This window comes from Psittacula echo, assembly GCF_963264785.1.
Source record: "Psittacula echo genome assembly, chromosome: 26".
Lineage (NCBI taxonomy): Eukaryota > Metazoa > Chordata > Aves > Psittaciformes > Psittacidae > Psittacula > Psittacula echo.
In genome coordinates this window covers 4,193,961-4,329,559 of record NC_137761.1, presented here as the reverse complement: position 1 = coordinate 4,329,559, position 135,599 = coordinate 4,193,961, and the positions used below count along the sequence as shown (strand labels likewise).

At 58.3% G+C, this 135,599-nt stretch overlaps 9 protein-coding genes across 14 annotated transcripts; 5 read left to right on the top strand and 4 right to left on the bottom strand.

Moving 5' to 3' along the window:
• Positions 1-46,060: 46,060 nt before the first annotated feature.
• Positions 46,061-47,466, top strand: LOC308230357 (lysM and putative peptidoglycan-binding domain-containing protein 1-like). Its single transcript, XM_080635015.1, has 4 exons — positions 46,061-46,327; positions 46,536-46,807; positions 46,933-47,162; positions 47,242-47,466. Exons 1-3 carry the CDS (start codon positions 46,229-46,231, stop codon positions 47,075-47,077), a joined length of 516 nt encoding a protein of 171 aa, XP_080491141.1. The 5' UTR covers positions 46,061-46,228; the 3' UTR covers positions 47,078-47,162; positions 47,242-47,466.
• A 4,795-nt stretch (positions 47,467-52,261) lies between these two features.
• On the bottom strand, positions 52,262-52,531 carry MLLT11 (MLLT11 transcription factor 7 cofactor; the record flags this gene model as incomplete). Its single annotated transcript, XM_080634919.1, has 1 exon — positions 52,262-52,531. The coding sequence occupies one exon, from the start codon at positions 52,529-52,531 to the stop codon at positions 52,262-52,264; it is 270 nt and encodes an 89-aa protein (XP_080491045.1).
• Positions 52,532-55,787: 3,256 nt separating this feature from the next.
• On the top strand, positions 55,788-59,231 carry CDC42SE1 (CDC42 small effector 1). 2 transcript variants are annotated; one of them, XM_080634823.1, is made up of 5 exons: positions 55,788-55,895; positions 57,651-57,792; positions 57,878-57,988; positions 58,640-58,714; positions 58,837-59,231. In XM_080634823.1, the coding sequence occupies exons 2-4, from the start codon at positions 57,739-57,741 to the stop codon at positions 58,709-58,711; spliced, it is 237 nt and encodes a 78-aa protein (XP_080490949.1). In that variant the 5' UTR covers positions 55,788-55,895; positions 57,651-57,738; the 3' UTR covers positions 58,712-58,714; positions 58,837-59,231. The 2 variants fall into 2 exon arrangements, with proteins under 2 accessions (XP_080490949.1, XP_080490948.1); XM_080634822.1 differs by having other exon boundaries at positions 55,801-55,895; positions 57,502-57,792.
• A 998-nt stretch (positions 59,232-60,229) lies between these two features.
• LOC308230429 (myosin-6) lies at positions 60,230-75,138 on the bottom strand (the record flags this gene model as incomplete). Its single annotated transcript, XM_080635128.1, has 40 exons — positions 60,230-60,315; positions 61,440-61,797; positions 62,495-62,629; positions 62,902-62,997; positions 63,170-63,445; positions 63,514-63,639; positions 63,796-63,999; positions 64,220-64,528; positions 64,605-64,729; positions 64,812-64,977; positions 65,570-65,753; positions 66,260-66,456; positions 67,373-67,491; positions 67,595-67,721; positions 67,801-68,190; positions 68,499-68,589; positions 68,678-68,823; positions 68,922-69,098; positions 69,254-69,496; positions 69,584-69,712; positions 69,789-69,915; positions 69,990-70,126; positions 70,302-70,425; positions 70,510-70,627; positions 70,712-70,799; positions 70,874-70,947; positions 71,024-71,333; positions 71,419-71,589; positions 71,841-71,990; positions 72,059-72,177; positions 72,255-72,393; positions 72,715-72,818; positions 72,911-73,009; positions 73,500-73,563; positions 73,631-73,723; positions 73,796-73,904; positions 73,979-74,006; positions 74,160-74,316; positions 74,407-74,550; positions 74,938-75,138. The coding sequence occupies 40 exons, from the start codon at positions 75,136-75,138 to the stop codon at positions 60,230-60,232; spliced, it is 6,240 nt and encodes a 2,079-aa protein (XP_080491254.1).
• Positions 75,139-77,333: 2,195 nt separating this feature from the next.
• On the top strand, positions 77,334-85,909 carry LOC308230428 (signaling lymphocytic activation molecule-like; the record flags this gene model as incomplete). Its single annotated transcript, XM_080635127.1, has 9 exons — positions 77,334-77,370; positions 77,985-78,103; positions 81,902-82,097; positions 82,656-82,982; positions 83,256-83,537; positions 84,398-84,505; positions 84,993-85,066; positions 85,535-85,696; positions 85,779-85,909. The coding sequence occupies 9 exons, from the start codon at positions 77,334-77,336 to the stop codon at positions 85,833-85,835; spliced, it is 1,362 nt and encodes a 453-aa protein (XP_080491253.1). The 3' UTR covers positions 85,836-85,909.
• A 3,894-nt stretch (positions 85,910-89,803) lies between these two features.
• Positions 89,804-97,551, top strand: LOC308230402 (SLAM family member 5-like). Of its 4 annotated transcripts, XM_080635100.1 has the most exons (10): positions 89,804-89,914; positions 92,392-92,685; positions 92,765-93,025; positions 93,180-93,206; positions 93,726-93,827; positions 93,991-94,035; positions 95,064-95,116; positions 95,412-95,513; positions 95,753-95,856; positions 96,783-97,551. In XM_080635100.1, exons 1-9 carry the CDS (start codon positions 89,851-89,853, stop codon positions 95,831-95,833), a joined length of 1,029 nt encoding a protein of 342 aa, XP_080491226.1. In that variant the 5' UTR covers positions 89,804-89,850; the 3' UTR covers positions 95,834-95,856; positions 96,783-97,551. The 4 variants fall into 4 exon arrangements, with proteins under 4 accessions (XP_080491226.1, XP_080491227.1, XP_080491225.1 ...); XM_080635101.1 differs by having other exon boundaries at positions 95,424-95,513; positions 95,753-97,551; XM_080635099.1 differs by having other exon boundaries at positions 95,753-97,551.
• Positions 97,552-97,924: 373 nt separating this feature from the next.
• LOC308230334 (uncharacterized protein) lies at positions 97,925-100,309 on the top strand. Of its 2 annotated transcripts, XM_080634978.1 has the most exons (7): positions 97,925-98,021; positions 98,789-98,977; positions 99,103-99,204; positions 99,606-99,644; positions 99,729-99,778; positions 99,909-99,983; positions 100,069-100,223. In XM_080634978.1, the coding sequence occupies exons 1-7, from the start codon at positions 97,961-97,963 to the stop codon at positions 100,126-100,128; spliced, it is 576 nt and encodes a 191-aa protein (XP_080491104.1). In that variant the 5' UTR covers positions 97,925-97,960; the 3' UTR covers positions 100,129-100,223. The 2 variants fall into 2 exon arrangements, with proteins under 2 accessions (XP_080491104.1, XP_080491103.1); XM_080634977.1 differs by having other exon boundaries at positions 99,909-100,309.
• Positions 100,310-103,065: 2,756 nt separating this feature from the next.
• Positions 103,066-107,568, bottom strand: VANGL2 (VANGL planar cell polarity protein 2; the record flags this gene model as incomplete). The annotated part of the gene is made up of 7 exons (XM_080634932.1): positions 103,066-103,326; positions 104,090-104,321; positions 104,631-104,766; positions 105,115-105,251; positions 105,451-106,058; positions 107,294-107,414; positions 107,498-107,568. 7 exons carry the CDS (start codon positions 107,566-107,568, stop codon positions 103,066-103,068), a joined length of 1,566 nt encoding a protein of 521 aa, XP_080491058.1.
• A 13,939-nt stretch (positions 107,569-121,507) lies between these two features.
• On the bottom strand, positions 121,508-121,909 carry NHLH1 (nescient helix-loop-helix 1; the record flags this gene model as incomplete). Its single annotated transcript, XM_080634918.1, has 1 exon — positions 121,508-121,909. The coding sequence occupies one exon, from the start codon at positions 121,907-121,909 to the stop codon at positions 121,508-121,510; it is 402 nt and encodes a 133-aa protein (XP_080491044.1).
• Between the last annotated feature and the right edge of the window lie 13,690 nt (positions 121,910-135,599).

Below are 135,599 nucleotides of genomic sequence, written 5' to 3'. Positions count from 1 at the left end.
TGGGCAGCCGAGCACGGGTGCCAAAGAGGTTCCATTGTAATGGACTTTGAGTTGGGAAATGGAGGAGCGACAGCAATGCGGATGGCACCGTTGCAAAGCTGACTTTCTGCAGAAGAGGCACAGCTCAAGTTTTTTGCCCTGGCTCTTCGGCTGTGGGAGCAGAGGCCAACCGTTCGTGCTCTACTCCCTGGGATGCTGGGCAGCCCAGCACGGGTGCCAAAGAGGTTCCATTGTAATGGACTTTGAGTTGGGAAATCGAAGAGCGACAGCAATGCGGATGGCGGCGTTGCAAAGCTGACTTTCTGCAGAAGAGGCACAGCTCAAGTTTTTTGCCCTGGCTCTTCAGCTGTGGGAGCAGAGGCCAACCGTTCGTGCTCTACTCCCTGGGATGCTGGGCAGCCTAGCACGGGTGCCAAAGAGGTTCCATTGTAATGGACTTTGAGTTGGGAAATCGAGGAGCGACAGTCATGCGGATGGCACCGTTGCAAAGCTGACTTTCTGCAGAAGAGGCACAGCTCAAGTTTTTTGCCCTGGCTCTTCGGCTGTGGGAGCAGAGGCCAACCGTTCGTGCTCTACTCCCTGGGATGCTGGGCAGCCAAGCACGGGTGCCAAAGAGCTTCCATTGTAATGGACTTTGAGTTGGGAAATCGAGGAGCGACAGTCATGCGGATGGCACCGTTGCAAAGCTGACTTTCTGCAGAAGAGGCACAGCTCAAGTTTTTTGCCCTGGCTCTTCGGCTGTGGGAGCAGAGGCCAACCGTTCGTGCTCTACTCCCTGGGATGCTGGGCAGCCCAGCACGGGTGCCAAAGAGGTTCCATTGTAATGGACTTTGAGTTGGGAAATCGAGGAGCGACAGCCATGCGGATGGCACCGTTGCAAAGCTGACTTTCTGCAGAAGAGGCACAGCACAAATTTTTTGCCCTGGCTCTTCGGCTGTGGGAGCAGAGGCCAACCGTTCGTGCTCTACTCCCTGGGATGCTGGGCAGCCCAGCACGGGTGCCAAAGAGGTTCCATTGTAATGGACTTTGAGTTGGGAAATCGAGGAGCGACAGTCATGCGGATGGCACCGTTGCAAAGCTGACTTTCTGCAGAAGAGGCACAGCTCAAGTTTTTTGCCCTGGCTCTTCGGCTGTGGGAGCAGAGGCCAACCGTTCGTGCTCTACTCCCTGGGATGCTGGGCAGCCCAGCACGGGTGCCAAAGAGGTTCCATTGTAATGGACTTTGAGTTGGGAAATCGAGGAGCGACAGCCATGCGGATGGCAGCGTTGCAAAGCTGACTTTCTGCAGAAGAGGCACAGCTCCAGTTTTTTGCCCTGGCTCTTCGGCTGTGGGAGCAGAGGCCAACCGTTCGTGCTCTACTCCCTGGGATGCTGGGCAGCCGAGCACGGGTGCCAAAGAGGTTCCATTGTAATGGACTTTGAGTTGGGAAATGGAGGAGCGACAGCAATGCGGATGGCACCGTTGCAAAGCTGACTTTCTGCAGAAGAGGCACAGCTCCAGTTTTTTGCCCTGGCTCTTCGGCTGTGGGAGCAGAGGCCAACCGTTCGTGCTCTACTCCCTGGGATGCTGGGCAGCCCAGCACGGGTGCCAAAGAGGTTCCATTGTAATGGACTTTGAGTTGGGAAATGGAGGAGCGACAGCAATGCGGATGGCACCGTTGCAAAGCTGACTTTCTGCAGAAGAGGCACAGCTCAAGTTTTTTGCCCTGGCTCTTCGGCTGTGGGAGCAGAGGCCAACCGTTCGTGCTCTACTCCCTGGGATGCTGGGCAGCCCAGCACGGGTGCCAAAGAGGTTCCATTGTAATGGACTTTGAGTTGGGAAATGGAGGAGCGACAGCCATGCGGATGGCACCGTTGCAAAGCTGACTTTCTGCAGAAGAGGCACAGCTCCAGATTTTTGTCCTGGCTCTTCGGCTGTGGGAGCAGAGGCCAACCGTTCGTGCTCTACTCCCTGGGATGCTGGGCAGCCCAGCACGGGTGCCAAAGAGGTTCCATTGTAATGGACTTTGAGTTGGGAAATCGAGGAGCGACAGCCATGCGGATGGCACCGTTGCAAAGCTGACTTTCTGCAGAAGAGGCACAGCTCAAGTTTTTTGCCCTGGCTCTTCGGCTGTGGGAGCAGAGGCCAACCGTTCGTGCTCTACTCCCTGGGATGCTGGGCAGCCGAGCACGGGTGCCAAAGAGGTTCCATTGTAATGGACTTTGAGTTGGGAAATCGAGGAGCGACAGCCATGCGGATGGCACCGTTGCAAAGCTGACTTTCTGCAAAAGAGGCACAGCTCAAGTTTTTTGCCCTGGCTCTTCGGCTGTGGGAGCAGAGGCCAACCGTTCGTGCTCTACTCCCTGGGATGCTGGGCAGCCCAGCACGGGTGCCAAAGAGGTTCCATTGTAATGGACTTTAAGTTGGGAAATCGAGGAGCGACAGTCATGCGGATGGCACCGTTGCAAAGCTGACTTTCTGCAGAAGAGGCACAGCTCCAGTTTTTTGCCCTGGCTCTTCGGCTGTGGGAGCAGAGGCCAACCGTTCGTGCTCTACTCCCTGGGATGCTGGGCAGCCGAGCACGGGTGCCAAAGAGGTTCCATTGTAATGGACTTTGAGTTGGGAAATCGAGGAGCGACAGTCATGCGGATGGCACCGTTGCAAAGCTGACTTTCTGCAGAAGAGGCACAGCTCAAGTTTTTTGCCCTGGCTCTTCGGCTGTGGGAGCAGAGGCCAACCGTTCGTGCTCTACTCCCTGGGATGCTGGGCAGCCGAGCACGGGTGCCAAAGAGCTTCCATTGTAATGGACTTTGAGTTGGGAAATCGAGGAGCGACAGCCATGCGGATGGCACCGTTGCAAAGCTGACTTTCTGCAGAAGAGGCACAGCTCAAGTTTTTTGCCCTGGCTCTTCGGCTGTGGGAGCAGAGGCCAACCGTTCGTGCTCTACTCCCTGGGATGCTGGGCAGCCCAGCACGGGTGCCAAAGAGGTTCCATTGTAATGGACTTTGAGTTGGGAAATGGAGGAGCGACAGCCATGCGGATGGCACCGTTGCAAAGCTGACTTTCTGCAGAAGAGGCACAGCTCAAGTTTTTTGCCCTGGCTCTTCGGCTGTGGGAGCAGAGGCCAACCGTTGGTGCTCTACTCCCTGGGATGCTGGGCAGCCGAGCACGGGTGCCAAAGAGGTTCCATTGTAATGGACTTTAAGTTGGGAAATCGAGGAGCGACAGTCATGCGGATGGCACCGTTGCAAAGCTGACTTTCTGCAGAAGAGGCACAGCTCAAATTTTTTGCCCTGGCTCTTCGGCTGTGGGAGCAGAGGCCAACCGTTCGTGCTCTACTCCCTGGGATGCTGGGCAGCCGAGCACGGGTGCCAAAGAGGTTCCATTGTAATGGACTTTGAGTTGGGAAATGGAGGAGCGACAGCCATGCGGATGGCACCGTTGCAAAGCTGACTTTCTGCAGAAGAGGCACAGCTCAAGTTTTTTGCCCTGGCTCTTCGGCTGTGGGAGCAGAGGCCAACCGTTCGTGCTCTACTCCCTGGGATGCTGGGCAGCCCAGCACGGGTGCCAAAGAGGTTCCATTGTAATGGACTTTAAGTTGGGAAATCGAGGAGCGACAGCAATGCGGATGGCAGCGTTGCAAAGCTGACTTTCTGCAGAAGAGGCACAGCTCAAGTTTTTTGCCCTGGCTCTTCGGCTGTGGGAGCAGAGGCCAACCGTTCGTGCTCTACTCCCTGGGATGCTGGGCAGCCGAGCACGGGTGCCAAAGAGGTTCCAGTGTAATGGACTTTGAGTTGGGAAATCGAGGAGCGACAGCCATGCGGATGGCACCGTTGCAAAGCTGACTTTCTGCAGAAGAGGCACAGCTCAAGTTTTTTGCCCTGGCTCTTCGGCTGTGGGAGCAGAGGCCAACCGTTGGTGCTCTACTCCCTGGGATGCTGGGCAGCCGAGCACGGGTGCCAAAGAGGTTCCATTGTAATGGACTTTAAGTTGGGAAATCGAGGAGCGACAGTCATGCGGATGGCATCGTTGCAAAGCTGACTTTCTGCAGAAGAGGCACAGCTCCAGTTTTTTGCCCTGGCTCTTTGACTGTGGGAGCAGAGGCCAACCGTTCGTGCTCTACTCCCTGGGATGCTGGGCAGCCGAGCACGGGTGCCAAAGAGGTTCCATTGTAATGGACTTTGAGTTGGGAAATCGAGGAGCGACAGTCATGCGGATGGCACCGTTGCAAAGATGACTTTCTGCAGAAGAGGCACAGCTCAAGTTTTTTGCCCTGGCTCTTCGGCTGTGGGAGCAGAGGCCAACCGTTCGTGCTCTACTCCCTGGGATGCTGGGCAGCCCAGCACGGGTGCCAAAGAGGTTCCATTGTAATGGACTTTGAGTTGGGAAATCGAGGAGCGACAGCCATGCGGATGGCACCGTTGCAAAGCTGACTTTCTGCAGAAGAGGCACAGCTCAAGTTTTTTGCCCTGGCTCTTCGGCTGTGGGAGCAGAGGCCAACCGTTCGTGCTCTACTCCCTGGGATGCTGGGCAGCCCAGCACGGGTGCCAAAGAGGTTCCATTGTAATGGACTTTGAGTTGGGAAATCGAGGAGCGACAGTCATGCGGATGGCACCGTTGCAAAGTTGACTTTCTGCAGAAGAGGCACAGCTCAAGTTTTTTGCCCTGGCTCTTCGGCTGTGGGAGCAGAGGCCAACCGTTCGTGCTCTACTCCCTGGGATGCTGGGCAGCCGAGCACGGGTGCCAAAGAGGTTCCATTGTAATGGACTTTGAGTTGGGAAATCGAGGAGCGACAGCAATGCGGATGGCAGCGTTGCAAAGCTGACTTTCTTCAGAAGAGGCACAGCTCAAGTTTTTTGCCCTGGCTCTTCGGCTGTGGGAGCAGAGGCCAACCGTTCGTGCTCTACTCCCTGGGATGCTGGGTAGCCGAGCACGGGTGCCAAAGAGGTTCCATTGTAATGGACTTTAAGTTGGGAAATCGAGGAGCGACAGTCATGCGGATGGCACCGTTGCAAAGATGACTTTATGCAGAAGAGGCACAGCTCAAGTTTTTTCCCCTGGCTCTTCGGCTGTGGGAGCAGAGGCCAACCGTTCGTGCTCTACTCCCTGGGATGCTGAGCAGCCGAGCACGGGTGCCAAAGAGGTTCCATTGTAATGGACTTTGAGTTGGGAAATCGAGGAGCGACAGTCATGCGGATGGCACCGTTGCAAAGCTGACTTTCTGCAAAAGAGGCACAGCTCAAGTTTTTTGCCCTGGCTCTTCGGCTGTGGGAGCAGAGGCCAACCGTTCGTGCTCTACTCCCTGGGATGCTGGGCAGCCGAGCACGGGTGCCAAAGAGGTTCCATTGTAATGGACTTTAAGTTGGGAAATCGAGGAGCGACAGCAATGCGGATGGCACCGTTGCAAAGATGACTTTCTGCAGAAGAGGCACAGCTCAAGTTTTTTGCCCTGGCTCTTCAGCTGTGGGAGCAGAGGCCAACCGTTCGTGCTCTACTCCCTGGGATGCTGGGCAGCCCAGCACGGGTGCCAAAGAGGTTCCATTGTAATGGACTTTAAGTTGGGAAATCGAGGAGCGACAGTCATGCGGATGGCACCGTTGCAAAGATGACTTTATGCAGAAGAGGCACAGCTCAAGTTTTTTCCCCTGGCTCTTCGGCTGTGGGAGCAGAGGCCAACCGTTCGTGCTCTACTCCCTGGGATGCTGAGCAGCCGAGCACGGGTGCCAAAGAGGTTCCATTGTAATGGACTTTGAGTTGGGAAATCGAGGAGCGACAGTCATGCGGATGGCACCGTTGCAAAGCTGACTTTCTGCAGAAGAGGCACAGCTCAAGTTTTTTGCCCTGGCTCTTCGGCTGTTGGAGCAGAGGCCAACCGTTCGTGCTCTACTCCCTGGGATGCTGGGCAGCCCAGCACGGGTGCCAAAGAGGTTCCATTGTAATGGACTTTGAGTTGGGAAATCGAGGAGCGACAGCCATGCGGATGGCACCGTTGCAAAGCTGACTTTCTGCAGAAGAGGCACAGCTCAAATTTTTTGCCCTGGCTCTTCGGCTGTGGGAGCAGAGGCCAACCGTTCGTGCTCTACTCCCTGGGATGCTGGGCAGCCCAGCACGGGTGCCAAAGAGGTTCCATTGTAATGGACTTTGAGTTGGGAAATCGAGGAGCGACAGTCATGCGGATGGCACCGTTGCAAAGCTGACTTTCTGCAAAAGAGGCACAGCTCAAGTTTTTTGCCCTGGCTCTTCGGCTGTGGGAGCAGAGGCCAACCGTTCGTGCTCTACTCCCTGGGATGCTGGGCAGCCCAGCACGGGTGCCAAAGAGGTTCCATTGTAATGGACTTTAAGTTGGGAAATCGAGGAGCGACAGCAATGCGGATGGCACCGTTGCAAAGATGACTTTCTGCAGAAGAGGCACAGCTCAAGTTTTTTGCCCTGGCTCTTCAGCTGTGGGAGCAGAGGCCAACCGTTCGTGCTCTACTCCCTGGGATGCTGGGTAGCCGAGCACGGGTGCCAAAGAGGTTCCATTGTAATGGACTTTAAGTTGGGAAATCGAGGAGCGACAGTCATGCGGATGGCACCGTTGCAAAGATGACTTTATGCAGAAGAGGCACAGCTCAAGTTTTTTGCCCTGGCTCTTCGGCTGTGGGAGCAGAGGCCAACCGTTCGTGCTCTACTCCCTGGGATGCTGAGCAGCCGAGCACGGGTGCCAAAGAGGTTCCATTGTAATGGACTTTGAGTTGGGAAATCGAGGAGCGACAGTCATGCGGATGGCACCGTTGCAAAGCTGACTTTCTGCAGAAGAGGCACAGCTCAAGTTTTTTGCCCTGGCTCTTCGGCTGTTGGAGCAGAGGCCAACCGTTCGTGCTCTACTCCCTGGGATGCTGGGCAGCCGAGCACGGGTGCCAAAGAGGTTCCATTGTAATGGACTTTGAGTTGGGAAATCGAGGAGCGACAGCCATGCGGATGGCACCGTTGCAAAGCTGACTTTCTGCAGAAGAGGCACAGCTCAAATTTTTTGCCCTGGCTCTTCGGCTGTGGGAGCAGAGGCCAACCGTTCGTGCTCTACTCCCTGGGATGCTGGGCAGCCGAGCACGGGTGCCAAAGAGGTTCCATTGTAATGGACTTTGAGTTGGGAAATCGAGGAGCGACAGCCATGCGGATGGCACCGTTGCAAAGCTGACTTTCTGCAAAAGAGGCACAGCTCAAGTTTTTTGCCCTGGCTCTTCGGCTGTGGGAGCAGAGGCCAACCGTTCGTGCTCTACTCCCTGGGATGCTGGGCAGCCGAGTACGGGTGCCAAAGAGGTTCCATTGTAATGGACTTTAAGTTGGGAAATCGAGGAGCGACAGCAATGCGGATGGCACCGTTGCAAAGCTGACTTTCTGCAGAAGAGGCACAGCTCAAGTTTTTTGCCCTGGCTCTTCGGCTGTGGGAGCAGAGGCCAACCGTTCGTGCTCTACTCCCTGGGATGCTGGGCAGCCCAGCACGGGTGCCAAAGAGGTTCCATTGTAATGGACTTTGAGTTGGGAAATCGAGGAGCGACAGCCATGCGGATGGCACCGTTGCAAAGCTGACTTTCTGCAGAAGAGGCACAGCTCCAGTTTTTTCCCCTGGCTCTTCGGCTGTGGGAGCAGAGGCCAACCGTTCGTGCTCTACTCCCTGGGATGCTGGGCAGCCTAGCACGGGTGCCAAAGAGTTTCCATTGTAATGGACTTTGAGTTGGGAAATCGAGGAGCGACAGCAATGCGGATGGCACCGTTGCAAAGCTGACTTTCTGCAGAAGAGGCACAGCTCAAGTTTTTTGCCCTGGCTCTTCGGCTGTGGGAGCAGAGGCCAACCGTTCGTGCTCTACTCCCTGGGATGCTGGGCAGCCCAGCACGGGTGCCAAAGAGGTTCCATTGTAATGGACTTTGAGTTGGGAAATGGAGGAGCGACAGCAATGCGGATGGCACCGTTGCAAAGCTGACTTTCTGCAGAAGAGGCACAGCTCAAGTTTTTTGCCCTGGCTCTTCGGCTGTGGGAGCAGAGGCCAACCGTTCGTGCTCTACTCCCTGGGATGCTGGGCAGCCGAGCACGGGTGCCAAAGAGGTTCCATTGTAATGGACTTTGAGTTGGGAAATCGAGGAGCGACAGCAATGCGGATGGCACCGTTGCAAAGCTGACTTTCTGCAGAAGAGGCACAGCTCCAGATTTTTGCCCTGGCTCTTCGGCTGTGGGAGCAGAGGCCAACCGTTCGTGCTCTACTCCCTCGGATGCTGGGCAGCCCAGCACGGGTGCCAAAGAGGTTCCATTGTAATGGACTTTGAGTTGGGAAATGGAGGAGCGACAGCCATGCGGATGGCACCGTTGCAAAGCTGACTTTCTGCAGAAGAGGCACAGCTCAAATTTTTTGCCCTGGCTCTTCGGCTGTGGGAGCAGAGGCCAACCGTTCGTGCTCTACTCCCTGGGATGCTGGGCAGCCCAGCACGGGTGCCAAAGAGGTTCCATTGTAATGGACTTTGAGTTGGGAAATCGAGGAGCGACAGTCATGCGGATGGCACCGTTGCAAAGCTGACTTTCTGCAGAAGAGGCACAGCTCAAGTTTTTTGCCCTGGCTCTTCGGCTGTGGGAGCAGAGGCCAACCGTTTGTGCTCTACTCCCTGGGATGCTGAGCAGCCCAGCACGGGTGCCAAAGAGGTTCCATTGTAATGGACTTTAAGTTGGGAAATCGAGGAGCGACAGCAATGCGGATGGCACCGTTGCAAAGATGACTTTATGCAGAAGAGGCACAGCTCAAGTTTTTTGCCCTGGCTCTTCGGCTGTGGGAGCAGAGGCCAACCGTTCGTGCTCTACTCCCTGGGATGCTGGGCAGCCTAGCACGGGTGCCAAAGAGTTTCCGTTGTAATGGACTTTGAGTTGGGAAATGGAGGAGCGACAGTCATGCGGATGGCACCGTTGCAAAGCTGACTTTCTGCAGAAGAGGCACAGCTCAAGTTTTTTGCCCTGGCTCTTCGGCTGTGGGAGCAGAGGCCAACCGTTCGTGCTCTACTCCCTGGGATGCTGGGCAGCCCAGCACGGGTGCCAAAGAGGTTCCATTGTAATGGACTTTGAGTTGGGAAATGGAGGAGCGACAGCAATGCGGATGGCACCGTTGCAAAGCTGACTTTCTGCAGAAGAGGCACAGCTCAAGTTTTTTGCCCTGGCTCTTCGGCTGTGGGAGCAGAGGCCAACCGTTCGTGCTCTACTCCCTGGGATGCTGGGCAGCCCAGCACGGGTGCCAAAGAGGTTCCATTGTAATGGACTTTGAGTTGGGAAATCAAGGAGCGACAGCAATGCGGATGGCACCGTTGCAAAGCTGACTTTCTGCAGAAGAGGCACAGCTCCAGATTTTTGCCCTGGCTCTTCGGCTGTGGGAGCAGAGGCCAACCGTTCGTGCTTTACTCCCTGGGATGCTGGGCAGCCCAGCACGGGTGCCAAAGAGGTTCCATTGTAATGGACTTTGAGTTGGGAAATCGAGGAGCGACAGCAATGCAGATGGCACCGTTGCAAAGCTGACTTTCTGCAGAAGAGGCACAGCTCAAGTTTTTTGCCCTGGCTCTTCGGCTGTGGGAGCAGAGGCCAACCGTTCGTGCTCTACTCCCTGGGATGCTGGGTAGCCGAGCACGGGTGCCAAAGAGGTTCCATTGTAATGGACTTTAAGTTGGGAAATCGAGGAGCGACAGCCATGCGGATTGCACCGTTGCAAAGATGACTTTATGCAGAAGAGGCACAGCTCAAGTTTTTTGCCCTGGCTCTTCGGCTGTGGGAGCAGAGGCCAACCGTTCGTGCTCTACTCCCTGGGATGCTGAGCAGCCGAGCACGGGTGCCAAAGAGGTTCCATTGTAATGGACTTTGAGTTGGGAAATCGAGGAGCGACAGTCATGCGGATGGCACCGTTGCAAAGCTGACTTTCTGCAGAAGAGGCACAGCTCAAGTTTTTTGCCCTGGCTCTTCGGCTGTGGGAGCAGAGGCCAACCGTTCGTGCTCTACTCCCTGGGATGCTGGGCAGCCCAGCACGGGTGCCAAAGAGGTTCCATTGTAATGGACTTTGAGTTGGGAAATCGAGGAGCGACAGCCATGCGGATGGCACCGTTGCAAAGCTGACTTTCTGCAGAAGAGGCACAGCTCAAGTTTTTTGCCCTGGCTCTTCGGCTGTGGGAGCAGAGGCCAACCGTTCGTGCTCTACTCCCTGGGATGCTGGGCAGCCGAGCACGGGTGCCAAAGAGGTTCCATTGTAATGGACTTTAAGTTGGGAAATCGAGGAGTGACAGCAATGCGGATGGCACCGTTGCAAAGATGACTTTCTGCAGAAGAGGCACAGCTCAAGTTTTTTGCCCTGGCTCTTCGGCTGTGGGAGCAGAGGCCAACCGTTCGTGCTCTACTCCCTGGGATGCTGGGCAGCCGAGCACGGGTGCCAAAGAGGTTCCATTGTAATGGACTTTGAGTTGGGAAATCGAGGAGCGACAGCCATGCGGATGGCACCGTTGCAAAGCTGACTTTCTGCAGAAGAGGCACAGCTCAAATTTTTTGCCCTGGCTCTTCGGCTGTGGGAGCAGAGGCCAACCGTTCGTGCTCTACTCCCTGGGATGCTGGGCAGCCCAGCACGGGTGCCAAAGAGGTTCCATTGTAATGGACTTTGAGTTGGGAAATCCAGGAGCGACAGTCATGCGGATGGCACCGTTGCAAAGCTGACTTTCTGCAGAAGAGGCACAGCTTCAGTTTTTTGCCCTGGCTCTTCGGCTGTGGGAGCAGAGGCCAACCGTTCGTGCTCTACTCCCTGGGATGCTGGGCAGCCCAGCACGGGTGCCAAAGAGGTTCCATTGTAATGGACTTTGAGTTGGGAAATCGAGGAGCGACAGCAATGCGGATGGCACCGTTGCAAAGCTGACTTTCTGCAGAAGAGGCACAGCTCAAGTTTTTTGCCCTGGCTCTTCGGCTGTGGGAGCAGAGGCCAACCGTTCGTGCTCTACTCCCTGGGATGCTGGGCAGCCCAGCACGGGTGCCAAAGAGGTTCCATTGTAATGGACTTTGAGTTGGGAAATCGAGGAGCGACAGCCATGCGGATGGCACCGTTGCAAAGCTGACTTTCTGCAGAAGAGGCACAGCTCCAGATTTTTGCCCTGGCTCTTCGGCTGTGGGAGCAGAGGCCAACCGTTCGTGCTCTACTCCCTGGGATGCTGGGCAGCCCAGCACGGGTGCCAAAGAGGTTCCATTGTAATGGACTTTGAGTTGGGAAATCGAGGAGCGACAGCCATGCAGATGGCACCGTTGCAAAGCTGACTTTCTGCAGAAGAGGCACAGCTCCAGTTTTTTGCCCTGGCTCTTCGGCTGTGGGAGCAGAGGCCAACCGTTGGTGCTCTACTCCCTGGGATGCTGGGCAGCCGAGCACGGGTGCCAAAGAGGTTCCATTGTAATGGACTTTAAGTTGGGAAATTCAGGAGCGACAGTCATGCGGATGGCACCGTTGCAAAGCTGACTTTCTGCAGAAGAGGCACATCTCAAGTTTCTTCCCCTGGCTCTTCGGCTGTGGGAGCAGAGGCCAACCGTTCGTGCTCTACTCCCTGGGATGCTGGGCAGCCCAGCACGGGTGCCAAAGAGGTTCCATTGTAATGGACTTTGAGTTGGGAAATCGAGGAGCGACAGCCATGCGGATGGCACCGTTGCAAAGCTGACTTTCTGCAGAAGAGGCACAGCTCAAGTTTTTTGCCCTGGCTCTTCGGCTGTGGGAGCAGAGGCCAACCGTTCGTGCTCTACTCCCTGGGATGCTGGGCAGCCCAGCACGGGTGCCAAAGAGGTTCCATTGTAATGGACTTTGAGTTGGGAAATGGAGGAGCGACAGCAATGCGGATGGCACCGTTGCAAAGCTGACTTTCTGCAGAAGAGGCACAGCTCAAGTTTTTTGCCCTGGCTCTTCGGCTGTGGGAGCAGAGGCCAACCGTTCGTGCTCTACTCCCTGGGATGCTGGGCAGCCGAGCACGGGTGCCAAAGAGGTTCCATTGTAATGGACTTTGAGTTGGGAAATGGAGGAGCGACAGCCATGCGGATGGCACCGTTGCAAAGCTGACTTTCTGCAGAAGAGGCACAGCTCCAGATTTTTGCCCTGGCTCTTCGGCTGTGGGAGCAGAGGCCAACCGTTCGTGCTCTACTCCCTGGGATGCTGGGCAGCCCAGCACGGGTGCCAAAGAGGTTCCATTGTAATGGACTTTGAGTTGGGAAATCGAGGAGCGACAGCCATGCGGATGGCACCGTTGCAAAGCTGACTTTCTGCAGAAGAGGCACAGCTCAAGTTTTTTGCCCTGGCTCTTCGGCTGTGGGAGCAGAGGCCAACCGTTCGTGCTCTACTCCCTGGGATGCTGGGCAGCCCAGCACGGGTGCCAAAGAGGTTCCATTGTAATGGACTTTAAGTTGGGAAATTTAGGAGCGACAGTCATGCGGATGGCACCGTTGCAAAGCTGACTTTCTGCAGAAGAGGCACAGCTCAAGTTTTTTCCCCTGGCTCTTCGGCTGTGGGAGCAGAGGCCAACCGTTCGTGCTCTACTCCCTGGGATGCTGGGCAGCCCAGCACGGGTGCCAAAGAGGTTCCATTGTAATGGACTTTGAGTTGGGAAATCGAGGAGCGACAGTCATGCGGATGGCAGCGTTGCAAAGCTGACTTTCTGCAGAAGAGGCACAGCTCAAGTTTTTTGCCCTGGCTCTTCGGCTGTGGGAGCAGAGGCCAACCGTTCGTGCTCTACTCCCTGGGATGCTGGGCAGCCCAGCACGGGTGCCAAAGAGGTTCCATTGTAATGGACTTTGAGTTGGGAAATCGAGGAGCGACAGCCATGCGGATGGCACCGTTGCAAAGCTGACTTTCTGCAGAAGAGGCACAGCTCAAGTTTTTTGCCCTGGCTCTTCGGCTGTGGGAGCAGAGGCCAACCGTTCGTGCTCTACTCCCTGGGATGCTGGGCAGCCGAGCACGGGTGCCAAAGAGGTTCCATTGTAATGGACTTTGAGTTGGGAAATCGAGGAGCGACAGCCATGCAGATGGCACCGTTGCAAAGCTGACTTTCTGCAGAAGAGGCACAGCTCCAGGTTTTTGCCGTGGCTCTTCGGCTGTGGGAGCAGAGGCCAACCGTTCGTGCTCTACTCCCTGGGATGCTGGGCAGCCCAGCACGGGTGCCAAAGAGGTTCCATTGTAATGGACTTTAAGTTGGGAAATTTAGGAGCGACAGTCATGCAGATGGCACCGTTGCAAAGCTGACTTTCTGCAGAAGAGGCACAGCTCAAGTTTCTTCCCCTGGCTCTTCGGCTGTGGGAGCAGAGGCCAACCGTTCGTGCTCTACTCCCTGGGATGCTGGGCAGCCCAGCACGGGTGCCAAAGAGGTTCCATTGTAATGGACTTTGAGTTGGGAAATCAAGGAGCGACAGCCATGCGGATGGCACCGTTGCAAAGCTGACTTTCTGCAGAAGAGGCACAGCTCAAGTTTTTTGCCCTGGCTCTTCGGCTGTGGGAGCAGAGGCCAACCGTTCGTGCTCTACTCCCTGGGATGCTGGGCAGCCCAGCACGGGTGCCAAAGAGGTTCCATTGTAATGGACTTTGAGTTGGGAAATCGAGGAGCGACAGCCATGCGGATGGCACCGTTGCAAAGCTGACTTTCTGCAGAAGAGGCACAGCTCAAGTTTTTTGCCCTGGCTCTTCGGCTGTGGGAGCAGAGGCCAACCGTTCGTGCTCTACTCCCTGGGATGCTGGGCAGCCGAGCACGGGTGCCAAAGAGGTTCCATTGTAATGGACTTTGAGTTGGTAAATCGAGGAGCGACAGCCATGCAGATGGCACCGTTGCAAAGCTGACTTTCTGCAGAAGAGGCACAGCTCAAGTTTTTTCCCCTGGCTCTTCGGCTGTGGGAGCAGAGGCCAACCGTTCGTGCTCTACTCCCTGGGATGCTGGGCAGCCGAGCACGGGTGCCAAAGAGGTTCCATTGTAATGGACTTTAAGTTGGGAAATTTAGGAGCAACAGTCATGCGGATGGCACCGTTGCAAAGCTGACTTTCTGCAGAAGAGGCACATCTCAAGTTTCTTCCCCTGGCTCTTCGGCTGTGGGAGCAGAGACCAACCGTTCGTGCTCTACTCCCTGGGATGCTGGGCAGCCCAGCACGGGTGCCAAAGAGGTTCCATTGTAATGGACTTTGAGTTGGGAAATGGAGGAGCGACAGCCATGCGGATGGCACCGTTGCAAAGCTGACTTTCTGCAGAAGAGGCACAGCTCAAGTTTTTTGCCCTGGCTCTTCGGCTGTGGGAGCAGAGGCCAACCGTTCGTGCTCTACTCCCTGGGATGCTGGGCAGCCGAGCACGGGTGCCAAAGAGGTTCCATTGTAATGGACTTTGAGTTGGGAAATCGAGGAGCGACAGCCATGCAGATGGCACCGTTGCAAAGCTGACTTTCTGCAGAAGAGGCACAGCTCCAGTTTTTTGCCCTGGCTCTTCGGCTGTGGGAGCAGAGGCCAACCGTTCGTGCTCTACTCCCTGGGATGCTGGGCAGCCCAGCACGGGTGCCAAAGAGGTTCCATTGTAATGGACTTTAAGTTGGGAAATTTAGGAGCGACAGTCATGCGGATGGCACCGTTGCAAAGCTGACTTTCTGCAGAAGAGGCACAGCTCAAGTTTCTTCCCCTGGCTCTTCGGCTGTGGGAGCAGAGGCCAACCGTTCGTGCTCTACTCCCTGGGATGCTGGGCAGCCCAGCACGGGTGCCAAAGAGGTTCCATTGTAATGGACTTTGAGTTGGGAAATCGAGGAGCGACAGCAATGCGGATGGCACCGTTGCAAAGCTGACTTTCTGCAGAAGAGGCACAGCTCAAGTTTTTTGCCCTGGCTCTTCGGCTGTGGGAGCAGAGGCCAACCGTTCGTGCTCTACTCCCTGGGATGCTGGGCAGCCCAGCACGGGTGCCAAAGAGGTTCCATTGTAATGGACTTTGAGTTGGGAAATCAAGGAGCGACAGCAATGCGGATGGCACCGTTGCAAAGCTGACTTTCTGCAGAAGAGGCACAGCTCAAGTTTTTTGCCCTGGCTCTTCGGCTGTGGGAGCAGAGGCCAACCGTTCGTGCTCTACTCCCTGGGATGCTGGGCAGCCCAGCACGGGTGCCAAAGAGGTTCCATTGTAATGGACTTTAAGTTGGGAAATTTAGGAGCGACAGTCATGCAGATGGCACCGTTGCAAAGCTGACTTTCTGCAGAAGAGGCACATCTCAAGTTTTTTGCCCTGGCTCTTCGGCTGTGGGAGCAGAGGCCAACCGTTCGTGCTCTACTCCCTGGGATGCTGGGCAGCCGAGCATGGGTGCCAAAGAGGTTCCATTGTAATGGACTTTGAGTTGGGAAATCGAGGAGCGACAGTCATGCGGATGGCACCGTTGCAAAGCTGACTTTCTGCAGAAGAGGCACAGCTCAAGTTTTTTGCCCTGGCTCTTCGGCTGTGGGAGCAGAGGCCAACCGTTCGTGCTCTACTCCCTGGGATGCTGGGCAGCCCAGCACGGGTGCCAAAGAGGTTCCATTGTAATGGACTTTGAGTTGGGAAATGGAGGAGCGACAGCAATGCGGATGGCACCGTTGCAAAGCTGACTTTCTGCAGAAGAGGCACAGCTCAAGTTTTTTGCCCTGGCTCTTCGGCTGTGGGAGCAGAGGCCAACCGTTCGTGCTCTACTCCCTGGGATGCTGGGCAGCCCAGCACGGGTGCCAAAGAGGTTCCATTGTAATGGACTTTAAGTTGGGAAATTTAGGAGCGACAGTCATGCGGATGGCACCGTTGCAAAGCTGACTTTCTGCAGAAGAGGCACAGCTCAAGTTTTTTGCCCTGGCTCTTCGGCTGTGGGAGCAGAGGCCAACCGTTCGTGCTCTACTCCCTGGGATGCTGGGCAGCCCAGCACGGGTGCCAAAGAGGTTCCATTGTAATGGACTTTAAGTTGGGAAATCGAGGAGCAACAGTCATGCGGATGGCACCGTTGCAAAGCTGACTTTCTGCAGAAGAGGCACAGCTCAAGTTTTTTGCCCTGGCTCTTCGGCTGTGGGAGCAGAGGCCAACCGTTCGTGCTCTACTCCCTGGAATGCTGGGCAGCCCAGCACGGGTGCCAAAGAGGTTCCATTGTAATGGACTTTGAGTTGGGAAATCGAGGAGCGACAGCCATGTGGATGGCACCGTTGCAAAGCTGACTTTCTGCAGAAGAGGCACAGCTCAAGTTTTTTGCCCTGGCTCTTCGGCTGTGGGAGCAGAGGCCAACCGTTCGTGCTCTACTCCCTGGGATGCTGGCCAGCCCAGCACGGGTGCCAAAGAGGTTCCATTGTAATGGACTTTGAGTTGGGAAATCGAGGAGCGACAGCCATGCAGATGGCACCGTTGCAAAGCTGACTTTCTGCAGAAGAGGCACAGCTCCAGGTTTTTGCCCTGGCTCTTCGGCTGTGGGAGCAGAGGCCAACCGTTCGTGCTCTACTCCCTGGGATGCTGGGCAGCCCAGCACGGGTGCCAAAGAGGTTCCATTGTAATGGACTTTAAGTTCGGAAATTTAGGAGCAACAGTCATGCGGATGGCACCGTTGCAAAGCTGACTTTCTGCAGAAGAGGCACAGCTCAAGTTTCTTCCCCTGGCTCTTCGGCTGTGGGAGCAGAGGCCAACCGTTCGTGCTCTACTCCCTGGGATGCTGGGCAGCCGAGCACGGGTGCCAAAGAGGTTCCATTGTAATGGACTTTGAGTTGGGAAATCGAGGAGCGACAGCCATGCGGATGGCACCGTTGCAAAGCTGACTTTCTGCAGAAGAGGCACAGCTCAAGTTTTTTGCCCTGGCTCTTCGGCTGTGGGAGCAGAGGCCAACCATTCGTGCTCTACTCCCTGGGATGCTGGGCAGCCCAGCACGGGTGCCAAAGAGGTTCCATTGTAATGGACTTTGAGTTGGGAAATCGAGGAGCGACAGCCATGCGGATGGCACCGTTGCAAAGCTGACTTTCTGCAGAAGAGGCACAGCTCAAGTTTTTTGCCCTGGCTCTTCGGCTGTGGGAGCAGAGGCCAACCGTTCGTGCTCTACTCCCTGGGATGCTGGGCAGCCCAGCACGGGTGCCAAAGAGGTTCCATTGTAATGGACTTTGAGTTGGGAAATGGAGGAGTGACAGCAATGCGGATGGCACCGTTGCAAAGCTGACTTTCTGCAGAAGAGGCACAGCTCAAGTTTTTTGCCCTGGCTCTTCGGCTGTGGGAGCAGAGGCCAACCGTTCGTGCTCTACTCCCTGGGATGCTGGGCAGCCCAGCACGGGTGCCAAAGAGGTTCCATTGTAATGGACTTTGAGTTGGGAAATTTAGGAGCGACAGCAATGCGGATGGCACCGTTGCAAAGCTGACTTTCTGCAGAAGAGGCACAGCTCCAGATTTTTGCCCTGGCTCTTCGGCTGTGGGAGCAGAGGCCAACCGTTCGTGCTCTAATCCCTGGGATGCTGGTCAGCCGAGCATGGGTGCCAAAGAGGTTCCATTGTAATGGACTTTGAGTTGGGAAATGGAGGAGCGACAGTCATGCGGATGGCAGCGTTGCAAAGCTGACTTTCTGCAGAAGAGGCACAGCTCAAGTTTTTTGCCCTGGCTCTTCGGCTGTGGGAGCAGAGGCCGAATGTTCGTGCTCTACTCCCTGGGATGCTGGGCAGCCCAGCACGGGTGCCAAAGAGGTTCCATTGTAATGGACTTTGAGTTGGGAAATGGAGGAGCGACAGCAATGCGGATGGCACCGTTGCAAAGCTGACTTTCTGCAGAAGAGGCACAGCTCAAGTTTTTTGCCCTGGCTCTTCGGCTGTGGGAGCAGAGGCCAACCGTTCGTGCTCTACTCCCTGGGATGCTGGGCAGCCCAGCACGGGTGCCAAAGAGGTTCCATTGTAATGGACTTTGAGTTGGGAAATCAAGGAGCGACAGCAATGCGGATGGCACCGTTGCAAAGCTGACTTTCTGCAGAAGAGGCACAGCTCAAGTTTTTTGCCCTGGCTCTTCGGCTGTGGGAGCAGAGGCCAACCGTTCGTGCTCTACTCCCTGGGATGCTGGGCAGCCCAGCACGGGTGCCAAAGAGGTTCCATTGTAATGGACTTTAAGTTGGGAAATTTAGGAGCGACAGTCATGCAGATGGCACCGTTGCAAAGCTGACTTTCTGCAGAAGAGGCACATCTCAAGTTTTTTCCCCTGGCTCTTCGGCTGTGGGAGCAGAGGCCAACCGTTCGTGCTCTACTCCCTGGGATGCTGGGCAGCCGAGCACGGGTGCCAAAGAGGTTCCATTGTAATGGACTTTGAGTTGGGAAATCGAGGAGCGACAGCCATGCGGATGGCAGCGTTGCAAAGCTGACTTTCTGCAGAAGAGGCACAGCTCAAGTTTTTTGCCCTGGCTCTTCGGCTGTGGGAGCAGAGGCCGAATGTTCGTGCTCTACTCCCTGGGATGCTGGGCAGCCCAGCACGGGTGCCAAAGAGGTTCCATTGTAATGGACTTTGAGTTGGGAAATCGAGGAGCGACAGTCATGCGGATGGAACCGTTGCAAAGCTGACTTTCTGCAGAAGAGGCACAGCTCAAGTTTTTTGCCCTGGCTCTTCGGCTGTGGGAGCAGAGGCCAACCGTTCGTGCTCTACTCCCTGGGATGCTGGGCAGCCGAGCACGGGTGCCAAAGAGGTTCCATTGTAATGGACTTTGAGTTGGGAAATCGAGGAGCGACAGCCATGCGGATGGCACCGTTGCAAAGCTGACTTTCTGCAGAAGAGGCACAGCTCAAGTTTTTTGCCCTGGCTCTTCGGCTGTGGGAGCAGAGGCCAACCGTTCGTGCTCTACTCCCTGGGATGCTGGGCAGCCGAGCACGGGTGCCAAAGAGGTTCCATTGTAATGGACTTTGAGTTGGGAAATCGAGGAGCGACAGCAATGCGGATGGCAGCGCTGCAAAGCTGACTTTCTGCAGAAGAGGCACAGCTCAAGTTTTTTGCCCTGGCTCTTCGGCTGTGGGAGCAGAGGCCAACCGTTGGTGCTCTACTCCCTGGGATGCTGGGCAGCCGAGCACGGGTGCCAAAGAGGTTCCATTGTAATGGATTTGAGTTGGGAAATTTAGGAGCGACAGCAATGCGGATGGCACCGTTGCAAAGCTGACTTTCTGCAGAAGAGGCACAGCTCAAGTTTTTTGCCCTGGCTCTTCGGCTGTGGGAGCAGAGGCCAACCGTTCGTGCTCTACTCCCTGGGATGCTGGGCAGCCCAGCACGGGTGCCAAAGAGGTTCCATTGTAATGGACTTTGAGTTGGGAAATCGAGGAGCGACAGCCATGCGGATGGCACCGTTGCAAATCTGACTTTCTGCAGAAGAGGCACAGCTCAAGTTTTTTGCCCTGGCTCTTCGGCTGTGGGAGCAGAGGCCGAATGTTCGTGCTCTACTCCCTGGGATGCTGGGCAGCCCAGCACGGGTGCCAAAGAGGTTCCATTGTAATGGACTTTGAGTTGGGAAATCGAGGAGCGACAGCAATGCGGATGGAACCGTTGCAAAGCTGACTTTCTGCAGAAGAGGCACAGCTCAAGGTTTTTGCCCTGGCTCTTCGGCTGTGGGAGCAGAGGCCAACCGTTCGTGCTCTACTCCCTGGGATGCTGGGCAGCCCAGCACGGGTGCCAAAGAGGTTCCATTGTAATGGACTTTGAGTTGGGAAATCGAGGAGCGACAGCAATGCGGATGGCACCGTTGCAAAGCTGACTTTCTGCAGAAGAGGCACAGCTCAAGTTTTTTGCCCTGGCTCTTCGGCTGTGGGAGCAGAGGCCAACCGTTCGTGCTCTACTCCCTGGGATGCTGGGCAGCCGAGCACGGGTGCCAAAGAGGTTCCATTGTAATGGACTTTGAGTTGGGAAATCGAGGAGCGACAGTCATGCGGATGGCACCGTTGCAAAGCTGACTTTCTGCAGAAGAGGCACAGCTCAAGTTTTTTGCCCTGGCTCTTCGGCTGTGGGAGCAGAGGCCAACCGTTCGTGCTCTACTCCCTGGGATGCTGGGCAGCCCAGCACGGGTGCCAAAGAGGTTCCATTGTAATGGACTTTAAGTTGGGAAATCGAGGAGCGACAGCAATGCGGATGGAACCGTTGCAAAGCTGACTTTCTGCAGAAGAGGCACAGCTCAAGTTTTTTGCCCTGGCTCTTCGGCTGTGGGAGCAGAGGCCAACCGTTCGTGCTCTACTCCCTGGGATGCTGGGCAGCCGAGCACGGGTGCCAAAGAGGTTCCAGTGTAATGGACTTTGAGTTGGGAAATCGAGGAGCGACAGCCATGCGGATGGCACCGTTGCAAAGCTGACTTTCTGCAGAAGAGGCACAGCTCAAGTTTTTTGCCCTGGCTCTTCGGCTGTGGGAGCAGAGGCCAACCGTTGGTGCTCTACTCCCTGGGATGCTGGGCAGCCCAGCACGGGTGCCAAAGAGGTTCCATTGTAATGGACTTTAAGTTGGGAAATCGAGGAGCGACAGTCATGCGGATGGCATCGTTGCAAAGCTGACTTTCTGCAGAAGAGGCACAGCTCCAGTTTTTTGCCCTGGCTCTTTGACTGTGGGAGCAGAGGCCAACCGTTCGTGCTCTACTCCCTGGGATGCTGGGCAGCCGAGCACGGGTGCCAAAGAGGTTCCATTGTAATGGACTTTGAGTTGGGAAATCGAGGAGCGACAGTCATGCGGATGGCACCGTTGCAAAGATGACTTTCTGCAGAAGAGGCACAGCTCAAGTTTTTTGCCCTGGCTCTTCGGCTGTGGGAGCAGAGGCCAACCGTTCGTGCTCTACTCCCTGGGATGCTGGGCAGCCCAGCACGGGTGCCAAAGAGGTTCCATTGTAATGGACTTTGAGTTGGGAAATCGAGGAGCGACAGCCATGCGGATGGCACCGTTGCAAAGCTGACTTTCTGCAGAAGAGGCACAGCTCAAGTTTTTTGCCCTGGCTCTTCGGCTGTGGGAGCAGAGGCCAACCGTTCGTGCTCTACTCCCTGGGATGCTGGGCAGCCCAGCACGGGTGCCAAAGAGGTTCCATTGTAATGGACTTTGAGTTGGGAAATCGAGGAGCGACAGTCATGCGGATGGCACCGTTGCAAAGTTGACTTTCTGCAGAAGAGGCACAGCTCAAGTTTTTTGCCCTGGCTCTTCGGCTGTGGGAGCAGAGGCCAACCGTTCGTGCTCTACTCCCTGGGATGCTGGGCAGCCGAGCACGGGTGCCAAAGAGGTTCCATTGTAATGGACTTTGAGTTGGGAAATCGAGGAGCGACAGCCATGCGGATGGCAGCGTTGCAAAGCTGACTTTCTGCAGAAGAGGCACAGCTCAAGTTTTTTGCCCTGGCTCTTCGGCTGTGGGAGCAGAGGCCAACCGTTCGTGCTCTACTCCCTGGGATGCTGGGCAGCCGAGCACGGGTGCCAAAGAGGTTCCATTGTAATGGACTTTGAGTTGGGAAATTTAGGAGCGACAGCAATGCGGATGGCACCGTTGCAAAGCTGACTTTCTGCAGAAGAGGCACAGCTCAAGTTTTTTGCCCTGGCTCTTCGGCTGTGGGAGCAGAGGCCAACCGTTCGTGCTCTACTCCCTGGGATGCTGGGCAGCCGAGCACGGGTGCCAAAGAGGTTCCATTGTAATGGACTTTGAGTTGGGAAATCGAGGAGCGACAGCCATGCGGATGGCACCGTTGCAAATCTGACTTTATGCAGAAGAGGCACAGCTCAAGTTTTTTGCCCTGGCTCTTCGGCTGTGGGAGCAGAGGCCGAATGTTCGTGCTCTACTCCCTGGGATGCTGGGCAGCCCAGCACGGGTGCCAAAGAGGTTCCATTGTAATGGACTTTGAGTTGGGAAATCGAGGAGCGACAGTCATGCGGATGGAACCGTTGCAAAGCTGACTTTCTGCAGAAGAGGCACAGCTCAAGTTTTTTGCCCTGGCTCTTCGGCTGTGGGAGCAGAGGCCAACTGTTCTTGCTCTACTCCCTGGGATGCTGGGCAGCCCAGCACGGGTGCCAAAGAGGTTCCATTGTAATGGACTTTGAGTTGGGAAATCGAGGAGCGACAGCAATGCGGATGGCACCGTTGCAAAGCTGACTTTCTGCAGAAGAGGCACAGCTCAAGTTTTTTGCCCTGGCTCTTCGGCTGTGGGAGCAGAGGCCAACCGTTCGTGCTCTACTCCCTGGGATGCTGGGCAGCCCAGCACGGGTGCCAAAGAGGTTCCATTGTAATGGACTTTGAGTTGGGAAATCGAGGAGCGACAGCCATGCGGATGGCACCGTTGCAAAGCTGACTTTCTGCAGAAGAGGCACAGCTCAAGTTTTTTGCCCTGGCTCTTCGGCTGTGGGAGCAGAGGCCAACCGTTCGTGCTCTACTCCCTGGGATGCTGGGCAGCCCAGCACGGGTGCCAAAGAGGTTCCATTGTAATGGACTTTGAGTTGGGAAATCGAGGAGCGACAGCCATGCGGATGGCACCGTTGCAAAGTTGACTTTCTGCAGAAGAGGCACAGCTCAAGTTTTTTGCCCTGGCTCTTCGGCTGTGGGAGCAGAGGCCAACCGTTCGTGCTCTACTCCCTGGGATGCTGGGCAGCCGAGCACGGGTGCCAAAGAGGTTCCATTGTAATGGACTTTGAGTTGGGAAATCGAGGAGCGACAGTCATGCGGATGGCACCGTTGCAAAGCTGACTTTCTGCAGAAGAGGCACAGCTCAAGTTTTTTGCCCTGGCTCTTCGGCTGTGGGAGCAGAGGCCAACCGTTCGTGCTCTACTCCCTGGGATGCTGGGCAGCCCAGCACGGGTGCCAAAGAGGTTCCATTGTAATGGACTTTGAGTTGGGAAATCGAGGAGCGACAGCCATGCGGATGGCACCGTTGCAAAGCTGACTTTCTGCAGAAGAGGCACAGCTCAAGTTTTTTGCCCTGGCTCTTCGGCTGTGGGAGCAGAGGCCAACCGTTCGTGCTCTACTCCCTGGGATGCTGGGCAGCCCAGCACGGGTGCCAAAGAGGTTCCATTGTAATGGACTTTGAGTTGGGAAATCGAGGAGCGACAGCCATGCAGATGGCACCGTTGCAAAGCTGACTTTCTGCAGAAGAGGCACAGCTCAAGTTTTTTGCCCTGGCTCTTCGGCTGTGGGAGCAGAGGCCAACCGTTCGTGCTCTACTCCCTGGGATGCTGGGCAGCCCAGCACGGGTGCCAAAGAGGTTCCATTGTAATGGACTTTAAGTTGGGAAATTTAGGAGCAACAGTCATGCGGATGGCACCGTTGCAAAGCTGACTTTCTGCAGAAGAGGCACAGCTCAAGTTTCTTCCCCTGGCTCTTCGGCTGTGGGAGCAGAGGCCAACCGTTCGTGCTCTACTCCCTGGGATGCTGGGCAGCCGAGCACGGGTGCCAAAGAGGTTCCATTGTAATGGACTTTGAGTTGGGAAATCGAGGAGCGACAGCCATGCGGATGGCACCGTTGCAAAGCTGACTTTCTGCAGAAGAGGCACAGCTCAAGTTTTTTGCCCTGGCTCTTCGGCTGTGGGAGCAGAGGCCAACCGTTCGTGCTCTACTCCCTGGGATGCTGGGCAGCCCAGCACGGGTGCCAAAGAGGTTCCATTGTAATGGACTTTGAGTTGGGAAATCGAGGAGCGACAGCCATGCGGATGGCACCGTTGCAAAGCTGACTTTCTGCAGAAGAGGTACAGCTCAAGTTTTTTGCCCTGGCTCTTCGGCTGTGGGAGCAGAGGCCAACCGTTCGTGCTCTACTCCCTGGGATGCTGGGCAGCCCAGCACGGGTGCCAAAGAGGTTCCATTGTAATGGACTTTGAGTTGGGAAATGGAGGAGCGACAGCAATGCGGATGGCAGCGTTGCAAAGCTGACTTTCTGCAGAAGAGGCACAGCTCAAGTTTTTTGCCCTGGCTCTTCGGCTGTGGGAGCAGAGGCCAACCGTTCGTGCTCTACTCCCTGGGATGCTGGGCAGCCCAGCACGGGTGCCAAAGAGGTTCCATTGTAATGGACTTTGAGTTGGGAAATTTAGGAGCGACAGCAATGCGGATGGCACCATTGCAAAGCTGACTTTCTGCAGAAGAGGCACAGCTCAAGTTTTTTGCCCTAGCTCTTCGGCTGTGGGAGCAGAGGCCAACCGTTCGTGCTCTAATCCCTGGGATGCTGGTCAGCCGAGCATGGGTGCCAAAGAGGTTCCATTGTAATGGACTTTGAGTTGGGAAATGGAGGAGCGACAGTCATGCGGATGGCAGCGTTGCAAAGCTGACTTTCTGCAGAAGAGGCACAGCTCAAGTTTTTTGCCCTGGCTCTTCGGCTGTGGGAGCAGAGGCCAACCGTTCGTGCTCTACTCCCTGGGATGCTGGGCAGCCCAGCACGGGTGCCAAAGAGGTTCCACTGTAATGGACTTTGAGTTGGGAAATGGAGGAGCGACAGCAATGCAGATGGCACCGTTGCAAAGCTGACTTTCTGCAGAAGAGGCACAGTTCCAGATTTTTGCCCTGGCTCTTCGGCTGTGGGAGCAGAGGCCAACCGTTCGTGCTCTACTCCCTGGGATGCTGGTCAGCCGAGCATGGGTGCCAAAGAGGTTCCATTGTAATGGACTTTGAGTTGGGAAATGGAGGAGCGACAGTCATGCGGATGGCAGCGTTGCAAAGCTGACTTTCTGCAGAAGAGGCACAGCTCAAGTTTTTTGCCCTGGCTCTTCGGCTGTGGGAGCAGAGGCCAACCGTTCGTGCTCTACTCCCTGGGATGCTGGGCAGCCCAGCACGGGTGCCAAAGAGGTTCCATTGTAATGGACTTTGAGTTGGGAAATCGAGGAGCGACAGCCATGCGGATGGCACCGTTGCAAAGCTGACTTTCTGCAGAAGAGGCACAGCTCAAGTTTTTTGCCCTGGCTCTTCGGCTGTGGGAGCAGAGGCCAACCGTTCGTGCTCTACTCCCTGGGATGCTGGGCAGCCCAGCACGGGTGCCAAAGAGGTTCCATTGTAATGGACTTTGGGTTGGGAAATGGAGGAGCGACAGCAATGCGGATGGCAGCGTTGCAAAGCTGACTTTCTGCAGAAGAGGCACAGCTCAAGTTTTTTGCCCTGGCTCTTCGGCTGTGGGAGCAGAGGCCAACCGTTCGTGCTCTACTCCCTGGGATGCTGGGCAGCCCAGCACGGGTGCCAAAGAGGTTCCATTGTAATGGACTTTGAGTTGGGAAATTTAGGAGCGACAGCAATGCGGATGGCACCGTTGCAAAGCTGACTTTCTGCAGAAGAGGCACAGCTCCAGATTTTTGCCCTGGCTCTTCGGCTGTGGGAGCAGAGGCCAACCGTTCGTGCTCTAATCCCTGGGATGCTGGTCAGCCGAGCATGGGTGCCAAAGAGGTTCCATTGTAATGGACTTTGAGTTGGGAAATGGAGGAGCGACAGTCATGCGGATGGCAGCGTTGCAAAGCTGACTTTCTGCAGAAGAGGCACAGCTCAAGTTTTTTGCCCTGGCTCTTCGGCTGTGGGAGCAGAGGCCAACCGTTCGTGCTCTACTCCCTGGGATGCTGGGCAGCCCAGCACGGGTGCCAAAGAGGTTCCATTGTAATGGACTTTGAGTTGGGAAATGGAGGAGCGACAGCAATGCGGATGGCACCGTTGCAAAGCTGACTTTCTGCAGAAGAGGCACAGCTCAAGTTTTTTGCCCTGGCTCTTCGGCTGTGGGAGCAGAGGCCAACCGTTCGTGCTCTACTCCCTGGGATGCTGGGCAGCCCAGCACGGGTGCCAAAGAGGTTCCATTGTAATGGACTTTGAGTTGGGAAATCGAGGAGCGACAGCAATGCGGATGGCACCGTTGCAAAGCTGACTTTCTGCAGAAGAGGCACAGCTCAAGTTTTTTGCCCTGGCTCTTCGGCTGTGGGAGCAGAGGCCAACCGTTCGTGCTCTACTCCCTGGGATGCTGGGCAGCCCAGCACGGGTGCCAAAGAGGTTCCATTGTAATGGACTTTAAGTTGGGAAATTTAGGAGCGACAGTCATGCGGATGGCACCGTTGCAAAGCTGACTTTCTGCAGAAGAGGCACAGCTCAAGTTTTTTCCCCTGGCTCTTCGGCTGTGGGAGCAGAGGCCAACCGTTCGTGCTCTACTCCCTGGGATGCTGGGCAGCCGAGCACGGGTGGCAAAGAGGTTCCATTGTAATGGACTTTGAGTTGGGAAATGGAGGAGCGACAGTCATGCGGATGGCACCGTTGCAAAGCTGACTTTCTGCAGAAGAGGCACAGCTCAAGTTTTTTGCCCTGGCTCTTCGGCTGTGGGAGCAGAGGCCAACCGTTCGTGCTCTACTCCCTGGGATGCTGGGCAGCCGAGCACGGGTGCCAAAGAGGTTCCATTGTAATGGACTTTGAGTTGGGAAATGGAGGAGCGACAGCAATGCGGATGGCACCGTTGCAAAGCTGACTTTCTGCAGAAGAGGCACAGCTCAAGTTTTTTGCCCTGGCTCTTCGGCTGTGGGAGCAGAGGCCAACCGTTCGTGCTCTACTCCCTGGGATGCTGGGCAGCCCAGCACGGGTGCCAAAGAGGTTCCATTGTAATGGACTTTGAGTTGGGAAATTTAGGAGCGACAGCAATGCGGATGGCACCGTTGCAAAGCTGACTTTCTGCAGAAGAGGCACAGCTCCAGATTTTTGCCCTGGCTCTTCGGCTGTGGGAGCAGAGGCCAACCGTTCGTGCTCTAATCCCTGGGATGCTGGGCAGCCCAGCACGGGTGTCAAAGAGGTTCCATTGTAATGGACTTTGAGTTGGGAAATCGAGGAGCGACAGTCATGCGGATGGCAGCGTTGCAAAGCTGACTTTCTGCAGAAGAGGCACAGCTCAAGTTTTTTGCCCTGGCTCTTCGGCTGTGGGAGCAGAGGCCAACCGTTCGTGCTCTACTCCCTGGGATGCTGGGCAGCCCAGCACGGGTGCCAAAGAGGTTCCATTGTAATGGACTTTGAGTTGGGAAATCGAGGAGCGACAGCCATGCGGATGGCAGCGTTGCAAAGCTGACTTTCTGCAGAAGAGGCACAGCTCAAGTTTTTTGCCCTGGCTCTTCGGCTGTGGGAGCAGAGGCCAACCGTTCGTGCTCTACTCCCTGGGATGCTGGGCAGCCGAGCACGGGTGCCAAAGAGGTTCCATTGTAATGGACTTTGAGTTGGGAAATTTAGGAGCGACAGCAATGCGGATGGCACCGTTGCAAAGCTGACTTTCTGCAGAAGAGGCACAGCTCAAGTTTTTTGCCCTGGCTCTTCGGCTGTGGGAGCAGAGGCCAACCGTTCGTGCTCTACTCCCTGGGATGCTGGGCAGCCCAGCACGGGTGCCAAAGAGGTTCCATTGTAATGGACTTTGAGTTGGGAAATCGAGGAGCGACAGCCATGCGGATGGCACCGTTGCAAATCTGACTTTCTGCAGAAGAGGCACAGCTCAAGTTTTTTGCCCTGGCTCTTCGGCTGTGGGAGCAGAGGCCGAATGTTCGTGCTCTACTCCCTGGGATGCTGGGCAGCCCAGCACGGGTGCCAAAGAGGTTCCATTGTAATGGACTTTGAGTTGGGAAATCGAGGAGCGACAGTCATGCGGATGGAACCGTTGCAAAGCTGACTTTCTGCAGAAGAGGCACAGCTCAAGTTTTTTGCCCTGGCTCTTCGGCTGTGGGAGCAGAGGCCAACCGTTCGTGCTCTACTCCCTGGGATGCTGGGCAGCCCAGCACGGGTGCCAAACAGGTTCCATTGTAATGGACTTTGAGTTGGGAAATCGAGGAGCGACAGCAATGCGGATGGCACCGTTGCAAAGCTGACTTTCTGCAGAAGAGGCACAGCTCAAGTTTTTTCCCCTGGCTCTTCGGCTGTGGGAGCAGAGGCCAACTGTTCGTGCTCTACTCCCTGGGATGCTGGGCAGCCCAGCACGGGTGCCAAAGAGGTTCCATTGTAAGGGACTTTGAGTTGGGAAATCGAGGAGCGACAGCCATGCGGATGGCACCGTTGCAAAGCTGACTTTCTGCAGAAGAGGCACAGCTCAAGGTTTTTGCCCTGGCTCTTCGGCTGTGGGAGCAGAGGCCAACCGTTCGTGCTCTACTCCCTGGGATGCTGGGCAGCCCAGCACGGGTGCCAAAGAGGTTCCATTGTAATGGACTTTGAGTTGGGAAATCGAGGAGCGACAGCAATGCGGATGGCACCGTTGCAAAGCTGACTTTATGCAGAAGAGGCACAGCTCAAGTTTTTTGCCCTGGCTCTTCGGCTGTGGGAGCAGAGGCCAACTGTTCGTGCTCTACTCCCTGGGATGCTGGGCAGCCCAGCACGGGTGCCAAAGAGGTTCCATTGTAATGGACTTTGAGTTGGGAAATCGAGGAGCGACAGCAATGCGGATGGCACCGTTGCAAAGCTGACTTTCTGCAGAAGAGGCACAGCTCAAGTTTTTTGCCCTGGCTCTTCGGCTGTGGGAGCAGAGGCCAACCGTTCGTGCTCTACTCCCTGGGATGCTGAGCAGCCCAGCACGGGTGCCAAAGAGGTTCCATTGTAATGGACTTTGAGTTGGGAAATCGAGGAGCGACAGCCATGCGGATGGCACCGTTGCAAAGCTGACTTTCTGCAGAAGAGGCACAGCTCAAGTTTTTTGCCCTGGCTCTTCGGCTGTGGGAGCAGAGGCCAACCGTTCGTGCTCTACTCCCTGGGATGCTGGGCAGCCGAGCACGGGTGCCAAAGAGGTTCCATTGTAATGGACTTTGAGTTGGGAAATGGAGGAGCGACAGCCATGCGGATGGCACCGTTGCAAAGCTGACTTTCTGCAGAAGAGGCATAGCTCAAGTTTTTTGCCCTGGCTCTTCGGCTGTGGGAGCAGAGGCCAACCGTTCGTGCTCTACTCCCTGGGATGCTGGGCAGCCCAGCACGGGTGCCAAAGAGGTTCCATTGTAATGGACTTTGAGTTGGGAAATCGAGGAGCCACAGCAATGCGGATGGCACCGTTGCAAAGCTGACTTTCTGCAGAAGAGGCACAGCTCAAGTTTTTTGCCCTGGCTCTTCGGCTGTGGGAGCAGAGGCCAACCGTTCGTGCTCTACTCCCTGGGATGCTGGGCAGCCCAGCACGGGTGCCAAAGAGGTTCCATTGTAATGGACTTTGAGTTGGGAAATGGAGGAGCGACAGCAATGCGGATGGCACCGTTGCAAAGCTGACTTTCTGCAGAAGAGGCACAGCTCAAGGTTTTTGCCCTGGCTCTTCGGCTGTGGGAGCAGAGGCCAACCGTTCGTGCTCTACTCCCTGGGATGCTGGGCAGCCCAGCACGGGTGCCAAAGAGGTTCCATTGTAATGGACTTTGAGTTGGGAAATCGAGGAGCGACAGCAATGCGGATGGCACCGTTGCAAAGCCGACTTTCTGCAGAAGAGGCACAGCTCCAGTTTTTTGCCCTGTCTCTTTGGCTGTGGGAGCAGAGGCCAACCGTTCGTGCTCTACTGCCTGGGATGCTGGGCAGCCCAGCACGGGTGCCAAAGAGGTTCCATTGTAATGGACTTTGAGTTGGGAAATCGAGGAGCGACAGCCATGCGGATGGCACCGTTGCAAAGCTGACTTTCTGCAGAAGAGGCACAGCTCAAGTTTTTTGCCCTGGCTCTTCGGCTGTGGGAGCAGAGGCCAACCGTTCGTGCTCTACTCCCTGGGATGCTGGGCAGCCCAGCACGGGTGCCAAAGAGGTTCCATTGTAATGGACTTTGAGTTGGGAAATCGAGGAGCCACAGCAATGCGGATGGCACCGTTGCAAAGCTGACTTTCTGCAGAAGAGGCACAGCTCAAGTTTTTTGCCCTGGCTCTTCGGCTGTGGGAGCAGAGGCCAACCGTTCGTGCTCTACTCCCTGGGATGCTGGGCAGCCCAGCACGGGTGCCAAAGAGGTTCCATTGTAATGGACTTTGAGTTGGGAAATCGAGGAGCGACAGCCATGCGGATGGCACCGTTGCAAAGCTGACTTTCTGCAGAAGAGGCACAGCTCAAGTTTTTTGCCCTGGCTCTTCGGCTGTGGGAGCAGAGGCCAACCGTTCGTGCTCTACTCCCTGGGATGCTGGGCAGCCCAGCACGGATGCCAAAGAGGTTCCATTGTAATGGACTTTGAGTTGGGAAATCGAGGAGCGACAGCAATGCGGATGGCACCGTTGCAAAGCTGACTTTATGCAGAAGAGGCACAGCTCAAGTTTTTTGCCCTGGCTCTTCGGCTGTGGGAGCAGAGGCCAACTGTTCGTGCTCTACTCCCTGGGATGCTGGGCAGCCCAGCACGGGTGCCAAAGAGGTTCCATTGTAATGGACTTTGAGTTGGGAAATCGAGGAGCGACAGCAATGCGGATGGCACCGTTGCAAAGCTGACTTTCTGCAGAAGAGGCACAGCTCAAGTTTTTTGCCCTGGCTCTTCGGCTGTGGGAGCAGAGGCCAACCGTTCGTGCTCTACTCCCTGGGATGCTGGGCAGCCCAGCACGGGTGCCAAAGAGGTTCCATTGTAATGGACTTTGAGTTGGGAAATCGAGGAGCGACAGCCATGCGGATGGCACCGTTGCAAAGCTGACTTTCTGCAGAAGAGGCACAGCTCAAGTTTTTTGCCCTGGCTCTTCGGCTGTGGGAGCAGAGGCCAACCGTTCGTGCTCTACTCCCTGGGATGCTGGGCAGCCGAGCACGGGTGCCAAAGAGGTTCCATTGTAATGGACTTTGAGTTGGGAAATGGAGGAGCGACAGCCATGCGGATGGCACCGTTGCAAAGCTGACTTTCTGCAGAAGAGGCATAGCTCAAGTTTTTTGCCCTGGCTCTTCGGCTGTGGGAGCAGAGGCCAACCGTTCGTGCTCTACTCCCTGGGATGCGGGGCAGCCCAGCACGGGTGCCAAAGAGGTTCCATTGTAATGGACTTTGAGTTGGGAAATCGAGGAGCCACAGCAATGCGGATGGCACCGTTGCAAAGCTGACTTTCTGCAGAAGAGGCACAGCTCAAGTTTTTTGCCCTGGCTCTTCGGCTGTGGGAGCAGAGGCCAACCGTTCGTGCTCTACTCCCTGGGATGCTGGGCAGCCCAGCACGGGTGCCAAAGAGGTTCCATTGTAATGGACTTTGAGTTGGGAAATCGAGGAGCGACAGCAATGCGGATGGCACCGTTGCAAAGCTGACTTTCTGCAGAAGAGGCACAGCTCAAGGTTTTTGCCCTGGCTCTTCGGCTGTGGGAGCAGAGGCCAACCGTTCGTGCTCTACTCCCTGGGATGCTGGGCAGCCCAGCACGGGTGCCAAAGAGGTTCCATTGTAATGGACTTTGAGTTGGGAAATCGAGGAGCGACAGCCATGCGGATGGCACCGTTGCAAAGCTGACTTTCTGCAGAAGAGGCACAGCTCAAGTTTTTTGCCCTGGCTCTTCGGCTGTGGGAGCAGAGGCCAACCGTTCATGCTCTACTCCCTGGGATGCTGGGCAGCCCAGCACGGGTGCCAAAGAGGTTCCATTGTAATGGACTTTGAGTTGGGAAATCGAGGAGCGACAGCAATGCGGATGGCACCGTTGCAAAGCTGACTTTCTGCAGAAGAGGCACAGCTCAAGTTTTTTGCCCTGGCTCTTCGGCTGTGGGAGCAGAGGCTGAATGTTCGTGCTCTACTCCCTGGGATGCTGGGCAGCCCAGCACGGGTGCCAAAGAGGTTCCATTGTAATGGACTTTGAGTTGGGAAATGGAGGAGCGACAGCAATGCGGATGGCACCGTTGCAAAGCTGACTTTCTGCAGAAGAGGCACAGCTCAAGTTTTTTGCCCTGGCTCTTCGGCTGTGGGAGCAGAGGCCAACCGTTCGTGCTCTACTCCCTGGGATGCTGGGCAGCCGAGCACGGGTGCCAAAGAGGTTCCATTGTAATGGACTTTGAGTTGGGAAATCGAGGAGCGACAGCCATGCGGATGGCACCGTTGCAAAGCTGACTTTCTGCAGAAGAGGCACAGCTCAAGGTTTTTGCCCTGGCTCTTCGGCTGTGGGAGCAGAGGCCAACCGTTCGTGCTCTACTCCCTGGGATGCTGGGCAGCCCAGCACGGGTGCCAAAGAGGTTCCATTGTAATGGACTTTGAGTTGGGAAATCGAGGAGCGACAGCAATGCGGATGGCAGCGTTGCAAAGCTGACTTTCTGCAGAAGAGGCACAGCTCAAGTTTTTTGCCCTGGCTCTTCGGCTGTGGGAGCAGAGGCTGAATGTTCGTGCTCTACTCCCTGGGATGCTGGGCAGCCCAGCACGGGTGCCAAAGAGGTTCCATTGTAATGGACTTTGAGTTGGGAAATGGAGGAGCGACAGCAATGCGGATGGCACCGTTGCAAAGCTGACTTTCTGCAGAAGAGGCACAGCTCAAGGTTTTTGCCCTGGCTCTTCGGCTGTGGGAGCAGAGGCCAACCGTTCGTGCTCTACTCCCTGGGATGCTGGGCAGCCGAGCACGGGTGCCAAAGAGGTTCCATTGTAATGGACTTTGAGTTGGGAAATCGAGGAGCGACAGCCATGCGGATGGCACCGTTGCAAAGCTGACTTTCTGCAGAAGAGGCACAGCTCAAGTTTTTTGCCCTGGCTCTTCGGCTGTGGGAGCAGAGGCCGAATGTTCGTGCTCTACTCCCTGGGATGCTGGGCAGCCCAGCACGGGTGCCAAAGAGGTTCCATTGTAATGGACTTTGAGTTGGGAAATGGAGGAGCGACAGCAATGCGGATGGCAGCGTTGCAAAGCTGACTTTCTGCAGAAGAGGCACAGCTCAAGTTTTTTGCCCTGGCTCTTCGGCTGTGGGAGCAGAGGCCAACCGTTCGTGCTCTACTCCCTGGGATGCTGGGCAGCCGAGCACGGGTGCCAAAGAGGTTCCATTGTAATGGACTTTGAGTTGGGAAATGGAGGAGCGACAGCAATGCGGATGGCACCGTTGCAAAGCTGACTTTCTGCAGAAGAGGCCCAGCTCAAGTTTTTTGCCCTGGCTCTTCGGCTGTGGGAGCAGAGGCCAACCGTTCGTGCTCTACTCCCTGGGATGCTGGGCAGCCGAGCACGGGTGCCAAAGAGGTTCCATTGTAATGGACTTTGAGTTGGGAAATCGAGGAGCGACAGCCATGCGGATGGCACCGTTGCAAAGCTGACTTTCTGCAGAAGAGGCACAGCTCAAGTTTTTTGCCCTGGCTCTTCGGCTGTGGGAGCAGAGTCCGAATGTTCGTGCTCTACTCCCTGGGATGCTCGGCAGCCGAGCACGGGTGCCAAAGAGGTTCCATTGTAATGGACTTTGAGTTGGGAAATGGAGGAGCGACAGCAATGCGGATGGCAGCGTTGCAAAGCTGACTTTCTGCAGAAGAGGCACAGCTCAAGTTTTTTGCCCTGGCTCTTCGGCTGTGGGAGCAGAGGCCAACCGTTCGTGCTCTACTCCCTGGGATGCTGGGCAGCCCAGCACGGGTGCCAAAGAGGTTCCATTGTAATGGACTTTGAGTTGAGTAATCGAGGAGCGACAGCCATGCGGATGGCACCGTTGCAAAGCTGACTTTCTGCAGAAGAGGCACAGCTCAAGTTTTTTGCCCTGGCTCTTCGGCTGTGGGAGCAGAGGCCAACCGTTCGTGCTCTACTCCCTGGGATGCTGGGCAGCCGAGCACGGGTGCCAAAGAGGTTCCATTGTAATGGACTTTGAGTTGGGAAATGGAGGAGCGACAGCCATGCGGATGGCACCGTTGCAAAGCTGACTTTCTGCAGAAGAGGCACAGCTCAAGTTTTTTGCCCTGGCTCTTCGGCTGTGGGAGCAGAGGCCAACCGTTCGTGCTCTACTCCCTGGGATGCGGGGCAGCCCAGCACGGGTGCCAAAGAGGTTCCATTGTAATGGACTTTGAGTTGGGAAATCGAGGAGCCACAGCAATGCGGATGGCACCGTTGCAAAGCTGACTTTCTGCAGAAGAGGCACAGCTCAAGTTTTTTGCCCTGGCTCTTCGGCTGTGGGAGCAGAGGCCAACCGTTCGTGCTCTACTCCCTGGGATGCTGGGCAGCCCAGCACGGGTGCCAAAGAGGTTCCATTGTAATGGACTTTGAGTTGGGAAATGGAGGAGCGACAGCAATGCGGATGGCACCGTTGCAAAGCTGACTTTCTGCAGAAGAGGCACAGCTCAAGGTTTTTGCCCTGGCTCTTCGGCTGTGGCAGCAGAGGCCAACCGTTCGTGCTCTACTCCCTGGGATGCTGGGCAGCCCAGCACGGGTGCCAAAGAGGTTCCATTGTAATGGACTTTGAGTTGGGAAATCGAGGAGCGACAGCCATGCGGATGGCACCGTTGCAAAGCTGACTTTCTGCAGAAGAGGCACAGCTCAAGTTTTTTGCCCTGGCTCTTCGGCTGTGGGAGCAGATGCCGAATGTTCGTGCTCTAATCCCTGGGATGCTGGGCAGCCCAGCACGGGTGCCAAAGAGGTTCCATTGTAATGGACTTTGAGTTGGGAAATCGAGGAGCGACAGCAATGCGGATGGCACCGTTGCAAAGCTGACTTTCTGCAGAAGAGGCACAGCTCAAGTTTTTTGCCCTGGCTCTTCGGCTGTGGGAGCAGAGGCTGAATGTTCGTGCTCTACTCCCTGGGATGCTGGGCAGCCCAGCACGGGTGCCAAAGAGGTTCCATTGTAATGGACTTTGAGTTGGGAAATGGAGGAGCGACAGCAATGCGGATGGCACCGTTGCAAAGCTGACTTTCTGCAGAAGAGGCACAGCTCAAGTTTTTTGCCCTGGCTCTTCGGCTGTGGGAGCAGAGGCCAACCGTTCGTGCTCTACTCCCTGGGATGCTGGGCAGCCGAGCACGGGTGCCAAAGAGGTTCCATTGTAATGGACTTTGAGTTGGGAAATCGAGGAGCGACAGCAATGCGGATGGCACCGTTGCAAAGCTGACTTTCTGCAGAAGAGGCACAGCTCAAGGTTTTTGCCCTGGCTCTTCGGCTGTGGGAGCAGAGGCCAACCGTTCGTGCTCTACTCCCTGGGATGCTGGGCAGCCGAGCACGGGTGCCAAAGAGGTTCCATTGTAATGGACTTTGAGTTGGGAAATCGAGGAGCGACAGCCATGCGGATGGCACCGTTGCAAAGCTGACTTTCTGCAGAAGAGGCACAGCTCAAGTTTTTTGCCCTGGCTCTTCGGCTGTGGGAGCAGAGGCCGAATGTTCGTGCTCTACTCCCTGGGATGCTGGGCAGCCCAGCACGGGTGCCAAAGAGGTTCCATTGTAATGGACTTTGAGTTGGGAAATCGAGGAGCGACAGCAATGCGGATGGCAGCGTTGCAAAGCTGACTTTCTGCAGAAGAGGCACAGCTCAAGTTTTTTGCCCTGGCTCTTCGGCTGTGGGAGCAGAGGCTGAATGTTCGTGCTCTACTCCCTGGGATGCTGGGCAGCCCAGCACGGGTGCCAAAGAGGTTCCATTGTAATGGACTTTGAGTTGGGAAATCGAGGAGCGACAGCAATGCGGATGGCACCGTTGCAAAGCTGACTTTCTGCAGAAGAGGCACAGCTCAAGGTTTTTGCCCTGGCTCTTCGGCTGTGGGAGCAGAGGCCAACCGTTCGTGCTCTACTCCCTGGGATGCTGGGCAGCCGAGCACGGGTGCCAAAGAGGTTCCATTGTAATGGACTTTGAGTTGGGAAATCGAGGAGCGACAGCCATGCGGATGGCACCGTTGCAAAGCTGACTTTCTGCAGAAGAGGCACAGCTCAAGTTTTTTGCCCTGGCTCTTCGGCTGTGGGAGCAGAGGCCGAATGTTCGTGCTCTACTCCCTGGGATGCTGGGCAGCCGAGCACGGGTGCCAAAGAGGTTCCATTGTAATGGACTTTGAGTTGGGAAATGGAGGAGCGACAGCAATGCGGATGGCACCGTTGCAAAGCTGACTTTCTGCAGAAGAGGCACAGCTCAAGTTTTTTGCCCTGGCTCTTCGGCTGTGGGAGCAGAGGCCAACCGTTCGTGCTCTACTCCCTGGGATGCTGGGCAGCCGAGCATGGGTGCCAAAGAGGTTCCATTGTAATGGACTTTGAGTTGGGAAATGGAGGAGCGACAGCCATGCGGATGGCACCGTTGCAAAGCTGACTTTCTGCAGAAGAGGCCCAGCTCAAGTTTTTTGCCCTGGCTCTTCGGCTGTGGGAGCAGAGGCCAACCGTTCGTGCTCTACTCCCTGGGATGCTGGGCAGCCGAGCATGGATGCCAAAGAGGTTCCATTGTAATGGACTTTGAGTTGGGAAATCGAGGAGCGACAGCCATGCGGATGGCACCGTTGCAAAGCTGACTTTCTGCAGAAGAGGCACAGCTCAAGTTTTTTGCCCTGGCTCTTCGGCTGTGGGAGCAGAGTCCGAATGTTCGTGCTCTACTCCCTGGGATGCTCGGCAGCCGAGCACGGGTGCCAAAGAGGTTCCATTGTAATGGACTTTGAGTTGGGAAATGGAGGAGCGACAGCAATGCGGATGGCACCGTTGCAAAGCTGACTTTCTGCAGAAGAGGCACAGCTCAAGTTTTTTGCCCTGGCTCTTCGGCTGTGGGAGCAGAGGCCAACCGTTGGTGCTCTACTCCCTGGGATGCTGGGCAGCCGAGCACGGGTGCCAAAGAGGTTCCATTGTAATGGACTTTGAGTTGAGTAATCGAGGAGCGACAGCCATGCGGATGGCACCGTTGCAAAGCTGACTTTCTGCAGAAGAGGCACAGCTCAAGTTTTTTGCCCTGGCTCTTCGGCTGTGGCAGCAGAGGCCAACCGTTCGTGCTCTACTCCCTGGGATGCTGGGCAGCCCAGCACGGGTGCCAAAGAGGTTCCATTGTAATGGACTTTGAGTTGGGAAATCGAGGAGCGACAGCAATGCGGATGGCACCGTTGCAAAGCTGACTTTCTGCAGAAGAGGCACAGCTCAAGTTTTTTGCCCTGGCTCTTCGGCTGTGGGAGCAGAGGCCAACCGTTCGTGCTCTACTCCCTGGGATGCTGGGCAGCCCAGCACGGGTGCCAAAGAGGTTCCATTGTAATGGACTTTGAGTTGGGAAATCGAGGAGCGACAGCAATGCGGATGGCACCGTTGCAAAGCTGACTTTCTGCAGAAGAGGCACAGCTCAAGTTTTTTGCCCTGGCTCTTCGGCTGTGGGAGCAGAGGCCAACCGTTCGTGCTCTACTCCCTGGGATGTTGGGCAGCCGAGCACGGGTGCCAAAGAGGTTCCATTGTAATGGACTTTGAGTTGGGAAATCGAGGAGCGACAGCAATGCGGATGGCACCGTTGTAAAGCTGACTTTCTGCAGAAGAGGCACAGCTCAAGTTTTTTGCCCTGGCTCTTCGGCTGTGGGAGCAGATGCCGAATGTTCGTGCTCTACTCCCTGGGATGCTGGGCAGCCCAGCACGGGTGCCAAAGAGGTTCCATTGGAATGGACTTTGAGTTGGGAAATCGAGGAGCGACAGTCATGCGGATGGCACCGTTGCAAAGCTGACTTTCTGCAGAAGAGGCACAGCTCAAGTTTTTTGCCCTGGCTCTTCGGCTGTGGGAGCAGAGGCCAACCGTTCGTGCTCTACTCCCTGGGATGCTGGGCAGCCCAGCACGGGTGCCAAAGAGGTTCCATTGTAATGGACTTTGAGTTGGGAAATCGAGGAGCGACAGCAATGCGGATGGCACCGTTGCAAAGCTGACTTTCTGCAGAAGAGGCACAGCTCAAGTTTTTTGCCCTGGCTCTTCGGCTGTGGGAGCAGAGGCCAACCGTTCGTGCTCTACTCCCTGGGATGCTGGGCAGCCCAGCACGGGTGCCAAAGAGGTTCCATTGTAATGGACTTTGAGTTGGGAAATCGAGGAGCGACAGCAATGCGGATGGCACCGTTGCAAAGCAGACTTTCTGCAGAAGAGGCACACCTCCAGTTTTTTGCCCTGGCTCTTCGGCTGTGGGAGCAGAGGCCAACCGTTCGTGCTCTACTCCCTGGGATGCTGGGCAGCCCAGCACGGGTGCCAAAGAGGTTCCATTGTAATGGACTTTGAGTTGGGAAATCGAGGAGCGACAGCAATGCGGATGGCACCGTTGCAAAGCTGACTTTCTGCAGAAGAGGCACAGCTCAAGTTTTTTGCCCTGGCTCTTCGGCTGTGGGAGCAGAGGCCAACCGTTCGTGCTCTACTCCCTGGGATGTTGGGCAGCCGAGCACGGGTGCCAAAGAGGTTCCATTGTAATGGACTTTGAGTTGGGAAATCGAGGAGCGACAGCAATGCGGATGGCACCGTTGTAAAGCTGACTTTCTGCAGAAGAGGCACAGCTCAAGTTTTTTGCCCTGGCTCTTCGGCTGTGGGAGCAGATGCCGAATGTTCGTGCTCTACTCCCTGGGATGCTGGGCAGCCGGGCACGGGTGCCAAAGAGGTTCCATTGGAATGGACTTTGAGTTGGGAAATCGAGGAGCGACAGTCATGCGGATGGCACCGTTGCAAAGCTGACTTTCTGCAGAAGAGGCACAGCTCAAGTTTTTTGCCCTGGCTCTTCGGCTGTGGGAGCAGAGGCCAACCGTTCGTGCTCTACTCCCTGGGATGCTGGGCAGCCCAGCACGGGTGCCAAAGAGGTTCCATTGTAATGGACTTTGAGTTGGGAAATCGAGGAGCGACAGCAATGCGGATGGCACCGTTGCAAAGCTGACTTTCTGCAGAAGAGGCACAGCTCAAGTTTTTTGCCCTGGCTCTTCGGCTGTGGGAGCAGAGGCCAACCGTTCGTGCTCTACTCCCTGGGATGCTGGGCAGCCCAGCACGGGTGCCAAAGAGGTTCCATTGTAATGGACTTTGAGTTGGGAAATCGAGGAGCGACAGCCATGCGGATGGCACCGTTGCAAAGCTGACTTTCTGCAGAAGAGGCACAGCTCAAGTTTTTTGCCCTGGCTCTTCGGCTGTGGGAGCAGAGGCCAACCGTTCGTGCTCTACTCCCTGGGATGCTGGGCAGCCCAGCACGGGTGCCAAAGAGGTTCCATTGTAATGGACTTTGAGTTGGGAAATCGAGGAGCGACAGTCATGCGGATGGCGTTGCAAAGCTGACTTTCTGCAGAAGAGGCACAGCTCAAGTTTTTTGCCCTGGCTCTTCGGCTGTGGGAGCAGAGGCCGAATGTTCGTGCTCTACTCCCTGGGATGCTGGGCAGCCGAGCACGGGTGCCAAAGAGGTTCCATTGTAATGGACTTTGAGTTGGGAAATCGAGGAGCGACAGCAATGCGGATGGCACCGTTGCAAAGCTGACTTTTTGCAGAAGAGGCACAGCTCCAGTTTTTTGCCCTGGCTCTTCGGCTGTGGGAGCAGAGGCCAACCGTTCGTGCACTACTCCCTGGGATGCTGGGCAGCCCAGCACGGGTGCCAAAGAGGTTCCATTGTAATGGACTTTGAGTTGGGAAATGGAGGAGCGACAGCAATGCGGATGGCACCGTTGCAAAGCTGACTTTCTGCAGAAGAGGCACAGCTCAAGGTTTTTGCCCTGGCTCTTCGGCTGTGGGAGCAGAGGCCAACCGTTCGTGCTCTACTCCCTGGGATGCTGGGCAGCCCAGCACGGGTGCCAAAGAGGTTCCATTGTAATGGACTTTGAGTTGGGAAATCGAGGAGCGACAGCCATGCGGATGGCACCGTTGCAAAGCTGACTTTCTGCAGAAGAGGCACAGCTCAAGGTTTTTGCCCTGGCTCTTCGGCTGTGGGAGCAGAGGCCAACCGTTCGTGCTCTACTCCCTGGGATGCTGGGCAGCCGAGCACGGGTGCCAAAGAGGTTCCATTGTAATGGACTTTGAGTTGGGAAATCGAGGAGCGACAGCAATGCGGATGGCACCGTTGCAAAGCCGACTTTCTGCAGAAGAGGCACAGCTCAAGTTTTTTGCCCTGGCTCTTCGGCTGTGGGAGCAGAGGCCAACCGTTCGTGCTCTACTCCCTGGGATGCTGGGCAGCCCAGCACGGGTGCCAAAGAGGTTCCATTGTAATGGACTTTGAGTTGGGAAATCGAGGAGCGACAGCAATGCGGATGGCAGCGTTGCAAAGTTGACTTTCTGCAGAAGAGGCACAGCTCAAGTTTTTTGCCCTGGCTCTTCGGCTGTGGGAGCAGAGGCCAACCGTTCGTGCTCTACTCCCTGGGATGCTGGGCAGCCCAGCACGGGTGCCAAAGAGGTTCCATTGTAATGGACTTTGAGTTGGGAAATCGAGGAGCGACAGTCATGCGGATGGCACCGTTGCAAAGCTGACTTTCTGCAGAAGAGGCACAGCTCAAGTTTTTTGCCCTGGCTCTTCGGCTGTGGGAGCAGAGGCCGAATGTTCGTGCTCTACTCCCTGGGATGCTGGGCAGCCGAGCACGGGTGCCAAAGAGGTTCCATTGTAATGGACTTTGAGTTGGGAAATCGAGGAGCGACAGCAATGCGGATGGCAGCGTTGCAAAGCTGACTTTCTGCAGAAGAGGCACAGCTCAAGGTTTTTGCCCTGGCTCTTCGGCTGTGGGAGCAGAGGCCAACCGTTCGTGCACTACTCCCTGGGATGCTGGGCAGCCAAGCACGGGTGCCAAAGAGGTTCCATTGTAATGGACTTTGAGTTGGGAAATTGAGGAGCGACAGCAATGCGGATGGCACCGTTGCAAAGCTGACTTTCTGCAGAAGAGGCACAGCTCAAGGTTTTTGCCCTGGCTCTTCGGCTGTGGGAGCAGAGGCCAACCGTTCGTGCTCTACTCCCTGGGATGCTGGGCAGCCCAGCACGGGTGCCAAAGAGGTTCCATTGTAATGGACTTTGAGTTGGGAAATCGAGGAGCGACAGCAATGCGGATGGCACCGTTGCAAAGCTGACTTTCTGCAGAAGAGGCACAGCTCAAGTTTTTTGCCCTGGCTCTTCGGCTGTGGGAGCAGAGGCCAACCGTTCGTGCTCTACTCCCTGGGATGTTGGGCAGCCGAGCACGGGTGCCAAAGAGGTTCCATTGTAATGGACTTTGAGTTGGGAAATCGAGGAGCGACAGCAATGCGGATGGCACCGTTGTAAAGCTGACTTTCTGCAGAAGAGGCACAGCTCAAGTTTTTTGCCCTGGCTCTTCGGCTGTGGGAGCAGATGCCGAATGTTCGTGCTCTACTCCCTGGGATGCTGGGCAGCCGGGCACGGGTGCCAAAGAGGTTCCATTGGAATGGACTTTGAGTTGGGAAATCGAGGAGCGACAGTCATGCGGATGGCACCGTTGCAAAGCTGACTTTCTGCAGAAGAGGCACAGCTCAAGTTTTTTGCCCTGGCTCTTCGGCTGTGGGAGCAGAGGCCAACCGTTCGTGCTCTACTCCCTGGGATGCTGGGCAGCCCAGCACGGGTGCCAAAGAGGTTCCATTGTAATGGACTTTGAGTTGGGAAATCGAGGAGCGACAGCAATGCGGATGGCACCGTTGCAAAGCTGACTTTCTGCAGAAGAGGCACAGCTCAAGTTTTTTGCCCTGGCTCTTCGGCTGTGGGAGCAGAGGCCAACCGTTCGTGCTCTACTCCCTGGGATGCTGGGCAGCCCAGCACGGGTGCCAAAGAGGTTCCATTGTAATGGACTTTGAGTTGGGAAATCGAGGAGCGACAGCAATGCGGATGGCACCGTTGCAAAGCAGACTTTCTGCAGAAGAGGCACACCTCCAGTTTTTTGCCCTGGCTCTTCGGCTGTGGGAGCAGAGGCCAACCGTTCGTGCTCTACTCCCTGGGATGCTGGGCAGCCCAGCACGGGTGCCAAAGAGGTTCCATTGTAATGGACTTTGAGTTGGGAAATCGAGGAGCGACAGCAATGCGGATGGCACCGTTGCAAAGCTGACTTTCTGCAGAAGAGGCACAGCTCAAGTTTTTTGCCCTGGCTCTTCGGCTGTGGGAGCAGAGGCCAACCGTTCGTGCTCTACTCCCTGGGATGTTGGGCAGCCGAGCACGGGTGCCAAAGAGGTTCCATTGTAATGGACTTTGAGTTGGGAAATCGAGGAGCGACAGCAATGCGGATGGCACCGTTGTAAAGCTGACTTTCTGCAGAAGAGGCACAGCTCAAGTTTTTTGCCCTGGCTCTTCGGCTGTGGGAGCAGATGCCGAATGTTCGTGCTCTACTCCCTGGGATGCTGGGCAGCCCAGCACGGGTGCCAAAGAGGTTCCATTGGAATGGACTTTGAGTTGGGAAATCGAGGAGCGACAGTCATGCGGATGGCACCGTTGCAAAGCTGACTTTCTGCAGAAGAGGCACAGCTCAAGTTTTTTGCCCTGGCTCTTCGGCTGTGGGAGCAGAGGCCAACCGTTCGTGCTCTACTCCCTGGGATGCTGGGCAGCCCAGCACGGGTGCCAAAGAGGTTCCATTGTAATGGACTTTGAGTTGGGAAATCGAGGAGCGACAGCAATGCGGATGGCACCGTTGCAAAGCTGACTTTCTGCAGAAGAGGCACAGCTCAAGTTTTTTGCCCTGGCTCTTCGGCTCTGGGAGCAGAGGCCAACCGTTCGTGCTCTACTCCCTGGGATGCTGGGCAGCCCAGCACGGCTGCCAAAGAGGTTCCATTGTAATGGACTTTGAGTTGGGAAATCGAGGAGCGACAGCCATGCGGATGGCACCGTTGCAAAGCTGACTTTCTGCAGAAGAGGCACAGCTCAAGTTTTTTGCCCTGGCTCTTCGGCTGTGGGAGCAGAGGCCAACCGTTCGTGCTCTACTCCCTGGGATGCTGGGCAGCCCAGCACGGGTGCCAAAGAGGTTCCATTGTAATGGACTTTGAGTTGGGAAATCGAGGAGCGACAGTCATGCGGATGGCGTTGCAAAGCTGACTTTCTGCAGAAGAGGCACAGCTCAAGTTTTTTGCCCTGGCTCTTCGGCTGTGGGAGCAGAGGCCGAATGTTCGTGCTCTACTCCCTGGGATGCTGGGCAGCCGAGCACGGGTGCCAAAGAGGTTCCATTGTAATGGACTTTGAGTTGGGAAATCGAGGAGCGACAGCAATGCGGATGGCACCGTTGCAAAGCTGACTTTTTGCAGAAGAGGCACAGCTCCAGTTTTTTGCCCTGGCTCTTCGGCTGTGGGAGCAGAGGCCAACCGTTCGTGCACTACTCCCTGGGATGCTGGGCAGCCCAGCACGGGTGCCAAAGAGGTTCCATTGTAATGGACTTTGAGTTGGGAAATGGAGGAGCGACAGCAATGCGGATGGCACCGTTGCAAAGCTGACTTTCTGCAGAAGAGGCACAGCTCAAGGTTTTTGCCCTGGCTCTTCGGCTGTGGGAGCAGAGGCCAACCGTTCGTGCTCTACTCCCTGGGATGCTGGGCAGCCCAGCACGGGTGCCAAAGAGGTTCCATTGTAATGGACTTTGAGTTGGGAAATCGAGGAGCGACAGCCATGCGGATGGCACCGTTGCAAAGCTGACTTTCTGCAGAAGAGGCACAGCTCAAGGTTTTTGCCCTGGCTCTTCGGCTGTGGGAGCAGAGGCCAACCGTTCGTGCTCTACTCCCTGGGATGCTGGGCAGCCGAGCACGGGTGCCAAAGAGGTTCCATTGTAATGGACTTTGAGTTGGGAAATCGAGGAGCGACAGCAATGCGGATGGCACCGTTGCAAAGCCGACTTTCTGCAGAAGAGGCACAGCTCAAGTTTTTTGCCCTGGCTCTTCGGCTGTGGGAGCAGAGGCCAACCGTTCGTGCTCTACTCCCTGGGATGCTGGGCAGCCCAGCACGGGTGCCAAAGAGGTTCCATTGTAATGGACTTTGAGTTGGGAAATCGAGGAGCGACAGCCATGCGGATGGCAGCGTTGCAAAGTTGACTTTCTGCAGAAGAGGCACAGCTCAAGTTTTTTGCCCTGGCTCTTCGGCTGTGGGAGCAGAGGCCAACCGTTCGTGCTCTACTCCCTGGGATGCTGGGCAGCCCAGCACGGGTGCCAAAGAGGTTCCATTGTAATGGACTTTGAGTTGGGAAATCGAGGAGCGACAGTCATGCGGATGGCACCGTTGCAAAGCTGACTTTCTGCAGAAGAGGCACAGCTCAAGTTTTTTGCCCTGGCTCTTCGGCTGTGGGAGCAGAGGCCGAATGTTCGTGCTCTACTCCCTGGGATGCTGGGCAGCCGAGCACGGGTGCCAAAGAGGTTCCATTGTAATGGACTTTGAGTTGGGAAATCGAGGAGCGACAGCAATGCGGATGGCAGCGTTGCAAAGCTGACTTTCTGCAGAAGAGGCACAGCTCAAGGTTTTTGCCCTGGCTCTTCGGCTGTGGGAGCAGAGGCCAACCGTTCGTGCACTACTCCCTGGGATGCTGGGCAGCCAAGCACGGGTGCCAAAGAGGTTCCATTGTAATGGACTTTGAGTTGGGAAATTGAGGAGCGACAGCAATGCGGATGGCACCGTTGCAAAGCTGACTTTCTGCAGAAGAGGCACAGCTCAAGGTTTTTGCCCTGGCTCTTCGGCTGTGGGAGCAGAGGCCAACCGTTCGTGCTCTACTCCCTGGGATGCTGGGCAGCCGGGCACGGGTGCCAAAGAGGTTCCATTGTAATGGACTTTGAGTTGGGAAATCGAGGAGCGACAGCCATGCGGATGGCACCGTTGCAAAGCTGACTTTCTGCAGAAGAGGCACAGCTCAAGTTTTTTGCCCTGGCTCTTCGGCTGTGGGAGCAGAGGCCGAATGTTCGTGCTCTACTCCCTGGGATGCTGGGCAGCCCAGCACGGGTGCCAAAGAGGTTCCATTGTAATGGACTTTGAGTTGGGAAATGGAGGAGCGACAGCAATGCGGATGGCACCGTTGCAAAGCTGACTTTCTGCAGAAGAGGCACAGCTCCAGTTTTTTGCCCTGGCTCTTCGGCTGTGGGAGCAGAGGCCAACCGTTCGTGCTCTACTCCCTGGGATGCTGGGCAGCCCAGCACGGGTGCCAAAGAGGTTCCATTGTAATGGACTTTGAGTTGGGAAATGGAGGAGCGACAGCAATGCGGATGGCAGCGTTGCAAAGCCGACTTTCTGCAGAAGAGGCACAGCTCAAGTTTTTTGCCCTGTCTCTTTGGCTGTGGGAGCAGAGGCCAACCATTCGTGCTCTACTGCCTGGGATGCTGGGCAGCCCAGCACGGGTGCCAAAGAGGTTCCATTGTAATGGACTTTGAGTTGGGAAATCGAGGAGCGACAGCAAAGCGGATGGCACCGTTGCAAAGCTGACTTTCTGCAGAAGAGGCACAGCTCCAGTTTTTTCCCCTGGCTCTTCAGTCAGCTTTGCAACGGTGCCATCCGCATTGCTGTCGCTCCTCCATTTCCCAACTCAAAGTCCATTACAATGGAACCTCTTTGGCACCCGTGCTGGGCTGCCCAGCATCCCAGGGAGTAGAGCACGAACAGTTGGCCTCTGCTCCCACAGCCGAAGAGCCAGGGCAAAAAACTTGAGCTGTGCCTCTTCTGCAGAAAGTCAGCTTTGCAACGGTGCCATCCGCATTGCTGTCGCTCCTCCATTTCCCAACTCAAAGTCCATTACAATGGAACCTCTTTGGCACCCGTGCTCGGCTGCCCAGCATCCCAGGGAGTAGAGCACGAACATTTGGCCTCTGCTCCCACAGCCGAAGAGCCAGGGCACGGGGGGGGAGGAAGGGGGAGAATTGGGGGGTCGGGACCGCGGAGGGGGTGGTTTGGGGACAGGGGAAGAGGCAACGTCGGGGGGCAGCCTGGGCCTGGGAGGGGGTTTTGGGGCCCTGGGGGGGGAGCCCTGAGAGAGGGCAAGGCCAGGCCGGGGGTGAGGGAGCAGTGGGGAGGCAGAGGAAGGGCCTGGGAAGCGGGGGGTGCATGCAGGGAGGCTGCGGAAGGGGTTGAGGGGGTCCGGGCCTCACCTGCAGCTCCCCGAGCTGCGCGGGGTCGTCGCCTTCCCGCTTGAAGGACATGGCGGCCGCCGCGCCGGCACGCGGTTGCTATGGGAACCGCGCTCCCCTCGCCCCGCTTCCGGGGGTCTCCTCCCGGAGGGCTCCGCGCGGGAGCGACCGCCAATGAGAGCGCGGGAGGGGCGGCCGCGGCCCCGAGGCATTATGGGAGTTGTGGTTCCTCGGCGCCTCCCCCGCGAGGGTCTGGGGTTAGAGCCGCCCCCCCTGGGGCCAGGAACCGGGGAGGTTCAGGACCGCGGGTGCGGGGAGGACCCCGGGGTGGGAGTGAGGGCAGCGGGGCCCCTGCCCGAGGGGCTGCGGAGTCCCCCGCTTCTTCCAGAACTACAACTCCCAGAGGCCTCCGCGAACGTGGTCGGGCCGGGCCATGGCGCCTCTGCTTTCACCGGGGCCGGGGGGACGACCGGTGGCAGCGGTGGGACCGGGCCTGGCCCCGTGAGCGGCGGCCGCAGCGCCGGGCCCTGGGCACGACCCCGCCCGGGCCGGGGCTGTTCCATGAGCCCCAAGCGCCGGCGGGAGCGGGGGCTGAGCGGGGCCGTCCGGCCATGGCGGCGGGGAGCGGGGCCCCGGGAGCCTCCGCCCGGGAGCATCGCCTGGAGCCCGGGGACACGCTGCCGGGGCTGGCGCTGCGCTACGGGGTGACGGTGAGCGCCGTGGGGGTGCCCTGGGGCCGCCGGGGGGCGAGGGGGGCAGAGGGGTCCTTGCCCCACGAGGCCATCCCTGCCTCCCCCCCGTCCTGTTCACTGTCCTTGTCCCCATCCCGTCCTTACCCCTGTTCTCATCCCATCCTCGTCCCTGCTCCCGTCCCCACCCTTATCCTGTCCCCGTTCCCGTCTCATCCCGCCCCGGCAGATGGAGCAGATCAAGCGCGCCAACCGCCTCTACACCTCGGACCCCATCTTCCTCAAGCCCACCCTGCTCATCCCCGTGCCTGGGCAGCCGAGGGGACCCTGCCCCGAGGACACGGACGCGCCCGCCCCTTCGGGGGATGCCCCGGCTGCCGCCGCCGTGTCCCGCCACGACCTCTCGGCCACCGATTTCCTGCAGCAGCTCGATGCCGAGATCGGGCGCTCCAAGGCGGCGGCGGCGGTGGCAGCGCAGCGGCTCCGCACCGGCAGCACCGGGTGAGCCCCTCCGCCCCGACCCCGCTTAGGAGGAACCCGGGGTCTTGTGGGAGGGGGTTTTTGTCCGCAGGGGGTGGGCAGGGGGCAAGGCCACCCCCTCAGTGCCACCCCCTGCACCCCTGCAGCGCAGCGGAGGCTGAAGGCGCTCGGAGCCCGGATACCAGGGGCGCAACCGCTCCTCGGGGACCCCGCCTCGGCCCCCGGCCCCTCACCAGGACCCCGCGGGCGGCTGCGCTCCGCGATGCAGAGGATGAGATCTTCACGTTGTGATGCTGGGGACCCCGAGGCTGCGATGCCGTGATGATGGCGACGGGATCCCGGACCCCCCGGCACCCAGCGCCTGCTGCAGCTAGGGGTGGGGACACAGGGATGTGGGGAGGGGTGGGACGTGGTGTCCTTTCCTTCTCTCTTTCAAGGGACCTTTCCTGCTGCAGGGACACCCAACGCTGATGGCAGAGCCAGCCTCCTTGCGGGAGTACTGGGGATGGTACTGGGAGCTACTGGACAAGATTCACCAGCGGACGTTTTCCTTCTGGTTGTATTTATTTGTACGTCTTTGCTCTCCGGGGTGGGACCCCAGTGCCAGTGCCCGGACTCGCATGGAGAAGGGGACAGGCACCTCCCGACCCAGAGCCTGTAAATAAACTGGAGCACTGTTACCTGACTCTGCCTGTTTGTCACCCCCGGGGACTCCATCACAACCCCCTCGGGACGTGATTGCCCACCCTGCCAGGGTCCCGCGCGGTGCCAGCCGGGTGCTGGGGCTGGAGCTGCACCCGCCGGGCCAGGAGCTCTTTGTGGCCTTCGCGGGGTGCTTGGTGCGCCTGCCCCTGGGCCGCTGCGCCCAGCACGGGGCCTGCCGCAGGTGAGCCGGGGCCCGCGGGGGGGACACGGGGCAGGCGCGGGCGGCTCCAGCAGCCCCTGCCCGGGTCCCCCCGCGCAGGAGCTGCTTGGCCGCGCGGGACCCCTACTGCGTGTGGCTGCCTCCCGACGGCTGCGTCCCCGTCTCCGAGCACCTCCCGTGAGTGCCTTGCCCGGGGGGGGCCCTGCCCTGCGGGACGCGGGGCCGGCGGTGACGCTCCCCTGTCCCCGTCTGACTCAGGAGCGGCTTCGAGCAGGGCCCGGACGGAGCCCACGGAGCGGCCGGGAGCTGCCGAGGTGAAGCCGCGGGGCCGCGAAGGGGGCACCAGGGCGGCACCGGGGGGGGGGGGGGGGGGGGGGAGCCGCGGCTGTCCTGGGGTGACCCCGCTCTGCTCCCACAGAGCCAGCGCCTGCGGGGGACGGCGCCGGGGACAGGGCCCACGGTCAGTGCCAGCCCCGCGCCCCCCCGGCACGGAATGGGAGGGACCCGAGCGGCGGGAGAGGGTTTGGGGGCACCGGAGCGACCCCAAGGAGCAGGGGAGGAGCCCGGGTGGGAGGGACCAAAGGGACGGGGGGGGGACCCCTGGAGGTGGGGGAAGCCCCCAAGGAACCAGGAGCGGCCCCAGGGGTGGGCGAGGGCCCCAGGGCTGAGGGGGGGGCCGGGGGCGGCCGGGCCCGGTGCGCGCCGCGCGCACTGACGCTGCTCCCGCAGGGCTGCATCGGCCCGGGCCGGGGCCCGCAGCAGCGGTGCCGGTGCCGGTGCTGGTTGGCTCCGTGCTGGGCGCCTTCGCGCTGGGCGCCCTGGCCGCGGGGCTGCTCTCGGCCTCCTGCCACCGCCCCGCTGCGCCCAAGGCACCTCCGGCGCCCGCAGTGTAACAGCGATCCCAGCAGCACCGAGGCCTTCGACTCATTTCTTTCTCCTTCAATTCCTGTTCTCTGAACCAGCTCCATTTCTTCTCTATTTCTTCCAACAAAACCATCCCACCCCATCCTCGGTGCTCAAGAGAAGCGGGTACCAACAGCACAAGCCCTTTGCAGTAAAGCCAACGAGCAAACCTCACCGCTGAGCCCCATCAGGAGGCACTGCCCGTACCAACACCTCCCTCCACAACCACCTCACTTCCTCATTCGGGCTTCTTGCCTTTCCAAGCGTGCAGCGATCACACACAACACCCAAGGCTTGCAAGCCAGGAGCCCGGAGCAGTTTACCCTGCAGTCACCTCTGATGCACGCTTATGCACTTGTGGGGCTGGAGTTCACCAGCCCGGGTGTGTTTGGGGCAGAAAGGCGCGGGGCCATGAACAGAAACCCGGGCTCGCTCCTCCTGTTTAAGTGACCCTTTGCCGGTTATGGCTCGCGGGCCCCGCATTCCTGCGCTCCGGATGCTTCCAGGGAGCATTTAAGGCCTGGTTTAAGTTATTTGCAGCGTTCCGGACTCACCGACACCCTCCTGCATCCTCCCTCGCTGCCCTTCACCTCAGAGCCCCCAGGCCCCTGTGCGCGCTGTGGGGCTGGCGCTGCCAACCCGGCCCAAGCCCCCCACCAGCTCCCGATCCCTCCTCCCCACAGGAGCCCCTTCCCCGTCCCCCGGCTCCCCGCTATGGGCCCGGGACCCCCCCTTCCCGTACCAGGACCCCTCGGCTCCCCCCGCCGCTCCCACACGGGACCCCAAAACACCCTCCCCGCGGTGTGCGTGGGGCACAGCCCGTTCCCATCGCCTCCAGACCGGCTCGGGCGCTGCTCCCTCACAGGGCCCCCCCTCCTTTGCCCCCCAGGACCGACCCTCACAGCGGGTCCCCCCCAAACCCCTTCCCATGGGGGGGTCTCCCTTCACCCCCCCCGGTCCCACTCACTCAGCGGCTCGGGCCCCCCCAGGTACGCGGCTGTTCGCGCCGCGCCGCACCGCCCCCTTCGCTTCCCCCCCTTCCCCTGTTCGGCTGTTCCCGCCCCTCCCGCCGCGGCCACACAAAATGGCCGATGCGGAAGCAAAGTGGGAGCGGAAGGATACTTTACCGGTGCCAAAAGAGTCCTCCGCCGTCAGCGGGAATGGGGGCGGATTGCACCTTCCCTCCCTGTCCCAGAGGGCACGGGCCGGGATTAGGGAATTTCTCCTTTTTTCCAGCGCCCTCCCAGACCGGGAGGAGTGCGGCGAGCAACGGCGGAGCCCTAAAAGGGGAGTATTTTCTATAGCGGAGGGAGCGCAGGAAGAGCTCAGTTCTGCGGCACTGCAGTTAGTTCCGGCAGAGGCGTTTAGGCGCCAAGTACAAAAGGGCGGCGGAGCCGCGGTGTGGGGTCGTTGTTTTGTGCTTCGTTAAACTTTTAGGTATGTTTGTGTTTATATACATATATATATATGTACACACACATATATATAAAAAGTCGTTTGTGCGTCTCCGTCTCCTGGGAGTGCTCTCCTGCCCAGGATCGGGCTCCATTCAGGTTGCGGAGCCCTCACTCCCTGTGGTAGGTTCTCCCCTGACACTCGCAGTGCCTGTTTTGAGCCAAGTGGAAGCTCTCGGGGCTCTTCCTTTGTAGGGATCATCTGGGACTTTTAACGGGGTTTGGAAAAGGTGAAGTTTAAGTAATGCCCTTAATGCTCTTAAAGTAATGTTCAGGGTAGAAGGCTCCTTAAGGGGAGAGCTCAGAGCAGCTCCAGTGCCTAAAGGGGCTGCAGGAAACCTGGAGAGGGGCCTTGGACAAGGGATGCAGGGACAGGCCAAGGGGAATGGCTTTAACCTGCCCCAGGGGGGATGCAGGTGGGATCTGAGGCAGGAGCTCTTCCCTGGGAGGGTGCTGAGGAACTGGGAGGGGTTGAATGGAGGTTTGGATGCCCCATCCCTGGCAGTGCTCAAGGCCAGGTTGGAGCATCCCACTCTAATGGGAGGCATCCCTGCCCGTGGCTTTAGATGAGCTTTAAGGTCCCTTCAACCCAAACCATTCTATGGAAATAATCACTTAGGTTCTTTCCCCATTTAGATCCTTCACAGCATTTGTGAAGACATGGGTGCATCAGTTCTCAGCTCACCCTAAAAAGATTTAAAACAATTTAATAGCAAATTACGGAAATAACTGAATTCCAGCCTGCATGGGTTCTTTTTAAAGGATCCACAGGACCGTGTACAGTTTTAAGTATTTTAATTCAAGTTCCATAATAAATACTGTGGGGTTTCCCAGCTGGGAACACAGAAATCACAGCTCTGCATAGGAGGGTTTACATTTGTCACCTCTGGTTTCACAGGGTTCGCAGTCAGGCTGCCGGCTCCCTTCTGGAGGGTACAGGAGGCCTCATGGCAAAGGGCAGGTTTTTCCAAAGTACTCCTCCTTTTTGGGGCACCTTTTGGGTGCTGCCTCAGCTTCCCCCCCCTACAACCCTTAGGACAGCTTGAAATGGTCCACATCACCCCATTAACCCCCCCCTCCCAAAAGGAAACCACCATGAGGAAGACAAATCAGTTGTGTTCACTCTCCCATTTGGGGGGGATAAAGCCCACAACTGTTTCAAAGCAAAACGTGACCCAGGGATGGGGATTTTGCTCCTGGTTTTGGCATGATGCTCGGGAAGAAGCTTCATCCGGAAACCTCTCCAAGGAGAGCGCAGCATTTTTGTTGTTGTAGTTTTTAAAGGGCTGGGATAATTGGCTGGGGAACCAGAGACGTTTTCATTCTGGGGTAAGAGCAAACTGAATTCTCCTTCTTATCTTTCAGCTCAGCCCTTGCTTCCCGCCCGGCTCCCAGGAGGTACCCAGAGCACTTGGGATAAAGCATAGGTGGGAGGAAAAAGGGAGAAAAAGGCAAATTTTGGGCAGCGAACCCGCAGCCCTCACCCCCCCAGCCAGGTTGGAGCATTTCCATGTGTATTTATCCTCCTGGGTGTCATTTCTCCTGCTTGGGCTCAAGCCACAGGCTCAGAGAGATGATTTCTTTCAAGGCAGAGGTTTGTGCGCATGTCCTGGACACATCCCTGCCTCTTCCACCTCGCATTCCCGAGGGTTAGGTTAAGCAGGGAAGTGGCTTTTGGAGAAACTGGGCTAGGGGAGCACAGAGGGAGAGGAGCAGGAGCAATGCTTCCTGCAAAATGAGGCCTGTTCCCACCCGTTCTGTGCTATTCCCTTGGCACAAATGAGTTTCTTATAAAAGCACACCAGAAATCAGCTCAACCGCTTGTCCCCGAGCATGGGGACGCCCATGGTGACACAGCCACAGGGTGCAGGGGGCTGGCAGAACCCCGCCAGCACCTCCCACACCCGCTGGCCTGTGGACGTGGGGCAAGGGGGTGGCTGTTTCTGTCCCCTCCCCTTGTATTTGCCCCGTGTCCCGTTACCCCCTGTTCGCACCATTGTGGTGTTGCCAGCAGTAGTGCAAGGAGGGAAGACAAGAGGGAGAAGGTGGAGAAGGGTTGAAGCTTTGTGGGGAGCTCATTTCTGTCAGGGCCAGGGTGAGCCATTTCATTAATGTTAATTAACGATGTCAAACACTGCCTGGCAACAACACAAAAACCCCAACCTCCAACCCGACACCGAAACCGAATCCTGACATAGCCTAGCAGAGAGGGAGAGGGTGGGGGGGGGGTGAGGAGGGGCAGAAAGGAGGGCTTCAAATTAGGTCGAAATCTAAAGAGCTAATGCTGGCGATAGGAGCTCTCCAGAAGTTAAAGCTGTTGAACTGCAGCAGACCATCCTCTTCTTGGGAGATGTCCTGGCGGGCCTCATCCTGCTTACCAACGAGCTTGCCCAGCCCTCCTTTGGGTTTGTAGAGGGCCATGTCACTGAGCCCCAGACCCTCCAGCTCCGCCACGTCCAGCTGTGGGATCGGCATCCTCCAGTAGATGAAGGAATCGTACTGGCTGCTGATGGTGTCCAGCATCTTCAGGCTGTGAAGGGGGCAAGCGGAGAGGAGGAGAAAAGCTCTACCAAAGCAGCCAAAACTCTCACGTGTTGCCCGTAGTGATCAAATCCCACAGGATACACCCACAGAAAAACCAGTGGGGCAGGAGAGCGTGGTGGTGTGGAAGTTTGACCCTAGGTTGGGTCTGAATGCAGAGCTGAGCTCTGCCGCTGGTCTTATCCATGGCCTTTCTCTAAGCTGCAATTTGGAGAGGCGTGCAGTGGGACCTGTGCCTCCATGCCTTGGTTTCCCCATCCGCACAAAGGGGAGTGTGGGAAGGAAGGCCAGGATGGACTAGCCCCTTCCCAACCACATCTCCTGACACCCATCCCAGGCACCTTGATTCCTGTGTGGTGGCGTTAGCAGGGAGCAGAGCCGGGCTGTCCCCTACACCCTTCTCTGCCGCAGATGACAAAACCCAGGACCCAGAGGAGCCCTTTTCCCACCAAACAGTGCAGAAGGGTCTTGCACCCTGTGGGTCAAGCAGCAAGCGGGGTCCCTGTGCATCCCCACAGAGCCTATGCCCCACCCTTCCCTGTGTGGCATCGCATTGCCCCGAGGGACCACGGCCGAACCCTCTAGAAGGGGCTGGAAGAAGCATCTCGGTGTTGCCATTGCACCCACCCACCCCATGGTGCTGTGCCGCAGAGCCCCTTCTGCATCCCCACCCCAACCCACCGGGAGCAGCAGGGGATGTGGTTCCACTTCTCCCCCAGCATGGCTGGAGCTGAGTCACTGCTGCACTGCCTCGCTTTTCCCTGGCGGTGCTGTCATTCACCTCTTGGCAGCGATCAACCGGTTGAACCAAAATACCCCTCTTTTCCCACTGATTCCCCTGTTTTGAACCCTGGGGATTGGAATGCTCCAGGATGATTCAGACAGACCTTGAATCACGCCCTCCCTCGCTCCCTGCCCTTGCGATGCCCAGCTGCTAAATGTAAGATTACCGATGTAATTCAGAGGCTGGGAAAGGCTTCTCCATCTCCCCCCCCCCCCCCCCGGGGAAACTGAGCCATAGAACTTTGAAGCAGCCTCCTCCCCAGGGATACATCCCTGGGTACCTTTCTGCATAACAGCAGCGCATTATTTAGTGGGGAGGGATGTTGTGGACAATGGATTTGAAAGCTTCAAAGAGGGGGAAAAGGGAGTTTAGCAACAAGAAATAGCCAGAAAAGGCAATGGGGAGGGGGGGACGGACCAAAACCCTCCTGTCTTGTGTGTCATCCCCAGCGAAGAGCATTTCCCCTGCGATCACTGTGGTCCGTTCCTCCTGTGGGGGCAAAATCACCTTTATCCACTTAATCCCTGTGTTTATTCCTTATGCCCCCCCCCCCCAAAAAATAGATAAATAAAATCCTGGGGTGCCAATGTCCTCTCTATACAAACCTTTTCCCCAAAAAAGCATCCTCTTGCTTTTCATCCCCCTTCCGGCTGCATCCCACCTTACCTGCCGAGGACGGATGGAAGGATGGGCTGGCGGCTGGACCAGCTCTTTGTGCCGGGGAGCTGCAGGCGTCACCGCCTCCCTTTTGTCTGCTGCGTGTCTGGGTCTGCAATGCAGCCCCTCGAAGCCGCTCGATGAATTCCCCTCCGTCGGAGGAGGGGGGAAGATGGTGGGAAGATGAGTCAGCGGCTCCCCCCCCGCGCCAGGGAGGGGCCCTGGATGCGCAGGAAGGGATCCCGTGTGCTGGACCCCTCGAGGTGGGGATGCATTAAACCTGCAGCAGATGGGAGATGTCCTGCAGCGTTCCGAGTCACTGAGCTTCGGATCGGGGGGGGAATGGACTCATTTCAGCCTCCAAGGAGCTGGCAAATGTTTCTTTTGGCCTTCAATGTGAAGAAATGGGGTGCTGCAGCACCCCCAAACCTTGGGCTGCGCGAGGACACTTTGTGGGTCAAGTGCAAGGAGGTTTGGTGTAAAAAAACCACAGATAAGGGGGGGACGGGGGCTTTTTGTCAGCATTGCTCAGCCTGGAGGTGTTTGGTTCTGATGCTGAGCGTCAAAAATAGCTTGGCTTTGTGTCAGGAGCGAGAAACAGCAGGGAGACACCCAAAGCTGGAATCGCTTCCAGGGCTGGGATTAGGGCTGCTTTGAACCAAGGGGTGCAGGCCTGCTCCTCCCCTGCTACCATGCGCTTGGCTTTCAGTTGGGCTATTTCTGCCTCCTCCTCCTCCTCCTCCTCTCCCCACCACTGCTGTGGCCAAGAGGATCTCATGTCCTCTGCTCCTGAATAGCTCCGGTCTTAGCTTGGCGCGGCCGGCACGGGGAAAATGCTGACCGGGGTCTGATGGAGGATGCTGGCGATCCCTGCCAGGGGCTGAGCTCTGTTTCCATGGGGTGCAGCTTGGCTGGGCAGCTCCATAGGGAGCTGGATGTGACCCATCTGCTTGCCCAAGTCCTTGCCTTTGGGGTGTCACCTCCTGAAGGGGGTAGCTCAGGTGTGACAACCCAAACCTGTGACATCCCTCCCCAGGAAGGGACCTTGTGCCAAACCCCATGGGGGAAGATGCGGGACATGGTGATGTGGGGTCCCTCTGCTCTACCGGGGCTGAAATCATTTTGCTGCGGTGGCTTCGGCACTGGGCTGCCCAGGCCCAGCACACACATTGCTGGGGGGGTTGTAGGGGGCACAATGCCCTCTGGCAGCACAACCCAAAAGGGCTCTTCAGCTGAACCCAGATCTCAGACACTCGAGGTATTATCAGGGGACAGAGACCGGGCTGAGTGGGGACAGTGCCGCCTTGTTCACCACTTCTGGAGTGGGAAGGGAGCCTCTGGGGCTCACCCAGGGGTTTTCCCTGCCTGGGGACCTGCAGCAGAGGATGCTCCGGAGGTCCCAGTGTAGGTCTCTGCTGGCTGGAGCTGCGGCAGCACTGTGGTGGCCATTGCACCACGCTGGGAGTGGTGCGATGCTGCTGGGTGCTGGCTGTGGGGTGCGCCAAGGGGGTCCCCATTTTGGGTGCTTCGATCCCCAAGGGCTCTGGCCTGAAGCAAACGAGGGCAAACCTGAGCACCGCACGGGACCCCCAGTCTTGATGGGCTCCCAGGCCCCCCAGCACCGCTGAGCCCAAGCCCTACCGGGGTCCCCAGCACCGCTGCACCCCGGGACCCCCCCACCCCTGCCCAGGCCCACCCTGGGGGTACCTTTTGGACCCGGGGGACCTCCGGCCTCGCCGGCCCCTCCCGCCCGGCCGCGGTCCCTGCAATGCCGGCTGTGTCCAGGGTGGGAGCTGTGCTCCGGGCCGGGCCGGGCCGAGCCGGGCGGCGGGGGAGCGCCGCGTCCCGCACCGAGAGCCGGGCACCGGGACCCGCACCGGGACCCCTCACCTTGCGCCGGGGCAGGTAACGGGGCCGCCACTGGGACCGGAACCGGGACCGGGGCCTCCCGAGGGGGGCGACCCCGCGGAAGGGCCTCCGAAAGCGCCGCGGGGGAGGGCACCGGGGCGGTACCGGGGCGGGAGGGCCCCCCTGGAAGCCCAGCGCCCGGACCGGGGCCCTGCCGCGACCCCCAGGCCTGTCCGGACACCCCAGGCCTGCCCGGAGCGGGACTTCCGGGCCCCGCAGCCCTGCCCGGGCTCCGAGGCCCCACCGGGACCCTCCGGCCCTGCCGGGTTCTCTCCGGGCTTAGGGGGAGCCCCGAAACCTTCAACCCCCCTGGGCCCCTCCCCCGCGCCCGTGCAGGCCCCGGGGCCCCCGTGGTGGCAGCGGGGAGCGGGGGCTGCTTTCCCCGTTCGCCGCCCCATGCCGGGGGTCCCGGGCCCTCCTCCCGCACGGCGCCGTCCCCGCTCGGTGCCCGCGCTCCTTGAGCTCAGCGGGACCCCGAGCGCTGGGGGTCCTGGGCCGTGTCCCCGGTGCCCGGCGCTGCCGCAGAGCGGCCCGAGCGGTGCTTGCCCAACGGGGAAGTCATTTTGTGCGCGCCGGGCCCTGAGAGCCCTCGGCTGGGGTGAGCTGAGGCCGGGCACAGCTCAGTGCAGGGGTGGGCGACCGGGACCCTGATGGAGGGGCGAAACTGGGGCCCGGACGGGCGAGGGTGAGAGGCCCAATGGGTGCTACCAGGGTGGGTTTGGGGGGCAAGGGGGGGTTGTGGTGCCTTGAACCCCTCGGGGTTTCCATGGGGATTTGGTGGTGCGAAGCTGAGCCCGGTCCTGAGGCCTTCCCACCCCACCTGAACCCATCTGAGCGGGGCCTGGCCCTGGCAGCTTCATTCCCTAAGGAAGTCGGGCTGGGAAGGAAAGGAGCCCCCCCCCCAGCTCCGTCCATGGGGAGGGCTGAGCTTGGCTGGTTTTAGCCCGGGTTTACCCCCCCGATGTGTCACAACCTGCCCGTGCTCAGTGGTGCTGAGCGGGCAGCAGTGGGTGCTGTTCCTGGGGTCACCCCGGGGCCAGATCCTGCCTTTTGGCCTTGGCGAGGCTCTGAATGGGGCCGGCGCTGGGGTGATGCAATGCTGCGGGCTCAGAGCATCCATCCGCACCCAACGGGGTGCTGAGCGCCCTGTCCCGGGGGGCTGCCCCCCCCCAGCGCCTGCGGCTGGGGCCCTGCAGGAAGGGCCGGGCGACAGCCGTGGACTTTGGACCCATCCGGTGCCGGTGCCGCAGGCGCGAAGGCAGAGGAAGGGGACGTTTCCTGTTTGCCGGCACCAGGGAGCTGCCAAACGGGGCCTTGCCCCGCTTGCCCCCAGGGCAGGTTTCAGTTGCCTCTCTTTGGGGCACCCATTTTGGGGTGAAACCTCTGCTTTTCCACACCCCCTTTGGCTGCCCTGACCAGGGCCACGGGGCAGGGACCCTGTTTGGTTTCCCCCCATCCCCTTTCTGAGCCGGGGCGGAAGAGCTCGGCCTCCGTCCCCTTGTCAGGAAGGCCGGGATATTTATAGCCTCCTGGCTCAGGGAGCTGGGATTTGCCAGGGCCGCCCCATCCTGCCTCAGCATCCCTCATCCGCAACCTGCGCCAGGGCAAGGGGCCGCATCCTGCCCTGGCCGCAGCCCCTCAGGTGATGCCCAGGCTCCCCTGCGGGCTCCCCGGCTCTGTTTCATCCATGGGACGTGGTGTTCGGTGGGGGTTCGGCTCTGCCGGCATCCCCGCTGCCTTCCCCCCCCGCAGCCGGCTGCTCCCACCCGCGCCGCGCCGCCCGCACCGGGCCCATGGAGTGACCCCGGGCAGGGGTCTCTGCACCGCGGCAGCCGCCACCATGAGCGACTTCTGGCACAAGCTGGGCTGCTGCGTCGTGGAGAAGCCACAGCCGGTGAGTGCCTGCAGCGCGGCTGCTCGGGGGGGGCCTTGGGGGCCTTGGGGGTCGGGGGAGGCTCACGGCCTTCGTCCGCTTGCAGAAGAAGAGGAGGAGACGAATCGACCGCTCCATGATCGGGGAGCCCATGAACTTCGTCCACCTGACGCACATCGGCTCTGGAGACATGGCCGCGGGGGAAGGCCTGCCCATGGTACCCTGCCCGCGGGCAGCGTTGGGGCGCTGGGGCCCATGGTTGGGTGCAGGGGGTCAGGGTGGGGTCAGGCGGCCTTTCCCATGGTCTTATGCTTGGGTGCTGGGGTCCCTTTCAACCTCCATGATTCTGTGATGGGTGTCACAGTGCTGATAACGCAGCTCCTCACCCCCCATCTCCTCACCCCCATCTCTTTACCCCCATCTCTTCACCCCTCATCTCCTCACCCCCCATCTCTTCACCCCCCATCTCCTCACCCCCCATCTCTTTACCCCCATCTCTTCACCCCTCATCTCCTCACCCCCCATCTCTTCACCCCCCATCTCTTCACCCCCCATCTCCTCACCCCTCATCTCTTTACCCCCCATCTCCTCACCCCTCATCTCCTCACCCCCCATCTCTTCACCCCTCATCTCCTCACCCCCCATCTCTTCACCCCCCATCTCCTCACCCCCCATCTCTTCACCCCCCATCTCCTCACCCCCATCTCTTTACCCCCATCTCTTCACCCCTCATCTCCTCACCCCCCATCTCTTCACCCCTCATCTCCTCACCCCCCATCTCTTCACCCCCCATCTCCTCACCCCTCATCTCTTTACCCCCATCTCTTCACCCCAATCTCTTCACCCCAATCTCTTCCCGCCGCCGCAGACCGGAGCTGTGCAGGAGATGAGATCCAAGGGTGGATGGGAGCGGCAGTGGAACAGCTCCCGGGTCTTGTAGCATGTGAGTACCCGGCGGTGCGGGCCCTGAGCACCCAGTGTCCCCCTCCGAGCCCCCCACGTGTGAACGCACCCGGACCTGCGCTGCGGGTGCAGTTTTGTAACCCGGCTTCCTGCACTTTGCAGATTCCTGGGGTTTTCAGCCCAAACTTCACGCCGAGGCCGACCTCAAGTGCTTTCACCCTGCGGTAATTTACGCAGCGCAATCCTCGCCTGCCTCCCGGTGCCTTTTGGCCGTCCTCCCCCCGGCACATCCCTGCTTCCTGGAGGCACCGGACCCGTGATGCCCCCGCCTCGTGCCCCAGCCGCGTTCCAGCTGACAGGACCCGGCTGCCTGCGGGAGCTGCCGGCCCAGCCGGGATGTGCCGAACCCTGCGGGGCTGCCTCGCTCCATCCCTGCCTCCGCGCTGGGCCCTGCTGCCTCGGTTTGGATGCGGGATCGCGGCTGCTCCTGGTGCTGAGGCTCCTTGGGTGCCCTCTGGGAATGGCGCAGAAGAGCAAAACTGATGCTTGTGGCTTGAGCCTCTGGTGCCTCCAGGCAGCGTTTCCAGCACTGCCTCCTTTGGTAGGACATTGATGCCTTTTCTAAGCTCAACCCCCCCGATCCGGGCAGCCTCAGAGGCAGGACTGCGGCGAGCTCGCTTCTGGGGTCACCGCCAGCGTTGCACTGGCACTGGCCGAGGCAGGACGGGGCCTGACCCGTGGCGGTGCTCGGGCTCCTGAATTCGGGCACGGGTGTACATAGTTCAAACAGCGCCAGGATTCCCTCTCCCGTAGCAGACGCCAGGCATCACAACCAGGTGGCTGAGGCTTTCACCACGCTCGTGCCGCACCGGGATGCTCCCCTGAGGAACCGGGCTGTTCCCGGCCCTGTGGGGTGCGTGGTGCTGGTGAGTGCCGATGCTTGGTCCGGTTTTCCCTGCCCTGGGAAGAACCAACCCATCCTTGAAATAAACCCCTTGAGCTGGCCCAGGAGCGCGTCTGCAGTGGCCCAGGCTCCCTCGCCTCCCTGCGCTGCCTCGGGGGCTGCCAGGGAAGCCCCCACACAGTGGGCACCATGCTCCTGCCCATGGCCTTTATGCACCCATGGGTGCTGGTTTGGGCACACTGAAAGCTCCTGATGCTGCTGCTGTGTCTCTGTCACTGCGCTCCGTTCTGCTGCCATCCCAGCTTGGTGGAGGGAAAAGCATCCTTGGCTGGTACCGCGCAGCCAGCGCCCATCATCCCCCCCCACCGAGACCCAGAGGGTTTGGGTCCCACCATGGGTGCTGAGCCCTGCGTTACCCGCATGGAGGGGACCTGCTGCAGGGCTCCGCCACGCCCTCAGCCGTGCTCTCCTCCTGCCGGTCCCCAGGGATGCAGCAGCTCCTCTGTGGGCACCATAGGGATCCCCTGCGTGCCCCCAACCTGGGGCCTCTCTATATCCCTATGGATCTGCCCCGATGAAGGGCTCTGGTGATGGCAGAGATGCCTCATCCAGACTGGTTTGGCCACATCCGCAGCCAGCAGAAGCTCCAGCTCATTGGGGCACGAGCAGTTTCCTGATGGCTGGATTTGGGGGTTCAGCCTCCCCGGGCCCCCCTGTGTCCATGCTCCAAAAGGCTCCTATTGACAGGGAGGTTTGCACCACAGGAAAGAGGGATGCCCCTTGGAGTGAGCTGGGAGAGGGATGCCCCTTGGAGTGAGCTGGGAGAGGGATGCCCCTTGGAGTGAGCTGGGAGAGGGATGCCCCTTGGAGTGAGCTGGGAGAGGGATGCACCTTGGAGAGAGCGGGAAGAGGGATGCCCCTTGGAGTGAGCAGGAAGAGGGATGCCCCTTGGAGAGAGCGGGAAGAGGGATGCCCCTTGGAGAGAGCGGGAAGAGGGATGCCCCTTGGAGTGAGCAGGAAGAGGGATGCCCCTTGGAGAGAGCGGGAAGAGGGATGCCCCTTGGAGTGAGCTGGAAGAGGGATGCACCTTGGAGTGAGCTGGGCAGAGCTGGATCTGTCCAGACGAGCAAGGCCCATCCCCACCTCACTTTCATGTCTCAGTGATGGGAGGGATTCAGGGCCCAGGCAGGTTCCCATCCATTGCAGGTTCCAACCATGGCACTGCAGGATTGGGAGCCGAAGTTGGGTCTGGTTTCTGGGATGCCCAAGAGGCCGTGCACAGAGGGAGGGTTCGGTGCCCAAGAACGGGTGGATCGTGGTGCTCACGGCACCGCTCCGGAGAGCACTGGTGTGGGGTTCGGTGCCGTCAGGAGCGGGTCTGCGGGACATGTTCATTCCTGCCTTGGTTCCTCTCATGATGCTTTGCTGACTGACCACGGCTGGGAAGGGGATGACCACGTTCAACACTGAGGCAATGGGGCAGTGATGGGTTTGTAAAGCTGGAGTTTAGGATTCCATAGGGCAGGAAATCCTTCAGACTGATCCATGGGGAAGAGGAGGGGCAGCAGCAAACTCCGGAGGAGGCAGAAGCAGAGGTGATTGTGACAGGACCAGTGGAACAGAAGACAACTGAGTTCCTACAGGAGAACCCTAAACACCACCCCGAGACACCACTGCCTGCAGAGACCCTCGTGTCCTTCCCCAAGGAACATGCACCTTGCTCTCTCCTATCCTATCCTATCCTATCCTACCCTATCCTATCCTCCCCCTGTCTTGTCCTCCCCTCCCCTATTCCCAGCACTCTTCCATGTCCTGTGCCCGGGAATGCTGGGATGCTCCCGCTCCCCCTCCCCGCTCCCACCTCCCCATTGCTCCTCCTCCGCCCCCCCAGAGTACCGCTGGCCGCGGGGCGCGGTTCCTCTCTCAGCCGCCAGGAGGCGCCGCGGCAGCAGGTACCGGAAGGGCCCCGGGAGCGGCGCCAAAGGGACCGCGCCCTGCTCCTTGTATGGGCATCGCCCCGCCCCTCTGCCCGCCCCTCTCGGCACAGGCCACGCCCTCTCGCCGAGGCCGCCCCGGGTCCTAGCGCCCGCCCGCCCGCTCATCCTTGGCGTCCCCACATCGGCCCCGGCGCCGCCAGCTCCTCCCTGGTTCCCACCAGCACCGCTCCTCTCTGCCCGTTCAACCGGTCTCAGCGGGTCCCTGTGCGTTCCTTTGTGTCTCTATGGTTCACACAGGGGCCTTTAGGGTCTGGGGAGTCAGTTATGGGTCCCTGGGGGGCACTTATGGGTCCCAAAGTGTCACTTATGGGTTTGGGAGGACACATTTATGTGTCCCAGGGCTCAGTTATGGGTCCCTCAGAGGCCATTTGTGGGACTGGAGGGGACACTTATGGGTCTGGGGCTCAGTTATGGGTCCCAGGACTCAGTTCTGGGTGTGTAGGTGGCATTTGTGGGTCTCTTGGCCTCCACCTTGGTGTCCTCCATGATGTCCTCACTGCTGGCATCCAGTGCGGCATCTCCTGGTGTCCCCATGTGGCCTCATCCCTCAACCGAATCAGACCTCCAAGTGCCATCCCATCATGCCTTGCTCCCAGCCCCATGCCCGCCCCACAGCCGCCCATTGACACTTCTCCAGCCGCCAAAGCTGCTTCAGGTCATGTTGGGTGAATGTTGGGTCAATGTTGGGTCAATGTTGGGTCACTCAGTGACATCATCAGGCCCTGCCTTGGGCAGGGAGGGGTGGTGCTGAGCTCAGAGGTCATGTGGGGTCATGGGGTCACATGGTCACGGTGGTGGGGTCACTCCTCATCGTGCAGCTTCTAGGGTAGGACAGGAGATGGAGCATGGTTATGGGCACAGCATGGGGCAGAGCCATGGGCAGAGACGTGGGGCAGGATGATGGTGGAGAAGGTCTCACCTTGGTGCTGATGTCCCGGCTCTTGGCCTTCAGCTTGTTGACCTGGGACTCAGCCATGTCGGCGCGTTCCTCAGCTTCATCCAGCTCATGTTGCACCTTCCGGAACTTGGTAAGGTTGGTGTTGGCTTGTTCCTCCTGGAGGGGGTGACCTTCTGCTCCATCCATCCATCATCCATCCATCCATCCATCCATCCATCCATCATCCATCCATCCATCATCCATCATCCATCCATCCATCCATCCATCCATCCATCCATCATCCATCCATCCATCCATCCATCCATCATCCATCCATCCATCATCCATCATCCATCCATCCATCCATCCATCCATCCATCCATCATCCATCCATCCATCCATCCAACCTTCTCCTCCCCCTTCCCACACCCCTCTGGCCCTTCACCCACCGCCTCCTCCGCCTGCCTCTTGTAGGCCTTGACTTTCATCTGCAGTTTGTCCACCAGGTCCTGCAGCCGCAGGAGGTTCTTCTTGTCCTCCTCTGTCTGCAGAGGGAGGACACAGATGGGGCTGGAGATGAGGCCTCACCAGGCCCGGACACCTCCAAGACAGATGTTGGTAGAGCTCTACCACGGCCACCAGGTCAACCCCATTCTAGCTCCATGAGCTGCGAGTGATGTCCCTGTGGCCACCGGGAGCCGGCCGAGGTGCCCTCACCTGGTAGCTGAGCTCCTTGACGCGCCGCTCAGACTTGCGCAGGCCTTTGACGCTCTCAGCATTGCGCTTCTGCTCGGCCTCCAGCTCCGTCTCCAGGTCCCGCACGCGCGTCTCCAGCTTCTGGAGCTGCTTCTTCCCCCCCTTGAGAGCCAACTGCTCGGCCTCATCCAAGCGCAGCTGCAGGTCCTTGATGGTCTGCTCCATGTTCTTCTTCATCCGCTCCAAGTGAGCGCTGGTGTCCTGCTCCTTCTTCAGCTCCTCCGCCATCATGGCTGCCTGCAGGAAGAGGAGAGTCACACCATGATCTTCTCACCATGGTGGTGGGCAAGTGGTGCTCTGCTCACGTCAGTGATGGCTTTCTTGGCCTTCTCCTCAGCATTGCGGCACTCCTGGATGGCCTCTTCCACCTCGGTCTGCAGCTGGGAGATGTCCCCTTCCATCTTCTTCTTCTGGTTGATGAGGCTGGTGTTCTGCAAGATGGAGGAGAAGACCTCAGGAGGGGTGGACCTGCAGACTTGGAGCATGGTGGCGAGCAAGGAGCTCCACTTGGACGTCCTGGAAGCTTGGGAGATGCCCACTTGGTTTCTCCATGGTTGGTGACCTCTTGGAGGTTGAGGAGGTCTCACCTGCGAGTGGAGGAGCTGCACCCTCTCAGTGGCCTCAATCAGCTCCTGCTCGGCCAACTTGCGGGTCCTCTCGGTCTGCTCCACCACCGCCCGCACCTCCTCCAGCTCAGCCTGCAGGAGGTTGTTCCTCCTCTCCACCATGGCCATGTTCTCCTTCAGGTCCTCATTGATCCGCCCCACGTCATCCAGCTGGAGTTGGGTGTCCTGCAAAGCACCACAGGATGGGACACAGTGGGGAGAGGACAGGGATGCCCACCCATCACCGCCAGAATGGTCCCAGAGGTGGGAATGGGATGAAGAACCATCGAGGACCACATGGGTGGAGACAGGTGGGGCTATACCGGAAGACTGGAAGAACTTCTGGAGACCATCCCAACCTCCTCCATCATCTCCTGTTGGGACCCCCCAGCCGCCACCACCATACCTTGAGGTAACCCTGCAAGGTCTTGACTTGCTTCTGGGCCTCAGCAGCCGCACGGTTGGCGTGTCCCAGCTGGATCTCCATCTCATTGAGGTCACCTTCCATCTTCTTTTTCAACCTCAAGGCCTCGTTGCGGCTCCGGGTCTCAGCATCCAAGGAGGTCTGGAGGGAGTCCACCACCCGCAGGTGGTTGCGCTTGGCCTGCTCCATCTCCTCATCCTTCTCAGCCAGCTTGCGCTCATGGTCCACCTTGACCTGGTTGAACTCCAGCTGGGCCCTCAAGATCTTCCCTTCTTCATGCTCCAGCGAGGCCTGGTGGGAGGGATGGAGAAGACCTTGATGATCATGGAGACAGAAGGGTGCAGGACACCCATGGGGCCAGGCTCACCTCCGCCTCCTCCAGCGCCGCCTGGAGCTCCAGCTTCTCAGCGTCCAATTGCTTCCGGACCTTCTCTAGCTCGTGGATGCTCTTGTGACTGGAGCCCAGCTGCTCCGTCAGGTCTGAGATCTCCTCTGAAGAGGGTGGAGAACCCATCACAGCACATGGACAATGGTGGGGAAGCACCAGGTGGGTGCGAGGATCCCAAGGTCTCACCTTGAAGGTTCTTGTTCTCCCTCTTGAAGGTCTCCAGGTGCTCCAGGGCCTCCTCATAGGCATTTCTTAGCTTGAAGAGCTCCGTGCTGAGGGCTCGGGCCTCCTTCTGCGAGGCCTCCAGCTCAGCCTGAGCCTCCTCCACCTTCTGTTTCCACTCAGCCAGCACCTGCGGGCACCACCAGGGCATGGGCACTGCGGGAGAGCCTCCTCGTGTTCCTGCTCCTCCCCATCCTCTACCTCTCCTCCTCCATGCGCTGCTTCTCCTGCTCTTCCTCCTCCTTCTCTTCCTCCAAGTTCTCCTTCTACTTCTCATCTTCCTCCTCCTTCTTCTCCTCCACCTCACTCCCCTACATCCTCCACCTCCTCCTCTCCTTCTCTTTCATGTTCTTCTGTCTCTCCTCCTCCTCCTCATCTTACTCCTCTATCTCTCTTCCTTCACCTCTCTTCTCTTCCTTCTTGTCCACCTCCTCCACCTCTTCCTCCTCCTCCTCCACCTCTTTCTTCATGTCTCCTCCTCCTCCAAGTCCTCGTCTTTCTCCTCCTTCTGTTTCCATCTCCTTCTCTTCCTCCTCCTTCTCTGTGTCTCCTCATTCTCATCCTCCATCTCATTCTCTTCCTCCTTCTCTTCTTCCTCATCCTCCTCGTCTCCTCCACCATTTCCTCCTCCTCCTACTTCTTTCTCCTCCACCTCTTCCTCTTCCATATCCTTCTCCTCCTCCTCCTCCTCCACCCCCTCAAGCCCCTGTGATGCCCCCAACCTTATCGAAGTTCCTCTGCTTCTTGTCCAGGGCGGCCGCTGCAGCGTTCGACCGCTCCAGGTCCACCAGCAGGTCCTCAATCTCATTCTGCAGCCGGTGCTTGGTCTTCTCCAAGGAGGAGCACTTGGCGTTAACGGCCTCCACCGCCTCCTCGGCCTCCTGCAGCCGCTGCGCCAGCTTCTTCCTGCCCAGGGTGACCAGGACACGTGGTTGTGGCCACCTCAAACCTTCTGCCACCCACAGGTTGGCCACGGCTCAACTCTTCACCTCCAGGTCCTGCAACCTCCTCCAGGTCCTTCTAGACCAATCTCATCTCCTCTAGAAGAACCCAGTCTTCTCTAGATCTTCTGTAGGGCAACCCAACCTTCCTTGGACATTCTCCAGGACAGCCCAACCTCTTCTAGACCTTTCCTACACCAACCCAAGGTTCCTTCCTTAGCCCTTCTCTAGACCAATCCTCTCCCCTCTAGAACTTCTGGAGACCAACCACCCAACCTGTTCTAGACCAATCCAACTTCCTCTAGACCTTCTCTAGACTGATCCCATCTCCTCTAGACCTTTCTTAGACCTTCTGCAGGCCAACCCAACCTTCAGCTCCTTCAGCCTTCTCCAGAAGGCCCTCAGGATGGCCTGAGGACCTCGCAGTGTCCCCACACTGCTGTCCCTATCCATAAGGTGATGTCTCCTCACTTGGCCTCCTCCAGCTCCTCGGTGCGCTGGATGGCGTCTGTCTCATACTTGGTCCTCCACTGGGCCACCTCGGAGTTGGCCTTGGAGAGAGCACGTTGGAGCTCGGCTTTGGCCTCGGTCTCCTCCTCGTACTGCTCCCGCAGGAGGTCACAGTCGTGCCGGGCCGACTGCAGGGCGTGCGCCAGCGCGTTCTTGGCCTGGGGGCAAGAAGAACAAAAGGCACCATTGGGTCAAGGTCAAGGTGACCCCTCCTGGGGGGCTCCAGCTTGGCAAGAGATGGGCTTCATCAGCCCAGCCCAACCAGAGCTTCTGGAGACCAACTCAACCTCCTCCTGACCTTCTCTAGAACAACCCAACTCCCTCCAGGCCAACCCAGCCTTCTTCAGACCTTCCTTATTCCAACCCAATCTCCTCTAGACCTTCTTTAGACCCAACCAAACCTCTGAAGCTTCTCTAGACCAACCCAACCTTCTCTTGACCTTCTTTAGACACAACCCAGCCTCCTCTAGACCAACCCAACCTTGCATAGACCTTTCTTAGACCCAACCCAACCTTCTTTAAAGCTCTTCTAGACCAACCCAACCTCCTCTAGACCTTCTCCTGATCAACCCAATCTTACTTAGATCTTTAGGATGAGATAGGACCATTGGCTCCCCATCACCTTGCACTCCCTCGAGGTCCTCCAGCTCATCACCACTGCTGCTCCTCAGCCCAAACCTGCCCTCGACCATCCCATTCCCACCTCCCCCCCCACCCAACAGTGTTCCGGCCAGCCCAGTTGGACTTCTCCATGGTCGATCCCACCCAATGGACTGTAGAGCAATCCAACCCATTCACTGCTGGATGGAGGGACCCCAAATCCACCACAGTCAGGTGGAACCACCTTTAGTGTGGAACCTCCATGAGCTGGAAGCACTCTCAGATGGAACCTCCGTAAAGTGGAACCACCTTTAGCTGGAGCTACCATGAGATGGACCAACTTTCAGATGGAACCACCCAACCCAGCCAGCCTGAACGTGATTCCTCTTGGGTTCTACCACCGTAAGGCCAAAGGAGACCGGGTCTCGTGTCCTCTCTTGGAGACCCCTGGTCTTCCCAACCCTCCAAACTCACCTTCACCTCCTCCTCCAGCTGCCTCTTAAGGTCCTCCAGCTGCTGGGTGTACGACTGCTTGCCCCTGGTCAGCTGGGAGATGAGGGCCTCCTTCTCGTCCAGCTGCCGGCTCAGCTCTCCTGGGGGGGTCCATCAGGCATGAGGGTTGAAGATGTGGGGCAGGGAGGTGAAGATGTGGGGCAGGGAGGTGAAGATGTGGGGCAGGAGGTCAGGGGGCCCCACCGTTCTCCGTCTGGAGCTTTGCCCGTTGGGTGGTGGTGTCATTGAGGACCCGTTGGGTTTCCTCCAGCTTGGCGCGGTGCTCGGCTGCCTGGTCCTCCATGGTGCGGGAGACCTTCTCCATGGCCACCTTTGAGGAGGGCAGAGGCATGAAACAAGATCCTGGTGCCCACTATGGAGCTGTGACGTCCACCTCAACCTTCTCCTACCTTGGCTTTGAGCAGCTGCTCCATGTTGGAGGTGAGGTCATCCAGCTCCAGCTTGAGCTCACTCTTCTCCTTCTCCAGCTTCTGCTTGACCCGCTGCAGGTTGTCCAGCTGCTCGGCCAGCTCGGCCACGCCGTCGGCGTGTTTCTTGCGCAGGGCGGCGGCGGTGGCCTCGTGCTGCAGCGTTGCCTCCTCCAGGTCCCGCCGCATCTTCTGGAACTCGGCCTCTCGCTTCTTGTTGAGCTCCAGCTGCACCGAGGTGGCTCCTCCGGCCTCCTCCAGGCGCTCGCTGAGCTCCTCCAGCTCCCGCGACAGCTCTGAGCGGAGCTTCTCCACCTTGGCCCTGCCCGTCCGCTCGGCCTCCAGCTCCTCCTCCAGCTCCTCAATGCGCGCCTGGAGCCACCAAGGGGAGGGGAGGGTTAGAGGTGGCTTCACCCATTGCTTCTGCTCAGCCAACCGGCTGCAGGGCCTCCAACCCACTCATCCCAACCCAACTCAATCAACTGGTGACCCTTCAATTCAACTCAACTCCAGCAGATGGAGACCTTTCAACTCAACTCAACTCAAGCAGATGGAGACTCTTCTGCTCAATCCAACTCAAGGAGCTGGAGGCTCTTCAACCCAACTGAGCTCAACCCAACTCATCTCAACCCAGCCCTACCACCTGAAGACCCTTCAACCCAACCCCCTGGGTCCCTCACCTGCAGCTCCTTCAGCTTCTTCTGGAGCTGCATGGCCAGTGCCTGCTCATCCTCCATCTTGCTGTTCTGCTGGTGGATCTCAAAGTCCTTCCTGTGGAAGCCAGTGGTGGGGGGACAGTGAGGTCCCTGCCCGTGTCCCCCACACGTGCTGGGCCCACACAAAGGAGGTCCCGCCTCACTTCTTCAGTTTCTCCTCCAGCTGCTGTTTGTCATTCTCCAGGTCCATGATGTTCTCCTGGGTCAGCTTCAAGTCACCTTCCAGCTTCCTCTTGGCACGTTCCAGGTCCATCCGGATCTTCTTCTCCTGCTCCAAGGAGCCTTCAAGCTGCAAGGAATGGGGAGAAACCTCAGGTTGTCCTCACCAACCAAGGTTGTCCTCCTCATCAGGAAGGTCTTCAGATGGTGGCCCTGGTCCCTGCTCACGTCATCTGCCTGCTGTTCCAGCTTGACTTTGGCCTTGGTCAAGGTGTTGACTTTGTCTTCCTCAGCTTGCAGGTCATCCAGCGCTTGCTGGTGAGCTTCTTGCAGGGCCTTCTTCTCCTTGGTCAGCTTGGAGATGGTCTCATCCAAGCTGGCCATCTCCTCGGTGAGGTTCTTGACCTGGAGAAGGAGAACATCAGGCAGCCACCATTATACGGCTGGGGCTTCTCAACCAGACTTGAATTTTCTCAACCCAACCCAATCACCCTTGGGTCTCCTCAACCAAACCCAATCAGCTTTGGGTCTCCTCAACCCCCTCCAGGCCAAGGCCTCACCTTGTTCTCGGTGGCATGTTTCTCCTTCTCCACCTTGGCCAATGTCAGCTCCAGGTCATCGATGTCCTTCTTCAGCTCGGAGCACTCGTCTTCCAGCTTCCTCTTCTTGGCTGTGAGCTCAGCATTCATCTCCTCCTCCTCCTCCAGCCGCTCTGTCAGCTCCTTCACCTTGGCCTCCAACTGGATCTTGTTCTTGATCAACTGATCACAACGCTCCTCGGCATCTGTCAGGTTGTCCTGCTCCTGTGGGGGGGTGGGGGCTGATGAGGGTAGGTCCCATGGGGGGTGGTGACCCCTCCTAGAGGTGCTTTTGGGGTTCATCTCACTCACAGCCTGCACTTGGAGCTGGAGGTCATTCTTCTCCTGCAGCATGGAGACCATCTTCTCCTCCAGCTCCTTCCGCCGTGCTTCTGACTTCTCCAGGGCTTCCTTCAGTCGCCCAAACTCCTCCTTCATGGTCTGGGGGAGGCCCAAAGGTCCCTCCATGAGTGTCCCCACATCCTCCTCCTCAGCCTTCATCCCATCCCTAACCCACCTGCATCTCCTTCTCCGTCTCAGCGCTCTGCAGCAAGGGCTTGATCTTGAAGTAGAGCTTCATCCATGGCCAGTTCTTCACCCCCATGAAGGCCCGAATGTTCCATTGGATCACCAACAGCGCGTCCCTGGATTGGCCACGGTGAGGTGTCCATCACCAGGAGCAGACCCACCTTCATGCCCCACATCTCTACCACCCCACCTGCGCTCCAGGATCTTCTTGAACTCGAGGCGCATGAGTTGTCCCCGGGCTTGAGCTTGGATGCGGGTGATGATGCGGGAGAGACGCTCGTCCCGCATCTCCTCCAGCTGCCCCAGCAGCCCAGCCTTGAAGAAGACCTTGGTGGAGAGATGAAGACGTCAGCTTGCTTGGGGGATGAAGAACACACTTCAGTGGTGGGATGGAGGCCAGGGAGCTCCAATGGGCAGGGGACCATGTGGCGGGTGGAACAGTGAGGTCTAGATGACCTCCTGAGTGCTGGGACCATGGGGACCATCACCCCTATGCCCTCACCTTGGTGTGGCCAAACTTGTACTGGCTGTGGTCGATGTCGATGGAGCCCAGGAGCTTCTCAGCACCTTTCCTGCTGTCAATGAACTGGCCTTCAGGGATGGCCGCCGGGTTCAAGATGCGATACCTGATGGCCAGAGGAGATGAGGACAACCCCAGCTCAGCCCCTATGGCTTTGTCCACCTCATCCCACCATCTCCTGGGCTCCTACCGTTGACGGAAGTCCCCATAGAGGATGCGGTTGGGGAAGCCCTTGCGGCAGATGCGGATGCCTTCCAAGACCCCGTTGCAGCGGAGCTGGTGCATCACCAAGGGGTTGTCCATCACCCCTGGGGTGGTGGGGGAGAAGGCGGCATGGTCAGCTTCAGGCCCTGCCACTCCCCATCACAAGGACATCACCCCCTTCTCCTCACCTGGCTCCTTCCGCTCATTGGGGATGAGGCATCGGACGAAGTGGGGGTGGGTGGTCTTGAGGTTGGTCATCAGCTTGTTGAGGTTCTCCTGGGAATGGAGAAGAGGGTTGGCCAAGGGGAAGGAGCTATGGGGTAGGGGGTGGAGCCACATGGGTCTCATACCCGGTGCAGAGCAGACACTGTCTGGAAGGAGGAACCTTTCTTCTTGGCTCCTTTGCCCTTCCCTCCATCACCACCTGGAGATAAAAGACGACTCCATGGGCAATTGTCTTCTCCATCCACCCACCCATCACCCATTACCCAACCACCCACCAGTGTCTGCCCCAGCGTAGTTGGAGAAGAGGCTAGCCAAGAGCTTGAGGCCTGACTTTTGGTAGAGCCCCACCACCGTCTCGTTGAGAGGGTCCTTGTTCTTCTCCAACCAGCCAATGATGTTGTAGTCCACGGTGCCAGCGTAGTGGACCAAGGAGAAGTGGGCTTCTGTCTTGCCTTTGACGTTCCGGGGCTTCCCAAAGTTGGCTGACTTGCCCAAGTGGTTGTCATAGAGTTTGGCCTTGAAGGTCATGTCCGAAGCCTTGGGGAACATGCACTCCTCCTCCAAGATGGACATGATCCCCATGGGCTGGCAAGGAGAAGACCTGCTTGGTCATGGTGGATACCAAACAGGACCTGAAGTGCTTCTCCAGCCACCCTGGGGGTGGGGGTACCTTCTCGATGAGGTCAATGCAGGCCTGGAGGTCCATGCCGAAGTCGATGAACTCCCACTCAATGCCCTCCTTCTTGTACTCCTCCTGCTCCAGCACGAACATGTGGTGGTTGAAGAACTGCTGCAGCTTCTCGTTGGTGAAGTTGATGCAGAGCTGCTCGAAGCTGTTGAACTGGGGGAGGAGAGTCAATGGAGAGTGAATGGAGAGTCAAAGGGGTCAACTGAAGACCCAACGGGGTCAATTGAAAACCTAATGGGGTCAACAGTGTCAACTCAGTGGCCAATGGCATCAACTGAAGACCCAATGGGGTCAATGGGGTCAAATCAACACCCAGTGGAGTCAACAGGATGCCCAGTGGGGTCGATGAGGTCAACTGAAGACCCAGGGGGCTCAACCCAACACTCAAGGGGCTGCGGGCTCACGTCGAATATCTCGAAGCCGGCGATGTCCAGGACACCGATGAAGTACTGCCGCGGCTGCTTGGTCTCCAGCGAGTTGTTGATCCTCACCACCATCCAGTTGAACATCTTCTCATAGACCGCCTTGGCCAAGGCTCCAATGGAGTAGTAGACCTGGAAAAAGGACACCCTGGTGGTCTCTGTGCTGCTGGAGGAGGTGGCTTTGGAAGTGTCCTCCTTACCTGCTGCACGTTCTGCCCCTTGGTGACATACTCATTGCCAACCTTGACCCGCGGGTGGCACAAGCCCTTGAGAAGATCAGCTGAGTTGAGGCCCATCAGATAAGCTGACTTGTCGGCATCTAAGGAGAAGACAAGGTCAACCTGGAAGACCTTGAGGGCTCCTCATCCTGATTGGTCACCTTTAGGTGGAACCCACCTTCGGTGCCATCTGGCTCAGCCTGCTCCTCCCTCTGCTTCTGCTTGAACTTCATGTTGCCGAAGTGCATGATGGCCCCCGTCAGCTTATAGACACCGGCCTTCTCCTCGCTGGTGAAGCCCAGGACATCAAAAGCACTCTGGAAGGGAAGGGGACAGGCTGAAGGGTGTCTCCACCTCGGGGCAACCAGCCCCTGGACAATCTGTGGGCTGCTGCTTCCATTTGAGCAGTTACTAACTTCTCCAGCCATCTGAGGGCTTTCATCCGTCCATAGATTCATCCATTCATCCAAGGACTCATCCATGGTCTCCTCCATCCATCCATGGACTTCTCCAATCAGCCACAGACTCACACATCCATCCATAGACCACCCATCCATCCATGGACTCCTCCTTCCGTGGTCTCCTCCATCCACCCCAGGTCTCCACTCCCCCCATCCCTCCACCATGAGATGTCTCACGTCAGTGGCCAGCAGCTCCTCTGCATCATCGATGGAGGCCACGGTCACCTCTCCTTGGGAGACGTAACTGTAGTCGTAAGGGTTGGTGGTGATCAGAAGCATCTCTGGGATAGAGACAACCAACGTTTGCACCAGTCCCAAGACCTCAAGATACCGCCACGGGATCACCATAAGTCCAAGGTGTTCCCAGGCTCACCCAGAAGCTCCGGCTTCTTGTTGGAGAGGATCTGGTAGAAGATGTGGTAGTTCCTCTCAGCCTTCAGCTGAAAGATGACACGGGACTTCTCCAGGAGGTCTGGGGCAGGGGGAGGAGAGAGAAGGTGGGTGGTGTGACAACGAGGTGGAGATGGATGGAGATGGGGATGGAGGTGGGGATGGAGATAGAAGTGGGGATGGGATAGAGATGGAAGTGGGGATGGAATGGGGATGGGATGGAGATGGAGGGTCAGGTGGATAGAGACAAGAGAAGATGGATGGTGGGATGAGGAGATGGAGGGTCAGATGAATGAGGAGGTGGTTGGATGGATGAGGAGATGGACAGAGACACTAGATGGATGGAGACATGGATGAGGAGATCGGGACGGAGATGGGGATGGAGATGGATATAGATGGAGACATGACGAGATGGAGATGGAGGATCAGATGGATGGATGAGGAGATGGAGGACACCAGGAGGTGGAGGAGGACACAAGGAGCTGAAGGACACAAGGAGATGGAGGTGAAGGTGATGGAGGGGGACACGGGGCCATGGAGGAGGACACCAGAAGATGGACCCCACCACTCACAGGTCTCAATATCTGCTGACGCCAACTTCCCGGTGGCCCCGAAGTGGATCCGGATGAACTTTCCCTGGGGAAGAAGCTTCTCATTGAGGCCCTGCCCCTAGCACCGCCCCCCCCTGCCCTCGGCCACTCACAAAGCGCGAGGAGTTGTCGTTGCGAACGGTCTTGGCGTTGCCGAAGGCCTCCAGCGCCGGGTTGGCCTGGATGATCTGGTCCTCCAGGGTGCCCTATGGGGCAGGACAGCGTCCAAAGGGGTCTGACACCACCTCATGGGTGACCCCCATGGCTTGAGGCCCCACCTTGCTGCTGTTGGTTGCCTCCTTCTTGCGGTCGCCAATGGCAGCGATGCTGGCGAAGTACTGGATGACCCTCTTGGTGTTGACCGTCTTCCCCGCGCCGGATTCTCCGCTGAGGACAATGGAGGGGATGGTGAAGAACAAGAACGTTCCCCATCGCACCTCGGGGGAGACACGTGGCCTTACGTGATGAGGATGGACTGGTTCTCGCGGTCTGGTGGAGAAGAGAAGGGGGGGGTGATGGATGCTGAGGTTCTTCAACCTCCACCATGGGGAGGTGTTTAGGGACTCAATGGGGTCCCATCACCCACTTATGGGGCTGGACCCACATCTGGGGAGGGGCACACACGTGATTTGGGGTGCTCACCTGTCAGCATGTACTGGTAGGCGTTGTCAGAGATGGAGAAGATGTGGGGGGGAGCTTCGCTCCGCTTCTTGCCCCGGTACGCGGCCACCACCTCGGCGTTGTAGACGGGCAACCACTTGTAGGGGTTGACGGTCACGCAGAAGAGCCCGGAGTAGGTCTGGAGATGGGAGAAGGGGGTCAGGGACCCCCACCGGGAGGGGACATCCGGGCTCTGGGTGCCCCACGGGCCCATGGAGGTGCTGCTCACGTAGATCATCCAGGCTGCGTAGCGCTCCTTGAGGTTGAAGAGGACGGCGGGCTCGTGCAGGAAGGTCAGCATGGCCATGTCCTCCATCTTGTCGAACTTGGGGGGGTTCTGGGGGTGGACGTCGGCCTCCTTCACGGTCACTGTCTGGGGGGGGGTGGGAGGAGGTTATGGGGAGTCTCAGGGGGTGAGGGGGCCTCCAGTGGGTTGGGGGGGGTCTTCAATGGGTCGAAGGTGTCCTCATGGGTTGGGGGGTTATTGATGGGATGGGGAGGTCTTCATGAACTTGATGGGGTCCCCGTGGGGTGGGGTCTTCCACCATTAGGGGGCACCCCCATGACTTGAAGAGGGCCCAGCTGCCCCATGTGCCCCCTTCACCCCCCCAAACCTTCACCCCCCCCATAGCCCCACCCATTTTGGGCCCGCCCCATTTGGCCCCTCCTTTGACTCCCATTTAACTCCGCACGTTGGGCCCCATGCAACCACACCCCCTTTGACCACACCCACTTTAGCCCCGCCCCCCGCCACGCCCACCTCCCCGAGCTCGGTGGTCACGGTGACGTCAGCGCCGCGCCGCTCCGTGATTCGGCCGCGCACGAACTCGTGGTGGGGGTGGGGCACGAAGCACTCGGCGCGCGGCTCGAAGGGGCGGGTCTGGGCCGCCACGCGCTCCGCCTCCGACGGGCGCAGGAACGGGGCGGCCGCGCCCAGCGCCGCCAGCACCGCCTCGGCCATCCTGACCCACAGCGACCGCGGTCAGTGCGGGGCTGACCCACAGCGATGGGGCCAGAGCCACACCCAGCCCCACAGAAAGGGGTCAGTGCGGGGCTGACCCACAGCGATGGGGCACAGAGACACGCCCGGCCCCATAGCGGATGGCGGAGCCAGTAGTGACACAGCCCCCCCCGCAGCGCCCTGCCCCATGGCTGCCCCACGGCACCGCACTCACCTGGGATCAGTGGGTCTGAAGCGTAAAGATAGAGGAAGCTGTCGAGGGGGGAGAGTGAGGGGCTGCCCCATAGAGCCCAGAGAGCCCCATGGGCCCCACAGGCCCTATAGAGCCCCGGCACCCTACAGATTCCTGCACCCTATTGCACCCACATGCTATAGGGACATACCTATATCTACACCCCCTGTGCCCCATAGATCTCTAATCCCCATCGCCCCCCCCGTGCCCTGTACTCCTGTGCACCCCACAACCTCCCTGGTTGCCCCATAGACCCTGTGTGCCCCATAGATCTTGTGCCGCATAACCCCATACGGGCTGCTCCGTAGATACCCCATAGCCCATACCCCATACACCCCAAAAGCCCCTCTTTGTGACCCATAGATCTCTATGCCCCATAGTTCCCCCTCTGTGCCCCATAGGTTCCTGCACCCCACAGCTGCCACGTGCCCCACATCCACCCCCCGTGTGTTCCATAGATCCTGGTACCTCTCAGATCCCCTGAGCCCCACAGATTCCTGTGCTCCATAACCATCCTGTGCAACCCATAAACCCCCATGCCCCATAACCCCCTGTCTGCCCCATAGATTCTGTGCCCCACAGCCCCTACAGACCCCACTTAGCCCCCACAGATCCCCATGCCCCATAGCTCCCTGTACACCCCACATCTCCCCCTGTGACCCATAGGTCTTGGCATCCAATAAACCCCCTGCACACCCCATAGAACCCCTGTGCCCCAAAGCCCCACAGATCCATGTGCCCCATAGATCCCCTGTGCCCCATAGATCCTGTGCCACATAGAAACCCCCCGTGCCCCATAGCTTCTGTGCGCCCTATAGCCCCCGCGTGCCCCATAAATCCCTTGTGCCCCATAGCCCACCCTGTGCACCCCATACCCCCCTGTGCACCCCATACCCCCCCATGCCCCATAGATCCCCTGCTCCCCATCCCGTGCCCCCCAACCTCTCTCTGCCCCACAGCGGCAGCTCTGCCGCCTCCGCTGCCCATCGGCCTTTATATGGGGCAGAGCTGGGGGGAGGGCGAATTCCTTGGATGGGGAGGGAGGGGGGGGAAGGGCAGCCCTAACCCCTGCCCCATGGCTGAGATATGGGGCAGAGCTATGGGGCAGAGGAAGGGCTGCCCAAATCCATTGTAAGGGTGGGATGTGGGGGTGTCTGTGGGGCAGGATGTGTGGATTTGGTGAGTGTGGGGCATCTATGGGGCAGAACCCCCACGTCCCCTCCCTGTGGGGCATCTATGGGGCAGGACATGGGGGTCCCCTTGTGTGGGGCACATCTATGGGGCAGGACACCTCTTTTCCCTGTCTATGGGTCATCTATGGGGCAGAACGTGTGTGTTTGCAGTCTGTAGAGGTGCATCTATGGGGCAGGATACCTCTTTTCCTTTGTCTGTGGGGTGTCTATAGGGCAGGATGTGTGAGTCCTGCTGTATGCGGGTCATCTATGGGGCAGAACAATGGGGTTCTGCCTGTGTGGTGCCTCTGTGGGGCTGAACCACCATGTCCCCTCCCTGTGGGGCATCTGTGGGCAGGACATGGGGGTCTCCACGTGTGGGGCACATCTATGGGGCAGAACAAGTGGGTCTGCAGTCTGGGGAGGCATCTATGGGGCAGAACCTTCATTTCCCCTCCCTCTGGTGCCTCTATAGGGCAGGACACGGGGGTTCCCATGTGTGGGGCCCATCTATGGGGCAGAACAAGTGGGTCTGCAGTCTGGGGAGGCATCTATGGGGCAGAACCTTCATTTCCCCTCCCTCTGGTGCCTCTATAGGGCAGGACATGGGGGTCCCCATGTGTGGGGCCCATCTATGGGGCAGGACAAGTGGGTCTGCAGTCTGTGGGGAGCATCTATGGGGCATCAATAGGGCAGAACCCCCATTTCCCCTCCTTGTGGTGCCTCTGTGGGGCAGGACATGGGGGTCCCCGTAGGTGGGGCCCATCTATGGGGCAGAAGCCCCGTTTTCCATGGCGGGGGGGGCCCTCTATGGAGCAGGCGCCGTGGGTCTGGCTCGTGTCCCGGCACTTGTGGGGCGCTGACAGGCGGCCCCTCTATCAGGCCCCGTTATCTCCGCCCCCCCCCCGGCCTGGCGCCGCTGTGGGGCCGCGCTATGGGGCAGGGCCCTGGCACCCGGCCCCACACGTGGGACCCACTTTGTTCCTGCAAGAGGTGACACATTCCCACGGGGGGGGGAGGGGGAGGGGGAGGGGGGGGCTGGAGGGGGGGGAGGGGACATTTTTGCTCCTAAAAATGTGGAATTCATCCCAAAATCAGCCCTAAAAAGGAGGAATTTGGGGGGAATTTGGGGAATTTCAGCCTCTCCAGACAGATTTTGGACCTTAAAAGGAAGAATTTGACCCAAATGGGAGGAATTTGGCAGGAAAAGAGGAATTTGGGGGCTAAAAATGAGGAATTTTGGCCAAAAATTGGAGGAATTGGGTGCCCAAAAGAGGGAATTTGGGCCTAAAAAGGAGGAATTTGGGTGGAATTTGGGGAATTTCAGCTTCTCCAGAAAGATTTTGGACCTAAACAGGAAGAATTTGACTCAAACAGGAGGAATTTGGCCTGAAAATCAGAAATTTGGGGCTAAAAAGGAGGATTTTGGCCAAAAATTGCAGGAATTGCTGCTAGAAACAAGGACTCCGGGCCTAAAAAGGAGGAATTGAGCCCGAAACTGAAAACTGGAATCCTCCAAAGGAGATTCTGGCCCCCAAAAGGAGGATTTGGACCAGAAAAGGTAGGAATTGGACCCCAAAATGTGCTTTTGGGGGCCTAAAAAGGGGGATTTGTCCTGAGAGAGGAAATCTGCCGCTCCCAAGGAAGGTTTTGGGTTAAAAATGGAACTTTCTGGGTTAAACCCAGGCTTGAGGCTTTCAGCAGGGCCCCTCCGCTGGGCCCAGCGGCTCTGCCCCATGGCGGGGCTGCGGCGCCGGCTCCGGGTGCCCGCAGCAGCTGGGCCTGCCCCATCCCCGCGGTGCTCGAGGCCCGGCCGGGCGCGGCGGGGGGCGGGGGTGGGACCTGAGGAAAGCAACGGAATCGAGGGAAAAGGGAGCGGAGGCTTCCCCATGCCTGGCTCCCCGCTGGAGCTGCTCCATCCCGACACGGGGACCCCACCGGGGCCAGGGCTCCATCCCCATGGATGCAAACTGCAGCTCCTGAGGACAGGGGCCGGGCTTTCCCTGCCCCATCCTCTCCTCGCTGCAGTTCCCAAAGCGGGGGTTGGGTGAATCCCAACGGATTTGGGGCGTTCCTGCCCTAATGGGCACCGAGGTCTATGGGGGGGCTCCGTGCTGGGTCCCAGCCCCATGATGCTGCAATGGGGCAGGGTTTGGGATGCAGGCTCTGCCCCACTGCTCCGGTACCCAGATGCTCTCATTGTTGGGATGCAGGCTCTGCCCCATTGCTCCGGTACCCAGATGCTCTCACTGTTGGGATGCAGGCTCTGCCCCATTGCTCCGGTACCCAGATGCTCTCACTGTTGGGATGCAGGCTCTGCCCCACTGCTCTGGTACCCAGATGCTCTCACTGTTGGGATGCAGGCTCTGCCCCACTGCTCCGGTACCCAGATGCTCTCATTGCTGGGATGCAGGCTCTGCCCCACTGCTCCGGTACCCAGATGCTCTCATTGTTGGGATGCAGGCTCTGCCCCACTGCTCCGGTACCCAGATGCTCTCATTGCTGGGATGCAGGCTCTGCCCCATTGCTCCGGTACCCAGATGCTCTCATTGTTGGGATGCAGGCTCTGCCCCACTGCTCCGGTACCCAGATGCTCTCATTGTTGGGATGCAGGCTCTGCCCCACTGCTCCGGTACCCAGATGCTCTCATTGTTGGGATGCAGGCTCTGCCCCATTGCTCCGGTACCCAGATGCTCTCACTGTTGGGATGCAGGCTCTGCCCCACTGCTCCGGTACCCAGATGCTCTCACTGTTGGGATGCAGGCTCTGCCCCACTGCTCCGGTACCCAGATGCTCTCATTGCTGGGATGCAGGCTCTGCCCCACTGCTCCGGTACCCAGATGCTCTCACTGTTGGGATGCAGGCTCTGCCCCACTGCTCCGGTACCCAGATGCTCTCATTGTTGGGATGCAGGCTCTGCCCCACTGCTCCGGTACCCAGATGCTCTCATTGCTGGGATGCAGGCTCTGCCCCATTGCTCCGGTACCCAGATGCTCTCATTGCTGGGATGCAGGCTCTGCCCCACTGCTCTGGTACCCAGATGCTCTCATTGCTGGGATGCAGGCTCTGCCCTTTTCCTGTACCCCAGTGCTCTCATTGCTGGTTCCTTTCTCTTCTTGCAGAGTTGAAGAGTGCAGCAGGAGGATGCTGCTGTGTGCAGTGCTCTGCTTCCTCCCTCAGCTCTGCCTCCGGTGCAGCCTTCACAGTTCTGCTTTGAATACTTTCCACTGAAGACAAAAAGAAGCCGTTTTCACCCAAAACAGGAAACACGGGGCCGTGGCAGGGGTTTGGGCCGGAGGGCGCCTGCGGGGCAGCGGAGATCAACCCAGCGTCAGGAGCTGAGGCATGGGCTGGGCTGCGCGGCTCTGCCTGCTGGTGACTCTGGGCTGCCCTTGGGGTACGTATGGATGGGGTTTGATGGATGGGGTATGGATGTGTGGGGTTTTATGGATGTGTGGGGTTTTATGGATGTATGGACTGTGTAGGTATGGGCTATGTATGTATGGGGTATGTATTTATGGGGTTTTATGTTTGGGGTTTTATGTTTGTCTCTTGAAATATTCCCTTGGGATCGCTTGGGGTTTTCCCTATGAAGGTTTGGAAATCCTGAGCAGCGCGGCAGGCAGGTCCAGTGGAAATATTCCTCTAGGAAGTAAATGGCTCGCAGCGCCAAGCTGGATGTGTGGTGCATCCATTATAGAGGCTATTTAGGGATGCATCCATTATAGGGGCTATTAGGGATGCATCCCTTCTAGTACTGGTGAGGCTGAAGGAGGAGAGAATGGAAGATGCTGAATGGAGAAGGATGGTGATGGACACAGTGTTAGTGCAGCACTGCTCGCCGTCACTGCCCGGTGGGCTTTGAGGGGGTGTTGGTAGCACTGCAGCACCAGCTGTGAGTTGCTGTACGTAGGATGAAGGTGAATTGGTGGCTTGTTTCACTCTGCTATGGAGGGTCCCAGGTCAAGAGGTGCCAGCAGGCTGGGAGAAGGTCCCCAAGCGAGGAACGGTGTGGAAAGGGAGTGGAAAGGGACTTGCAGTGGGGTAATTTGGCTGTTTCTGGGTGCTTGGAGAGCCCTGGATGGCTGTGGATGGTGTCCGGGGGTGATGGTGTCCTGGGGATGGTGGTGTCCTGGATGTAGGGGCCCAGCTGGACCGGGGACACTGTCCCCACAGCCCCGTGACAGGACCTGGGGTGACAGGGTCTAGTGTGAGGCATTCCTGCCCATGGCAGGGGGTTGGAACCGGATGACCTTGAGGTCCTTTCCAACCCAGCCCGTTCCAGGGTTCTATGAGGCCTCTGCCACTGCAGCTGTGTGATTCCTGCCTGCAAGACAAGGGCTTTATCCAGGCCAGAGGCCGGGCAGAGCTGGGGCTCTCCTTGGCTCTGCTGGCTCACAGTCACTGCAGTTCCTGCCCTGAAAAGCCCCATGGGGTTTTCAGCCCTCCCAGCCCACCGAAAGCCCCATGAGCCCAATCCCTCTGCGAGAGCTGCTCTGCACCAAGTGCCTCCAGCCTCTATGGGCACGGCTGGGTTCAGCCCTCTTCGCATCCTTCCTCCTCCAGCCTTGCTCCAGCCGAGCCATCTTCCCTGCACAGGGTTTAATGTGGTGCAAAAGGGGCTTTTCCACTGGCAATGATGGAGGAACCTGGCTGCTGAGACACCCTGCGTGCTGGGCCGTGCAGTGAATGCATCAGCAACAACCTCGGCTGGACCCCGTGGGGTGGGTTCTATGGGGTGATGGCTGTGTCTGATGCTGCTTTGGATGCTGGGGAGATGGAGTCCGCAGGGGTAGCTCAAGCCGCTGTGTTCTGTGCCATGGGAGGGGATCCCACTTGCTTGGGATGGCGTCCTCAGGGCTTTTCGGGGTAATTCCTCTCTATTCCACTGTGGGGCAAAGCCTCACCCCATGGAAAGACGTTGGTGGGAAATACGGGGGTGGTGCTGCTGAGCTGGCGTTTCCCCATGCTCTTTCCTTCCAAAACAAACTTGTTTGTCCAGGAGAGGGGTAAAGAGGAATCACTGCCCCGTAGGGAGAGACAGCAAAGGCTCCGTGAACACCAAAGGTTCTCCATGGAATCCAGGAGGTTGGGATGCTCCGGGATGAGTGGGAGACGCCTGCACCCCTCTTCTGCAGAGCACTTTTCCATGGCCACCAAGAGATGTTCTTGGAAGCACCTCAAGCAGGAGAGGGGAGGAAGAGCAGAGGAAGGCAAAGCTTCCCCTCTGAGCCCTGGACCTGCACCTCTTAGGGTTCAGGATGTGGGGCTGAGGGTCCTGGGGATGGTTCTGTGGGGTGCACATGGGGCTCACACTGAGCCTGGGTGTAAAGCACGGCTCATTCCCACCCATTGGCAGCTGCTGGTGCAGGATGGGGTGGATGTTCCGGAGCTGGAAATGAGCACAGATGTGTGTTCAGCCCCTGATGCAACCCAAGCTGTCCCCAGGCTGTGGATGCCCAGGGTGGGTCTGATGCCACCACCAGCTCCTCGGGCATCATTAACAGTGCAGCAGCAGGACTTGGGAAGGGATCGTCCCCCTGCACTGCGCACTGGTGAGGCTGCACCTCGGACCCTGTGTTCAGCTCTGGGCCCCTCACTGCAAGAGAGACATTGAGGGGCTGGAGCAGGGCCAGAGAAGGGCACCGGAGCTGGTGCAGGGCCTGGAGCACAGTGTGATGGGGAAGGGCTGAGGGACCTGGGGGGTTCAGTCTGGAGAAGAGAAGGCTCCGGGGGGACCTGATGGCTCCCTACAAGTGCCTGAGAGGAGAATGGAGCCAGGAGGGGCTGGGCTCTGCTCCCAAGGAACAAGGGATGGGACAAGAGGAACCGGCCTCAAGCTGCACCAGGGCAGGTTTAGATGGAGCTGAGGAACAATTCCTGCCCCAAAGGGTGCTCAGGCATTGGCACAGGCTGCCCAGGGCAGGGCTGCAGTCACCGTCCCTGTGAGTGTTCACAGCCCCTCAGTGCCATGGGGCAGTGGTGGCAATGGTTGGGCTGAATGGTCCCAACCTGATGATTCCCTGCATCTATGACCCGGCAGAGCTGGGATGGGGGAACAGCGGCTCTGAGCCCCCTGCTTGCCCCATCCCTTCTCTCCCCTCTCCTCCCAGGCAGGGTCCATGGGGTGAGGGAAACGGTGCTGGGCACCTTGGGGAAGGCGACGAGGCTGCAGATCCCCCCGGAGCTCCGGACCCTCACCCTGCACTTCGGAGCTGCCGTCTGGAAGCGGGACACCGAGGACCCGCAGAGGAAGCTCATCCTGCTCAAGTACACGGACGGGAACTACACCAACTACATGCGGGACCGAACCCGCTTCCACGAGCTGGACTTCTCCCTGGAGATCCTGAACACCAGCCGGCAGGACGGGCAGCTCTACGAGTACATAGTGAGCAAGGGGCCGGAGGAGAAGGTCTGGCGGATACAGCTGGAGGTCTATGGTGAGCCGTGGTGCTGCGGGAGCGCTGTGCTGGGTGCTCCCAGCCTCGTGCAGTGCTGGGAGCAGGGGGGCAAGGCGGGTGGGAGATGCCCACCCTGGTGTCAAGGTGCTGCAGGGAGTCCAAGACCCCATCTGGGTACTGCCAGGACCATCTGGGTTCATGCAGAGCATCTCCCTTTCTGATGGTGTTTGCAGCTTAGATTGGATCCTATGGAATTAGAAGCCATTTGGATTTCCCAGGCACAACAACTGCCTCTTCCCTCCCTCTCTCCAGAGCCAGTGTCTGATCCCAGCATCCAGATCCTCAGCTGGGTGCTGGCCAATGGCACCTGCAACATCACCCTCAACTGCACTGCAGCGCGAGGGGACAGCATCTCCTACAGCTGGGGCGCTGCGGACACCAGCACCTCGGGGCTCTGCTCCCACAACAGCAGCCTCCTGCACCTCACCTTCCCCCTGCAGAGCTCCAGCATCTCCTGCTCCTGCACCACCAGCAACCCCGTCAGCACCCACGTCATCGCCTTCAATTCCTCCCAGTGCAGCTACAAGCAAGCGGGTGAGTGCCAGCCTCCTGCTCCTGCTCTTGCTTTGCAGGGGACTTTCTCAGGCTGCTTTGGGCCGTCTCAAAGGAGCCTTTTGCAAGCCAGGAGCCACCTCGGGGCTGCTTCGGAAGCGGAAGGATGCGGGGGCTCAGGTCCCACCTCCCTCCGCGGCCGCTGCGCCCCGGTGCTCGCGGCTCGTGTGAACGCAGGAGGCTGCCTGGTGTGGGCAGCAGAGCCCCGAGGTGGCAGCTTCCCCTTCACAGGCTCTCGGGGCCAAGTCACGCTCCCTCCCATGGGGGTTTTCTGGCTCTCCCTTGTGATGGGGGGGACTTTCTCCGGGCCCGGGCTGTGCGGCGCCTGCCCCTTTCCCTGGGGACCCCAAGGTGACCTCATGCTACAGCACGATGGGAAAAGCAGGGGGGACTCTTGCTTAGAAAAGGGAGATGCTGAAATGAGGTGTTCCAGGGGCATCTGGGGCTTGTTCCTCAGCCCTCCTTGCCCCAAACCCCCTTGCACCCCTGTGTGACGTGACCGTTGGTGGTCCAAGAGCAAGGCTGGAGCTGCAGAGCTCTGTCCCAGGGCCTTTACACCCTGCAGTGCCAAGGGGCTGCCTCCCCACAGGCAGAGACATCCATAGGGCTTTATCTGGCCCCGATGGCACCTGCAGCAGGTTCTTTGCTGCTTGGTGCAGTCTGGAGGTGATTAAAGGATGCTCTGCTCAAGAGAAGCATTTCCTGCCCCTTGTTTCCTGTTCTACCAAGTGAAACAGTCCAAAATGAGGTGAAAAAAGGCTTTTAGCAGCACATCCTGCTTGGCTCTGGGTGACCCTGGGGCTGGCGGCTGATCCCAAACCCTCTCTCCCCCCGCGTTCCAGGCAGTGCCGGGCTGGGGCCGCAGGGTCTCCTGCTCATGGTGGTGGTGCCCATAGCTGCAGTGGTGCTCATCGGGGTCCTCATGGCTGCTCGTGTGGCCAAGGCCAGTGGTGAGTGCCATGGAGCAGAGGTGCTGGGGGTGGCTGAGGGTCCATGGTGGGATGAGCCTTGTGGAGGGACAGAATCTGCCCCCAGAAGAATGGACCAAGGAGTTGATCCCTATGGATCTACAGTGACCTGGATTAGTGCTGGACTTGGGAACAGTTGGACTCAATCCTAAACTTCTTTTCCAACCTGGTTGATTGAATGATTCTAAGGGCACCCTGGCCCTTGGGAAGGAGCGAAGCGAAGGTTCCTTAAGGGGAGCCCTTAGAGCAGCTCCAGTGCCTAAAGGGGCTCCAGGAAACCTGGAGAGGGGCTTTGGATAAGGGATGGAGGAGCAGAACAAGGGGAATGGCTTGAACCTGCCCCAGGGGGGATGCAGGTGGGATCTGAGGCAGGAGCTCTTCCCAAGAAGTTCTTGGGGTGCAGGAGCAGCTGGGTGACACCGGGGTCCCCTGAGTCCCCCCTGCTCAGTGCCTTCCTTATCCCCTGCAGCCGGGCAGGAGGGCTCAGCCCTCACTGAGGACCACGCAGTGCACACCATCTACTCCCAAGTGCAGCGGAGGCAGGTGAGCCACGACCATTGCTCCTTAGGGATGGGATCCCGGCGCTGCAGCCTGTGGAGAGCACGGGCATGATCCTGATGGGATTCCTTGGGTGGGGGTCTTGGATGGGGGCAGCAGCACCCAAAGCCCCAGCTCGCTGTTGGGTGCCACTTTGTTGGTCCGCAGCCCCCTATGAATGGGTGCTAACACAGCCCTGGGACTGGGGAAGGAGAGGATGGGGGAGGCTTCAGCCATTCCAGAAGTCAGCCTGGTCCCCGTTAATCCAGGAATTGCTGGGAATCAGGGTGGGTGCTGCAGCCCCCAGCATCTCAGGGTGGCTCTGGGGGCAGACCGTGGGTTTTGGACCCGCTGCTCCCCAAGTACTACCCAGCACAAAGTGGGGAGGAAACGATGGGTCCATGGAGGGGAGAGGGAGGGAAGGTTCCCCATGGTGAGCTCTGCGCTGCTGCTCATCCTTCACTCTCTGTGCAGAAGCAGAAAGGAGCCTCCATCACCGAGCACCCCTCCGGCATCACCATCTACACCGCAGCCACCAGCCAGCCCTCGGACACAGCACTGGCCCCCAGCGTGGCCCCTTGTGCTCCACGGGACCCCCTGGCACAGCCCCACACCTTGCAGGGCCACCTCGTACAGGTAAGGGTGGTTCTGTCCCCATGGGCATCACCGTGGGGTGACCCACATCTCCCCCCTTTTGCTTCCCTGCTTCTTGCTGCAGAGCCCCAGCAAGGAGCCCATGACGGTTTATGCCAGCGTGACGATGCCCACGGCCTGAGCCTCTGCAGGCAGCGCACAGCAGCCTCTGCTCCATGGACACCATCATCACATTCCTGGCTGGATGAAACCCTCCTCATCCCTGTGGAACTGGGGCAAAACCCTCTGGCGTGCAGCCGAGCTGGGGCTGCGATGTGGAGGAGAGGGATGGCAGAGCAAAGAGCAGGGCTGAATCAAGCAAGGCAACCTTGGATTATGGGTAAGGGGGGCCATAATCTGCCTAAGGAAGGATGCTGAAGCACTGGGAGAGGGTAGAAGGCCTCTGGATGCAGCCGGGCACGAGTGACACAGAGAGAATCGGCTCCTCGGAGGGGAAGGGTCCAGCCCCTCCGCTCCGTACAGCACCACCGGGAAGCGTGGAGCTGGTCTGGATCCCAACCTCATCCCTCTGCCCCATGGGCTTCCACTCAGCCTCCGTGCGGCTTCACTAGAGGGAGCCCCAGGCCCGTGGTACCGGTGATGAGAGCTCAACAGCAGAGGGCTATGACCGAAGTGAGTTTTCTACAACCAAAGTGATTTTGCTATGACCGAAGTGATTTTTCTATAACCAGAAATGATTTTTCTACCATCAGAAGTGATTTTTCTATAACCAAAGTAATTTTTCCATAACCAAAGTAATTTTTCTGTAACCAGAAATGTTTTTCCTATGACCAGAAGTGATTTTTCTATGACCAGAAGTGGTTTTGCTATGATCAGAAGTGATTTTGCTATGATCAGAAGTGATTTTGCTATGATCAGAAGTGATTTTCCTATGACCAGAAGTGATTTTCCTATGACCAGAAGTGATTTTGCTATGACCACAAGTGATTTTGCTATGACCAGAAGTGATTTTTTGTTCAACTTCTGTCCCAGAAGCAGTTCTGAAACTGCCGGGTTCCTGCTGCGGGCAGTTTTGCAATGCCCTGGAGGCTGAGCTCAGCCTGACTCCCGCACTGGGAGCACTCGTGTCCCTGCTTGGGCAATGCCTCTCCACACTTCTCCATCCCCATCCTTTCCCACTGCTGACTGTAGGAACAGGCAAGGGTTTTCCATGGACTCTTTCCAGAGACTATTGGAAGCTGAATTTGGAGCAGCCCCTGCCCATGGCCTGGCCATCCCCTGCCCACAGCACATCCCACATTCCCTGCGGAAATCCCCTGGGATGCTGGAGGGGGCCTGGATGAAGGACAGGGGCTGTCAAATCATTCCGAGTCCCAAGGGAACGTGGCTCATCCAGCAGCGCTGATGAAGGGAAAGGGAAATAAATGTATGGTAAAGCCTTTCGGAAAGGGTTGCTGGACCAGTGTGTCACAGGCTGCTCCAGCACATCAGCTGAGCTGCTTCCTTGGAAAAGTCCCCAAAGCAGCAGCTTCACCAGGGTCATGGGCAGGACCACAGAGGGACAAGGTTTGTGACTCTAAAAGGGGGTAAAAGCCTCATTCTGTGCCTGGTGCTTGGTGCAGGATTTAGCCTGGTGCCGCTCCTTGCAGGGTGATGGAGCACCCTGTGATGGGGCACCCAAACACGGCTTCACGCGGACATTGGATGCTCGGGATGGGGAAGGGTTCCCGTGACAGTGCTGATGGTGCCAATGGGTGGCATTGAGCCACAGTACCACAGAGATGCTGGCTCCCAGGGGATGGCTGGAGGAGACAGAGGGGGTTCCAGGGTGGTCCATCCGCTGGGTGTCTCTTTGTGCCTTAGCCCACAAGAGGAGCCTATCCCTACTTCACAGCATCCCTTATGGAGGATGCCCTGGTGACACTGGTCCATGGCACTAGCATGCTTGTTGGGGATGGGTTCCATGCTACACCTCTCCAAGCTGGTTCCTGTAGAGGAGCTGGGCTGCTTCTCACACAGAGCCGTGGAGCTGCTCTTTGTCCGAGATGCCACACTCCTCTTTGCTTGGGGATGGAGCTTTTCAGCTGAAGTTTTCATTGGGGTTCCTTCCAGTGCCTAAAGAGGCTACTAGAAACCTGGAGAGGGGCTTTGGACAAGGGATCATAGAATCATAGAACAGTTTGGGTTGGAAAGGACCTTAAGATCATCCAGTTCCAACCCCCCTGCCATGGGCAGGGACACCCCACACTAAACCATGGCACCCAAGGCTCTGTCCAACCTGGCCTTGAACACTGCCAGGGATGGAGCACTCACAACTTCCCTGGGCAACCCATTCCAGTGCCTCAGCACCCTCACAGGAAAGAATCTAAATTTCTCCTGTTTCAGTTTGAACCCGTTACCCCTTGTCCTGTCACTACAGTCCCTGATGAAGAGTCCATCCCCAGCATCCCTATAGCCCCCCTTCAGATACTGGAAGGCTGCTATGAGGTCTCCATGCAGCCTTCTCTTCTCCAGCCTGAACAGCCCCAACTTTCTCAGCCTACCTCCATACGGGAGGTGCTCCAGCCCCTGATCATCCTCGTGGCCTCCTCTGGACTTGTTCCAACAGTTCCATGTCCTTTTTATGTTGAGGACACCAGAACTGCACACAATGCTCCAAGTGAGGTCTCACGAGAGCAGAGCAGAGGGGCAGGATCACCTCCTTCGACCTGCTGGTCACGCTCCTCTTGATGCAGCCCAGGATACGGTTGGCTTTCTGGGCTGCGAGCGCGCACTGAAGCTGCCTCATGTTCATTTTCTCATCGACCAACACCCCCAAGTCCTTCTCCGCAGGGCTGCTCTGAATCTCTTCTCTGCCCAACCTGTAGCTGTGCCTGGGATTGCTCTGACCCAGGTGTAGGACCTTGCACTTGGCATGGTTAAACTTCATCAGGTTGGCATCAGCCCACCTCACAAGCGTGTCGAGGTCCCTCTGGATGGCATCCCTTCCCTCCGGCGTATCAACCGAACCACACAGCTTGGTGTCATCGGCAAACTTGCTGAGGGCGCACTCAATCCCACTGTTCATGTCACCGACAAAGATGTTGAACAAGACCGGTCCCAACACCGATCCCTGAGGGACACCACTCGTTACCTGTCTCCAGATGGACACTAAGCCATTGACCACAACTCTGTGTGCAGCCATCCAGCCAGTTCTTTATCCACTGAGTGCTCCACCCATCAAATTGATGTCTCTCCAATTTAGAGACAAGGATGTCGTGTGGGACAGTGTCGAACGCTTTGCACAAGTCCAGGTAGATGACGTCAACTGCTCTACCCCTGTCCATCAGTTCCGTAGCCCCATCATAGAAGGCCACCAAATTGGTCAGGCAGGATTTCCCCTTAGTGAAGCCATGCTGGCTGTCACCAACCACCTCCTTGTTTTTCATGTGCCTTAGCATGCCTTGCAGGAGAATCTGCTCCAAGAGTTTGCCAGGCACAGAGGTGAGACTGACTGGTCTGTAATTCCCCGGGTCATCCATTTTCCCCTTCTTGAAGATGGGGGTTATATTTCCCTTCTTCCAGTCATCGGGAACTTCACCTGACTGCCATGATTTTTCAAATATGATGGCCAGTGGCTTAGCAACTTCATTCGCCAGCTCCTTCAGCACCCATAGATGGATTTTGTCAGGTCCCATGGACTTGTGTACGTTTAGGTTTTTAAGATGGTCTCGAATCAGATCCTCTCCTCCCCTGGAGGGACAGGACAAGGGGAATGGCTTTAACCTGCCAGAGGGGAGATGGAGATGAGCTCTTAGGTGGAAACGCTTCTCTATGAGGGTGATGGGACACTGGAATGGATTGAATGGAGATGCTGTGGCTACAGTGTTCAAGGCCAGGTTGGACACAGGGGCTTGGAGCAAGCTGCTCCAGTGGAAGGGGTCCCTGCCCGTGGCAGGGGTTGGAGCTGGAGGAGCTTTAAGGTCCCTTCCAACCCAAACCACTCTGGGTTCTCTATTTGTTCCCTGCCTATTCTATGTTCATACCCATTGGCCCCACGTCTCCATCTGACGCCACCGGTGGTGCCAGCCATTGGATGAAGCAGTTATCTCCACCCATCCAGCTGTGGAAGGGGAGGCCGTGTGCACACAGATGCTCACATCTCCCTCTTGCTGCCACGAGCTGTGGTACATGCTGGGTGCAGAGAGCTGCCCTCCATGCGCCGTGGGTTGATGGATGGGTTTTGGCGCCTGATGCTTGCCTTCGTCCTTCAGCAAGCAAGTAAGTGCCAGGTGCTCCTTTTCCCTCAGCAATGGAAGGCCCATGGGGAGGTTTAGGCTGGTTTTAAGGACTCCTGGGAGAGCAGGGATGCGTGGGACCAGTGCTGCAGGATCCATGCAGGGATGTCCTAAGGATGTTGGGCAAACCATGGTGAAAGATGCCCAGCACGGCCCAGTGCTGGCCCCTCACTCTCCTGTGTGAATGAGTGACTGCACCAGCTCTCGGCTCCAGTCCATCTCCATCCAGCTGCTGCCAGATGTGCACCAGCGGCTGGGTTTGATGCGCTCCGCTCAGGGGCTGTTCCCCTTGTGTTGTCCCTGAGTTTTCCCTGCTCCCGCGGGTTTGTGGTGAGGAATTCAGGGCTGTTGGGAAGAGGGGACGCGTTCCGGCTCCTTTCAGGCAATGGGAGATGGGCAGAGACATTGGCTCTGCCCCGGCTCCCTCCCCGCAGCCTTGGGGAGGGTTTTGCCCCCGGATGAGCCCTGCCGTGTCCTTATCTACTGCTTCAGCAGAGCTTCCTTCAGCTGTCTCTGCCTGAGCAGCTTTTCCTTCCATGCGGTCAGAGATGCCTGGTTTGGGAACCCTGGGGTGAGGTGGGAGCGTTGGGCTCCCGCTGCCTTCCTGGGCCAGGATTGGTTCCCTTTCCAAGCATTGGGAACGCAGCTGCCGTCCGCAGCCCACACTAGGGAGCAATGACTTTAAATTGGGGATGGAAAGTCTTCTTCCTGCTTGGAAAAGAGGGAACCAGCTCCACATTTGGTGGAGAAGCTTTTGCCTGCTTAGAGCTTAATTTGGCCCTTGCAGGCTTGGTGCTGAGAGGAACCTTCCTGAGCTGTTGCAAGCTTCTTCTGGCACTTTCAGTTTGCACCTCAGGGCTCTGCCCCTTGAACTCCTCTGTACAAGGGAAGCTGCTTCACGAGCACTTTGGGGGATGTGAAAGTGCAAGTCCCGGTGTGGGGACCACAGAGTTACAAGGATCATTTATAACACAACGGAATCCCCTAATTGCTGCCATCACCCCGGTTCCTCGGGGCGCCAGGATCAGTGATGCAGCGTGCACCCTTATCCCAACGGATGCTCCAGAGGCTTTGTGTGTTTGCAGCCCGGAAACCCTCTCATCTGCTGGGCTGCATGAGGAGGGCAGTGCCCGGGGGGCCATGGGGGGATCCTGCCCCTCTGCTGCGCTCCGTGAGGCCCCCCCTGCATCCTGCATCTGGCTCTGGGGCAGCAGCACCAGAGGGACACGGAGCTGCTGCGAGGGCTGGGGCAGCTCTGCCATGGAGCCAGGCTGAGAGAGCTGGGCTGGGGCAGCCTGGACAAGAGAAGGCTCCTGAAGGGGAGACCTGAGAGCAGCTCCAGTGCCTAAAGGGGCTGCAGGAAACCTGGAGAGGGGCTTGGGACAAGGGCCTGTAGGGACAGGCCAAGGGGAATGGCTTGAACCTGCCAGAGGGGAGACTGAGATGAGCTCTTAGGCAGAAGCTCTTCCCTGTGAGGGTGCTGAGGCGCTGGCCCAGGGTGCCCAGAGAAGCTGTGGCTGCCCCATCCCTGGCAGTGCTCAAGGCCAGGTTGGAGCACCCTGCTCCATAGCATCATAGAATCATAGAATAGTCAGGGTTGGAAAGGACCTTAAGGTCATCCAGTTCCAACCCCCCGCTATGGGCAGGGACACCCCACACTAAACCATGGCACCCAAGGCTCTGTCCAACCTGGCCTTGAACAATGCCAGGGATGGAGCATTCACCACTTATCTGGGCAACCCATTCCAGTGCCTCAGCACACTTACAGTAAAGAATTTCTTCCTTAGAGCCAGTCTAAACTTCCCCTGTTTAAGTTCTAACCCGTTACCCCTTGTCCTGTCACTACAGTCTCTGATGAAGAGTCCATCCCCAGCATCCCTATAGCCCCCCTTCAGATACTGGAAGCTGCTCTGAGGTCTCCACGCAGCCTTCTCTTCTCCAGGCGGAACAGCCCCAACTTTCTCAGCCTGTCTTCATACAGGAGGTGCTCCAGTCCCCTGATCATCCTCGTGGCCTCCTCTGGACTTGTTCCAACAGTTCCATGTCCTTTTTATGTTGAGGACACCAGAACTGCACACAATGCTCCAAGTGAGGTCTCACGAGAGCAGAGCAGAGGAGCAGGATCACCTCCATGACCTTCTGGTCACGCTCCTCTTGATGCAGCCCAGGATATGGTTGGTTTCTGGGCTGTGAGCGCACACTGAACCTGGCTCATGTTCAGTTTCTCATCGAAAGAGCTTCCTTCCAGTGGAAGGGGTCCCTGCCCGTGGGGCTGGATGAGCTTTAAGGTCCCTTCAACCCAAAGCAATGTGATCCTGTGACGTTACCCGCAGTGGAACAGAGGTGCTGTGCGCTGCAGCCCTTGGGGCTCAGCCTCTCCGTGGTGTCACAGTGGGGGAGGTTTCCTTTCCACCCCAGGCCCCTTCCCCACATCCTGTCCCCGCTTCTCTCTCTCCCCAGTGCGCAGCACCAATGGGGCAGAGATGATCGGCGCCGTCGGCAGCTCCATCACCTTCCACCTCCAGAGCCTGGAGGGAGGAGCTGCAGCCTGGAGCTTTCACAACGAGGTCATCGTCACCGTGCGATTCGGTGACCCTCCTGAGGCCACCTTCTTTGATGACAGCTTCAAGCCCCGCTTGGCCTTCCCTGGGAACGGCAGCGCGCTCAGCATCTCCCGGCTGAGGTTGGAGGATGCTGGTACCTACACGGCGAAGAGCGCAGGGGTCAAAACCACCTTCACTTTGCACGTTTATGGTAGGAACCTTTCACCGCTGATTCTTTGCTTTATGCTTGGAGCTAAACAGGGGTTCTGAGAGCTCCCTGCGTCCCCCAGGGCAGCTGGAAGCGCCCACGGTGACCTGCACGGTGCAGAACTGCTCAGCCGGGCTCTGCCGCTACGCCCTGCACTGCACCGCGTCCGGAGCCGGCGCTGGCAACGTCTCCTATACCTGGAGCATGGGGAGCACACGGAGCCACGGGGCCACGGTGCTGGTGGAGGAGGCACCCTCGGAGGAGCCGCTTCTCACGTGCACGGCGCAAAACCCCGTCAGCAGCCGCAACGTCACGGTCAGCTCGCCCGCTGCCCTCTGTGCAGGTAACAGCCACGCAGAGACGCTGCGGAAGGGCCCCATCCTGTGCCCCGTGGCTCCAGCTTCCCCCCGAGCTGTGCTCTGGGGACAAAGAGAGGAACGCGCACCCCAGCACGGGCATTGACCTCTCTCCTGTTCTCTTCCCTCCCCGTGCTGCAGAAATCACAACCCAGCCTCCCACCAATGGTGAGCTCCCAGATTGTCCGTGTCCAGCCTTGCTCCTCCGTGCCTGAGTGTGCCCGAGTCTGTCCTGGCCAACTGGGGGCTTTGGGCAGAGTGGGCGCCCCTCAAAACCCGTGCTTTGGGATGGCAGCAGCAAAGCGATTCCTGCAATGCAGAGGCAGAGCCAAGGAGGGGCTGCAGGGGGGAGCCTGGCTCCGCATTTGATTTTCCAGTGGGGTTTTTCCCACCCATGGGGACCCCAGAAGGCAAAGGGACATCAGTGGGAAAAGCTGTGGCCATGGAGGGGCTGGAGCCAGAGCCTCCCTGCCACTGCTGTGCCGCTGCTCTATCTGCAGCATCACCCATCACCATGCAGCGCATCACCTCTTTTCCATGTTGGACCACGGAACAAGGGTCCCTGTGAAGCAGGGAAGGGCTCAGCAGGGTGTTGAAGCACGGCCGCGCCCGTTTCCCCCAGCTCTGGTGCTGGGAAGGACCAGATACACCCTGGGATGTTGTTACTGGACCTTGTTCTCTTTCCAGGCACCCACTCCAGCAGGGAGGCTGTGATTGTGGCCGCAGCGGTGGCCGGATCTGGAGTGCTTTTAGCATCAGTTATCCTCGCGGTCTGCTGCAGACCCAAAGGTGAGCAAACCCCGCGGGTGCCTGCGGGCCTGAGGGCCCCATCCATGAGAGTCCATCATGGCCCCGACACCCAAGGGGCTGCAGATGCCGGAGCTGAGGATGCTCCAGGGGGTTTGCTCTGGTTGCTGCTGCTGACAGAAGCCCCTGTATTGTTCTCCCCCAGGCTGGAGGATCTTCCATCTGCCTGCAGATGAGGCTGTGAACACAGGTAGGGCACTGGGGCTGCCCCAGGCACTTCCCTCCCTCCCTCCATCCCCCTTTTTCCTGGTGGGAACAACCCGGTTGCATTGAAAATCAGGAGGGAAATCATCCACTGCTGTGGCTTGGTACCAGAGCAGACCCCAACCTCCCCGAACCCTCACCCTGCATGCATGGAAGTGAGCTCCAAGAGGTGACCTCGACGAGGTTCCTGAGGCTGAAGCTCTGCTCTTCCCCAGTTCCCCGCTGGAAAACTTTGTGCCATCCCACCAAGAAGGAGCTGGGAGCACAGCCATGAGACCACCAAAGGATCGGGATGCTCAGGGCTGTTTTGTGACGCAGGCTCATGCCCATCGCTGCTACAATGGGGCCGGTGCCCAGCACTGACTCTTCTTCTTTCCATCCGTGGTTTTGTTGTTTCCATCCGCTCAAATAAAGCTGACACCAACGGGGGAACTCCTGCCTTGTCTTTTGCCTGTGCCTGGATGTCGGGGTGCCCTCAGCACCAGGACCATGGGCTCCTCCCACGCAGTCCTTGAGATCCAGCTCTTCCATCGGGAACTATGGGCAAAACGTCTCCCCGGAGCTCTCTGTGCCCTGCCTGAAGCCTGCATTGCTGTTCCTCCAGTGTTGCAAATGAGAGACACGGGAATTTTGGCCCCCAAATGGGATTATGAAGGATTTCAATCCTCTCCCCTCCTCTGATGGGCCAAAGGACGAGCTGATGCTGCCATGGTGGCAATGTCTGAAGGAGAGACAAATGCATCTCGCCCTCTGAAAGCAGCTGGGGATCTTGTATTGGAATGGGAAGAGCTGGTTTGCACTGGTGCACACTTCCACTGCCATCCTCTGAGCTGGAAGCAAGTGCCCTGCTCCCACCTCCCATGGGGCAGAAAGTGGGATGCAGAGCGATGCTTCACCTCCACCCAGACCCACATCAAAGCCCTCCAGCACCTCTTAGCTTGCTTTAAGCGGGGATTCCCACTCTTCTCATCCACCACAGTCCCTCGCTGACCTGCCCCTCTTTTCTCCTCGCAGAGGCCAGAGCAGAGTACACCACGGTGTATGCCCAGGTTGGCCCCTTCCAGCAGGTGAGTCTGTGCAGGCTCATCCCCATCCTCTGGGTACGTGGCTGGACCAGGATGCAGATCTGGGGGGGCCCTGCATGGGATGGGGATGACCTGGGGCCAGCAGCTGGGCAACCTCAACCTATGGGCTCCTCATGGGACCTTGTGCTGGGGCTGCCCCAGGAGCAGCCAGCGTGGCCACAGCCGCGTGTGCTTCCCAGTGCATCACCAGGGTCTCATCCCCAGCCCCACCAATCGTGGCTTCTTTGGCTCACCCAGGCTCTGGGATGCCTCCAAGCCCTGGAAACTCCTTTTAAAGCCTTTTCCCCAGGTCTACCTGCAAGATGGCTCCAAGACGACACCGACCCCCGGGGCTGAGACCTCCCAACCCACCCGTTCCACGACGCCGGGTACAGCCCAGGTGAGTCATGGCTTGTGGCCATCTCCCCTAAAGGGGCTCCAGCACCAAGCAAGGAGATGGGCAAGACCCCGGGGAGAGAGATGCAGCCCCTGGACCCACAGGCAGGAGCAGATGGGTCCCCACTAGGCTTTCTTGGGCTCCAGAGCATCAAACCAAGCCCATGGGTCCCCTCTCTCTTGCCAATGGAGGGATTGGGTTCTGTGAGCCCAAGCAAAGCTTTTGTCCCTTTGTGATTGCAGACGGATGATGAGAAGATGGGCAAGGGCCTGCCGGGCTGCTGCGGGCAGGAGCAGAAAACCCTCTACTCATTGATCAACTGATGCGAGCCCACGGCACTGCTCCGGTGTGCTCTGAGTGTGGCGCTCCTCCCATTGCTCCCCTCTCTGGAGAGGAGAAGGGTCATGGGATCATGGAATCATGGGGTCATGGAATCATGGCATCAACTGGGTTGGGAAAGACCTTTAAGATCATCAAACCCAACCATTCCCAACACTGCCAAAGCCACCACTGCCCCATGGCACTGAGGGCTTTTGTCTACATGGCTTGGGAACACTTGCAGGGACGGTGCCTGCAGCCCTGCCCTGGGCAGCCTGTGCCAATGCCTGAGCACCCTCTGGGGCAGGAATTGTTCCTCAGCTCCATCTAAACCTGCCCTGGTGCAGCTTGAGGCCGGTTCCTCTTGTCCCATCCCTTGTTCCTTGGGAGCAGAGCCCAGCCCCTCCTGGCTCCATCCTCCTCTCAGGCAGTTGTAGGGCGCGATCAGGTCCCCCCTGAGCCAGAGCTGTGGCTGCAAGTCCAATGCTCCCAGTGCAAGGATGAGAGCTGATGCTCCTGATGGGCCACAAAGATGCTCTCAATGGCTTTAACCTGCCCGAGGGGAGACTGAGATGAGCTCTTAGGCAGAAGTTCTTCCTTGTGAGGGTGCTGAGGCGCTGGCACAGGGTGCCCAGAGAAGCTGTGGCTGCCCCATCCCTGGCAGTGTTCAAGGCCAGGTTGGACACAGGGGCTTGGAGCAAGCTGCTCCAGTGGAAGGGGTCCCTGCCCGTGGCTTTGGATGAGCTTTAAGTTCCCTTCCAACCCAAACCATTCCAAGCTTCTATGATTCTATGATTCCTGGGATTCACCCTGCTGCACCTCGGAGTTCAGAGCCTCCCAATGGAGGCTGGGAAGAGCTGAGGAGCCTCCTAACACCCTTTCTTCCTGTTTCTTTGCCTTATACTTCTCAACGTGGCAAATACTTTGACTGCTTCATTTGATGGATCACCCAAGAGGGAGCAAGGATAGCGCTTGGCGGTGGAAAGCTGAAGATGGAAACTCACCTGCATTCACCCAGGAGCACACTCGGGTGCTGCCCTTTCAGTTCTGGTCCTGCTGGGGACCTTGCAGACCTCACAGCCCCAGCACCGTGCTTTATGCCAGCAGCAAGCGGTTCGTGGTCCCCGAGATGCTGTCATGGTCCATAGGCAGGAGATGATGCAGCCTGGGGGCGAACAGGACAAGGAACGTAGCTGATGCTGTTCCACTCCACTCCTTCGATGTGTTTGAAGATGAGGTTTAGTTCTTGGATGAAGTATTTGTATGGAAGCTTTAGGAGGAGAGCAGCTTCCCAAGAGATGCAGGGATGCTGCGCAGCGCGCTACTGGCTGCATCCCACCAGGATGCTTTCCTGCAGCAGTGCCTGCGTGGCTTCACCCAGAGCTGGGATTTACCAAAGCAGGAGATGCCCAATGAGCAGAACATGGGGCACCGAAATCCCTGCTCCCCAAATCCCCCCCCAGAGCCAGCAACAGAGCCCAGCTCCCACATTGGCACCAATTTTCCGGTGCTGCCAGACAATGGGAAGCCTCTTCCTGTGCCGCTTCCCTCTGCTCTTTGTCTTGTCTGTGTAGATAGTAAATTATTCAGGGATGAAACTGGAGACCTCTTGGAAGTGCCTGGCACAGGGGAGCTCCAGGAATAAAAATGCCAGGCACATCCGAGCTCAGTTTCTGTCTGCGTACAATCTGAGGTGGAACCAGGTCATTTTTGGCAGTGATTTCTTCGCTCTCTGCATTTTCACAATAGGCGTTTGAGTTTCTCCAATCCACGCTGATCAATTAAAAACACACCCCATGGATCAAGCCTTTGACCCATGCATTGGCCGTATGGCACCAAATTTGCCCTTGTAACCCCAATCCCCAGCCTGGACAAGGCATAAACCAGCGGTGATGGCACCGTGGACCGGTCCAAAGGGAGCCGGGGCAGCGCTGGAGCATCACCGAAGCATCACCTCCTGCTTTGCCCGTGTCATGGGATCTATCCCTTATGCCAGTCACAGCCCAGGGAGGGATGGTTTCTGGCCATTAATCACCCTATTTCAGCGCCAGCACCTTTGAGCTCACAGGAAGCCGTTGGTGGGGCAGAAAGGGGAAGGAAGACATTGCAAGGGGGAGCAGTGGAAGGGGAGGATGGAGCCCCGAGGCGTGGGGATGGGCTGGCTCTGCATGGCAGTGCTCTGCTCCGGAGCTGGTGAGTGGGGTTCTGGGGGGCTCCCTCCATCTATGGGGCTGGGGGAGGAGGAAGAGGAGGAGGAAGGGGCGATGTGAAGGCAGCGGGTGTGTGACCACGGTGCCTGCTCAGGGGTCCCTTTGCAGCAGGGCAGGATGCTCCCCTGGACATTGCATGGGGGGAAAGGCTCAGGCCATGGCTTTACGGTTTGGCTGGGGTCTGGCTCATGTGCAGGGGTTGCACTGGGGTTCCCTGGGCTCTCCCAGCATTGATTTGGGCCCCAAATCCCCACCCTGGGCTCCTTCTGCCCAGCCCTTTGCTGGCCAAGGAGCAGGGATGCTCATTGACCACCCGGCCCCTTGCTTGTCCACATCTCACCATGGGCTGTGTTGCTTGAGGGCCCTGTTCCACCACCACAGAGTACCCCTTGGTGCTGGCACCGCAGGCGGTTGCCCAACATCAGTGGGACGCTGCTGGCAGCATGGCCCTGCACAAGTTCCAAGGCTTTGCCAGCATCCACCACGGCAACGCCACCGGTAACATCCTCTTCCTTAGGGGGTGTTTGTCTCAGTGTGAGCGTGGCGGGAGGGCGATGCCATGGATCCATTGGCATCCCTTGGTCCCGGGTCCTGAGGCCTCTCCCTGAGCCGTGGTGCTGTGGTGCAGGCTGAGCTCCTGGTGTGGGACCACAGTGGTGCAGCCACCGGCTCTGCAGCCCCATTCCCACTCCATAGGGGCAGTTTTGGTGTGGGGAGGCGTTGACATCAATTGACGCCCCTCATTCCCAGCTCTGTTCCTCAAAGAGGATACAGACCATGGTGATGATGGCCTGGAGCTGCTGACAGACCCCAACACAACCACTGGGGATACGGACGAGCTGACAACGTGGCCAACAGCCTCCCCAAGCCCTCCTTGGAGCAGGGACCCCGTCACCACCACCGTGCTGCCACAAAGAGATGCTGCAGGCAACAAAACACGTGAGTGCCATGGAGGAAGGCAAAGGTGCAGCTTGGGAATGTCCTGCATCCCCCCAGAGACCTTTTGCCACATCCCTTTGGCCATCCGCAGGCAGCCTGGCCACGTTCCCTATCTCTTCCCTTAGGAAACGCATCAACTCTTCCCATCAAGTACTGGTCCCCTGCCATCTTTGTGGTGGTTGCTCTGCTCGTGCTCTTCTTCACCTACCGATGGACCAAGGGGGAAGGTGAGGGCCCCATCGGGCCGTGGCTGCCCCCGGTTTGCTCAGCAGCGCGTTGGGTTGGCAGGAAGAGGTAACAGCCACCTCCCAACCCACATCCTCAGAGCAGCCACTTGCTCTGGTGCAGCTGGGTGAGCTCTGGGTGCGTGCTGGAGCAGGGGGGACACTGCTTAGCCCCATGGTGGGGCTTCCCCCTTGCTCAGTTTGGCTTTAAAAGCCCAGGTTTTAACCCATAACTCCCTTTTCTGCCCCGTTGTGCACCTCGTGGGGCCAGCTCTGCCCTTTGCTCTAACACAAAGCTCAGGCTCAGGTTTTCCTCCTCCTGCAAACCCCAAAGCTCACATCTCAGGAGGGTTTCTAAAGCCCTTGCAAAGCTGTTGTAACCCCTACGTCTGCCCCGGCCGCAGGGACCCGGGACCGAGCCACCTCCTCCAACGACTCCTCAGGTGAGATGTGCTCACCCTGAGCCTTGGACCCTCCTTGACATGGGCTCAGCGCCGTGAGCCGCATCCCAGCTCCTTGCCTTGCAGATCTGGGAGCCCTGGATGCCACCAGCACCCCCAAAGCCGCTGCTGCCCAGGTGAGCCGGGAGCCCCGCACGGTCCAGGCAAGCCCCAGCCTGTGCCTCGGTTTCCCCACCCGGAGCGGGAGCACCCAGCACCCAGGGATGAGGATGCTCAGCGCAGCTCCTCAAGCAGCGCCTCTTGCAGGAGGAGAGGAAAGAGCCAGAGAAACCCCGAGCCCTGGAGCGCACTGAAACCACCTTCAGCGAGCAGCACCCCCAGGTACTGCACCCCAAAGCACTGAGCCCCACTGCTGGGGTGGGGGGACACTGCACCCCCCCAAGCATCTCATTCTGCTTCTCCCCAGCCCGATACCCCCCCAGCTACCAGCGGTCCCCATTGCTCCGGGGAGCCCGGTGCCGATTGAGTGTTCCCAGTGGCTTCCAGCCATTCCCGGGGAGCCTGAGGCCACCCAAAGGGGCAGCGTGAGCACTGGGACGGGAAGATGCTCCAAGCATCGTGTGCCCCCTTGGCCCTAACCCTATGGATGGGAATGGGGACCTGCGTGGGACGTGGGGCTTGGGATGGCCGAGCTGGGCACAGCTGAGCCAATAAAGACAGATTTCACCCCAGAACCCCTGCGCTTTCCCTGCTGGGGAGGAAGCCCCCCCCAGCCCCATTGTCACCTTTTCCCCATGGCTTGGTGCGGAGCAGAGCTGGCGGTGACAGCGAAAGGTGCAAAAGGCAAAGGAAACGCCAACGCTGGGGGGTGAATCAGCACTGCAGGGGGGCCCCCCATAAATCCGGGTGTGTGGGGTGCAGGTGGGTGCTGGGGGGGGCAGGGGTGTCCCAGTGAGGTGACCACAGGGGCAGGAAGAGGCTCTGCAGCCCCCCGGGGAGAGGTGCAAAAGGGAGCTCAACCCCCAGTAAAGGGGTTGGGAACTTGGGAATGGGCATTTCAGCAGCCCCAAACCCTTTGCCATCAACCCCAACTGCCTTGGTCCCCCAAAGCCTTGTTCCTCCAAACCCTGTCCCCCATAAATCCCAAATCCCTGCAACCCCCAAGCCCTTGGTCCCATCAGACCCCAAGGTCTGTGCTCAAGGGGCTGGACATTTGTGCCTGCACCAGTGGAAGGCTGCCCTGGTTGGACCCGCATCAGCTTGAAGATCCCTCCCAACCCAAACCAGGCTGGGATCCTGTGATTCTATAAATCCCAGATCCCTGGTCCCCACAAGCCCCCAACCTTGACCCCACACCCCCAAACCCTTGGCTCCATGGATTCCAAGCCCTTTTTCCCATAGAACCCCAAAACCTTGGCTCCAGAAACCCCTTGACCCTTTAGACCCCAACCCTCAAGCCCTTGGTGCCCATAAACACTAAACCTTTGGACCCTCCTAAACCCCAACCCCTGTAAAGCCCAAACCTTTGGCTCCTAAAACCTCAAATCCTTCATCCCTCAACCCCCAAATCCATGGCCCCATAGACCCGAAATCCATGGCCCCCCCCAACCCCAAGCCCTTGTCCTGCACCGAGGATAGGATGAGGTTCTCTCTCAGCGCATCTCTTGAGCAGGGACCTAAGCCTGCTTCTTCAGCCCAAAGCATTGGCATGGAAGAGAAAATCACCATCACCATCATAATCATTAAAAAAAAGTCAAAAAAGGGTTTATTTTTTATATATATAAAAAAAATTTGTACAATTTTAGTTCCTCTATGAAAACCAGAAACCAACCAAACTTCTACCACGGCCGCACGGCTTCGAGCCACTGCAAACTGCAAAACCAAGCTTTTTATATATTAACAAACCCCCCCAATTTTACACTTTACAACTTTCTACACGCATGCACAAGGGCTCGGCTCGGCGGAAACGCAACAACAAACCCCCCCCAGGAACAAACCCCAAAATGAACCAAAAAAGAAGGGTTTCTTCTGAAACGCCAAGTGGAAAAATCCCTTCCTTTCCCCCGGCCGACCCCCCCGCACTCACCAAAGTCATCTCTTTGCACTGAAACACCCCAAAATGGGCTCCTGCTGGAGCGGGGGGGGGCAGGGGGTGAAACTTTCGGGCTCAAGAGGCTGGAACATGAAGGAGGGGCTGGAAATGCCTGGAAAATGGGGATTTCCTGGACGCAGGAGGAGCCGGCCCCACGCCGCGGATGGGTCCGGACCCCCCAGGACCCCTCCAGCATCTTCACTCTGCTCCTGGTACCCGCTGGCAAGGCCCCGGTCCCTCCAAGGTGGCATCGGGACCACAGCCCCTCGCTGCCCTCCCCTGGCTTCGCACCTTTTGAGTGCTTTAGGGCAAACTAACCCCAAACCAAACCCAACCACGACCAACCCAACCCCCTCCTGCCCGGCCACAGCCTCCCTCCTGGGCCCTCCTTCCCCGAGGCTCCGGGATCCATCGGGAAAAAGAGAAATGAAACCAAACTGAACCTAAATCCATGAGGTATTTGTGACCTTAACAAGACCGAGGGAAGGCAAAAGCTTGTGCGTGCCCATGGCGAGCCAGCTCGTGGTACTACCATGGGTCACCCCTCACCATGGGATGCTAAGGACCTCACTGAGCCACAAACACTCACCATCCTCACCAGGAACCACTCGTTCCATCCCCACCGCTGGCTCCAGGTCCAGGACTGGAGCCCAAGACACATTTGAAGCTGCTCTGCTTGCAACCCACAGCCAGCACGAGGAAGCCCCATGGCGATGCTGCTGGGACCAGGGACAGGGATCACCTCGGGAACAGGGAAACCACTTGGAAACCTCCTTCTGCTTCTCTTATAAACCAGCTTTGCACTTGCTTTTGTTGAGAGCTGAGTGTGGAAACCATCAGCAGAGAGGACGTTCCGAGAGCCAGGAGATGGTGTCCTGGATGCCAGGGGCTTTCATAGCAGCCATGGATCACGGAGGTGTTTGCAAAGTAGTGCCCAGAATAACCTCTAGGATTAAAAACCAGCCCCAGATGCTGGGCAATGGTTTAAGGCCAGAGCCAGGTAGAAAACAGGCAAGCGCCGAAGGTCCTTGGGACCTGATGTGCTTGAAGACGCTGGTGATGAACACAGAGTTAGCCCTTGGGTTACGGCACCGCAACGCCGGCTCCTCCCTGGCTGTGCCCATTGCACCTTCGGGGGGGATGCTACGAGGACCTGGGTTTCAGGGAGGAGGAGGAAGGGGCTCAGCCCACCCCAGTGGCCAAGCCAAGGGTGAGTGCTCACAGGTAGGTGATGGAGCCAGGCAATGGGTGCTGCTCCCTGTAGTTCTGCCCTTGAGCCGTGGCCTCCCTGAGCCGCAGCGGAGACGGTGAAGACGAGATGGACGGGTAGGGAGATGCTGTCCCCCCGGCCCCTCTCCATCCCTCTCCAGCTCACACAGAGGTCTCTGACTGCAGCCTCATGACGAATTTGTGCGACTTGGGGTCCACGAACTCCTCCGAGAGCTTGAAGAAAGGGATCTTCTTGGTGCTCACCACGAGGCTGAAGTCCTGGCGCTTCAGCACAAAGACCACCCCATCCTTCAGGCCGTTGGTCACCGGCTCCTCGCTGACCAGTGTCCACTGCTTGGCCAACCAGCGGTCCTTGTGGTACTGGATGGTGGGCCCAGCCGTCAGGTACCGCTCGAGGAATGCCTTGGAAGAGGGAAAGGACATAGAATAGTCAGGGTTGGGAAGGACCTTAAGATCCTCCAGTTCCAACCCCCTGCCATGGGCAAGGACACCTCACGCTAAACCATGGCACCCAAGGCTCTGTCCAACCTGGCCGTGAACACTGCCAGGGATGGAGCATTCACCACTTATCTGGGCAACCCATTCCAGTGCCTCAGCACACTTACAGTAAAGAACTTCTTCCTTAGAGCCAGTCTAAACTTCCCCTGTTTAAGTTCTAACCCGTTACCCCTTGTCCTGTCACTACAGTCTCTGATGAAGAGTCCATCCCCAGCATCCCTACAGCCCCCCTTCAGATACTGGAAGCTGCTCTGAGGTCTCCACGCAGCCTTCTCTTCTCCAGGCTGAACAGCCCCGACTCTCTCAGCTTAAAATGTGAACATCATGTGAACATGTGAACATCACCGTCCTCTTTGGGTTCTGCAGCCCCAAGCTGCTCAGCAGGTCCTGCAGGAAACAGATCCCTGCGCGGCTGGTTCCCGTCACTGCACCCTGTTCCCTTGGGATTACGCCTGCTTTGCTGGCTCTATCCCCCAACTCCTTGTCCTCCCCTCTTGTAGCGGGGAAGAAAACCTGAACCCAAGCGCTCACGCTCTGGACCATTCCCTTGGGAAAACCTGTGGGCCCGTCCCCCCTCACTGTGCCCCTCCAAACCCGTGTTCTAATGGTTGGACTTGACCTTCAAGGTCTTTCCCAACCTAGTTTATGATCCCACGATTGCACACACCTTGGGCGTCATGTCGTGGGTGATGCAGAACTCGAGGTGCTGCAGGATGCTCTCCATGGTGTGGTAGGGCTGCTGCTTGGTGGTGCGCAGGTACTTCTGCATGGCCCGGGCCATGGAGGCGAAGATGGCCTGAGCTGCCTCCCGCGGGTCCATGATCTCCCGGGGGTTCTTCTGGTCCTCCTCCTGCAGCCGCTTGATGTGGGTGAAGGCTTCTTCCACTGCCACCACCAGCCTGCAGGGAGGGAAGCCATGGGCTGAGCTTGGATACAGGCAAGAGGCCCCTTGGGGCTGGGGAAGGGGAGCCGTTTGCCCACCTACGCACGGCAGGAAGCCACCTCCCACCCCAAAACTGCTCTGGGGGAGACCTGTTTGTGCCGCACACCACTTTGGGATGCTCTTCCTCAAAGAGCAGGGATGCTCCATCATGGAGGTGACCCCCCCTTCCCGCTTGCCAGCTCAGCCCAGGTCCTCATGGGGATCCTGGCATGGGCACCCCACAGGACCCGCAGTGATGGGGCACCCAGTGCCGCCGGCGCCGTACCTGGCGCGGCGCTTCCGCACCCTGCGCTCGTGCTCTGCCTCCTCGTAGTAGTACTCGTTGTGGCTGTTGTCGCGGCGCCGGGCGGCCGCAGCGATGACGGCGCGGGACTGGCCCGTGGAGTTGTTGGTGCTGTTTTCTGCAGGGAAAAGGATGAGGTTTTCCCCCCTGTGAGGGTGCTGAGGCCCTGGCACAGGGAGCCCGGAGAAGCTGGGGCTGCCCCATCCCTGGCGGTGCTCAATGGTGCTTGGAGCACCCTGCTCTAGTGGAAGGGGCCCCTGCCCGTGGAGCTGGATGAGCTTTAAGGTCCCATCCAACCCAAACCATTCCATGGTTTGGAGAAGGCTGGAGAGTGGCTGTGCCGTGCCCAGCGCCTCACAGCCAGGCTGCGGCAGCTCTCCAGAGCCAAGAGGAGAGGAAAACACAGGGATGGGGAAGGGAATGAGGAGGGAGAACAAGAGGAAAAGGCCAGGGAAGGGGAGCTCACCCTCGCCGAGGGAATAGACTTTAAACCCAGACATTTTCTTGGACAGGACGGATTTCGGCAGGTTGAGGAGGGCAGGGTTGTAGACCGGGAAATCATGGTAATAGTTCTCCAGGATCCACACGGCCGCTCGCTGGATGCTGCAGGGACACAGAGAGCTGGTGAGCACCGCGCCGAGGGCACGACAAGGACGGGGTAGGGACCAACACGTGCGGCACTGCATGGACTCAGCACCACGAACACAACCCCTCGTGAACACGTGCACGGAGGAAGGCACGAACAGCCCGGAGCACCCATGCAGTGCACACAGAGACGGGTGCCAGCCCCGGCAGCCCATACCTGAGGTGTCCGACGTTGTAGAAGCGGCTGGCGCCGTCGGCGGAGCGCACGGCCTTGAGGGTGAACTGGGGCTGGAGCTGCCGCAGCTCCAGCAGCACCACGGCCAGGTAGTGCACGAAGAGCAGCGCATCCACCAGCGAGACGGCGAACTGCACCACCCCCTGGTAGTTGCGGTCCCGGGAGTCCAGGATGCGCACGCCATAGAAGAGCCAGTAGGAAACGACGAGGAGGAAGACGAGCACCATGAGCAACGCTCGGAAGACGAAGACGCGGGGGAAGAAGGCTTTGGGGCGGCGGAAGAAGAGGGCCCAGCTGCCCAGCAGGAGGATGAGGAGTTTGAAGGCCACGGAGATGAAGAGCCCTTCGCAGGGTGTCCCACAGGGCTCCAGCTCCTCCCGCCACAGCAGCTGGGGCAGGAGCATGAAGGCGAGGGGGGTGAGGAAGGCGAGAAGCGCCAGCGCCCCGGCCAGCGAGACGCCCAGGTGCCGGGAGCAGTCCAGATGGGCGCTGTCCTCCATGTCCTTGGTGATGCGGGTGATGTCATCGTGCGAGATGCTGTGCTCCGAGGTCCCTGTCACCACGGTGGTGGTCTCGCCCCAGTTGTCATCCTAAGGAGGGTGGATGGGTTACAAGGGGGGTGGCTTTGTGCTTCCCCATCACCAGCACCCTGGCGGGTGCCGGCCGTGCCGAACCCCCCCACCCCAACTCCCACCCGCCAAACCTCCAAGCCTGGCGCGCTGCCTGGTGCCATCACCCCCATTGAGGTGGAAACCTCAGCTTGGAGTCAGGGGGATGCAGGGATTTGGTCCTCTGGGACCCTGTGGGAAACCCCCGTCGGCAGCTCCGTGTCGCGCTGCACCTCTCCGGCAGCTTTGGAAGGAGGAAGCATCCCGGTTGCAGGCAAACCCCCTCATTAGCAGGGCCAGAAGGAACATGCCCGGCTGCTGCCCCAACACACCCTCACCGCTGCTCCTCCTCCAGCACCGCGCCGGGCAGGACGAAGTCAATGGTGATCCCACAGCACCAGAGGGATCATCCCTGCTTCCAAAATCCCCTTCCCTCTTCCAGCCAGAGGGTGCAAAATGACCCAGTCACTTCCACGTTCCACCTTACAGCTCCTTGGCATCCCTGAAGCTCGGGGCTTTTTATCGCATCCTATTTCCCCCCTCTGGATTTCCGTGGGAAAGCCGGCAATTCCGTGCCAAAGAGCAAACTAAAGCCACAGCCTGGGGCTTTCTGGAGCCATGGGAAGCAGAGGAGGGCCTGGGAGGACCAGTCCAAATCCCAGCCCATCCCCAGGTGAACCCAGGCTCAGCCACTGGCATCCCGGCCTCTGCCAGCGCCGGCTTCTTGGTGGGGGAAGATGAAAGGGGCTGGAGCCGCCTGTGTAGGTGTTTGGGAGAGGATTAAAGGCAAGGACTGGCTGGAGGCTCCTGGTACCCACAACAGGGGAACAAGGGACCCCCATGGGACCAGGGGGCTGGGCTGGAGGGAAGCAGCATGGAGCCTCCTGCACATCAGCCTGCTCGCTGGTGGGATCCTGCTGCCACCTTAGTGCGGCCAAGCCGACAGCACCTGCAGGCGCCGAGTGAGGGCTCAGTTAATCCCTAGGGAGTGGATCCCTGGGATTGGGTCCCCAGGGTGTTTTTCCACCCTGGGCACCCCGTGCCCACCCCAGGGCACCACGAGAGCCGGTCCCCTTTCATCTGCACCGGTGCTGCCCTCCCGCCCCTGCCGCCGGCGCAGGGCCAGCCCAACCGGCTCGACCGGAGCACCGGGCATGCCGGGATCCCAGCAGCATCCCCACGGATGCCAACCCTGCTCCTCCCGGAGCCCGGCTCACCCTCTCATCCCCCCGCGTGGATTCATTGTCCAACAAGGGCTCTCCCGGCGCTTGGATGGTCACTGACTTGTCCCCGCGGCTCCCGTCCCGGCTTTTGGAGCGGTGCCGGTCCCGCCGGTCCCTGCAGGGCGAAACAGAGGAATGGGTTGGGTGCACTGGGGTGACAGCACCCGCTGGGGCCGTGGGCATGCAGCAACCCCTCACCTGTGCTTGCGGGAGCTGCGGGAATGCCCGGACTTGTAGGAATACCCCGAGTATTGCGACTCATTGTCCATGGTGTCGGAGCGCCGGGGCTTGTGCCGCTCCACACTGAGGGGCTTGGGTCTCCCCGGCCTCGGGACGGCGGCCAGGGCCTCCTTCAGAGGGGGCTTCTTCAGGCCCAGGGGCACCTTCAAGAAGTCGACCGTCACCTTGAAGGACTCTATTTTGATCACCGGGTTGGGCTCGTCTCAGGAGAAAACAGCTCGCCCGCCTGCAGAGGGATGGGAAGGCTCAGCAGCAGCAGGGAAGCATCCAGCAATCCCTCGGGATGCTGGCGAGCATCCCCTCACCACCGCCTGTGTTATCCCTGCACCACCGCAGCTCCAGCCCTGGTGGCAAACACAGACGGGACATGGGCAGGGAAAAGGAATCTGGGGCATCTTGGGGCCCTTTCTGTTTGCTCCCCTACTCGAGTTTGGGGCAGCCCCTTCCCCTTTCGCAACCATAGCGCAGAGGAGCTTCTGCTTCGGGTGATTTACACTTCCATTACTACCACAACCAGGATTTTAACTGCCAAAAGGGTGCTGAGGGTGGGGGCCACGAGAAAAAGAAACAGAAACAGGAATGAATAATTGGGTGCAGGCAACGTTTCAGGCCCATCTCGCAGTGCAGGGCTCTGCCTGGACACGCTTCCCAGCACGGAGCCGGGATCTCACACCCAGCAGATCAGTTTGGGAGCCCCAGTGTGTGCTGCAGAGCATCGCTCCACACTGGCTCCGGCTCCGCTCCCAGTGCCTGCATCACCTGGAATTGCTCCAGGAGACACTGGGGGGGCTCTGGGGATGGCAGCGCTGGCCTGGGCCAGCCCAGCTGCATCCAGAGGCTGGTTCAGCATCACAAGGCTGTCTCGGGGCAGATAGCATCACCCTGAGCACTTACTCATGGCTACCACATGGTTATGAGCCAGCCCCAAACTCCCACTGCAGCCTTTTGTAGACACACAAGTATATAAATACATACAGACATGGTCCTAGAATCCCAGACTGGTTTGGGTTGGAAGGGAACTTAAAGCTCATCTAAAGGGACCCCTTCCACTGGAGCAGCTTGCTCCAAGCTGCATCCAACCTGGCCTTGAGCAGTGCCAGGGATGGGGCAGCCACAGCCTCTCTGGGCACCCTGGGCCAGCGCCTCAGCACCCTCACAGGGAAGAGCTTCTGCCTAAGAGCTCGTCTCAGTCTCCCCTCTGGCAGGTTAAAGCCATTCCCCTTGGCCTGTCCCTACAGGCCCTTGTCCAAAGCCCCTCTCCAGGTTTCCTGTAGCCCCTTTAGGTATGGAAAGGCTGCAGTAAGGTCTCCAATCCCCACCTACGTCATCCTCTGCTGGGCTGGGAAAAGAACTCCTTGGCAAAGGCAGGATCTGCCTTAGTGCTCTCCTGGGGTCCCAGCCCAGGTCCCCCACTGGTGTTGGGGACCCCCAAGCTGCTCACAGCCCTGCCATGGGTTCGGAGCTGGGGCTGTGATCCTGCCAGGAAAGGGACCTGGACACTGGTGGGAGCCACCGGGGCCATGGTGCTGCCTGACCCGTGCTGGGGGGCGCTGGACCCTATCAGAGGGGTCCTGCCTGATCCCCCCTCAGGGTGCTGGGGGGATGCAGGAGTTGGGCATCCCCCAAGCCCCAAGCTCCTTGTGCTGTGTTTGGGGGTGGACCCGTGCCGGGTAACCATGGCAATGCCATTTTGACCAAATAAAAGCCAAATGTCTTTTGGCCTCTTTTCCGAAGTCTCAAGAAGGGGGGAGATGGGGTCAGGGAGGCAAAAAAGTGCATGGGGGGGTCCTTTTGTCCCGGATGCTGGATGCTCACATGTTTATCACTATGGCAACAACCCACCCCACCCCCCCACCGGTTGTCTAGGAGATGGCAACAGGGTCCGGAGCTTGTCCCGGCATTCCCAGCTTCCATGGGGGATGGGGCTGGGAGAGAAAGGACCCCCCCAGTCTCCTGCCAGCCCCCCCCGCTCTTCTGGGCTTTGTTTGCAGGCAGGGATTGAGTTTCTGCTGGGAACAATGCAGGGGCCTCATCAGCACAGGGGGCCTGGGGCAGGCTTGTCCCAGCCTGGCCCATGACGAGCATCGGGATGGGGCTGCAGCTGGCACTCACCGGCGGGGCCCTGCGGCTGCAGGCGGTGCTGTCCCCGCGGTCACCGAGGCACTTGGAGCATCCTGAGCCTCCGCTGGGGCCGGCATCCAGCGGGATGGGGGCTGCGCATGGAGGGGGTGGTCACGGGATGGGTGCTCGCGGCGGGGGTCCGCGGTAGAGCTGGGGGAAGGAAGAGAGGAGGAAATGAGGAGCCCGGTGCCGCTGCGGTGCAGGGACGCGTGGGGCATCGCATCCCCAGGGATCTGGACCACGCGTGTGCAGTGGCAGCCACCCAGGCGTGTGTTTAGGGGAGAGGCACAGCACGAGCTGAGGTCCTTGTGCTGCAGGTCACCCACCCCTGTTTCCTCTGGCACATCCGTCCTAACCCCTGAGGAGCACTCGGGAAGGGGAAGAAAATGAGGGTGGGTTTGAAACCCACCCCCCAGACACCACCACAAACCCAAATCCTGCCCTGGCATCACCTCCACAGTGCATGGCATCCTGCCCTGTACCACCAGCACCGTCCTGCCATGGGATATGAGGTGTCCAGAGCCAGCCCAAGCACTGCTCTGGCCCCTCCAGCCAGAGCCAGGCACCATGGAGAGGCGCAGCTGATGCATCAGCCAAAATCAGGATGGGGTTTTCCAACTCATTCAAGGCATCACCCCATGGGTTCAATGCTCCTCAGGCACCACAATGCTGTGGCCACACTTCAAGGCCACCCCCAAGTCAGGGGTCCCCACGGTTGCACTGGTGGCGTGGGGACCCTGGGGCTGTCCAGCTCCCAGAGGCAAAGTCAGAGCTGGGAGGTGGGGGTTAATCCATCCAGACTGGAGCAAGCCATGTCCCAATGGACATTGTTCTGTGGGGAGCAAGCAACAAGCCATGGGAAGGGCTGCAGTGAGCGCAGCCCCTGGCTCCCAAGCTGGTGACAGCACGGAGATCATGGGCAGAGGCTTTGGGGCCCTTTCCCAAGGCAGAGCAGCGGCTCCAGCACGATCCATGCATGAACCAAGGGCTACCTCCGCATCCGGACCCAGGATCCTGCTGGTGAGGACTGGGACCAAACCAACCAAGCTCTCCCCCCAGCAAAGGCTGGCAGAGGGAACAACCTCCAACCCAGGAGTCCTGCAGGGTTAATCTGTGAATCCAGCAGCCATTCCACCGGTCCTTGTCCTCTGGTCCCATGGCCTCTGGAACAGCTCGGCCACTCCGGTGGAGAAGAAAGGGATTTTGGTTGTTGATGCTTTGCCCAGCAGAGCAGGGAAAAGCCGGTTGAGCAGCACCAGGTGGAGGTGGAGAGGCTGGGAATGGATCCTTGTCTCCAGGAGGAGCAGCAGCTTTGCCTTAGCGAGCCCACGGAGACGCCGAGCAAGCGCCGAGGGCTGGGAGCCAGAGCCAGACACATGCAAAGGAGGAAACCTCACATTTCTAATAGGGAGGTGATGAGCCAGCCCAGCAAACCCCCAGGGGAGGAGGGGATTTGCCATCATCTCCTGACACCTTCAAGTCCAGACTGGATGGCTTCTCGGGATGATGCTGGAGCACATCACAGGGTTCAAAGCAGAGCCGGGGCTTCAGGGCGGTCCAAAAGGCTGCTGCCACCGTCCCTGCTGCCTTTGAGTCCATGAACCTCAAACACTTTGGCATTCAAATGCTCCAAGGAAACCAGATCCAAGTGTTTTGAGATGGGAAAGCCTCCTTATTTCATCCATCCCCAGCTTCCCACTGCCGGGAATCGCCTGCTAAACCCAATGAGCATCACGGTGATGGGGAAACTGAGTCACGGAGCGGGCCAGGAGGACCCTGGGGTCCTGGATTCCCGGCACGTGATTCCACCCCTGGTTCTCCTCCCAGTAAGCCCAGGAGGGCTGGAAGCAGGGCTCTGCCCATGACCGGGCTGCAGAAGCTGAGGCACGCCACAAGCTGGAGTCCACAGCAGCGGATGCACAGGCAGGAAACCCAATAAGAGCCTTAGCCCTGCCTGGGCTCTCCTGTCTCACCCCACGGACACCACGGAGCAATGCCAATGGTGGGAATGCTGCTGGTGGATCACCAAAACCAGCCTGGGAATGGGAAGCAGCTCCCAGCCCCAGCCCAGGGCTCTGCCGAGTGGCACATTTGCTTGCTTGGCTACACACGCACGCCTTGCTGCCTCCACACAATAGGAGCATTCCCAGCCATAGGAGTCTTCCCAGGGAGCTCACCGCACATCCCTCAATCCAGAGGCCGCTCCATTCCTTCCCGTGGCTGGGAAAGCCCCAGTCCAACCCCAGCCCTGCAGATGCCACCACTGTGAGGAATCCACAAACTTCCAGCTCTTTGGTCCATTGGCACGACCGGGAGCATCAGAGGGATGCGGGAAAGGCCCGTGGGAAGCCCAAGTGCCTTAATGCAACTCCCCCATGGGGTCTCATTCTGCTCTCCAATCGCTCAGCGTCAGCTTGGATGCAGAAGGTTTAAGATCCCTTCCAAACTGCCAGCTTTAATTAGGATCACTCGGGATTGTCACAATATCCACAGGAACGTCCAGTCCCTCACCAAGGTTCCTCCAGCAGGGAATTCCCACTACAGGACAAAGCCCGGCATTTCAATCCCACTGCTTGTCCGGGAGGGATGGAGGTTGGAGTGGGGATGCATTAGATGCTTCCACGCAGGTAAAAATGATTGCACCGAGATCTAGAACCAGAGGGAGGAAAAACATGGACAAAACCTTGGGATTTGCATGAGAACAGGGCTTGGTGCAAAGAGAAAAAGGAATTTGCATTGCAAAACATGCCAGCACCAAGGGATGCTAACGGGGGGTCCTGCGGGCAGCTGAGCTCCCCATTACCTGCTCCATCCCTCCCATCCCAGGGCTTGGTGCCCAGCCCACATCCACATCCTCCATGTGCCTCATCCCGGGCTCACAGGGAGCACTCAGGGCTCCCTGGGATGAGCAGCAGCTTCACCCTCGTGGCTCCTGGTGCTGGGAACAGCAGAGGGATGGCACCGTGATGCGCACCCAGCACATGGCCAGCCCCATGGTGAGACACTGAAGCTGCCAGGTCACCCAAAATCACATCTCCCTGTCCTCCCCTGCTCCAGCCACACCGGTGGCACCTCTGGAATGCTGGCACAAACCTATGGTCACCCCGGAGCACAGGAGAATGCAAACCCCAGACTCCCAGGCTGCTTCTCTGCTGTTCATGAGCATCCAAGTGGTGCTGCAGGATGCTTGGATGGGGCAGGCCAAGGAGGTGCAGGGATCCATCCTCATGGTCCAGGCTGTTGCTTTGATTTCAGCGTGTTCTCAAAGAGCATCGTTGGAAGCTCTGTCCCAAGGCGCTGCAGTGACACCCAAAAAGGTCAGTTCCTCCCCCAAAGGGACACTTGCAGAGTGCTTTTAGGTCAGTTCTGGTTCTGCTCCATCAGCTCTGGGTGCCTAATCCTTAACCCTACTAAATCCTGCGAGGCTGCGCTGGGCAGGCAGCATCATCTGCCTCTCAGAGCCTGGAAAAGCAGCGTGGAGACAGGATCCATCTGGGTCCAGGCAAGGAGCGAGGCGACCACATTCACTCACCGACCGTGGGGCTCGAGGTGGGGCCATGCTAAGCCCAAGGTGGGAAACACCTTTGGAAGCAAAGAATCCCTGGCGTGGGGTCCAGCTTTGGTGATGCCCATGGATCTGAGCCAGGGAAGGGCAGCCAAGGCTGGTGCTTTTCCCCAAGGTCCCTTCCTGAGCATCCCTCCTGGACAATAAAGCCATAAAGCATCTGCTAGGCCTCAGACAACAGAACCAAAGCAGGACCAAAGACCTGGGGCTGATTCAGCCCGGCCTGACACCGGGGAGATGGGCTCCCTGCTTGCCCCCAGCTCCCTCCAGCTCCATTGTCTGTGAGCTGATGGAAACAGCTCCCTTTGAAGGGAGCTGAAGGAGCAGGGGGTTGGCAGGCGATGACCCCAGCCCTGTGCCCATCCCCTGAGCAATGTCCTCAGGATGGGGCTGCCCAAAGGGACCCAGCACCCTGCAACCATCACCCAGTGAGGAGCAGTCACCGGCTTCAATGACATCAGCTGCTAATTAAACCAGGTCTCATCCTGAGCTCCCCCCCGGCACAAAGGCAGTGTAAATACAGAGAAGCCCTGTGCAGAGATCACATCTGACTCAGGCTGCCTCTGAGCCCAGCTTGGTCCCAGCACAATCCCGAATTGCTGTGATTAAGCAACAGCCGTTCCCAGAGGCTCCATGGAGATAATATTTAATTCTTCTTCTCTTTTCTTTTTAACCTCTGCCTTGGTTATTATTATACCAAGGCCTGGAGGGGGAAAACAGCCTCTACGCCCTCTCCTAAGGAAATAAAGCCTCTCACCCCAGACAGAGCAGCCGGGCCGGTGTCTGCGCTCGCACCCAGTGTAGAGTGGAGGGAACTCCCTGTTGGCTCAGGGCAAGGTGCCAGGATGGGACCAAGATAAACCGGATCAGAATCCGGCCGGGTCTCTTGCAGGTGAGCATTCCGGCAGGGACAGACCCTGCCTTATGGATGTCATGGATCTGGCAGGCGCATCGCCTGCTTTCGTGCTTTCTCCTCCCTCCGAGCAGCCACCCAGCCCTGGTGTAAGGCAGGTAGTGGGGTGGGTGCCCTATGGATGCCCACCTTCATCCCCCTCATTGCTTGCAGGGAGGAAGCCCAGCGCTTACACCCATGCTGGGCACAAAGGGCTCGGAGGCCGCTGGGTGGTTGCCCGCAGCCGAGGCCAGTAAACTCCAATGTAAGCATTCCCATCGCAGAGCGGGAAAGCCACCGGCACCGGTGCCAGGCTGCATCCAGCCGGGAGGACCCGGCCTCGCTGCGGCACCCACCGGGAGACTCCCAAAGGCCAGCGGAGCCCTGGGAAACGGGAGCGAGCAGCACCCTGGGCGCGGGGCCGACCCCGGCAGCATCCCCAGCGCCCCCCGTACCCCGGCTGGGAAAAGGGGGGGTTATGGGGAGCCCCGCATCCTCCGCACCACGCAGCAGCACCCGCGGGAGCGGGGCTCGCCCCGCAGCCGCTCCCCGCCTGGCCGCCGGCCCAGGAAAGTCCCCGGCTTCCCAGGCCCATCCTGCGGGGCTCGCCCAGCCCAGCCCGGTCCCGCTCCCCGCGGGGCTCGCTCCGCTCCCCGGTTCCCCCCGCCATGGTTCCCCCCCGCACTCACCATCGCCGCCGCACCTTTGTGCGCGTCCCGCCCCCCCCGGCACCGAAATCCCGGGGCTGCTGCTGCTGCTGCGGCGATGGAGGAGGAGGAGGAGGAGGAGGAAGAGGAGGAGGAGGCGGAGGAAACCCCGAATCCCAGCGGAGCGGCCCCCCCAGCCCCGCTCCGCCGCTCCCCGGCCCGCAGCCCCCGCCCGCGCCGCTGTTCCCGGCCGCTCCCCCCGCGCCCGCCCATTGTCTCCGCTCCGCGCTCCAGGGCCATTGTCTGGGGGGGGTGCACACATCCCCCCCCCAACCCCGGCTTGACCCCGCCTCGGTACCTGCTGATGAGGATGGGGTCCCCCCTCCGTGTGGACCCGCACCCGTGGGTGGGGATGGCGGAGATGGGGGTGCGCGGGGGTCCCCGCTGATTGCAGGGTGGGGGGGGCTGAGGCTGAAGCTTCACGAGATTCGGGCCCCCCCACTCGTGTCCGGGGCCCCCCCAAGTGACCCCCCCTGAGCCCGGGTAGGGCTAGGCCAGAAAGGAGCCTTCACCCTGGGAAAGGTGCCCCCGAGGGGTGACAGCCCCGGGGCCGTGCCCCCGTTCCCCCCCGTTCTCTGCCAGGCCGAGCTGCTCTGGGGTGGGGGCCAGGAGAAGCCCGTGCCCCTCGGGTGTCCCCCCCCCCGGAACTCGGTCCATGGCCCGGCTCTGGCTCTGTCCCCGCGTGTCCGGACCGGGATTAGGTCCCGGCACGCGGGATTTTCCCGGTGCCGGGATACAGCCCGGAGCACCCCCCCGCCGCACCGAGCTGGATGGGAGCGCGCGGCAGACCCCGGCCCTAGGTTCCCCCAGCGACAAGGGACACGCGGTGAGGGGGGACAGGGGACAGCACCCTCTGCAGCCCCCCCCCAGGACAAAGTGGAGCCGGGGGGCTGGAACAGACAGGGCCGTGCCCCCCCCAGGGAAGTGGGGGTCCTTTATGGGGGGGAAGTAAGAGGTTGGGGGCTCTCAGGTCTTTGGAGCAGGGCAACTCCCTCTGCTACTGAGGGAGGGACCCCCAATGACATCTGCCCCCCCCCACACCCCTCCCCAATGGGGCCGTGGGAACTGAGGAACAAGAGCCGCGGAGGGGAAGCGTCACCTGCCCGGAACAGCCGCGCCGGGCGCTTGATATCAATGAGAGAGGCTGGGAAGGGACCGGGCCCGCCTCCCTGCGCTGGCCAATGGCGTGCGCCGGGAGGAGAGCGCGCCACGCCATTGGCTGGATTTAAATGGCTTGTTTTGCCTCAATGGGGGGAAGGTTTGGGGAGGGAGGAAGCGAGCGATGGGGCGGGGGCTTATACATCCCATCCCATCCCATCCCATCCCATCCCATCCCATCCCATCCCATCCCATCCCATCCCATCCCATCCCATCCCATCCCATCCCATCCCATCCCATCCCATCCCATGCCATCCCATGCCATCCCATGCCATCCCATGCCATCCCATCCCATCCCTCTATCTTGCAGGGGTCCTGTGCTGTCTGAGCTCTGGCCCAGCTCAGCGCATGTGTTTTGGGTCCCTCTGGGTCACCTCCCTGCCCCTGTGTGCCCCAGGACCCAAGGCACGAGGCAGGTGGTGCCCAGCGCCATCCATGGAGCAGCCAGAAATGTGTGGTCCAGGCTGGGTTCTGGGTCAGAGGGAAGGGGTGACCGAGCTGCAAGCTGCAGGACAGAGTTGGGGGCACTTTGAGAGAGACCCCTGATTTGGCCACCTTGTCCCTCTGCTTTTAACTGAGGGTCTTGGCTATCATTGAGGAGCCTATCTAGGGGCCATCGTTGTGATTCCTGCTCTGTGGTGCCTCATCCCGGGACACTTATCCCACTGTTTTCCCACTTGGCTCAATGGGCCAAGTCACCAGAGTGGTCCTGAGGTGTAACCTTAGGGGTACAGGAGCTGTGGCCCAGTTTGGGTCCCTCTGCTCTCCCTTCGCCCTGCAGCTGCCCCGGGCTGTCCCCTTGCTCCTGTTCAGGCTCCAGGAGTGATTAATGGGCCCTGGGAGCTCATTCCTGGCCAGCTGGAGCCTCCCTGCCAGCTGGGAAGGGCCGCATTGTTCCACCTCGTGATTTACAGGGACGTCACCTCCCTCTGCACCCTGCTCCCGGGACTCTGCGAGGTGCCCAGCCAGTGGAGCACCCGGGATCAGCAGCACACAGGGTGCCGGGTGCTTCCCATCCATCACCTGAGGGTGAAGGGCTCCCTAGGACCAGCTCTGTCTTGCTTTGTGCTTGGCCATGACCTTCTGCAGAGCAGGGGAGACCTTCCGAAGCCCTCATACACCTCATGTCACTCATACACCACCATACATGTCCCCTTGTACCCACCAGACCCCTCTCTTGGCCCAGAGCTGCTCCACCACCCTGCACACCATCAGTGACAGGTCCAATACTCGTCAGTCCCAAGGCAGCAGAGCTGGGCTTCGTGCTCCATAAGGAGCAGGGCAGAGGCTCCTGGTGGATAACTCCAGGGATTAGGAGTCTAAAAGAAGAGAGCAGGGTGGCTGCCCTCCCTGGGTGGGATGAGCAGCATCCAACCACATCTGGAAACATGGGATCAGATATTATTTAATGAGAACCTTGTTCCTTTTGGGACAGAGCCTTTCTCTCCCAGATGCCCATCTCCCATTGGCATCGTGGCCTGGGGGGGGAATCCTGTGCTCTGAGCCAAGCATGAAGCGAGCAGGAAACAGGGAATGCTTTTGGGAAGCTCACACAGGGGCCGTTTGCCTTTATCCCTTGTCCCAGTCCCAGCCCTGCCTGAGACCTGCAGCGGGTTTGGGGTGGGTCCCAAAGCAGGGCACAGGGATGCTCCATGGCCTGGCTGGCAGGGGATGGGGGTACCCAGCCCTGGGGGGGGGGGAAAGGGGAGTTCTGATCACAGGGACCCAGCAGATGGCACTGGTGCCTCACAGAGGGGCTGGGGACACCGCTGCTGCCGCCGTGACACCCCCGGGACCGGGGCACAGGCAGCCTGGGCAGCGGGATGGAACAAGGGATTCACCCTTTCCAACCGGGGCTGTCACATCCTGCCCTGGCTGCTCCCTTCTGGGGCAGGAAGGGACGTGGGACAGGCCCCACCTCATTGTTCCCAGGGCAGGGACACGGAAACGCAGCCGGGCAGGAGCAGCGGAGCTGTTCTGTTACCCTCGTGTCTGCCAGCACAGGGAAGAGGGTGCCCAGAGGAGCTGTGGCTGCCCCGTTCCTGGCAGTGTTCAAGGCCAGGCTGGAGCACCCTGCTCTAGTGGAAGGTGTCCCTGCCCATGGAGCTGGATGAGCTTTCACATCCCTTCCAACCCAAACCTTGCTGGGATTCCATGGTTCTGTTTTCCATGTGTTCTGTTTTTCCATTGTGAAACATTCCTTGTGCATCCACCTATCTGTGCACTGGTGTCCTCCAGAGGCCAGGAGAAGGATGGAAAGACAGAGATTTGCATAGGGAAGGAGAAAAAGAGAAGGAAACAGCTGCTGGAATAGGAAAGGAGTTGGGAAGTGGGAGCTGGGAAGTAGAGGAGAAGCTGAGCTGCCTGTTCCCTGCCTGCCCCCAAGCACAAAGAGCAGGCGAGGGACCCAATCTGTCGGAGATGACAGCAAGGCCAGAACCAGCATCTGAATAAGCATGGAGTGTTCCCATTGTGCGAGGCACAATGAGGACCATATGTCAAGGCCGCGGCTGGCAGCCGGGAACAACGGGCCCTGAGGAGGTTTGGGAGCTGCTGTGCGGAGCTTGCACTACCCTATCCCACCTCCCAGAGAGAGGATGGAGACGGGATGGAGATGGGATGGAGATGGGATGGAGATGGGATGGAGATGGCCACCCCGCATGAGCATCCCTGCGCGGAGGCTGGGACTAGTTGCAGGCAGCGGGGACATGGGGCATCCCAAAGGGTGATCACTGGGGAGAAATCCCTGTGCTGGGACGTAAAGAGAACCTGGGAGCGCTGAGGTCCCTTTCCGTGCCGCATCGGAGCTATTGCCCAGTGCGAAGTCCCCTTCATCCTTCCCTTCTCCCTCCCTCTGTTTATTATTTCCCTTTGAGGCAGCTCTGCTGAGCCGAGGCCAATTGATTAGAGGCAGAAATTTGGAGCAAGTGGTGGAGCAGCTGCAGCCTGCCCCTGGGGATGCTCCGCATCCACGCAGACAAAGGACACGAGCCACAAACTTGCTTCCCAGCACAGCTTGGGATGGGCTGAGGGAGCAGGGACAGGGCTGGGGGACACCGGGAAGCGCTGGGTGACGTCGGTGCCGGCGCTGATTTCCCAGGGGGACACGGGAGGGAGAAGGTGATTTATTGGGTGGGGTTGGGAATGCTGATGGCTGGAGCAGATGGCCTCATCCTGCTGCTGTCACCAGAGGGACTGGGCCGCTCCGGGTCTGTTTATCCCAGCAAATCCAAACTGGGCTCAAGTGGGGGCTGCGGAGTGGGGGAAAGCCAAAGATGTGGAATGAACCCGGATCTGCTGCTGGTGGGACCCTTGGAGCACCAAGAGGACCCATCCTGGGCCCTGGGTGATGCCCTCCCTCCCATCACCTCCTTCCACAGCCATCGACTCCTGCATGGGGAATCCATCACCGCCGGCGCAAGGGATGGGTAAAACCAGCATTAAAGAGAAAGCAAACGGGAAGCCGGGCACTCCAGGTCCAGGATCGCTCTTCTGCTGCAGTTGAATTCATTTCCCCCTCCCCAGCTTCCTTGTGAACTCATAAATACCAAACCCTTGCCCAGCCTGGCCAGCCAAGACAAACAGGCGCTGGGGCACAGCGCGGAGCGGGGGTTTCCACCCTGGTCATTCCGGCTGCATGTTCTTGGTCTGTTTCCTGGGTCCCCTTTCCCCAAAGTGCACAACGCAGCCAATAAATAATAATAACATTTATCAATAAATTAATTCAATAAATATCTCGTGGCACAGAGACGTGGCTGGGGAGCGGGGGGGAAGGGGGGGCTGCCCTGCTCTGGCTTTGCTCGGCTGCTGCCCTGCGGTGTGGGGATGGGGGAGCCGGCTCTGGGATGCACTGATGATCCCTCCAGGATCCCCCATTCACCGGTGAGTCCTTGTGAGACAGAGGTAGCGATTATTCCCTACTTCCATGGGGAGAGGGAAGGAGGGACGGAGCGAGGTGGCGCTGGGAGCTGGCAGCAGAGGCCCCGTGGGATGGAGCCAGGAGGTCTTGCCGCTGCCAGTGCAAAATGAGCTCTTCAACCAGCAAACCCCCATCAAAGCAAGGCAAAGCATCCACTTCTGCAATGAGCTTCACCCAGCCTCAGCCTGCCCTTGCTGGAGAAAAGGCTCCTGGGCTCCGCTTTCCCTTCCCACTCCCAAAGTGCTGACCCATGTCTGGGAGGGACCAGGGTGAATCCCGGCTGCTGGAAGCTGGGGATGGGGCTGTGCCCGCTTTCTCCCTTCTCCAGCCCCACAGCCCTGCCAGCCGCAGGTAAAGTGCAGTTCACCCCAGCCTGTGGAAGGTCACCCTGCACCAGGGCCGTCCTGGTGTAAACGGGGGGCCGTGGCACCAAGGGATGAAGCCTCTTTGCATGTGGTGCTGGTGTCCCCGGTGCTGTGCTTGTGACCCTCCCCAAGCCTTTTTCACCAGGAGCACCGAATGGGAGACAAGGGAAAAGTGGGGGGGGGATGAAGTGCTGGTGCCCTGGGGTGGTTGTGCCTATCGGTGCCATGGGGCTGACCAGGGGGGCTTCACACTCACTGTGCACTAGTGCAAAAGAGGGCTGGGAGGCAAAGCTTGGGATGCATGGATGTGGGGAGCAGAGTGCTGAGCTCTGGGGAGACCCCATGTGCAATGGAGGGGCTTGGGGAGCCTCCGGGGGCTGCTCCAGCCTGGAATGGCTCCGGCACCTGGCAGGCAGCACAGCGAGCATCCCTCTGTGCTCCATCCATCTCAAGGGGAACCCACCGCTGGCATCCAGCTCCTGCCAGGGCTGCACCCCGCTTTGTGCATCCTTTAGGGGTGTGAAAAGCCAGGGAGCTGCTCTGCGCCCGAGGGTGCTCCTGGGGCTGTCTGATGGTCCTGGATCATCCTGATGTGGTCCTGCACGTGCCCAGCACGATGCCCAGGGGCAGAACAGCAGCAGACAGACAAAGTGCCCACACTGGCTGTGCTGGTGGGGTGGTTGGTGGCAGGAGGTGCAGACAGACAGACGGACAAGCCCCCGGGGCTAATGGTGCTTCACAGGTCCATTTCTTTGTGGCTCGTGTTAAAGAGGTGCCACACGGACAGGCTCGGGCTCAGTGGCTCCTGCTGTGTGTGGGTCAGGGAGCAGATGGGGCGGACAGACGGACGGACTCAGGATCCAGCAGGCAGCACGGGTGGGATGCGCCGCAGAAGGATGGACAGAAGTTGGAAGCAGACACGGCCAGCCCAGGCTTCAGGCAGCAGATCCAGCAGGCCAGACAGATGGTGATGGACCAAACACCCAGCCTGACTCAAGCAGCATGGAAAGACAGACGGACGTGGGCTTGGTGGTGGGGAAATACAGGAGAGAGGGTAGAGCAGACAGCTGGGGACGTGGTCCCTTTGAACAGACGGATGAACACAGGCACAGTGTTTTGGATGCCTGATGTGTGGTTCAGGCCGTAGATGGACGGACGGATTTGAGCCCTTGGCTCGGATGCCCAGCACATGTTCAGGTAGGAGAAGTGGCAGCCGGATGGATGGACACGGGCTGGGCGGCTCAGACATCCAGCACATGGTTCAGGTAGGAGATGTAGCAGATGGCCAGGCGCAGGATCTCGATCTTGGAGAGCTTCTTGTCCGGCGGGAGGGTGGGCAGCAGCTTCCGCAGCTCCGCAAAGGCCATGTTGAAGGCTTCGACGCGGATGCGCTCCCGCGTGGCGTGGGCTGTCCGGTACTTGGCCGTGGCACGGCGCCGGCGCCGGCGCTCCTCCCGGCTCAGGTGCTGCAGATCCTTCTTCACAGCTTCTCCTGGCTCCATCCGGGATGGAGCGCACAAACCGACAGCGCTGGCGTCCTCAATGCTGCCCGTGTGGACACCACTGCAGTCGCTGAAGACGGATTCGGACTCGGAGTGTGTCGGGGCCAGGTCGAGCTCCGTCTGGTCCGAATTGAGCATCATCTTTGCGGAAGAAGGGCAGACAGACGGATGGATGCTTTGGGTATGCGGCAGGACAGACTGACCCAAGCACGACACTGGAGCAGAGCTGCTCTGCTACAATGAGAAGGCGTCCAGCTCACAGCAGGCTCCTGATTATCCTCTTCCTCTTCATCCTCATCACAGTCTCTGCAAGGGAATTTTAAGTTTTTCCCTTTTTCCTGGAAAACTCAAGGGGTGGGCGACAATGTCTGCTATAAATAATGGGTGAAAGATGGCGGGAGGCATATAAAATCAACAGATAGATAAGGAAATATCCCCTGTATGCGCTCAGAGATCGCGGGCTCTTCCCTTGCAGCCGTGGCAGGACCCGGTTTTGGAGCTGTCGGTGTCAGGGCCGGCCTCCTGCGTGCTCTAGAAAACAGAAGCACAAGGGCTCTCAGTACAAGGGAGGCAGGGAGAGAGCCCGGCTCCTTGCTCCCCTTGCCCTGCGGCATCAGTCCCAGATGGAGCAGGACCCCAACCAGGGATCGGCTCCGGGATCCCGGTCATGGAGGGTGGAAAGGAGCCGGTGGAGCGGCTCTGGGAGAGGGTGGAAGCCGTTTCTCCTGCCTCTCCGGAGAGATGCCAGGTGGTAGATGAGCAAAGGGGAAAACCAGACTGCAGGGGTGAGAGGAAGGGGGAGCTCATTGTATACTAAATGAGCCCGTATGTCATGGATCCTGGCACCCCCGACATATGGAACCCAACACAGCTGCTTTGCTTGATGTGTCCAAATAGACGCTGGCTCCCTGCTCCCTCCGGGATGCAGCGCCGCTGGCTGGGAAATCTGCCTCTCCTCTCCCTTCTCCTCCCCCTCGCTGCCTTCCCTGCGTGGCTCCAGCACTGGGGCCCCGGATGCTTTCGGGAGCAGCTCTGGGAGAAGCAGGTCCTGCTGCGGGCGCATCTTGCCCCTGGGCAGGGAAAGGGGAACAAACTTCGGATGGGGAAGCACTGGCAGTGGGGCTGGGAAGGCAGCCAGGCAGAGATGTACAACACATTCCCTCTCTTGGGCCTGACAGGCTCGTAATGAGCCATAGGACTGAGAAATGGGAACTCAACGGACAGGGACAGGCGATGACTGGGAAGAAATCGTCCATATCCCATCTTAAAAGGGGGGGGGGGGGGCTGTTTGCAGAAAGGAACCCCATAAAACTGTATAGAAATGACTGCGCATCCCCCCTGAGCACACCTAAACATATGGGGGTGCTTCTTTGCACGCTTCAACAAGCACATGTGTACACATCCACATGTACACACGTACATTCCCCAGCACATACGTGCAAATGTTCCCAGTCAGAAACTCCATTGCAAGAATCCCACATCCATTTATGAGCAAGAATTTACACTCGCTTGTGAATCTACCCCAAGTTGGGCATCTCTGCATGCACACATGCACGCTCATCATTGCACGGTGATATCCAGTTTTCACTAAAGAAACTACCCTGGGCTGGTTTTCTGTAACACAAAACACTTCCAGTATTAAAGGCAAGAAGTTTAGGAAGCTCTTAGCCTGGAGCTGATGGAAACGCAGCAGTCAGGATCCACAAGGCTTTGAGCTCACCATAAACTGTATTGCCCTCAGAGCACGGCTGAGATTTGTGTTCAGCTTCTGCCCCTGCCATCGGGGGAATGACAAACCAGGGACCAAGCACCACAACCAAGGCAGGAACATGGGTCTCAGGTTCCTGAGTCAGCCCCATCTGCTGCAGCCATTCACTGCACCCGGGGCTCCTGCACCTTCTTTAACCTCCTCCATCCCCCTTCTGCTTTCACGGCTTTCCCCCTTCTGCTCCTGTCCCCTTCCCACAGACCCAGGACCTCCTTCCTGATGCAGCCCCATCCTGCGGCCGCTCTGCCCTCAGGAGCAGCGTGTCCATGGATGATGAGCCCAGCAGGGCAGGGATGCTGCTCCAGCCACAAGCACGAGCTCTGGAGGGGCTGCGGTGTGGAGGAAGAGGGAAGGTTGGCTCTGGGTTGACACATGATGGGTCTGCACTCCCAGCCCCAGGGCCGTGCTGAGGTCAGTGTGCGGACATCCAGCATCACGCTTGCGTGTGCGGCTTCTAGGAAACACTCTCCCCCCACTGCTCATTGGGATGCATTAGATCCCTTGCACCAGCTTCACTCATCTTCTACTTCCCTCCCACCCCAGCACTGCTGCTCGGAAACCAACAGGCCCATTCTCTTCCCGCTTTGCAAACTCAACCTTCAGCACAGGGCAGGGAAAGAGACAAACACCCATTTCTCATCCCCTCCTAGGGCACCAGCACCCAGGCACACGTGGGTCACTTCACCCTCCTCCTCCTCGGGCAGAGAGGGATGGTGACTGCTCTGCCGCGGTCTGCGGAGGGCAGAGGCTGTGGGACAGCAGTGTTGTTGGTGCTGTCTTGGGATCCTTGGCAGTGGATTTGAGGTGCATCAAACACAGAGGGCACGAGCCCTGCCCGGGGGTCTCGGTGGCTGAAGGATGTTGGCAGGAGGCACCAGAGCGTTTGCATGAACACGAGTTTCAGTACCGGCCCCCAATAAACTCCTTATCCCACTCCTCCTTCACTGGCTTGGTCCAGTCCCCAAAACACTTTTCCTTTGCACGGGTGACTTGTGCTCTGAGTGGCTCTTGATCACTTTCCTTCAGAGGAACTGTTAAAGTGCCACCTTCCTGCATTCATCTATCACAAGAAGCTCTTTTGAAGCTGCACTAAACAGCCCTGCCTCCAGCAAAACCCCAGTAACGATGTCTGAAGTCTCCCTGGCCATGCAAAGTCTGTCTGGGACCCACTTTCAGGCCACCTGAATGGAGCTTCCTTCTCTTTCTTCTCATCAGAAATGCCCCATCCCATCACCAAGCCCAAAGCAAAGGATGCACCCGCAGGTTTGTGCATTAAACCTCACCCCAAAGTTGAGCCCCCTTCCCTATGGATCTTCCCATGTGGACCACGCTGCTCCTCTCACCATCCTTCTCCCCACCTACCACATTCCCATTCCAGCAGCACCAAACCTTGCAGCAACATCCAGAGCACTGCAAACCCATTCCAGGACAGCCACCTTACCCCCAAGCCGATGACCATTCCCAGGCTCCAGCTTTCCTCTTCTGGGATGAAGCTCCAGGTAATCCGGGGAGGGAGGAACCGCTTGGCTCATCCCTCCATTGAGGAGGCAGAAAGTTTCCCTGCGTGCGCACCGTGTCCTGCTCCCTGGGATGGACTTGGGGGGGTCAGGGAGAACCCCCCAAGAAGCCTTGGGGCCCAGGCATGCTACTCCTTGGGCAGGAGCAGGAGCGGGCCACGGCGCATGGAGATGGGCACCCCAAGGAGGCATGTGCCCCATCGCTATTTATACACCCCAGCCTCGCAGGCCGGGCCCGACCCCGGCTGCCTCATTGGCCGCTCCGGTGCTCCCCCCCTCATAAATATTAAAGTCAAGAGAGGGGATGCCATTGGCTGTGCAGGAGGTTGGAGCCCCCGGGAGAGGAGGGAGGTGGAGGTTGGATGTGGTCCTGGAGGGTGGATGGAGGTGGTGGGCTGGGAGGGAGGAGGGTGGGGGTGCTAGGGGAGAAGGCGACATCTGTTCCCTGTGCATATTTCATAAAGGAGGAATAGAGATGGGAGTGAAAGTGGGAAGGGGAGAGGGGCAGAGGGAGACGAGTCCCTGCGCTGGGGTGGGATGAGGAGCAGTGAAGGCAAGGAGAAGCAGGATGGGACTGAGCTTTCCTGGTGGCTCCCAGTGATGGGCAGCCCCGCAGCTGTGGTGTGGGTGCCTGTGTCCGTGGGCAAGCAGCTTGCATGATGCAGGGGTCCCAGGGCTCATGTGTGGGGTGAGTGAGCACTGGTGGATGCTCCCAGACAGGCTCTACCAGCAGCAACAACTACCCCATAGATCCTGCTTGGGAGCTGCTGTAGAATCCACCTGTAGTAAAGTTTGGGGAGGAAAGAGGAAGAAAGTGGTACCCAGAATACACAGGTATTGCTCTGAAACACCAATCCCCTGTTGAACCATGAAACACGGATCTCTTTGGTGGGTTAGAACTGGTCTCTACCTCTCACTCTTCTCTGATTCTGAATCGTGCTCTTAACCTCTGTCTCGAGGCAATCTGCTCTGGTTTGTCCTCACTGAACTCCTTGCTCTGAAATCCCTGCACCCCCATCCCACACAGACGCATCCCTCCCAGACCTCCCCACAGTTCGCTTCCTGGAGCCTCCCGCTCCCATCTTCTCCTTCCACTGAGAGCTGGAGGTTTTGTCCCCCCTTTGCCTTCCTCCCAAGCCTTGGGTTCCCTGAGGCAGGCGAAGCCCAGGGACGGGCATTGGCACTTGGGTGATCTCCAGCCCGCGGCAGGGAGCAGCAGATGGGCTCAGAGCTTGCAGGACGCGGCAGAGGGCTCAGGTGGTGGTGAGGAGCCTGCCTCGCCATTGCTATGGCACCGATTAGAAACCAATATTCGCCTAATGAGCTCATGGCCATCGCCACATCCGCCCCGAGCCTCAGCGCGCGGTGCACAGCACGCCTGGGGAGCGCATCCATCACACACACACACGTGCGGGCACACGAGCGGCACACGCGGGCGCGCACGGGGCTCACAACCCTCACCAAGCCCCTCCAGCCCCGTTGCTCTCCCCGCATCCCTCTGCCCATGCACGCACATCCCCTCCTCCCTCCGCGCTCCCCGCACTCCCCTGTGCCCGCCTGGATCTCGCCCGCCCCCCCCCGGGCATCCCGCTTGGGCAGGGATGGAGCGGGGCTGGGCTGGCTCCCGGGGACGCCAGGTCTGGTGCGTGCCGGCCTCGCGGGGCGCAGCAGCCGGGCTGCAGCTCCCTTCAGCAGCCTCCCGCTCAGGTTCCTCTCGATGCCTCCAGTGGGAGCATCGGCAGATCCCACTCTGGATCCTTTCGGGAGCACTCTGCAGGACACAAACTGCCCGGCTTAAGGACACAGCAGGGGACACAGCCTGGCGCCAGCCCCCTCTGTCTGGCTGCAGTGACACGAGCACCTAACAGGGACACTTCCCATAAGGCAGACACCTTAACTCTGCCCTGGCATGAGGCAGACTCGCAGCCTTCCTCCTCCTGCAGGTTATTGCAAAGGCCCCTTCGTCTGTCAGCATCCGGATCTTGCACTGCCAGGAGGGAGGATTCCATCTGGGAACAGCCCTCAGCTTGGAGAATGGTTTCTCTTTGTCCCCGGGACGTGTCCCAGGCAGGACATAGCCCCAGTGCCAAGGCCCTGGGCACACACAGCACACAGAGCCTTGCAGAGCTCACCAGCAGATGGGAGAAGATGAAGCCACGACCACGGGTCTTGTGGGAAGGTGATGGCAAAGCGAGAAACTCAAGACCCTTCTCCTGCAATCCAAGCCAATATCCCCCTCCCTTACCCATGGCTGCAATCCCCCCTGGTCCCTGCTTAGAGCCTGCATCCCACAGGACCTGCCACGGTCCCTAGGATTGTTGGCTGCTGCCTCATTCTCCACTTCCTCAGCAAGGAATCCTGAGCTTTGGATACCCTGAGGCTGGTGAAACCCATGAGATTTGGGGGACGGGGCACAAGGGACCCTCTGACTTTGTTCTGAGTTTCCCAGATTCCTGGCTGGCAGGAACTGGCATCAAAACCAACCAGGAGCCCACAGGCTGGAGCCTGCAGAACCCCTCATTCCCTCTGAGCCCTTGGGCCTGCCTTTCAACACCGTGTTCAAGAAGAAAGAGGCTGCTGAACACCAGTGGGAACCCATCCAGCTTGTTAAAACCTCTTGGTACCTGTGAGCTTGGTGCACCCAGGTGGGGCCACTGTGGCTTTTCCATCCAAGGGGGATGAGGCCCCCCAGGACCTGCCCATCTCGACCCACAGGGTTCAGGGAACAGGAACTGTGATGTGGGGCTGGGGGGGCCCGAGCCGGGTTTGCTGCCCCAGGGCTCCTGTGTGGTGCAAGGAGGGCATGGGGAGGTAGGAAAAGAGCTGAGAAGAGGCTGTGTTTGGCAGGAGATGAGGTGACATATTGTACACAGCCACTGGGGACCACACTGGCCTGGGCTTGTCAGGAAAGAGGCAGCTTTAACCCTTGTGCTGCTGGAGCAGCCCACACACAGTTTGGTAACTTCTCTACAGTGAGGAGCTGCGTGTCCGAACAAGAAGTGGAAGACCTGGAAGGAGATCCCTGCCCCAACTCCCAAACACTGGAAAGATGCAGTCCCTGGGGAGCATTACGGCTCCTGCCCATCGGCTGGTACCTTCATCCACACGTTGGGACTGCACTCCAGCTCTCCAGCAAGGACCCTCTGCAGAACAAGAGATGCTGAGCCCCCTGCGTTCCTGTGGCCACCCAGCTCCTCACCATGGCAAGGTCTTCTCCAGCAGACCTGCTTTGGACCTCTCCCCGCAGCCAAGCCATCAGAGGTCTCACCATTGATGCCACTACACTTGGTCCAGCCATGCCCAAAGGTGGTTTGTGCAGGGGGCTGCAGAGGACACGCGTGTGCGGGTGGGAGGCTGAGCAAGGTCCAGCACCCCTCAGCACACCCATGCTGCCGCCTGTCCCTAACGCACAGCAGAAGGCCCCTCACCTTCGTGGCTCTCCCCATACCCTGAGCATGCTCTCATGGCTGTGACAGCAGCTCCTGGCTCTGATACCCCTCTCCTCTCCTCTCTTCTCCTTGCCTTTGTCTCCCTGGCTTTTATTGAGTGCAGGTTTTGTGAGCGGTCGGTGACAGACGGCCCTGGTGCTCGATAACCAGACAATCTGTCACCACCACCACTGACAGCTTTCACAAGGAGCCCCCTTCCTTTCATCCTTCCTGGTTCCCTTCGCCTTTGCTTGTCCCCCTTCCACACGTGCTCTCTGGCTTTGTTCCCCCCTAAAAGCCAAATAGCGACAGAAGCTCCTGATCATAATATTGCTCTAATCGAGTCTGTCATAATCGGATCCAATCTAATTATGTCCAGATCCTTCTCTTCTCCTGACTCTCTCTATTGCCTGTCCATCTGTCCCTCTCTTCCCTTCCAGTCTTTGTGTCCATCCATCTGTTATCTGCAGGCCTTTCTCCCTTCCCATCATCTCCCTGGGCCCCTGCCCCATTCACAGCGTGGCCGCCCAGGCCCTTTCCTCCAGTGGCTCCCTCTCCAATCCATCTCTCTTAAAGGCCTCTCCATCAATCCATTTAGCAGCAGCTCCCTGCCTCCTCTAGCCCATCTGCTTCTCTCTTTCTGCTGGCTGTGAGATGCAGAGATGCTGTTTTGTTTGTCTGTCGATCTTGATTAGCCCCAGAAACCTCACTGTTAAAGCTGTGCTGGCACTGGGGAAAGATCACCTGGGTAGCAGAGCGCTGTAGGTCCTAAGCAACGTCCTCCATCCCTGCCTCACTCTCTACCTCCTCTGAGCAATTGCACCACACACAAGCACTCAGGTTGGACATGAAAGGGTGGAGCCCCAGGAGCCCAGGGCTGCACAAGGCTGGGTGGGGAAGAACAAGCTTGAATCAGTATCTCCCCAAACTGCCTTCCTCCTTCTCTAGCTGTGGTGTTTCCTCCAGGAATGCAACTGCCTCGATGATGGGCAGATGGATGGACAGACGCGCAGGCATGGTGATGGTGAGATCTGCCTGGTGTTCTCACTGCATATGGAGAGAGCACACGGTAAAGCACAGCCAGGCCAGGTAGCTCAGTGGTACCCAGCATGGGAACTGGGTGCCCTGGTATCCATGTGCTGGGGATCAGGGACAAGGGCTTTGTGTCTTCCCCAGCGCGGGTCTCTGTGAGGGGCAGCAGAGATGGACCCTGGGCATGATCAAGCCTGGCAACTCCTGCACTTCCTATTTGTAGCAGTCAGCCCCTGATTTAACCACATGTTGGACTCAGATGCCTGCTGGGCACCAGCCAATAGCCCCTGCTGTCCTGAGCTAAGCCGCCTTGTTCCTTCAGCTGGACCTTACTGTTGCTCATGGGTAGGACGCAGAAAGCAGTTGTCAGCCCTCATGGCAGCAGGATAACTGGAGAGTGACCGTGGGCTATTGGACAGAGCACTGCACTAGGATACAGGACTTGAAGCATTCTTTAGACACCAGCATCACACAAAGGCTCCATTAGGTCTGTATCCAGTTTACTGGTCCACAGACCAAAGACCTGCCAGTCTACATAAGACAAAGAAGGGGTTCAGGCCCAGGGACTGGAGGTACAAGGCACACAAAGCTCAGAAGTCTTTAAAGTATTCAGCACAAAGAGCTCAGAGCCATTTCAAAGCACGCAGAGGAGTAGCTCTCGTGGCAGATAACAGGTTTTCTCCATGTATGTATTTGGGTGTTTAATCTAAATAATCCATGCCTAAGCAATTCTTACTTGTGAGAACAGGGTCTGGTTGCCTGTATATGCCTTAGAGCAGAGTGTGGAGCAACACCTCGGTCTCTCTAAAGCCTGAGCTAGATACCAGGCAGGCAACAGCCACCCTGCAATATTGACCCTCAGGGAGAAGCCAAGGGATGAAGGATGCTCCATGTGGGACAACGTGACTCCAGCCAGCGGCAGCACCACTGCCCACAGCACAGAGCTCCAGCGCTGGGAACAGGAGAGGCAGCAGAAGCTGGGCAGGCTGGGGAGGAAGGATGCTACGTGGGTAGCGAAAGCATCACCTCGAGGAAGGGAAATAGCGACTGAGGAGCACAGCGCTACAAATACAGCCCTGCAGTGTCCCAGGCCCAGTCCCCAGGTTGAACAAGGCTATTGGAGCTGTTCCGATAGCTCAGCCAACAAACCCTCCTGGCCCTTTGTCTTTCTTTGGCCTCCAAAAATCAAGCCCTTCACCCCCGCCGTGGGCTTCACCCCTATGATAAAACATAGAAAACCAAGCATTTCAGACACCACCAATTCTCCCTTCCTGTCTCCACTGCTTCCTTCTCCCAGAAGCCAAAGAGCCCTGGCTTTGTTCTGGGTGTTAATTAACTTTCCTGCCTCTTAATATTCCAAAGCCATAAAGTTCCCAGGAGCTGGGGGGCCGGGCGCTAAGAAAACACCCATTTCCTCTCCTTTCTCCCTGTCTCATTGACTGGCACCCCCATATGTCTCCCCCCTTAGGGCACAAGGGCAGCTGCAAGCCCTCCTCTCCGGGCTCAGCCCCAGCCCTCTGCCTCCCCAGAGGCAGCTCAGTTCAGAGGTCAAGAGAGTCAGTGGCATCTTCTTTTTGTGCAGCAATCCCTGCTCGAGTTGCGCGGGGAGACAGGGGAGGAAATTGATGCCTGCAGATTATTGTGTGTGCATGGAGGGGGGGAGCGTGTGTGGGGGTCTCAGGGAGATGCCTGGGGGCTCTAAGACAGAGACAGCATGTGCCAGCTGCCCTCCTCAGCAAGGGCTGCCCAAAACCCCTTGTCTGGGCTTTGATGTAGCTGGAGGTTTGGGGTAATCTGAGCACTATCTCAGTACTGGAGGCATGGGTGGGAGCTCCGTGGGGTTATTGGTAAGGAGAAGACCTCAGGGGGGAAAGGGTGCTTTTGGAAGTTAATCGTGGAGGAAAGGGAGGCAGCGATCCCTGCCTTGGCACAGTGGAGCCAAAAGAGCCAGCAGCAGGTAGTGAATTACTTCCCTTCAAGCACAACAGGAAAGGTGGCTCCAGTGTCCAGCTGGATCTTTTCCAGGGCTGTCCTCCAGCACCAGACCCACTGGAGCTGGGCAGGGGAGATGGGAACAGGCACAGAGCTGCAGCCTTCACCTCCAAGAGCAAAACAGCACAGGGTGCAGACAGGCAAAGCCCCTGGGAGCAGCTGCCCCAGCCCTCACTGGCCTCAAGGGCCTGGTTATGTTTAGGAGCAGCTCAGCAAGATCTGCTGGAAGTTGCATCATTTTTCTCCCCTGGCAGAGGGCTGCAGAACTTGCTTCTTCCAGGCTCCATCTCTTGCGGGTGAATTTGCCCTGGGCTGCTCAGCCACATTCTCCTTTCTCCCTTTGGTAAAGTGTGGAGCAGGGGAGAGGGTTTGCAGAGCCCCCATCCCACTAAACCAGCAGAATAACTGACCAGCTGAATGCAGTGCCTAAAAGATGCCAAGCTCTTGGACAGAACTCAAAGCTGTCCAGCATCTATAAGCATCAGGAAGAACTGGTTAGACGAGGAATGATGTAAAACAACCTCAAAATGTAGTTGTTTTGGAAGAAATTCAAGTAGTTGTGCTTTGGAGCAGGAAGCCAAAGTCTTTAAGAGACAGAAGAGAGCATTTTCCCAGTGCCTGAACTTGATGGGGATGAACTGGAGTGAGCTTTTGTCTCCTCTGCTGCCTGTGCTAGAGTGATGGTGACCTCTGGCAGCTGGGAGAGTATCTTCAACGACTGCAGCAAGGTTTGCCAGGAGGAATCTGTTGAAGCCAGAAAAGTATCTCCCATGTATTGTTTCCCAGCTGGATTACGTCCTGCTGGACCAGCCATGACACACCAAGTGATGCTCACTGCATCCCTTCTCTAGACTAAGGTGCAGCCAGGCTGCAAGCTCTGCTTCAGAGACAAGCAGGCACAAAGCAGGAAAGTTCTTTGCTTTCCATATGGTTTGCATAATTTCCCATGCAAACTTTCCTAATTATCAAAGCAAATGGGCTAAAAAATGGGGGGAAATTCTCTTGGTCACGTCAGCCACCAGCTCTGCACTGTCACCCAGTGTGACTTAGACTCTGCCTTACTGAGCCAGCACTCATCAAACTACCCACGGTTGCTCCTCAGAACGCAGTAATTCTGTTCCTATCACAAAGATAAAAATAGAGCTACATCTGAGCAATACTCAAACTACTTTCCATATTGCCTCACCACCCCTACAGTAAAGAACTTCCTTATATCTAAGCTAAATCCATTTCAGTTTGAACCCGTTACCCCTTGTCCTGTCACTACAGTCCCTACTGAAGAGTCCCCCCCCAGCATCCTTGTAACCCCCTTCAGACACTGGAAGCTGCTATGAGGTCTCCACGCAGCCTTCTCTTCTCCAGGCTGAACAGACCCGACTTTCTCAGCCTGTCTTCATACAGGAGGTGCTCCAGCCCCTGATCATCCTCGTGGCCTCCTCTGGACTTGTTCCAACAGTTCCATGTCCTTTTTATGTTGAGGACACCAGAACTGCACACAGTGCTGCAAGGGAGGTCTCACCAGAGCAGAGCAGAGGGGCAGGATCACCTCCCTCGACCTGCTGGTCACACTCCTTTTGATGCTGTCCAGGATACGGTTGGCTTTCTGGGCTGCAAGGCTGGAACTGGATGATCTTAAGGTCCTTTCCGACCCTAACTCTTCTATGACTCTATGATTAATGTACTGAGAAGGCATTTATTCCCCATGGCTTATTAGCATTAGGGATGCTCTAATTAATGCACAGAATCTCAGGAGTGATGGGGAAAAGTGCATCAGGGGAGTTATCAAGTTTAAGGTTTGCACAGCTGAGGACAGCTGCTGTTATACTGCAGGGGCAGGACCAACTAGATTCCACTCAGCCCCAAACCAAAGGCTCTGCGTTACAAAGAAAGATACACAAGGCATCAAACCAGTTTCATTTTAAACTGGGAACACGTATCTTCTGCAGATAACTGTGCTCAGACTGAAGGCATGGAAAGGATGGCTTAAGAGGGAGCTTTTGAGGGCTAAGACACTCTGGGCTTAAGGCAGCAGACAGCAGCTCCCTACGGGGCAGTGATTTAGCAGCCGTACACAAAAGCAGCAAAGGCTTTGCTGGTCCCAGCGGAGGGGAAGGAGCACGCCCAAATCCACTGTCAGCTCTTTGTCTGAAGATCAGGAGTGAGACTATACAACTGAATAGGTCACAGAGATCCCAGTTCCTCCCACCTTGCCCCGTTTAGGATGTGGAGAGGGATGCAGGTGAATGAAAGGCCTTTTTGCACGGTCTTGTTTCCCTATAAAAAAAATGTGATTTCATTCGCCACGACACGAAAAGCAGCTCCATTCCCCAATGTTAGCTTTCCTGTAACAAAACACCTTTGTATTTCAAGCACTGTTCACCTCAAGGTTTCAAGAGCATCCCCTCACCCCTGTGAGAAAGGGCAATAGCAGGGTCCATGTCCCTGGTAGAAGGGCACTGCAAGGGGGAAGGAGCTGCAGCCCTGGGGAAGACAGGGAAGAGAAACCCAGGGACTAGGACTCACTCTCGTAGCTCATTTACTTCCCACATGAATGCCACAATCCTGTTTCTTCCCCACCCCCTTCCCTCCAACCCTCAGGCCCAATTCCCCAGGGGAGGAAGGCTCCGATCTGCACGGCACAAGCCTCATCATCAAAAGCCAGCTGAGCAAAACAAATTCACTGACCATGGCAAAACACAGCCAGGAGGGCTGGAAACACCTCTGCCTCATGCATCTCCTTCCATCCCTCTGCACAGCAACACTGCTGGCACCAGGAGAGTTTGAGGGACACACAAACCCTCAGCTCAGGGTAGATATTGGGCTGCCAATCAAAGACTTACAGTGTTCTCCAGCGTTGGCAGCAGGAGGGGAAATGTGTCTCTGCTGCACTGCCTGCCAGCCAGCCCCCTTTGCTTCTCCCCTCCTTGTCAGCCACTGATAGGAGCGTTGCTCATCGTGCTGTCCACAGGGGAGACCTGTTGGCCATCCAAGACCCAGACAACGGAGGCAGCTGTTTGTTCTCCTCGCCAGAGAGCGAACAAAAAGCTGGGAGTGGAAAATGGGCTGAGAGTGGTAAAAAGCTTGATTTCTGGTTGTCTGGAGGGGAAAAAAGATGCAGAAGCCCCCAGGGGAAAGAAAAAACCAAGGACAGAACCTAGATTTGAGAGATGGGAGAGACAGCAGTATGGGAAGGATGCGGTTTTAATACGAAAGCGATATCAAGAACACTGAGTATATAGAATCATAGAATAGTTTGGGTTGGAAAGGACCTTAAGATCATCCAGTTGCAACCCCCTGCCATGGGAAGGGATGCCTCACACTAGACCACATCACCCAAGGCTCTGTCCAGCCTGGCCTTGCGCACTGCCCGGGATGAAGCATCTTCGTTGGGCACCCTGTGCCAGTGCCTCACCACCCTCACAGTAAAGAACTTCTTCGTTATATCCAACCTGAACTTCCCCTGTTTAAGTTCAACCCAATATCGACCCCATTTGCTGGTCAGCCATCAACAATCCCAACATCTCTCCCCACAGCACTGCTCCATGAATGAAGCATTTGCAGTTTCATATATAAAAAGCCCAAAATGAACTTACCTTAGGGAAGGCAAAACATACTCTACCCAATCCTCTGCCAGCCCACAAAGTTGTGAGGTCGTCGTCTCACCCCATGTAATTCCACACACAGAAAGAGTCTACTTGGATAATTTTGGGGAAGAGATTTTGTTCTGCCAAAGTTGGAATGAGGCCAAAGATCAGGAGTTAGAGGCTATGAGAATCCTTATTGTAAAGACAAGACATCCCCACGTAAACTGAGAGATAATTTCTTCAGCATCACTAGGAGAAATGAAATCAGGCACAGAAACATTCCACCATGGATCAGAGGCAGTTTCCTGATAGTGGGATGCACCAGCAAGTGGAAAAAGCCTCCCTCAGGGAAGCACGGAAAGTAGAGGGTCTGAGTGACTTTAAAACTCCAGAGTGTAAGCCTAGCTGAGAAAAGACTTGAACACAACAAGCCCTCCCTATCTTCTAGGAAAGGGAAAGCGAGGTCTGCTTCAGCACTAGCAGGCTCTGATTTCTGGTATTAATCCCCTC

Coding starts and splice junctions, on each gene's coding strand:
- LOC308230357 (XM_080635015.1), top strand. CDS start 46,229: ATGGCGGCGGGGAGCGGGGCCCCGGGAGCCTCCGCCCGGGAGCATCGC. Junction 46,328..46,535: donor CGCTGCGCTACGGGGTGACG/GTGAGCGCCGTG, acceptor CCGCCCCGGCAG/ATGGAGCAGATCAAGCGCGC. Junction 46,808..46,932: donor CTCCGCACCGGCAGCACCGG/GTGAGCCCCTCC, acceptor GCACCCCTGCAG/CGCAGCGGAGGCTGAAGGCG.
- CDC42SE1 (XM_080634822.1), top strand. CDS start 57,544: ATGCCCAGGCTCCCCTGCGGGCTCCCCGGCTCTGTTTCATCCATGGGA. Junction 57,793..57,877: donor TCGTGGAGAAGCCACAGCCG/GTGAGTGCCTGC, acceptor GTCCGCTTGCAG/AAGAAGAGGAGGAGACGAAT. Junction 57,989..58,639: donor CGGGGGAAGGCCTGCCCATG/GTACCCTGCCCG, acceptor CCGCCGCCGCAG/ACCGGAGCTGTGCAGGAGAT.
- LOC308230402 (XM_080635100.1), top strand. CDS start 89,851: ATGCGCCGTGGGTTGATGGATGGGTTTTGGCGCCTGATGCTTGCCTTC. Junction 92,686..92,764: donor CTTCACTTTGCACGTTTATG/GTAGGAACCTTT, acceptor TGCGTCCCCCAG/GGCAGCTGGAAGCGCCCACG. Junction 93,026..93,179: donor GCCCGCTGCCCTCTGTGCAG/GTAACAGCCACG, acceptor CCCGTGCTGCAG/AAATCACAACCCAGCCTCCC.
- LOC308230334 (XM_080634977.1), top strand. CDS start 97,961: ATGGAGCCCCGAGGCGTGGGGATGGGCTGGCTCTGCATGGCAGTGCTC. Junction 99,205..99,605: donor CCGATGGACCAAGGGGGAAG/GTGAGGGCCCCA, acceptor CCCCGGCCGCAG/GGACCCGGGACCGAGCCACC. Junction 99,779..99,908: donor CCAAAGCCGCTGCTGCCCAG/GTGAGCCGGGAG, acceptor CGCCTCTTGCAG/GAGGAGAGGAAAGAGCCAGA.